Here is a 108,274-nt window from a genome sequence, read left to right on the forward strand (position 1 = left end):
GCCACGTCCACCCGAAGCAAGTCTCAGGGCCATTCCTGCTAGTTTACAATGATTAACTGTAAACTAGCAGGAACTGTAAACTGTATTACAATGCTTATACTAGCTAACTAGCACTGACAGGTCCAGTCAACTTCAATTTCTACACTTTTGTGAACAAGTTAAACCAACAGTTACCTGTCTGAATCTTTGGGAAACCGGTAAAAGGCAAGTTCTGGACATGTACTCTGATACTTTTTGTTTTTCCAGATATTTTTTCGGCAGCTGATTTGTAGTCTTCATGTTGACCTGACTGGATGAATTCGGCAGCAGATGACTGTCCATAATGGCGGAAATGCTACATGAGCACCCCCTTCAGGTGGGTGCCAAAAAATCACTTAAGTGACCCCTCTTGGCATTCCATACTCTTTGATGATAGGTTTTTTATTATTTTTGGTGTGCAATGTCTCCCACATGCTATTCAGTTCCTGTATGCATCTTAGTACTATTTTGTCCTTGGTGTAAATGGAACGTGAATCATCATGTGGACCCTACACCAGCAAGATGACTGATTTTCAGTTTGCATCAAATACATCTAGAGGGCATTGTAGACCTTTGGTTTGACACAACGATGTAGCTACGGCAGCTACCCAATATGGACAAAAATATTGGGCCACCTACACCTACAGTGTCTGACCTCACAAATGCTCTTATAGATGAGTAGGCAAAAATTCCCACAGACACACTCAAATACTCCAGAAAGACTTGGAGATGGAATGGAAGATTTAGAATGGGATGTCATACAAGCTCCTGAAGTTGTAATGTGCAGGTAGGTGGCCCAATTGATATTAATACTTTTATATATGTTTATATATTATATTATATGTTTGTTTTCTTATCTTGAATACAGCTGTGGGTAAGATATACCTTTCAATAATCTGACCACAAAGAGTAGGCTACAGAAAAAAAATACCTTCTTTTCTCAAGCAAATCAGTAAGGAAAGCCTTTCGTTGAATCCTTCTGCTTCAAAATAATTTTAAAACCATAGTCTTCAACAAATAATTATTTATTTTCAAACTGATGAATATGCATTCAATAAACCAAAAGCTCAATTAATGGGATATTCTGGGATTTTTGAACTAGGGCCTCATTTTCAACTTACCTATGATGTTTTTGACTGATGGAGTTCATTTTCAGTTAATTCTATGCTGTAGATAGATTTAGGTCGTTCCAATTTCCACTGGTGGCTAATGCTAGTGCATTTTATTTGTTTTTGGGTGCGCTTTGGGTGTTTGGGGGTGTTTTTTGGACAAGCTAATGTGACTTGATTGTGTTGCACTAGCATTAGCCACCAGGGGAAACTGGAACGAACCAACACTATCATGGAATTAACTGAAAATGATCTTCATCAGTCAAAAGTCGAAAGTGAGGCCCTAGTTCAAAAATTCCAGAATATCCCTTTAAGGCATTTAATAAACAGCACATTTTCCATCAAAGACTTCAATAAGCTACAGTATAACTGGAGTCAAAGTTGCTATCATCAAACGTATCTAGAGGTATACAGTATTTCAGTTAAGTAACCACAAGACAACTATGTCATGGTCAACCACATTTCCCATACCTACATGTATGAAAACAACTGTAAAAAATAGGTCACATTTCATAATGAGCCCCCAACAGTTGTTCAGGAGATTTCTGTTAACGGATCTTCAGTCACATTAATATGCTACTGCAAGGCACTGTGATAATAAAGGCACTAATACAATACAGCTTGCCAAGACTAAATGTGCTTAGATCGTGTCCGGTTTGATTTTGCTTCCCCTTCTCAAATGACAGAAATTAATTTGATTTCAAGGCATGTACAATGGGAATGCATTAATTTTGGTTATAGATTTTCATAAAATTGATGAAAGACCATTTTTGGAACAACACTGGTCATTATGTATTTTCAATCTGTGTATTGGTCATAAATTAATCTAGAAATGTCTTACAGTGAAAACTACTGATTGTACTATACTTCTGAATAAATTCTCATATCCTCTGAGCTACTTTGACAGCCAGTTTAACATTGTTTTTCTATATATATAGCATCACATTGTGTTAGTGACGCGTAGTCTTAGTGACGCATATTTGTCTATGTTAAAGAGCAACCCACATAAAATTTACAAAGTCCTAAACAAACATAACGAGATCCTTAAGTGGCAAAATATCCTGGAGGTATGGGTTTTAGTTGGACATTCCAAGCCAATATCACATGAACCAGTCTCTGATGTTGCTATGGGACCAGCGGCGAGGTCACTGCCCAGCAGCTCTTCAACCACAAAGGGCATGATGCAGATAAGGATCACTTTAGGGCACGCATCACTGCCCGCCACGCCCCCATCCTCCTGGGTGCCTTTGGCCGTATCACAAGTTGCTGAGAAGGACAGGTGTATTGTTTGGACATACACAGTGATACAACACAACAGGGAGAGATGTCTGGATGAGGAATGATGTCAATTACTGGAACTGAACACAGAAAAATGCACACACAAAAAAAAGGGGGAAAAAAACAACAGCAGTGAAACATTGTCTCTCCGTGTGTCCTTCACATAGACCAACTGGAATACACTAGGTCATTCAGTGAGAAACTTTTTGGAGTTGTTGTTGTGGTTGCCATTTTGTACCAGGTAAGCTCTACTGCGGGGGAAAAAGTCTGCTCTCAGGAGACGGTAGAAGTAAACCAGGATCATGCCGTTCATCAGGATCATAGTGATCAGGAAGTAGCCACCGTGGTCCAGCCAGGAGTAATTTTGCACGATGTACCACGTGATGTAAAACTGGGCAATGAGACGGAAGAAGATGTAGGTGAAGAGGTTGAGCAACTTGTTGAACTTGAACAGAGGAGAGGACTGGGCTTCGGCTAACTTCAGCATTAACCTCATGTGCAGGGTGACGCTGTTCACCTCCACGAAGAGAGCCACCACAGCACCAGCCACATAGCGCTGTGTGTACAGAGCATACATGAAGCACCAGAGCACCTGGGGAGGACATGGACAGAGAGAGGAAATATCAATGCCATTATAACATCTCATACAAAGCAGGCAGGTGATTCTCTACATAGACAAAGCTATGCAGAGAATCAAGAGAAGACAGGGTACAGTAACATCATAGAGTAGCATTATACTAGACTATTCAATTCAATAATTTATTGACATGTCAAGTTGACATGGTTCTTGGTTCGCTCATCAAAAACAAACATCAGAACAAACAGCACACAATACACATGCAGGTAGAACAACAGTATCGGATGACACAAAGTGCAACAGTTCAACGTGCTAAGTGTGCCTGAGGTGGTTTCAGTGCAAGTTCAGATGCTGGATAGTTTGGAGATAGGTGCCATCCCTGAAGCGAGATGTTCTGCATCTAATGCTCCTGTATCTCCTTTTTGATGGGAGTAAGTTAAAGTTATTGTGGTCATCAATTATCATTTTTAGAAACACACTATCCAGCTACAACTACACAAGCCATGAGGGGCACCAATGGAAGCTGAGGGTCTATATTTTTGATCACTGGATCATTAGAGATTATACCACCCTTTATCCTAATGATACAGATGTTCACTTCAGTGGCTGGATGCACTGTGTTCAGTTCAACATCCAGTATTACGCACAGAGTTTGTGTTGTTCTTCCTGCAATCAGGCCCAGGCACTTATACAGACAGACAGACAGACAGGGTCATTCATTCAGAACACAAAATGGGCCTCCAGTGTGGCACATTTAGGATTCCACTAACTGACACATTGCGAATTCACCCTGTAAGGATCCCAAGAATTGGCTGCACCTGAAGGTTCTATGTACATAAGACCACACATTTTAGTTAAGTGCATTGGTGATGTGGATGTACTTGTTTCAAATGCTCACAGACATTTATTTGTGATATGTACAAGGTACAGAGTTAAGATTATATACAATAACATGTGTGAACCATACCTCACTAAATACTGAATATGTGCATATAACCTTCAGATGCAAGTGTTGCAGAGTTTTCTTACCAGCGCATGGTGAATTAAAAATTCCCATGATCCTCTTGCATGTCCAGTTAGGATAATATCACCTGCGTCTTGCACAAAGTATCCTGTCAGGAAAGCAGAAAGAAAGATCATCAATTCTCACAGGGTTCAATGGAACAGTTTTGCTATAAAGGCTACCAGTTTTCTTATCTATATTGCACAACACAATGTTGTTCCACCGAGATAAGAAAACATGTTGACCGTGATATCTGTGGATTATGTCCTCATTTCTCTGTGCTTGTCCATGTCCAAGTGAAGCATACTGTAACCCTCTGTACATCATAAAATCTCTCTCTTCTTGCATATTTAAAACATGGAACAAGATTTGCTTCCAGCAGTCCACATCATTATCAGCCAAGGCCACCAGCTGGTTCTGATCTGAATTTCAACTAAAATAGGATTCAAAGTATTTGCTTGGTGTATGTGTTTGAGTAATGTGGGCACCATGTGTAGATACTATTCTGTCCTAGACAGTCCCATAGGTACCCACAAGGGACAATTATGGTGAAATAATGAGCACGTTTGTGTCCATGGAACTGCCACACTGAAGTGTGAAAGAGGTAAGAGATGGTCACGGACGGAATGACATGAGCACCTCATGTACCTTGTTTAGCCAATTTGTCTCAGTAGAATTGGAGGTTGTTTGCGGTTGTTAGGGCGTCTCTCCAGACATACATTCTCATGGTTACACATGGATGCAAGTAGACAATAACACCCAACACCCCACTAGTTGTATCCCACAGCAGCACCAGCCTGTGAAGTCTTTAGAGGATTAGTTCCGTACGTGAATCAGGTGAGATGGGCGGACCTGTATTGTTCATTCTCTGAAATTAACTGCCAGTGGAACATGCAGGGATTTCTTCCCAGGTTTAGTCTGGTTACGCCAACCCTTTATTGTAGCAGACAGAGGGATGGTGGGGGACTGTGTTGGCCTCCAATCCCCTTCCTCTTTCCAAGATTAAAGTGGTAGCTCAGAATTTTGGACATAGAACCTCATTTACGACTTACCCATAATGTTGTTGATTGATGGAGAACATTTTCAGCTGATTCCATGCTGTCTCTCATTTGGGTAATAGCGGCATGCTAATGCTAGCGCAATCGAATTGAAATGGCAAGCTCACAAAAGAAAACTCACTTATGAACACTCCAAACAAGTAAGGATCGCCAGATTAACTAAACTAAACTCCTCATCAAAGTGAGACATATCCCTTTCAAACGTGGCCATTGCAACTTGTGATGATAGTAAGAGAATAGCTTACTTCTGTTCTTTGTTGTTGTGAAGACAATAGTGCAGGCTAGTTACATATCGCTCTGCCTCCCTAGGGCCATATAGGTCTGAACAAACGACCGGGTTCAACGATAGATGGACTTCAAACATTATGGTATAAAAACTCGAATGAACCCCTGACAGACTGTCCTCATATCTGATTTGGGTGCACTGTGGAGTAGAGGTCGACCGATAGTGGATTTTTAAAGGGCTAAATAATAATTATCGTTAGGAGCAGGAAAAAGAAGATAGCCAATAAATCGACTGATAAAAGAAAGGTCAAATAAATACCTAAATAAATTAATGATATAAATAAATAGCCTCAAAGTAGGCTAAAAAGCAATGAGTAATAAAAACTCAAGAGGGATCAGGCCCATGTTCCTCTCATGTTTCTTGCCTCAGGCATTTAAGCCTCTACTAAATACACACCTGCCCTCTGTCACCTGTTAGGCCTACATGTCCAACAGTGCATAAAACATTTCCTTCACTATTAATTTCCTATATGAATGATTGTGTTTCACTGAGTAGAATCTCTAAGAATGTCTTCCTGGCACCCAAAAGTAGGCTATATCCAGGACATTTTGTTAAAATCCCCCCTTGTCTTTATTTTTGTCCTCAATCAAGTTCAAATGAAGTAGCCTATTACATTTCGTCAGTTGATGGGTGGCTGTGGTCCAGATCCTTGTCAATGAATTCAATATAGCTAATAGCTAAACAAATAAATAATGGAACATCCTTGAGTGTGATTTGGTGGATTAGGCTTACATCGTCTGAATATGGTCCATTTGCAATGGGCATCGGTCATCATCGGAGCCCAGTTGAGCTGATAATGATAGTTTTAAAAATGTCCTGTCGGCGCCGATTAATTGGAAAAAACAATTAATCGGTTGACCTCTACTGTGGAGTATTGAAGTGAGTTTTCTTTGAATGCTAGCTGTTTCTACTGCAATTTTCTAGCATTAGCATGCCGCTATCGCCGGAATGAGAGAGCATGGGATCAGCTAAAAATGTTCTCTATCAATCAACATTATGAGTAAGTCGTAAATTAGGCTTTATGTCCAAAATTCGACATAGAGCCTAATCAACATGGTGGCGTAATGCTCAGAATTCACTCACAAGGCTATTCAATTGATCAACATGTCTAAGGCCTTTGATAACAAAGGTCAACATTGGGAAGGGTCTTTCTAGGCCTATGTGTATCTGAGTAAATCAAAACAATGTCAAACATTTACAAATTCACACACACTTCTCCATGCTGGTGGTACAAAGTTCATACACTAGTTTTTCACAGTTCACCGCTCATTTTCCCACTTCAAACACTTTTCCATCAAAGCATCCGTCTAGTTATTTACTGACCTGATGAAACACAGATGAGGAGGTAGCACGCAGGGGTGTAGAAGGAGTGGATGTTGGCCAGCATCTCTGGCCAAATGAGCACGCTGAAGAGAGACACATGGTTATGGAGAGGTGGACCTGCATTCTTCTCATTCAGGCATACATGGACTCACTCCAGCAGATATAGGCCTGACTAAGCAGAGACATTAAAATCAACAGTGATTTTCCAGCCCACCCTTGCCAAGAGATGCCTCGTGACCCAGCAAGATAGGACTATGATGTACTGTACAGTAGTTGACCCGCGCTTGTTAATAAATGACTTCAGTTCAGAAGCAGTTAAGAGATAACCGTTTTCACTACACGTCAATGCGGTGTTGGCAGTCATTTGGTGGCTAAAAATGTAACAAAATCGAATGCAGTCATAACTTTCACTTTCATGTAGCTTTGTATGCATGTTTGTCCTTCCCTGCCACAGAATCAATTTGCAGCTTCGTCTCCACCCCATGTCTCTCATAACACTCAATCCTTTGCTAGCAGGTTTTTCCAGTTCTCCCGCTTGGTCCCTTTGAAATAGTTTGCCATCCTTGTTATTGGTTTGTGTTTTTCACTTATGCTAGAAGACTATGGCATGATCCTTTGTGGATGGATTCTGAGGAATGTGCTATCACAAAAAGTCCCCTCTGAAGTTAAACAATGTAATTCTAACTGGAGCTGTCTGAGTGCTGACTCATTTCCCTGCTCATTACTAACTCATTTTGTATCTAGCTTATATTTAACTCCTATTTTAGGCTACCATTCCAGGAACTATGAATCAGGTAAATATCTTGCCTAACTGACCATACTAAACTCCAGCCATAACAACACATTCATTGGTTTTGCCATTAGGCCTGTCAGAACAGGCCCTTCTTCCCCATTTCCTGCCCTGCCTTGCCTCGCAGACTGTTACTGCTCAGCTCTACACCCTTCTAATAACACAACATCATGTGGATCCACTGTGAATGAACAATGGTGTCCCAGTGCAGACTCACCAGGCCACGGCCCACGTCCCAGTCAGCAGAGAGTGAACCATAGAGATCGAGAGGTTCCTCCACTTCCATAAGCGAAAGTCATCTTTTGCCACCACTTTGGGCACAGACAGGTATTGCAACAGCCTGTGGACTACCCTGAACATGAGAGCACACACGAGCACAGACAGGCCGGGGTGTCGCTGCAGCACAGGAAGCAGGGCCTCCATCTTCTCCTCCCCCACTCGCCCTCACTCTTTCTCTCTCCGTGTTGCTCACTCTTGTATTGAAAGCTGTTTCGCGTCTGCTCCTCTCCACGGCTCTTCTCACTCCTCCAGTCTGTTGACAGGAATGTGTGAGGGGAGTGTTCTCCTCAGGGCAGCTCCAGGGGGGTGTGAAGGGAATTTGTTCCAGAGTCTCTTCCCGTCTTGTGCTCCTCTCAGTACTGTTCCAGAACCAAAAGGTACAACTTTTCTCCCGTTTCCCACTTCCGGAGCTGAGAGAAGAAGGCTTGCTGAGGCTCCCTGAAACAGCTCACTCCAATTCCACTGTGTTTCCCCCTCCTTCCTGCTCTTGGAGTGAGTTAGCGCTCAACCAGCCTCTGAGCCACTAGAGCAAAGGGGGAGTGGTAGAGAGGGAGTGGTGTGGGTGGTGGCCTGCTATAGAGAAAACCAGAGAATCAAGGAGGGGCAGCATGCAGTGTCATCTTTCTCAACAAAACAATTCACAAATACTGAACTTTCGTGATGTTCTGGCGAAAACTATCAAACATTATCCTCAAACAATGTGTTTAAGAAACAATGTTTATGAGAGAGCAGCAGACGATAAGAACTGGTGTGATGCGTATTTGTGGCTTTTAATAGTGAGATGTCATGAGTCATCCTTGCCAAACAGTAGTGGCCATGCAGAATAGAATAGGCATAGTGAGAGCCTTGAACAGGCTGTGAATTGTTCTCTCGAAATGTAAACTCCCACCACAGATACTACAACACCAACCCCCTTCTTTTAGTTAGAAAATGTGCCGCTCCACAACCCACCTCCCTGTCCCCCACTCTTTCCATAAACACATCGCGCGCGCACACACACACACTCCCCACAGCTGGCCTCTCTAGCCCAGTAGGGGGAAGGGGAAGTAAGAAGGTAGCGGTGGCAACAGAGCAACAGGTCTTGCACACGCACGTATTGCTGTTGGTGGAACCATTTTACAGAACCATTTCGTGTACTCCTAAATCGCACAGATATACCTAGCCTACTGGCTCTGATAAGGTGCCAAAGTCAAGCGCTGCCTCGCACTGATCCAGGTCAATAGCTGCTCTCTCTGTTACCTAAATCACAGTAATTTAACCCATGTGCTCAGAATTATCATTCACAGAGGAAGGAAATTCCCCAGCTACATAAAAAACGTGTAAATCTAGTATTCTAACACTTCTATTATCGGCTTAAGTTACCTATTGTTACGTTACATTGCTGCTTACCTCGTCGATACCATTCAGTTTCGTTATTCATTTCGGTTCTACAATTCGTGAAGCTGCTACCACAGGCTGCAACGTTAGCCTATCATCCCTTCGGTAAAGTTAACGTTACTCAGCTGTCATCCACTCCCCACGTTTCTTGGAGTAGCCTAGTCGGCATGGGTGTTGCATGTGGATGTAGAAAACCTGTCAACTGCTAAACGGCTTCACTCTTATCTGCTGCTTGCAGCCCCAAATAACTGTTAGCTTTAGCCAAATAATCGCCACTAGATTACGACAAAATAAGAAATCAACTGAAGTCGGAACCAACTGAACAGGGATGCAGCTACAGGTCTTTATGAGCTCCCTCTCGTCAAAGACAAATATCCTATCAACAGTTTGCGAGGTGGTGCTGCTGTTCAGCGAACACAAACAAGTGGATCGCGCAAGAGGGCAAAACTAGCAAAAGCTAGCCTCGCGTCACCAGTCTCTCCTCGGGGGGACTGCGTTCCGAATCACATACTACCCTACTATATAGTATGCCAAAACAGGATGTAGTATGTCCCAATACATAGTGTCACATGCAGTATGGCAAAAATACCCTCCAAGTGTGTATCTCTGCAGGCCGGAGACTTCGAGGGGGCGGGTCAACTGTCAATCAATTTTAGTTTGGCCAATCACAGGCTGACAATCGTCTTGTCAATCAAAAACTCATTTCGCCTGAAACGGTTGTCAATCACTTTCTATTTGGCGAATCGCCTTTCTCTAAGGGCGTGGTAGAAATGACGCTATAGCTAGTTCGCTAGCTATTTACATTTGCTAGTTACGTAGCTAGCTAAGCTAATTAATAACGTAGCTAGCTATCTACATTGACTTCGTTTGCTATAGTTAGCTTGCTAGCTACGTAGGCCTAATGCAATTTGTTATGGAGTTAGATTTACTGGATTACATGACTGTGTGTCAGAGAGATTATATTTTTAATGCAAATCATGTATCTTGAAAGACTTAATAAATCATGATGATAAAAGCCTTACCAAGACTCCCCTTGGTATTCTCTTAGTAGGCTTATGATCAATGCAATGGAGGCTTGTGGGTAGAGGCTAGCAATGGCCTACACTAGCCCAGTAGTCCAGGCATTTTATGAGACAAAATGGGTCAATATGGAAAAAATTGCAACAGAATTTATTTCAACTGTTTTAGTGTCATAAATATGTTCTTTATAACATATCAAAAGTCCCCCAAAATCCCAGTGGTGGAAAGTAATGAAAAATGCAGATAAAGTATACCAATTTCCAATTTTTGCCTATGTAAAAGAAAAAGGTTTATGCATGTTTTCTTGTCTGATGTCCACACAACACTGTCCCCAATCAACCAGAAACTATATAGGATGCATCACAGTGCATATACAGAAATATATTTTTAATTCTATTGGCATTTGGTGAAGAGAAAAGGGGTGAATGTCACACATATTGCAACAGAAAATCTGACATGTGTATTAATCAAATAGCTCAAGAGTCTAGAACCCCGGAGAGGACAGTCTACAACCCTGGAGAACAGTCTACAGCCCTGTAGAGAACAGTAGAACCCTGGAGAGGACAGTCTGAGACGTAGAACCGTCCATAGCAGAGCAGCCAGGTGCTAGAGGGTCCACTTCAGATACCTGTGGGAGAAAATCACACGCGCGTGCGCGCGCACACACACACACACACACGATTAGAGGGTCCACTTCAGGAGAGAAGAGAACATGAGCAGGATGATAATAATAATAATAACTTGCATTCATCATCATCTTCATCATCACATGCCGCCTGATGTGAATTTGCACACCCTGATCCTTTACAGCTGCTACATGCAACAGAACACTCAAGGCCATGTTTCTTGCATGTGCACCTCAGGCTGCTGCAGTCTGTCTTGCAGGTGCATCTGATGATCTTAAGAAGTTCTTGTGGAGCTGGTGGTAAGTCCGTCTCGACAGGGACAAGCCTCCCATCATTCTCATCCTGGTGACATGATACAGATCTGCTCGTCCTCCTCATCTACCACACCAACCTCAACTCCCATGACCTCTTCTTCAAACTTGAGCCCAAGAAAAGCATGAAGCCACGCATCTGGAACATCCAGTCCGTCAAGCAGCAGCTAGGTCCCAGTGTGTGCACTCACATTCTCTTCATTCATGCTATAGCTGGGTGTGACACTACGTCCTGCCTTTATGGCATTGGGAAAGGAGCTCCCCTCAAGAAGTTCAGAGCCAGCAGCGAGTTCTATCAGCAAGCTACAGTGTTTGACTCATAGTCAGCTTCTAGAGCAGAGATTGTGTCAGCAGGAGAGAATGCTTGGCTGTGCCTGTACAATGGGAAGCCTGGGGAGGGACTTGACAGTCTAAGATACAAGCGCTTTTGTGAGAAGGTGGCTACCAGCACTTCTCATGTACAGCCACAGAGTCTACCACCAACGTCAGCAGCAGCAAAGTACCAGAGTCTCCGTGTGTACTACCAGGTGCAACAGTGGAAGGGACCTGAAGTGGACCCTCTAATCGTGTGTGTGTGTGTGTGTGCGCGCGCACGCGCGTGTGATTTTCTCCCACAGGTATCTGAAGTGGACCCTCTAGCACCTGGCTGCTCTGCTATGGACGGTTCTACGTCTCAGACTGTCCTCTCCAGGGTTCTACTGTTCTCTACAGGGCTGTAGACTGTTCTCCAGGGTTCTACTGTTCTCTACAGGGCTGTAGACTGTTCTCCAGGGTTGTAGACTGTCCTCTCCAGGGTTCTAGACTCTTGAGCTATTTGATTAATACACATGTCAGATTTTCTGTTGCAATATGTGTGAAATTCACCCCTTTTCTCTTCACCAAATGCCAATAGAATTAAAAATATATTTCTGTATATGCACTGTGATGCATCCTATATAGTTTCTGGTTGATTGGGGACAGTGGTGTGTGGACATCAGACAAGAAAACATGCATAAACCTTTTTCTTTTACATAGGCAAAAATTGGAAATTGGTATACTTTATCTGCATTTTTCATTACTTTCCACCACTGGGATTTTGGGGGACTTTTGATATGTTATAAAGAACATATTTATGACACTAAAACAGTTGAAATAATTTCTGTTGCAATTTTTTCCATATTGACCCATTTTGTCTCATAAAATGCCTGGACTACTGGGCTAGTGTAGGCCATTGCTAGCCTCTACCCACAAGCCTCCATTGCATTGATCATAAGCCTACTAAGAGAATACCAAGGGGAGTCTTGGTAAGGCTTTTATCATCATGATTTATTAAGTCTTTCAAGATACATGATTTGCATTAAAAAATATAATCTCTCTCACACACAGTCATGTAATCCAGTAAATCTAACTCCATAACAAATTGCATTAGGCCTACGTAACTAGCAAGCTAACTATAGCAAACGAAGTCAATGTAGATAGCTAGCTACGTTATTAATTAGCTTAGCTAGCTACGTAACTAGCAAATGTAAATAGCTAGCGAACTAGTTATAGCGTCATTCCTACCACGCCCTTAGAGAAAGGCGATTCGCCAAATAGAAAGTGATTGACAACCGTTTCAGGCGAAATGAGTTTTTGATTGACAAGACGATTGTCAGCCTGTGATTGGCCAAAGTAAAAAATGATTGACAGTTGACCCGCCCCCTCGAAGTCTCCAGGCCTGCAGAGATACCCTTCTCAAAATACCAGGATGTCCTACTACATCCGGTCGTATTTTGCAGTATGCAAACCAGCAGGCTTTTCTGGCTATTCTGACCCACAATCCTGTGCGCAGCGGAAATGTGCGTCACATGTGCGAGTCATGACAGCTGTAGACGAATGTCGCGTTATGGACAGCGACGGATGTGGGCAAATTTCAAGGCGCAATGTTATGACAAGGTAGTATGTCCCAATTGGATGCCTACTGCTTGCAAAGTACGTACTTTCTAAGGGCAGCTGTAGTAGGTACTGGTAGTAAGAAGTAGAAGTATGCAATTCGGAACACAGTATTTACTTCACTGCCTTAAGCCCGCCCCTTCTTCCGGCTCGAGCCTGTAGAGCCCGCCTCCTACTTCCGCTTGCTTTATTTTTCCTTAACCTGTAGTTCTCCTCGTCTCTTCTTTTACAATTTTCGTCGGTGTTATGCCTGGTGATGCCATCGTGAATGTTATCTACTCAAAACTTCACCATGTGCAGCCTACAGTAAAAACATTACAACAACTGTTCTTCTTCCGGTCCAGACCGGAAGATTATGCAATGCGTCATCGTGCTTCCGCTCTAGGCGAAACAACTGCAAACGAGACAGGCCCCAGACTAAGCAAAACCAATCAGAATGACATACAAACAGTGCAAATTCATCTCTCTCACCATCTTTTCCTCTAGGCCTACGTGAACCACTACACAATTAGGTCAAGCTGAATTTTGTCTAGACTACTTCAGTTCAATTGACCCTTCCAAAGCCCCACCCCAAAACAGCCACTGTCCAATTTTAAGTTCTACATCATGGAGCCACGCCCCATAGGGGGGCGCTAGCGCTCCTATTGGTAACCCATGTTGGCATGCCAACAACCAATCTGAAGATAAAAATGTACTCCTTATTGCCTTGACCAATCGCGAACCCCCCACCTTACTATAAAGGTGGCTACACTCCAGCAATCTCCTCTCCCGTTTTCAGACGAGCTATCAAGCACCTGAAGACCTTTTTGAAGATGAAGAGAATGAGAGATAGAGCGAGAAGAACGGCGGCGGTGACCTACCTCCGAGGGACTCCGGCACTGCTGGATCCCCGATGGATGTCCCCGCCCCTCCTCTCCTGGAAGATACTCCGCGGGTCGAAGACTGCGGCTGTGGTTCCCTGGACCCGGACGACCGCCACGATTGGTGTGTGGCGTGCCTGGGGAAGAGCCACGCTGAAGAAGGAGTTTCTCGCAACCCGCTGTGCTCCCAATGCCAATCCCAATGACTTCTGGCGCGCATGGAGCACCGTCCCCTGTCCTCTCCCCTCCGACGAGTCCGAGTCTTCCGATGACGACTCTAGGGATGGTAGCGACTTGGAGACAGTGGGGAGCTGCCCGCCACTCAGGGCGTCTCCCCACGTACGGGCTTGTCTGAGTCTGGTTCCGAGCCCCCCGCCGGCCCAGACGATGAGCCCCGGGATGCCGGTGGGGCCAAGCCGCTCATATTCCGGAGGGTGTTCCCCGATATATTTGAGTGCACGGCGGTCTCCATCGGTATCCCCCTCCCATCAGAGCCATTCAATTATGACACTGTTATGACATTCTTACAATACCGTACAGAGTGTTGTCGAAGGGGAGATGAGTAGCACAGAGTTGATGATGAATGCAATAGGTTGAGTGACTAAGCTAACAGGCTACAATGCTAGGCTGGGAGCTAAGCAGAGGCTAAAGCAACCCCTACTAAGCAGCGCCGCGAGGCTACAGTCTGGTGGCTCTTAAATACGCTCTACCAGGGGGGCGTCATGTGACATCTTAGGTTATGGTGATCTAGTCATTTGTCGATCAGCCAGGTCAAGATTAGATCGTTGCTGGGGAAATCTGAATATTCTACCGTATCTAATGTTGAGTTGGGCAATCCCAGCAGCTGCTGTTTACTCTTTCAGAAGAACTGGTCAGCAGAGAAATGCGTCCAAGAGCATTCCCTATTAGGCTTCAAGGCTGTGTAGCTATTTAAATATACACTGTGTCTAAGGCCTAGGCAAAAGGTTATCAGAGTTCACTGTAGCTGAAACCACTTCAGCAGCTCTGCCAGGCTGCCGCGATCTGCACTGGCCGCGTCATGGCTAACGCTGTGGTGCACCATCGCCTGCTGTGGCTGGGCGTCTCCTCTGTTAACGACTCAGCTCGCACGGCTCTGCTGAACGCTCCCATTTACCGGTCTGGGCTGTTCGGTTCTGCCGCCGGGGAAACCATGGAACGCCGCCTCTGCAAAGTAGAGGAGCAGTCCAAGCTGGTGGCCAGGCATCTCGGGGTCAGGAGGACCCCGTCTACCGTCGCCCGTGTCCCTGTGAAAAGGAGGAAGAGGAAGACGAGGTCCGCCGCTCCGACGGCCGCCCCCGGTCCCCCTCCCGCAAACCAGCGATCTGCTCAGGCTTCCCACGCTCCGTCCACCGCTCGCCAGAGTTCTGCTGTGCAGTGGAAGAGAAAGAAGCCCGGCACTACTGCGTGACAATTAACGTCTGATCAGGCTGCCATTATTCCCTATGGCCCTCCCCTCACGTTAGAGGATGGTTGTGGTCCCTGTATTAGGGGTTTCCGCAATAAAGAGCATATTCCTTTGTACACCGGTGGTCACTTGTGTCCTTTCCATGCTCGACAGTCTGATGCTATGGTTAATGTGTCTTTGGGTTCTGGTTCTGAGTTGATTGCGCCTGCCCCTCCGCTCTCTGCCGAGAGAAATAAGTTTGTGGAGGGTAGCGCGATTCTGCCCCGTTGTCATGTCTTTAAAACACTTTAGGTCAGTTCATCCACTCAGCTAGCACTAGCCTGGTTACTCTTCCTACCCCGGCGGGGATATCAAGGAAAGTTGTCGGGCAGCCTTCCCCCTCTATGGGTCAGCTATCGGCAGCTAAACTTTCTGTTTCCAAGAGAAATGCTCGCCAGAGAGTTAATCCAATGTCTCGCTTGGTGTGTAGTACTGGGAAGGCGTTCTCGGCTACTTCAACGGTGAGCACCGGTATTCGTGTATCGTGTACGATTCTACCTCTGAGGCGCAAGGGCATCAGAGTGCTTGCCTACCTGGACAACCTTCTGATCCTCGCCTCGTCACCCGCGCAGGCCATGGCGCACACCTCCCAGCTTGTGACTCATCTCACAGGTTTGGGATTCGCCATCAACTGGGAAAAGAGCGTGCTGCGCCCATCTCAGTCTGTCACTTATCTGGGCCTCAACCTGGACTCGGTCTCAATGTGCGCAGCGCCGAGGCGCGATGCTCTGGCCCAGGCACTCACTCTCTGCCGGCCATGGAGGTTGGCCATGGCTCTGACAGTGATGCGTTTTCTGGGCTTAATGTCATCAGCCCATGCAGTGGTTCCGCTGGGCCTCCTGCACATGCATGGCTTACAACGTTGGTTCGCGCATCTTTGTCTGAATGGCGTCAGGGACAAATTCATGATGGTGACATTGCCCGGGTCGCTGGCTGCGGATCTGGCTTTCTGGAGGAACCCATGCATCATCGCGTGTGGTGTCCCTCTAGGCAGGGTGTCGTTCCGCATACCGGTTTTCTCCGGCTGGGGAGGGACGTGCCTGTCCCAGGCCGTGGGGGGCCGTTGGAGACTGTGTTGCTGGTTCTTCAGCACTTTGCACCCGCGCTGAGGGGCTTCCCTGTGCTGGTGCGCTCAGACAACCGTGCCACGGTCGCTTACATCAACCATCAGGGTGGTGTCCGCTCAGTGGTTCTTCGTCGCACGGCGGTGAGGTTGTGGCTGTGGGCGAGCGCCAATCTGAGCTCCCTCCAGGCTCAGCACATTCCGGGCCACTTGAATGTTGGCACCGACCTCATGTGGAGGGGCGGGCCGCGCCACGACGAGTGGAGGCTGCATCCTCAGATTGTGTCACATCCTGTTCACCACAAGAAGAGTGTTTTGCCCGGAGAATGCTCACTGTCCTCTTTGGTTCTATCTGAGTCGGACGGACAGCCCTCCGCTGGGAGTGGACGTATTTGCGCACACTCCTTGGCCGGAGGGCCTGCTTCATGCCTTCCCCCCGGTGGCGATCATTCCTATGCTGTTGGCCAGGATACGGTCCGAATGTCGGACAGTGATCCTAGTTGCGCCAGACCGTCCCAGCGCGCGATGGTTCGTGGAACTGATGGCTCTGGTCCAGGTTTGCCCTTGGCTCATTCCGTACAGGCGGGATGCCCTGTCCCAGGCGGGCGGGGTGGGACAGGCCCCCCCGGTTCTGGGTCAGCGCCTGGTGGCCAGGTTACTGAACGGCGCAGGTTAGCTCGGAGGGGTCTCTCTGCAGCTGTAATCAGCACTATTCAGAGCATGCGTGCTGGCTCTACTTCTAAGCTGTACGCTGGAAAGTGGGAGTCTTTCGTGCGCTGGTGTGATGAGGAAGATGTAGACCCGGAGACCTGCTCAGTTGAGTCAGTGCTCTCCTACCTGCAAGATCTGGTGGACCTGGGGCTTGCTGCCTCCACCATTAGGGTGTATGCTGCTGACATTTCAGCAGGCCATGAGGGGTTTGCTAGGACTACGGTCTTTGCTCACCCTCTGGTCCGGCCTAGACCACCTGTCAGAGCCTTGGGACCCCAGTGGGATCTGTCACTTGTTTTGGATGCGCTGTGCAGGGCGCCGTTCGAGCCTTTGGAGCATGTTGATCTCAGATGGCTGTCAATGAAAACGGCCTTGCTCTTCGCATTATCCTCGGGTAAGCGAGTGAGTGATCTGTGTGCGCTGTCAACGGTCCGGCCCGGTCCATGCGCTCTCTGCTTACATTGGACGCACGGCCTCGTTCAGGACCACACCTCAGCTGCTCGTCTGCTACCGTGCGGGCAAGCTGGGCTCCCCCCTTTCCAAGCAGCGCCTCTCTCGCTGGCTTTGTGAGGGCATCTCTGCTGCGTATACTGCGGCTGGCCGCCCTTTGCCTGGCCGGGTGCGCACGCACTCCACTAGAGTTGCCGCTTCGGTGGCGCTCTTTCAGGGTGTGTGTGTGGAGGATATCTGTGCTGCGGCATCCTGGGCATCGCCGTCACCTTTTATCCACTACTATCTACTGGATGTGCCATCTGGCTCCCTGGCAGACTGTCGCTGCTGTGTTGGTCGGGACTGTGCTAATGGAAACTTCCCGGCCAATTTTATATCCATGTTTTATGCAGCTTGACCATTGTTCCGCCCCCCTGTGCGGGGTGCACGGCCTTTGGTTTTTAGCACCTGGTGGACACCAGGGGACCCTTGCGTTCCGTTTGCGCCCGTCTTATTGCCTGACCGTCCCTCCGTTGGGGTTCGGGTGGAGGGAGTTGCACTTTACTACTGTGTGGTGCTTGTGTATTCCCTAGCCTCCAGTGGGTTGATGTTTTTATGTTGGCTGGGCCCGCGTACATTGTGGGCATCGCTGGAGCTCCACCTGTCGCCAATAGGAGCGCTAGCGCCCCCCTATGGGGCGTTGCTCCACGATGTTGAACGAAGGTTACGAATCGTAACCTCAGTTCTACGAGTGGAGCAGAGCCCCATAGGGTTTTTTCCGGGCCCTGCCTCTGGCTTTCTAGCTCGTCTGACATTTGTTTGGGAGAGCATATTGCTGGGGTGTAGCCACCTTTATAGTAAGGTGGGGGGTTCGTGATTGGTTAAGGCGATAAGCAGTACATTTTTATCTTCAGATTGGTTGTTGGCATGTCAACATGGGTTACCAATAGAAGCGCTAGCGCCCCCCTATGGGGCTCCTCTCCACTCGTAGCACTGGGGTTACGATTCGTAACCTTTGTTTGCAACCGTACCAGAGGCCCCAACAGTATCCATCTGCAGTCTCGCAGAACGGCCTAGATTGTCAGCCTAATCTCGCAAGCTCACATTCAATTTTACTTGGCGGATCCATGGATCAGTATGGATCCAGCCGTTCTAACTGAATCTGCTGGAACAGGAATAAGCCAATTATTCATTCATTAATTCAAACCTTTATTTAAACTCGAAAAGACACTGACGTGCATGCACCTAATTTACAACATCACACATCAAATAAAACAATTACAACTCGAATCACCAAAGACAGATATCATGTTTTTAAACTCTGTGAGAACCTCCATCTTCAACCGAGTCTGAATGTCATTCCAAGACTTTGGAGCAGCATACGAGAACGCTGTCCTGCCAAGCTCTGTATTAGCTCGAGGGACCTTAAAAACAAGCCAGTTACTGGAACTAGTCCGATAGGAAGGAACGTTCCAGTCCAGTAGGGCGGCAATATAAGGGGGTAGTCTACCGATAACTGCCTTAAAGATATACAGATACCAGTGATGGTCACGCCGAGCTGCTATGGATGACCAACTTGATACAGAATACAATGATGTGTATCATACTTGTCTTCTGTAAGAATCTAAGTGCAGAGTGGTACACAGAGTCCAGAGGTTTCAATGTAGAGGCTGCAGCGTGCAGATACATTATGTCATCATAATGAAGAACAGATAAAAAATATTGAATTAATAACGCTTTTTCTACAGAACAGATTTCTATACAGAAAGCCAACCTTCTGGCGCAGCTTAGAGGCAATATTCTCAACATGGTATTTAAAAGATAATTTTTCATCAATCCACATGCCTAGATATTTATACTCTCTCTATTTGAATGGCATTTTTTGATGATATCTGTAATTTATCATAATCAATATTTTTAGCCCTTGAAAATAACTTTGTTTTGCTAGCGTTCAGAACGAGTTTAAGATTAAAAAAGACCTCTTGCAGTGCAATAAAGGAAAGCTGCAGCTTTTCAGTGGCTGACTGCACAGAATCTGCAGATCAATAGATAATTGTATCGTCAGCATAAAGATGTGCTTGACATGCACATTCAATGCAGATACAATATTGTTTATGTAGATTGTAAAAAGGACAGGACCCAGCACTGAACCCTGAGGGACTCCTTTGGTTAAGGACAGGTTCAGTCTGGGCATGACCAACTCTCACACATTGGCGCCTAGTTGATAGATAATCCTGGAACCAGCTGAGGGCACCTTCATCTAGACCGATGCTAGCTAGTCTATTCAGTAGTAGTGAATGATCAACTGTGTCAAACGCTTTTGAAAGGTCTATAAATAGGGCTGCACAGTGTTTTTTCTTATCTAAGGCCGAAGTAATATCATTCACAACCAAGGTAATCGCCGAGGTTGTACTATGCTGGGCTCTAAAGCCAGACTGATGAGGACTGAGCACTGAATTGATAGAGAGAAAGGGTTTAAGTTGATTATTTACTAAGGTCTCAAATACTTTTGCCAGGCAGGGTAATATGGAGATAGGTCTATAATTGTCCAATTTATCACCTCCCTTATGTAGCGGAGTCACCCTAGCAGATTACACTCAAAAGGGAGCTTACCAGAGGCGACGGAGAGTGTTAAGAATTATGCAGAATTATAGCCTAATGCCAGTTACTGCCCGGCAGCAACCTCTACAGGTGGTCCAGTTAGAAAGCAGGGAGACGGATGTCCGAACAGGAATATTTAAAGTCGCACTGAAATGAAAAAAGCATTCTGTCCCATTTTGGTTCACATAATTGGTCATAGTGTTCACCTATTCAACGATGCATGCCCCAAAAAAAAACGAAATTCTACTTTTGTTGTAATCTTATATCAAAGTATATAATTTCTTACTTCCTGGAAAACGGTAGGTCACGTGCAATGACGACAACAGGTACCTTAGATTTTAGGCCAATAATCTCACGACATTCACCCGTCAATCAACACTATCATTCTATCGAATCTGCCTAAAGTTCTTAAAACCCGTCCACTTGTCAATGTTCCAATCAAATTCCTCTAAACATATGTCCCACCCTCATAGCTTGTTTGCCGGAAATACTTCAAACTACAGATGATCTCAAACGTCCGTGAATCCACACTGCTAATTAGCTACATCTATAGCTACATCAGCTATCAACTAATAATACTGTTAGGAGATTGCAAGTTCGAATTACCAACACTAAACAAACTATTTAGGGCATTACATTTACTTACTTTTTGCTGCACGCACAACTAACTTTAATGGACAAACGTAGTGCAACAAGGAATGACGTCTCAAATGAATTCTGTGAGAATCGGTGTCCTAGCAATATTAGGGGCCTACCACTAGGTGGCCAATCAGCTGCCTTACTAAAAGTCCAAGTCCTATGGGAAAATATGGATGATTTACTGGCCTTTTGTACAGAGATGTTGAAGATGTTAGTCAGTTGTTCAAAGATAACCGGAGCAGCTAACTTGAGGCCTCCAGATTATCTTCACCTGTGGAGCACTTAGGATCTATTGATTCTAGAGCATCATAAACCTCTTCAGGGGTAAATGGGAGAAAGGAGAAGTATGAGCGGGGTGATGCTGTGCCCTGACTATCAAATGCAGCTTCAGGGTGCGACCTTGCTGATCCTATCAAAGAGATGTCCTGCCTCAGAGATCTCACGGTTATCGACTAAAATTATTTACATTTACTGCCAATGGCGAACTGGCCATCGGGACGCTGTGGGCCAGCCTGGTTGCTGTGAGTGAGATATTCAGAGGGGATATTCCCGGCGCTAACTGGCCCGGCCTGCTGTAAATGGCCGTAAATGCCATTGTCTATAATTCCACTGAACTTGCCGGCTGGTCGCAAGATCAGTGGGCTGACTGGGGCTACGTTGCCCGACCTGAATTATTTCCCCAGCCTGCCCCTGTTTACTGCCCTCCAAAATGCTGACGGATTTGAATATGCATTTGTAACTAAATCAAGGTAGCTTTTCTCACAGCACTGATGTACTTTCATAATCTGTCTGAATGTTAGCCAGTGCTGAGGGTCTCCTGAGTGCCTGGGACAAGAGGGCTGAGTTCCTGTCCTTGAGCAGTTTAGGGCTAATCCACACGAGCCCGTGTACTTTTGCAACCGTGTATTTGTCTTCGCGGTTGCACTGTTCGTCCACATGCAACCGCGATTTTGGGCCCCTGAAACCGTGTTTGTTTGAAACCAGAGTCCAGGGTGAAGTTTTTGGACAATTCCGGTTTCAGCGGTTGCGTGTGGATACGATAACCGCAGTCTTTTATTGCTCGTCTCCATTGTTTGACGTCAGAGCGACGGTAAACACAGGTAAACACGGAAGTAAACAGTAGCTGTGTTCGAAACGGTTCGAAATCGTTCATTCACTCCCTATTCCCTATGTAGTGTTCCCCATATAGTGAACTACATAGGGAATGATTAAACGGTTTTCGGACACTACATGGAACGTCATTCCGTTGGATATTAATGTAGGCAAGCAGCGCGCGTAATGTAAACAAACCGAGCACTGATGGCACTGGCAGCAGGTTGAAATGTATTCAGTTTTGAATGTTGAATCCCAAATAAATTGCTTAAATTCTAATGATGTGCAAGTGTGGTTTTGTATGGTGCTGTCTGCTAATAGCAAGCTGTAAAGTTGCACAATAAGACCGTGATAGCTAGTTGGCTCACAACAGCAGCTTCCATAACATTAACGGTAGTTGTCGGTGGTTTAAGCAGTTAGCTAACATTACAATGATGATTCCTGTAGCTATTTTGATGCTGCGTTGGTTCGACTTTCTGTTTCTCAGGCATAAACGGAGGCAAACTCAAACTCACATTAGCAGCAAAATAACTACAGGAATCATCGTAACGTTAACTAACTGCCTTTGCCACCGATAGCTACCGTCTTCTTTACGTCGTATCTTCTGTCCAAACAAAAGATTCTGCCCTGCGAATCAGAATAAAGATAGACGGGGACCGCACTCAAAGGAATGTCTTGTGTATTTTTATTGGCACAAAACGTTTTCGGCCGTCCGGCCTTCTTCAGTGTGCATATAACAATGGTTTGGTTTGTGGATCTTAAGTCGCCATTGTTGTTTGTGTTTTCGTATTTTCCACCTTTCTGCGCTCCGGTTCCAGTATTGACTCTGGCTTCTGATTGGTTAAAATGGCCTTTCCGTTTGAAGTTACATCGCCATCTACTGCTTTGGCATGTATATTACATCACTTGGTAGCGGATTTTGCGGTTTCGTGTGGAAGATCACGCCACTCGTGGGGACGAAGATTTTTGTGAAACCGGAGACAGAAAAACTTCGGTTGCAAAAGTACACGTCTAAACCAAGGTGTGACTCTGTCCTTAATGCGAACCCTCCTGAGTCCTGAACGGTGCATGGTTATTCACTTTAGCATTAAAAAAGTCTGTAAATGAGTTCAAAGCTACCTGGACATCAGTTTCAGACAGGGCAATGAGATGCACATTGCTTCCTAAATCGTCCAGAAAAGATTGAGCATCAAACGATCTGAAGATCCTCCTCAAAACTGTGAGACTAGGATTTAGACAGATTCATACTTCTCACGCATGCTATCGGGATTAGGGATTATGTTAACCATCGATGCTTTCGTGAAGCTCCGCCAAATTCAGAAAATATAGTTTAATCTAATCATTAGATTACTTCTTATTTCATTTGTCCCCCTTTTATTTGTATTACCCATAGTTATTTAGTAATAAAACCAGGCCAGATCCAGCCTGGCTTATGTGCGGGCTGTCTTTCTGTTCAGGACTGGTAGAACGGAAGCTAGTCATGCCACTGAAATAGCTGTGAATTGAAATTACATGAAATAATGTCTGATAAATTAAGATAAGTTAAATTAAGAAGGTCTTGTCGTCTTGACACATCAGTTCCAATGCTTCTAGTGCTAATCCAGCACAATAAGAGCGGGATAGCCAGTTAGCTCATGAGCTCACAACAAGTAGCAGCAGCTTCCATAACATTCATGGTAGCGGGCAGTGGCTAAAGCAGTTACACCGATGATTCCTGTAACGTTGGCTATTTTGCTGCAATTGGTTCAACTTCTGTTTCTGGACAAATATAAGGGATAAACCCAGATAACACAAAGCTAGCAGACCTACAGCGGGTCATGGGTATTGTTTCCCAAAATCTTCCCCACCAGGGTCTTGAACCCCTGACTTTCCACATGGGAGGCAGACACTTTATCCACTACACTACCAAGGAAGTTGGAAGAATGGGATGTCATAGTATTTTTGTTCCTTTAGAATCTCTCCCATACTTCCAAAAAGGGGAAAGGAGAGTGAAAGGAGGGAGAGGGATGGAAAGGCCGAAAGTAAACATAGGAATACACCCACTCGCTAGCAGACGGTGTGGGTATTGTTTCCCAAAACCTTCCCCACTGGGGTCTTGAACCCCTGACCTTTTAATAATAATCAAAGAATAACAAACGAAATATGAACTAATCGTTCAGCTGTCATAAGCTCCATAGCTGCTGGCTAACCTAGCTAACTAGCATAGCTAGTGGTGGTAGTAACCTAGCTAAATGATGCATAACCTGAATAAACCACACAACTCTTCCTCTCCACCGAAGTAGAGGGGAGAAGGGTATACTGACATGAGTTCCTTCCAAGACTGTCAAACCTGCCGCGCTGCTCCCTGGCAGCGACAGAAGCACGCCTCCCGTCATCGGTGCCTAAGTGAAGCAGGAAGAGACGTTCCATGGGACCTTAAAGCACAGGTTCGGAATTTAGCATTATAAGCCATGTTATGTATAAGGTTATTTACGATCATATACAACGGCTGATATCAAAGCTTCGTCAAACGGTGCGCTCTCGAGATATAGCCTATCGCCGCTAACACACTCAACCCAGATAGCAAGCATACGTTGGCCCACCATTGGCAAAGGTTGGCACGGTTGCCAGCTAAATTCCCACGTTGGGCCAACGTTGGCGTCACCTCTAAAAATTAGGTTGGCGTTGGGTTGTATTAATGAGGTCATTACCATGTTGGACATTTCAATGACATGGGAGAGTAATTATCTGCACTGTAGAGAAATATTGACGTTTTGTTATTATTATTACAATTATGTCACTGCTTTTCAGTGCTGGGGATGCTTTAAAGAGCATATTGCAGGTTGGAGACCCCAGTGAGTCAATGTGTAGGACAATTATGTAGGAATTAGATTTTCATAAAAATTATATAAAATATAGACTACAGTGACTTCTAGGGCTTTTTTTGTTGCTTCCGCATCTAAAAAAATGGCCAAACCAGAAGTGACGTAGCATAGGGGAGTCCGGAGTTCAACACCAGTAGAACAACATCAAAACAATGGCTAGTTTTGCGTTATCAAGCGATATCTAACGCTGTGTTCACATTATAACTATCAAACAGTTGATTTGCGAGTTCTAGCTATATCAATCAAGGGTGTCTTTGTGGATACTAGCCTATAGTTAATGTTAGTTTTGAAATAAGAATAATAGGAGTCATTAAAAAAAAACAGTCAAGCAGATAGGCCTAACCTTAGGCTAGGATAAACTTGAACTGTAGGCTATACAATGTTTACAAGTTCCAAAACAAAAACACTTAAAAACATAACCCAAACAAGAGTAGACACTTCAAATAATAATGTTCTCTTTTCAATAATCTAATTCAGTCCAAATGTTCCATTTTGTAGTCCTATCAGTTGGTTTTAAGTCCTTCATAATTGTTTGTTTCAGGCTGCCACCCGACCCTGAAGATTTAGGCCTATGTGCAACGCAAATTTATTTTATGAGCTTCAATCTTTTTTATTAATACTAGTGATGCTTTGGAGTGTGGACACTATTTCATTAAATGTTTGAGAAGTAGCCGTGAGACCAGGCTCATATAGGCCTAGTTGATGTGTAAATGCAGGTAAGCTGGTTCTCTCCCCCTACTTCCTGCACCACTATCATGGTACCAGACCAAGAAATGTTACAGTGTGCATGACCTGGTTAGGTCTGCATGCTTGCTAATGAACTTCATAAGTCAAGTATCCGGCATTGGTCCTCAATAGACCACCTCACATCAGTTAATTCATCATAGCAGCTTTAAGTTTGATAATGCATTTAAATCAATTTCTTCCTCAGAAAATAGCCCCAAATTCCCTTGATTTTGTCTGACCAATGGATGAGACTGTGTAGTCAGGAAGCCCCTGCAGCAGATTACAACCACTTGCGTCAGGCTTTGAGAGGGGTAAGGGTCACTTAAGGCAATTTAACCCCTCAATTGAATTAGCTTGGTTTGCCTTTAACATAAGTGTTTTGTTGATAAAAATACAATAGCAGGATTTTCAGTTTTCAGGTTGTCGTCATGGAGACCACAGAAGAGAATACAATTTATCGAGGGCTTTTGGTATTTGAATTCTATACTTTTCAATCAAGAGTAATCAGTCATTACTCAAACACCTCAGTTTCCTATTGTTTATCTACAGTAGTGCACTAAACCAAACCCATCCTAAGAGCCTAATGGGATTACCATTATAATTAGCGATTTTTCTTTGTTGGTAAGTAACTGTCTACGGAGGCAGTGGACAGTAATGGGCATAGGGTAGGTGGTCTCATTACTGCCCGGAGGGTGGGAAATATTAGTATGAGTCCCATTCCAATACCAACATAGCGTCTTGAAGATAGATGTGCACATGAGGGCATCCTCTGGAAACCTAAAGCTGAATTAATGCAATGGGATAAAGTTTACCATGACATCAATAAACATCTGAGAAGTCAGGCTAAGGAAAAATAGTTTTAGTTATTAATGTAGGCTACAGACAATTGAATTAGGTTGCCTCTTGTCAGTGATAAATGTGATGTTGTGAGAATAGCAACTGACCTTTGCAGTGATTGTACGGTGAGACAAACAAACCCATGTTAGTTGTGCTTTGGAGGGGGTTCAGGGAGTCCAGGAGATGGTCCACCCCAACTTTAAGTATATGTTGCAGAGAGAGAGAGAGAGAGAGAGAGAGAGAGAGAGAGAGAGAGAGAGAGAGAGAGAGAGAGAGAGAGAGAGAGAGAGGGATTAAAGGTAGCAATGTCTTTGGTTCCAAGTTACCTCACTTCACCGACCCCACAGACAGACGAGGAGGAGATAGAGGAAGCATGTTGTCCTGGAGCTCAGAGAGTAATGCCGGAAAGTCTGGACATTCCTCATGGGGAGAGTAACAAGAGGTTCTTCAGAGCAGTAAGTCACTTTTTCTATAACTTGGTAGAATGTGTATATATTTATATATATAATTATATTGCAATATACTGACAAATCAGACATGTTTTTGCAACTTGTAAATGGTCATATTTGTTTGTGACTGAGTATGTTTCCAATGCATTCATTAATACATTGGAAAAAACTGTATCGACCTCAGTCTGAATGTTATTTGTAGATTTATCGAATGAAACGTTGTGTTACATCATAAGATAATGTAAATCGTGTGGGAATGTGTCACCATCTCACTCAACTATTTTGATTTTGATTTGATTTATTTAATTGTCATAAAATGTCATACATACAAATGGTGGACACAACAACAATTGAGGATTAAAAACACAAAAAAGTCTAGGACTTGTTTCCATTGTGGTCCTCTGACATGTAACGTTAAGAACTAGACACCCACTCAGAGTATGACAAACAATACTTGAACATACTATACATATGAAACATTACAGTACAAATATAGTATAACTATTATATATTATATAATTATACAGCTATAATACATCCATTCAATTGGGGCTGCCAACTAGTCTCATTTATCAACCATAATCTGAGATAAAGACAATAAAGCATTAAGTGAAAACTAGACATCTCAGCTTTGAGTTTAGGACTCTGAGCCCTGTATGGGTATGAATGTGACAACCTGAATGCACTCAAACAGTTTTCTCACATATTTTTTATGTCCATTTTTTGTGTGTAGAGAAAGAGTGTGTCCTAACAAACAACTCCTTTATGAGATTAAAAGCTTTCTTTGCGCTGACAAGGATAAAATTGAGAGAGCCAGCTAATCTTGTCTTTATGAGAATGGATGGATCAAGCTACTGGATCCCACGGGTTAGATGGGGTAGGAGGGTCAGAGCAGCACTGACACCTGTGATTGACAAACCGCAACAGACACCACTGACTGAACGGGAGAACAATTCTGACTCCACTGGCATCACCAAACCCAGGTTTGACCCGAGCAAAGCACCCACATAAAGTATCTTATCCTTGAGCTATAAACTAAACAGCTCACTCCTACACTAGTGTTACACACTCTGAGGGGTTTCCCATCCCAGCTCCATCTTTACCTTACTCTGTTTACCAAATCTCCAAATGTCAAGAGCATATGAACCTGCCTCAAGAAAAGCGGAGCACTGAGTGCATTTTTGTCTTGGAGGTCTTGTGTTAAAAATATTTTTTACGTAGAAGCACGTTTTAGAAGCACTCCAACTCTAGCCTTTTCTGCTCCCCAAAAAGATGCTCTGTAGATCCAAGGCTTTAGGCCTTAGAGAAACCATCAGGCAAATGTAATGCAGCAAATGCCATCTCTCACCAAGGAGTTAAGGCATTGCACAGAGGAATAAGTTATCCTTTCTCAGTACTCCTTTTATACAGGGAAGCATCTTCCTTCATTGAAAAACTGCACAAGGAAGGGCCATAATACAAGGGATTTTATCCTTCTGTTTGAGTGCATGTAATAGGGAGTTTATTGCAGGTAAGGTACTGGTAATTCTCTATGGGCTATGAACTTCATATGCCTTTACTGGGCTCTAAGGCAGACACTCCACTCACTGTACACTGGGCTACCTGTAATGTAGGCTACAGTAGCTAAACTTGTGTATCTAAGAAAACACGTGTTGAATCTAGCTCATAGTACAGGTAAGGTGAGCATACTGGCTCTGCTGAACCTGTTGAGCCTACTGTTCAGTGTATCAGCATTCACTAACAGCATTACACTAATAATGTGTCCTTGGGACGTCTGGTTCCAAAATGAATTACTGTACATGGATTTGCAAAGTCCTCTATTGGATTATTCTAGATGATGTAATCTATACCAGTGTATAGTTGTTTTTAAGTGAAATGTGCAAGGCAACTGGATAGCCAAATCACCGATTGCTCCCACGGTGGTGGGGAATGTTTCTGAATGAATCTTACACATGTACAGTATATACAATATCTTCTGAACACAGTCGACTTTCCTACTCTTCCGTGACCTGGTACCAATGTCAGGTCAGTTGGCATGCAGCTGATGGGATTAGCTAAGTGACTGGGGCTTTTCAAGTGTTGTGAGAGGCAGTGTGCACACTACTTTGTATCTCACCATTGGACAGAAGCTCTCAGATGGTTAAAATTACATTGCTTGTATCCAATCATGCCGCACTACTCTCAGAGATATAGACCAAGCTTGTGTCAAATTCCCTCACTGTACTCTCTGTTGGAATTGCACTGTCTGTAATTGTGTACTGACATTGTGAGGGACTGGTGAGCTATCTGTTCGAAAAGCATAGATCATGATGACTGATTCAGATTCAAATACAACATTATTACATTAGTCATTTAGCTGACACTTTTATTTACAATTTTTGCATTTTACAATAATTGCATTTAATGTAGGAAAAGCCAATGTACTACTACTTGACAGAATTCACAAGTGCATCTCCTTTCTAAAACAAGTGACTAAGAGCAAAATTTAGTGCTGAAGGCAAAGTGCAAGAATAGCAATCTAAAATACAATAGGTGCTTAAGAGGATTGTGGTAGTACTTCTTGAAGAGATGAGTTTTGAGCCTGCAACAGAAGATGGGCAGCGACTCTGCTGTCCTGACGTCAGTGGGCAGTTCATTCCACCACTGTGGGGCCAGGACAGAGAAGAGCAGTGACCGTGTCGATCGACCGCAGGAGCCTCGGAGTGATGGGGCAACCAGTCGCCCCGAGGTAGCAGAGCATAGCGGTCGGGAGGTAGTATAGGGTTTGACCATGGCCTGGATGTAGGAGGGGACTCTTCCTTTCATTACCCTGTAGGCTAGTACCAGAGTTTTAAACTAGATGCAAGCCACTACAGGGAGCCAGTGTAGGGAACGGAGAAGGGAAGTTGTGTGGGAGAACTTGGGGTGGTTGAACACCAGGCGAGCAGCAGCTTTCTGGACAAGTTCCAGGGGTTTAATGGCTGATGCCGAGGGCCCATCAAGGAGGGAGTGGCAGTACTCCAGGCGGGAGATGACAAGGGCCTGGATGAGCACCTGTGCCGTTTCGCCAGCAAAGGGAGAATCCTCCTGATGTTGTAGAGCAGGAATCTGCAGGAGCGCGTGACTGATGTGATGTGTGACAGTTGGTATGACAATATGTGACAATACTGACATAGGGTATGTTCCATTGTGATTTTAGGATAACAATCACCTAGAGGGTGAACAACTTGGCGTACCTGTGGCGGGTCATCTGGAATTCAACTCTCTTTTCCTAGTGAGTGGCCCCACTGTATGCCAGGAACTGCAACCCTGCTAGTGCTCCTCTCCAATATGTTCTCATCTTCAGCGGTCCCACCACCTGCCCCACTGGCACCAGGAAGCACCTTCATTCCTGTTATTCCAGCCCATTCAGGTACATCACCATCTTCTTAGAAGCTATTCAGAACTATTGATCACTGTTGACAACCAATATTGTACTTAGTGTTGATGTTTTGTATGTGCATGCTTATGTCTGTGTGTGTGTCTGTCTGTTCCTGGCCCAGTCTCCTTAGAGCACAGCATACTGCAGGAGAAGCTGAGCTCACACCAACTGGCCTCTCAGGGGTCTACCCCTCACCTGAGCACAGAGGTTCACCAACACCAGCATACACATCAGCACACACACCAGCATACCTTCACACCCTCTGTCAACGTACCTACTGCTGCTCCAACAATGCTGAGGATCATGGCCAGAAATGTGAGAATAGTTTTTGGGCAGATAACTGTTGTGTAAGGGGATCAATGTCAACTGCATTTAAACACCGATTCAGTAGAGAAGTCAAATCGTTTTCCATTTTTCCCTTTTACAGTTTGACAAATCTCCAGCTAAAGTCGATCCATTCTTTAGACACAGTGTACGTACATTAACTCACTCATCATTCTCTCTCTTACCTTTTATCTTTCTCCCTCTCTGTCTCCATACACACATATCCTTATCCTTCCTTTCTCCATGACCATCTCCTGTAGAACCTTACATGAGTTTTATAAACAGATGTATTATATTCTGCTTTGCTCACATTACAGGTCTTCAAACCCTATACTCCCCCTATGGCCCCCGCATTTGTTCCCCACACAAGCCCCTTCAGCTCCCCACAGGGGGCCTTCCAGCCAAAGGTACGTCTGAGCGCCTTCGGGTAGGAATGGTCTGAGCACCTTAGACCTGCTGTGCCACTGCAGAACGATCAAATAGTGAGGAATTTTTCAAACTTATTTTTTTGTAATCCTCAAGGAGTCTAGTAAACAAATATTGATGTTCCCAACTCAAAATATTGTCCCATGGGTCAATTTTTGCATGTCCTGACAGGAGGTTTCTAGGCACCAGAAGCAGCTACCCCAGCCAATACTACAAACCTCGAACCCAGAGGACTTGGGATACGACCGGAGCTACGTTTTGACGCTCGAAATCCGGAGCTGCGTTCTAGTGCAGGCATTCCCAAACTGTGAGGCGTGCCTCCCCTATGGATATGGAGTTTGAATTACCGGGAAAAAAAATTAGAAGAGTAACTTTATACCAGGCAGATCCGTGGTGAACCGAGTTATAGCCTACGGCAGGCCTTATCTAGGCCTATGGAACGCTGCGCTCGCGGGCTGCGCTGTAGGACGACGAACTGCGGAGAATGGATGGACTTAATTTTGTCCTCTTGGTAAAAGTTGATTGCGCTATAAAACCATGAAAGAATAAAATAAAAAAATGCAACAACATGAAGTAAACTAGAAAAGATGGTTGGGAAGCAAGGGGAACTGTTTCTTACATCTCTTACAACATAGCCTACATAAAATAATAATAAGGTGGACAGCCCAAATAAAATAATAATAAGGTGGACAGCATCACAACGGCAGGAATTGAACATTATATGAAGCACATATTGAAATAAAAGTGATGAATCTTTTTGGATTCGTCACGAAAAATAGATTACTTTAAAAGCAGGGAATGCGCACCAGACATGGAACACAAACGGGAATGGACATTTATTGGTGATTGTTGGCGTTGTTGGATGGCTGGAAAGCTGCAGTGTATACTCACAACATTCAAAATATACCCTTGATTGTTAGGCTATAGCTCAAACTCGCAAATCACCTGTTTGATATGCTCTTTAATGGTGGTGTGATGCATTTTAGGCCGTGTTAGTGAGATAAGAGATTTGAGCAGATTGCATGCAGTTTCGTGTAATCGCGGATCGTTTTCCCTGTTCGAAAACGTAGCATGAATAATCGCAGTAGTATAATCCATAGAAATTACACCTCCACAGGAACAGTACTGCCCCCCCCCATACACACACACACACACACGCATGGACCGCTGATGCACGGAGAGGAGACTGTCATAGGCACAAACCAATTAAGAATACAATATTTAATGGAGTGGTGTGCTATTTTTGACATTTAGCCTTATTTGTAGTCTCACTACCATGAATCTTAAAGATAGAGACCATATTTTACTGATCATTCCATTATTGAGCTAGCTAGTTTTTTGCAGACTCTCACTGGGCTACAATGTAAGTCAATGGGGTATATGTAAATGTGTTGGAAAAACAATGATAAATGTGCTTATCCGAGATGGGAAGCACAGGGTGTAATCTCAGTATCCTCAGTATACAGTATGCTCTCCTGTGAAATGTATTGCAATTCGAATATTCTTACATTCGGCATTGCTTGAACATAAGGTGCTTGTTTTCACTACAACCAAGGAGGGCTATGTGCAAGTCATGTCAAACACCTAAAAATATACTCTACCCCTTTAAGCTGACACAACCAGAACAAATGACAGGGCAGTTCGGCACCACTACAGTATAAACCACAACACACTGGACTGGATTGCCGCTTGGCACACTGCATTACCAAGATGGCGCCAGTGTGGACGGCTGCTGTCGCTTGGGGTCCCACTCAACTTTGCGTTTTTCTTGTTTTCTGTTTGAAATTTTCTAGTTTTTTTCTATACTTGTAATGCACTAATTAAAGGAGTAGTAAAGGGAAAATGCATGTTTAGCCCTGTTTAAGGTTACTTATGATCATATACAAAGGTTCAGATCAAAACGTTGACAAAACTACCACTTTTGAGAAAGTCTGATAATTGCTCTACCACCGTTTAGGTCAGGGGGTCAGGGAAGAATTTTTACAGCTCACTTATCTGGCCCCCGGGTGATTACTGTTTTCTTGCTTCCCTCTGGAATATGTAGGGGTGGGTCATATACCCACCTCACTTGTTCTCTGTAAAGCGCATTGTGTTGCCTGTGGCTATGAAATGCGCTATACAAATAAAGCTTTGATTGATTGATTGATTGATTGATACAATGGATGTGAATGGGCACCTTGAAAAATCATTCAAAAACATGTTAAACTCTCGATTTCAAAGACAAGAAGCTCACCGAGGGGGTAATTTGTGTCCGTTGGTGTTTTGACATCAAATTCGCCGCAAAGTATGAATCCTGTAAGGTTTTATTGATCATTTTATGAAATCCATTGACTTGTATTGAAGTGACTGTGTAGATCAATCTGCAGAGGGGATTCAGGAAGCGGAACTACTTACAGTAGCTATTATTATTGTTTATGTTGCTTTGGCCGCTGCTGCCGCATCTCGGATAACCCGCTGAGTTCGTGGCTGCTATTTCACATTCACCCTTGATCAATCCCAATACCGATCCATGGTAATAATGAATCAATCGTTCAGATATAGGTTGGGTTCCGGTGCATAGTTGAAATGGTAGTGGGATACGGTGATAATGATAAATGAGTGATCATTTGACAGGAATTATTAGCCTTTTCCAGAAATGGACAGAAACGGGATCTTTTTTAGAATAACAGGAATTTATTCACATACAATGGAAAGGAGTTGATATGTAGACATAAAGATGAAACGATACACTGCCATTCAACAATCCACAATAATTAGCCTACATGGTTAAGTTTGGGTGTTTTCAGTCAACGTTGGCGTTGACTGCTTCTAGCTTCTATATCGAATGGCCGACTGGTGTAAGATGGATAGCCTAAGGTTAGAGAGATAAATGTAGGTTATGTTAATAAAGCTAACAATGTTGTAAAATGCATGCAGCACTGCCGATCTGAAAGATTGATTCATTATTACCATGGATCGGTATTGGGATTGATTAAGGGCGAGTGTGAAATAGTAGCCACAAACTCAGCGGGTTATCCGAGATGCGGCAGTAGCGGCCAAAGCTCCTGCTGGCGGGGGGTGAAGCTTTTCAACTCGCCTGTCACTGGCTCCCTGGAGGAATTTAGCCTGGCTGCAATAACGTTATCGCGAACGGAATGAATACCATCTACTAGCAAACAAAACATCTTCAGTTATAATTAACCTGTTGAAACTAAGATGCCTGGATAAAAAAATAATGTCTCCAATGGATATATTTGCCAAAAACAGGTTAATATGCAAGCCGGTTTTCATTGCTAAATCAAAGCGGGGAGAGCCGGGAACATGCGTCTACATTTCGTGAACTTGTTCGTGGACGCGCGTAGGCCAGAAAAGCACAACTGCGCAAGTACAAAAGTCACCGGAAATAGTCAAATGACTACAAATTTGCCAAGATGGCGCGGTTCAATAGGGCTTCATTTGTGATAGCGCTCATTGAATGGAGTGGCTGTATCCAGTTCTATTAATACATCCATGTTTCTGCTCCTAAGTCCGCGAAATTGCGGACTTTCGGTAAGTGCGGTTAAAGTGCGCAAAATGGCGGCAGTGGCGCACTTGTGGACCTAGCTATTCCGTTTTGGGACTACCCTGAGCCCTTGTGGATTTAGCGGGAATACGCATGTAAAGCCACAAGGCCGCGAGTGCTCTGCACTTTCGCCTAAGTGCGCGATTTGGGATTCAGCTATTCTTTATGCAAGCGCAAAATAAGGATTTGTGACCAATAAAATATTTTTTTACTGGGGAGGTTATTCTTCTGACAGGAGGACATTTTTCTGACCCACCACCTTATCTCTCTTGCGTTCCTTTGACTTTGGCATGATTAACAACTACCAGTTCCACCTATTATTGTACAGAAAATCCTGAAAACAACCCTCTTAGTAGAGTTGGGAACATCACATTTTGTTTACTACACACCTTGGGGATTACAAAAAACAAAGTTAGAAAAAAATACATCCACGGGGTGCATGGGGACCCCACCTTCCTAGTAGACTAATTAGCCAGTGTGCTGTAACAAAGGACATGGCACTGCTCAAACATTGACAACGTCACATTTATTTCATGTTTTGTGTTACCCTACCCAATTATTACATTTTTTTTTTTTTTACAGTCTACATGTATTTTTTTTTATATGAACATGACAGTGGAAGTGGACAATGTTGAAATTGCTCTTTCCCCAGAACCCAAGGAGATGGTGTGCAATGCATGTTCACATCGCATGGCTGGTCCATCACCATAAACAGAAATTGAAGGTTCGGGAATTATATCAATGACCAATGCACCATACCAACCAAAGCAATGATACATTTATGAAGGCGCACTGTCTATAAACACAAAAAGTAAAATTACTTAATGTGTACATTTCCTGTATTGTTAACTTTGATTAGAATATGAACTGCACATAATCACTCAGTTCTAAACATTTCTTAAAAGGAGATGCAAGTGGACCCTACAAGTGTTGAGTTGGATCTGAAACATGCCACAGGTCTTTCTGGGGTTCTCCAAAACCATCAGGAGCTTGATCAACCCACGATCACATTCCTCAGGCCAGGTGAGGTCAAGATCCAAACCTTTAAACTCTGGCTTGGCTAGTGTTTAACACTGAAAGCACTGACTTGACATAATCTTGTTCTGCTTGCTCTGCTTCAGAGGCTCTGAATGAACAGCTATCATTTAGAGATTTGGGGATACTGAGCGTCACAGGCTTTGTTGGACTGGTGAATGCAGCACCAACTGACAGGCACCTCAACAATGGCCAGTCCCCTGTGAACTGTACTGGCACAGCACCTCACAGAGAATCATCAGAGCCTCACCTCACAGACATCCCAAACAAGGACCCTCAGGACAGGGAGGAATGGGGGCAGCATCTGCACATACGCAGGGGGAGCACCGAGGAGCACCAAGGCCGCTATCATGCGAATCCTGAATGTTTGCCTGCTACATACACATCTTGGAGCCCTGAACTTGATAAACAATCCAGTGTTGGTCATGGCTGGGAGTCATGTAACAGGAAGAGAGAGCTTGAGAGTAAGAACCATGGCAAAGTTAAGAGGGTGAAGTATGAGAGAGAGAGTGAAAAACATGATTCCAACAAGGGTCAACAACCACTAGGAACAATAGCTGAATCATCCCCCACTCCAGCAACACACATGCGGCCCTTCCACCCCATGACCATGCAGCATATAGCCATGAGGAGCGCTATGCCAGGCCTCCACCCTGACAACATTGGGTGTAATCTAGTTAGGACTCATATCACTGCTCCTAATGAACTCATCCCCCACCCAGGAGCAAAGGGGTACCCCTACAGAGCTCTTCCCTGGGTTCCTTTGGGAGAGCCACTATGGGACATGTACAGGGGAATGGACCTCTCCTCCCGTCACGACACTCTGGTGAGAGGCAAACCTTTATATTTTGTGATGGGGTCTCGGCAGTTGGAGGTGGAGTGGTCACACAGAACCGGAGAGCCTTACCAGAGCTTCCCACAGCCACCTCTCCACCTCTCGCTGGCTCTGATGCAGCAAGAGAAGGCCTCACTCAGAGAACAGGAGCATCTGCACATGCTCAGAGAGAACGACTACCACCACTATAGTCATCTTCAGCCCCTCCACTCTGCCACTGCAGCCACTTACCTGACTCCCCCCACCTTCCCCAGGCCTCATATTTCTCAGATGGGCCTGACACACACCCTTCAGAGTGGCCATATCCAACAGCTGAATCCCCCTGCGTCATTGGGTACACCTCCCTCTCGTCCCGCTCTCTGCCCCGATGCCTGGCACCTCCCATAGAACTACCCCTGTGACTGTGGATGTCAGAAGGTCCCACTCTGGCTTGCTAATAGACCCCAATAATCACTGGATCCAGTGAGCAATGCTCTCAAAACCACTGTAATCATTTTGAAGGACAAACCAGTGTGCAGAGTAACAGTTTATTTCCATTTCTAACAAAAAACATGAATGTGTCATGTTATAGTGTTTGTACTCCACTGAATAGTAGTTGATCATGTGGCTATCAACTCATAGATTTGTCACACAATGTTACAGAATAGCAATGTACAAAAACATAACTTGGTAAACATATGAACATACAACCTGAACTTCTTAAAATAAACTGCTGCATTAGTTGTCAGAACTTATTCTGTGATCCTCTAATACAACCAGCAACCTATTTACAATGATGAATGCAAATTAATTTCATAAAGCTGAAAACCTGAGAATCTTTCAAAACAGCTCAATATATCTGGTTACAAAGTTGCAATCAACTAAAGCTGCTTGACACCTGCTGTGGGGTATCATCATGTAACCAACTACTAGCAACTAACTTAATTACAAGAAAAACATTCCATGAAGACTGTAAAAAGTTAACAATCTTTACATTCAGGGCTCAAGCTCCCGTCTCTCCTAGAGATACTGTAGGAACCTTCCCGCGCCATGGGAGATAAGATGGGAGAGATCCAGACCTCACATGCTCTCCAACCGCAACCTCGAAGAGCCAATGGAGCAGTTTCTCTGCTCATTAAGGTGAAGTGCTTATTTCAGAAATTGCCGTCTGTGCTAGCACTTGAGCGTGGAGGAGTAAGGTAATTATTTAATTAGATTGGTGTAGAATAGAAACCAGTAGAGGTCATCACTCAACAGTAGCAGGATTGGAGACCAAAATGATAGCAGTGCCATTCTGTTGGGGCACCAAGAGGAACCCTATGGAACCCCTCTAAAACCAGCAGGGTCAGACCACATCCATACCCAGGCCCCTGGCTACTTCAGTCAGGGCCCTCACGGCTCCAGAGGGCCCACAGGAGTCCGACTCGTCCTGGGTGGTGTCATGGTCCTCCCTCATGTCAGGCACACTATTCAGGACACAGTAGACGGGGGAGTCATTGCCCCCGGGGCTGGGCTGACCTGACATGGCTAAGTCCTCCCCTGCAGACAGCTCGGAGGAGTAGGAGGGGGAGCATGAGGAAGAGGAAGGGGAGTCAGAGATGTTTTTGTCCCAGGTGGAAGCTCTCTTGGCCCGGCTGCCTGAGCTGAGGCCCCTCTGAGATTTGCGCTTTTTGGCCATGTTCTTCATGAGCTCCTGTGTTACCTCCACTGTCTCATAGCGCACCATGTTCAACTTTAAGTAACCATCCTCGTCCTCTTTGTATCTGTGGTACAAATAAAATGAGAAGCTTATTTTATTTCTAGTGATAAGCTTCTGTCTCGTGATCACATTGGGGCATCATGAGAAAGATGGTCAAACAGTGCTCATATCGAGCGCAGGCACTTCTCACCTGAATCGGGAGTGTCCTGACGGCCATTTCAGTTGGTGTTTCTTGCGTAGGTGAAGAGTGAGAGTGTAGCACCAGGAAAACGTCTTATCACATATATGGCACTTGTATTTGGAGATCATGCCACCCTGCAGGGGATATAACAAAAAAACAAAACACTTCCAAGTCAACTGTGTCCATCTCTAGAATCTGGAGTCCTATAGTTGTATTGAATGCTGGGTATTTTTTTATCATCCCCTGCTGCCCAACCTCATGTACTCTCTTGTAGTGCTGGTTCATGGTGTGGGCCATGCGGGAAGAGTAGCCACAGCCCTCCACTGAGCAGTGATATGCTGCTCCCTCATTATGAGTCTCCATGTGCTTCCGCAGGTCATGCGTGTTCTTAAAGCTGGGACATAAACAAATACAAATAAGCACACAACCTAGATAGATTAGATAGAAAGACAGACAGATACTTTAATGATCCCCCTCAGCGTTGCCAGATGGGAAATGTTGAAGTATCGTACCAGAGGCTTAAAAATATCGTATTTTGAGAAAAAAATTATTGTACGCGAGTTATAACCAAGAGAAATCGGCATAATTGTGTAATTTAAACAAACACAGGGGAGGAAGTTCAGTATATCCTGATCTTGTCGGGACTCTGGAAATGAATTAAACTGATTATTGATCATACAGAGGGCAAGATTATCGTACAAATACAATAATGATCATACATCTGGCAACGCTGATCTCCCGAGTGGGAAATTTGCAGTAATGTAATCAGTGAATGAACAGTTTGCCAGGGTCAGTTCTGATGAGGTAGACAATTTTAGGAAGGGCTGATTATGATAAGATGACAAGGCGTCGGCTAATGGGGATCCATTCAACAAACAAACAATTTCGGGGGCTGCACCACCTGCTCTCACAGAAGTCACAGGGAAATGGACGCTCGTCACAATGTCGAAACTTGATGTGGATCTTCAGAGTAGCAAGAGTGGTGCATGTCATGTCACAAAGCGGACACTTTACATGGTTCACTGGAAGAGGCAGAAAAGTTCACATTAACACACAAACAACGCTCCCTCCCACATAGGCTATGCAATATACTGTATATATATCATAGGCGCAGAATTTAGGGGGGACGGTGGGGACATGTCCCCATCAATATTCAGAGACTACTGAATTGTCCCCAGCAATAATTTGGTACACAAACGCTTAACAGATCTCCTTCTCAACTAGTCCTGCCTATAGCCAACGCGTGAGAGGCTGGCTGTATGGTTGAATTTGGTTGCGCAGCTACAAAGCAGAGAGCCTCCATCAACCCTACAGTTCTGTGCACATAAGTACGGGAAATTCCTCACATTATTGATTCAGTATTGAAAGAGCATTTTATTTTTCAATACGGGACAATCCCGTACGGCAATGACTTGCCTACCATTGCAACCGTGGCAAGATTTGAGCCATGCCAAGACTCACTTGCCTACTGAATTGCATAACGTTAGTAAACAAACCAGACATGTAATGTTTAAGTACGTTTTTTGAACCCTATTGGTTGTAGCCATCAGGATAATCAGATCTGACTGTAGGTCAAATGTATGCTTTTTTAATTTTATATAGTGCAAAAAAAAAATCTGCTATGCGCGCTCGCATTTAATGTCCCCACCAAAGCTCAGATCAAAAAATACGCCCTTGATATATATACACACACACACACACACAACATATTGATAATATATACAGTTCAAGCGCAAGACTAGTATTTTTCTTAATTAGAAATTTCACGTGAGCCAATGGAGTAACAACTTACCATGCTGCCGAATGTGGTCTCTCAACAACCTCTCATTAGCAAAGCCTTTGTCACAATGCTCACATACCAGGGACTCTGCAGGTATCAGAGAAAATTCTATAAGCCTAACCACAATCAAATACAGACATGCACATCTTAATAACTCAGCATACAATAGAGTGAATGAACGCACAAAGAGACGCATTGAAATACAAAGAGCTTATTTTATGGGCTTGGAAGAATAACTGCTACTAAGATACTGTCTGGTGATGCTGATGCTGAAGTCATTGCATGCAAAGGATATTTGAGCACATATTAAAGGGTATTTTAATCATAGAGGGCCACATTGGCCGAAATGTGCCATTACATTCATCATTGGGAGCGACAGTGTGCACATTTCTATTCTTTACTTATGTCATGTTTTAGTCGAGCACCTGTAACTATCCGTTTGAATGTGCGTGCATCATCCTATCATATTTTAATCAGAGCCTAATTTCCGCCATTATGTTGTTGATTGATTGAGATCACTTTCACCCGGGGTCTGTTTCATAAAGCTGGCTAACTGGGTAAGCCTGACTTCTGCACAAAGTAAAACCTGGAAAGCTATGTTTTACTTCAGTCCATGTTCCAGATTTGAAAAGTTTCCAGGTTTTACTCATTGCAAAAGTCAGGCTTGCTCAGTTAGCCAGCTTTATGAAACAGACCCCTGCTTCCATGCTGTCCTTTATGTGGGCATACAAATGTTGATAATCCTGGGTGCAATGCAATTCCACTACCAAACTCACTTTAACAGGGCAGTCTGTCGGGGTTAAATTGAGTGTGCATACCATCATCAAGTCAAAAGATTGTTAAATCCTTTATTTTGTGGGGACCTATTTTCTCTGTGGAAGTACAGTGTGACCTTTATTTTGAAATGTAAAAAAGGTTGCACCAAAACAATGATGTGCACTCTCACAAATGCTCCCAATTATATTGTGAGGTCACACAGACACAATTTTTACAGATTAAACAAAAAATGAGTACGTACTACATAAAGTGTATACATATTGGCAGGTCTGAGTAGTGTTGTTTTGTTGTTGAGAGCTGGATGCGGCATGAAATTTTACGGAGGCGGCCGCCTCAAGTTTGGTAGTTAGAATGTGCTGTGTAGCATGGAGGTATAATACATTATATCTACAATTTATAATAATTTATAAACCATAGGGTGTCATGCATGACTATAAACATGTAGAGTTTTATAAATCCTTATAAGTGTATTATATTATGTGTTATGAATGTGCTTATGATGCTTTATAAACATGACCTTCATAGAAAGAAACCATCAATACTTTTAACACCTTAATTAGGGGGGACCATGTACAAAAAGTTCATTATATTTTCAAATTATAGCTGTCTGTCTATTGTATTATTTCAAATCCAAAGTAAGTGAGTACAGAACCAATACTTTTTTTCCCCACTGTCCCAATCCTTACGCAGGGCACTAATCACATAAGTTGTTTGAAGACATATCATAAAGCGATATCACAAAACCCTTGTTAATCCCCATGTGAGTCATATGGTAGTCAGAGAGCAAGTTAGGCAGTGCTGGCTTCACTCACCCTCTGGCTCAGCCTGCCTTTGGATGTGGTCGAAGAACTTGGTGTTGCTGGAGAACATGCAGCCGCAGGTGGGGCAGGCCACCAGGCGCTCCTGGGTGTGGCTTCGCAGGTGCTCCTTCAGACGGTACTTGATCTTGAAGAAAGCGTCACAGCCTGGGAATATATATGAAGAGGAAACCAGAAGAGTCAGACCACCATATGGCCCATGGAAGGACACAGAAGAACAAGGTTTGCTGATCTCAAGTGAGCCAAGACTTACCTCTCCAGTTGCACAAGATGGCCTGCTGCTGGTCGGGGAGAGGCTGATGCTCAGTGCAGTGGATGTGCATTTCCACATGTCGGTAGAACCATTCTGGATTGTTAAACGTACTCTGTGACAAAACAGTGAAAGTGTATCATGATCACAGAGCAGCAAATTTGCTTGTAGTGGTTGTGACAAGTAGCATTACAATAAGATTTCTAAATATGTACCATATTTTGGCTGAGGCTCAAACCTATGACTCTGGGATTAAGATTCTCACAATCTACCTGAGCTAGACCGGAAGCTTCTGATGCTATGAATGAAGACGGGAGGGCTGACTTTGATTCCTCGACTGGTCGATTGCTTGATCAAAATGCTCTTGTCCGACCAATATTCTATTGGTCGAGCAATCAAAGTTTATATTTTGTTAGTCACTCTGGCTGCGTCCCACACACATGCACAGCCTCTCTCCTGCTTGCAAAGTTGACTTCTTGTTTCCTAACTATATGGTTTATATTAAGACATCAGGTCAAACATCCCCGTTTTCATAATTTTGTGTTGACTGTAATTTTATTGCAGAAGGCAGCACCATTTTCATTACATTTTCATAGCTGATACAACAGAAAGAAGCCCAGAAGAAACCCACAATGTTGAAGAAAAAGTTTAAAAAGTTGAAGAAAAAGTAAGTTGAAAATCTATATTGATGTTCTTTTTAAATCTTATGTTGTTTTTATTGCTTTTTATTTTAATATCAAGACCTTAAGGCTACATTTTACAATTTGGGCTGCTTAGCGAATTTGCATCAGAGTATATATATATATATATGTATATTTTTATTTGTATCATTACCTAGGCCTACTATAGGCCCACAATAAAGATGATTTGGATAAAATTAAATTATGTAATGGCAGTGCATGCAAATTAATGTATTTAAATCTTTTGGAAGGATAGGCTATTAGGCATGGAAAATGGGATCATGTAGAACAAGTCTGGCGCAAACCTTAGGTCGGTGTGCAAGCGGCCTACTGCATGGGCCTATAAGCAGGCCTACATAAAAAAGACGAAATTATATCCTAATAAAATATTAAAATACCATAAAGAATAATGTATGCTGAACAACAAATTACTTGTTGAATACTAAGAATAATCAGCCCAACTTGAAAATGTAGGCCTAAAAAATAAAAATAAAAAGACCAAAATTGATTGGTCAGGAAAAAAAAGATTCCTGTCAGTCGACCAAGATTTTTTTTGGTTGAAGACAGCCCTAGAAGACAGACATCTCTAATGGACTCTCTACACCTCATTCATTATAGACTTACATCACAGTGCTCCCACTGGCATACCAGTTCCTCTGTGATCTCAGGGACCAGGTTGCTGCTATTCAGATCCTGGGTGCAACTGGGAAACTCTGGGTGGGATTTAAGAAGCTGCTCCCCGATGAACTTAAGCTTGCCATGAAAAGTGTGGAAATGGGCATGGATCTCTAGCTCCCTGGGGCTTCCCATGGCCAGGAACTCACAACCCCGCCACAGACATGCATAATCATCTGGAGAGGAGAAGAGGGGAGGGGAGGAGAGAAACATTACTTTACTTTATTGAGTTTATTTGATCTGGGACAGTGCATACCAATCCACCGTGATATACATGAAGCATGAATAAAACTGTGAATATGCCAGCATTAGCAGGGTTGCTAATTTTCAGCTGCAGTCCCTGGGCTAGATGTTAAAGCCTGGTAAAACACATAGAATAAAAAGACATTTTAGAACTTATAAGAAAAATAGCAATACAATACGATACAACAATACATGAACAACAAACAAAGGTACTTCAGTTGTTTAATATATGAATGTGAAATTCCTCTATGCAGGAAAAACACCGACTGACGGACATGATTGGGCCAAGACAAGCTTCACTACTTTGTTTTGACTATTGACTATTTATGCTACACACATAGTTAGTGTCTGTCTACTGGGAGGCTTAATACTTACTTACCCAGTTCTTCCAAGGCATCCCTTTCTCCAAGGTGATCCCTCAGATGCATGGACATGTGCTCACTCAGCTCCTCCATGGAGTGGCCTAGGAAGGTGCAGGATGCCCACTCACACGACACCACCAGGCTAGACAGGTCCTTCTTCCTCTTTGCCATGGCGAGCTGGCTGTAGTGCTGCGCTGCGCTGCCACACTGCTCCCGGCTTTGTAGTAATATCTTAGTAGAGGTAATGTGTGGCTTTAGATCAGTCAATATAACTTTCAATTGTTAACGAACGTGGAGCTCCACAATGGGATCGGTACGTCGTATACGTGATACAAGGGGCTATAAGACTTCCCAATGTGGGGGTAGTTTTTTAGCAAGCTGAATATCATCTCTGGAGCGTATCCTAGATAACGGGTAGCAGACAGCTTCTCTAATTTACCATGGGCGTTACACGTAGTCTTAAATTAGGCCTAATTCTAGCTAATGTTAGCAAGATATTAAATAATCTCACAATTACATTATTCTAGTTATCAACTATCGTTGGACTGGTTCGTTCGTCGCAACCGGGGAGGTTCTAACATAGTTAACGCTAAATTGCCTAACGTTAGCTGGCAAGCCAGTTAGTTAGCTAGCTAAGGTAAACGTAGCTAAATGTTAGCTGGGTAATCTTGCTTTCGCCATTCCTAGCCTTTTATAACTCTCCCTACCTATTTGTTAAATTAGCCAGCTATTTTAAATGGCAAGGACAGCTAACAAGTTAAGCTCACCGAGGTATATCTTAATGCATTCAAAAACAAATTTAAACTTACTCATGGACTATGTATGTTGACCCTGGGCATCCTTAGTCATGACCAAAACACTTCTCTCCCTCCAATGTTTGGATTCACTTCCTCTCAGCCACAGCGGAAGTTAGCTGCTACTTCTTCTTCTGTGGGGTTTTCCGGCGGTTGGTATCCTAAAAGTTGTCCGCCATCTACTGGAGCTAAAAACGAAGGTTACGTATTGTAACCCCAGTTCTATGAGTGGAGCGGAGCCCCATAGGGGGGCGCTAGCGCTCCTATTGGTAACCCATGTTGGCATGCCAACAACCAATCTGAAGATAAACATGTACTCTTATCGTCCTAACCAATCACAGACCCCCCACCTACTATAAAGGTGGCTAAACCCCAGCAATCTGCTCTCCCACACTAAGTCAGACGAGCTAGAAAGCTAGAGGCAAGGCCCGGAAAAAACCCTATGGGGCTCCGCTCCACTCGTAGAACTGGGGTTACAATACGTAACCTTCGTTCTACATCGTGGAGCTACGCCCCATAGGGGGGCGCTAGCGCTCCTATTGGTAATAGGCGGAGCTCCAGCGATGCCCACAATGTACGCGGGCCAGGCCGACATAAAAACATCAACCCACTGGAGGCAAGGGAGTACACAAGCACCACACAGTAGTAAAGTGCAACTCCCTCCACCCGAACCCCAATGGAGGGCCGGTCAGGCAATAAGACGGGCGGACGAGGCAAAGGACCGCAAACGGAACGCAAGGGTCCCCTGGTGTCCACCAGGAGCTAAAAACCAAATGCCGCGCACCCCGCACAGGGGGCGGAACAATGGTCAAGCTGCATAAACATGCAAGTAAAATTGGCCGGGAAGTTACCGACCAACACAGCCACGCCATCTCAGGGCGTGGCCCCAGCAGCGACACTCAGGACAGAGTCTGCCAGGGAGCTAGATGGCACATCCAGTAGATAGAAGCGGATAAAAGGCGACGGTGACGCCCAGGACGCCGCAGCACAGATATCCTCAACACACCCCTTGAAAGAGCGCAACCGAAGCGGCAACTCCTCTAGTGGAGTGCGCGCGCACCCGGCCAGGCAAAGGGCGACAAAGGGCGACCGATCAGGTCCGCAGCCAGGGACCCGGGCAACGTCACCATCTTGAATTTGTCCCTGATGACATTCAGACGAAGACGTGCGAACCAACGTTGTAAGCCACGCATGTGCAGGAGGCCCAGTGGAACCACCACGTGGGCCGATGACATTAAGCCCAGCAAACGCATCACCGTCAGAGCCGTGGCCACCCTCCCTGGCAGGCAGATAGAGAGTGCCTGGGCCAGAGCATCGCGCCTCGGAGCCGCCAGGGACGCGCGCATCGAGACAGAGTCCAAGTTGAGACCCAGATAAATGACAGACTGAGACGGGCGCGGCGTGCTCTTTTCCCAGTTGATGGCGAATCCCAAGCCTGTGAGATGAGTCACAAGCTGGGAGGTGTGCGACCTGGCCTGAGCGGCTGACGAGGCGAGGATCAGAAGGTCGTCCAGGTAGGCGAGCACTCTGATGCCCTCGCGCCTCAGCAGTAGAATCGCCGTTTCTAGGCACTTGGAAAACACCAGAGGAGCCAGCGCATAACCGAACGGGAGCCTGGTGTACTCGTAAGCCACACCCTGGACGGCAAAACGCAGAAACTTTCTGTGACCCTCTCTGATGGGAACATGAAAGTATGCGTCCTTTAGATCTATGCTTGTGAAGAAGTCTCCCTGGAGAACGGAGTCCAACAGGTGCCTCACTGTGAGCATACGAAAATGCCGTTTGGCTACGCATTTGTTCAGAAGGCGCAGGTCGAGGATGGGACGCATCCCCCCTGTTCGCTTCGGGACGAGGAAGTAACGAGAGTAAAATCCCGCCCCCGAGCGGCTCGGTGGAACCACCGCTATCGCCTCCTTGGATAGGAGCTCCGCTATCTCCGACTGGAGAGCGTTCTCCTGCCGCGGACCCGAGACCACAGTCTCCACCACCCCGGTGAAGGACGGAGGGTGGGCGATAAACTGAATCGCATACCCAGATGTCAGGATGCGAAACAGCCAGCGAGGGAGGCATGGCAACCGCATCCACGCCACTCTGCATCGCTTAACCTGTGTAGCGGTAGCCCTTGTATCGCTCACAACGCAAGGAAAAGGAGCATCGCTCTCATATGCAAATGAGGCAGACGGCTGAAGTAGCGGAGCCCAGTCATTGTATGCAAATGAGGCCGCTGCCGACATAGACTCAGTCTGTGTGGAGGCAGACGCCTTTGAACTTGCCGCGAAAAGTCGGGGAATCTTGCTCCCATATGCAAATGAGGCAGACGACCCATACCGATGCAGCGCAACGGAGGGAACCAATGACGTACGATCATTCAAATTTGAAGTATAGCAGAGCGAGCGCTAGTTCGCTTAACGGTCCTAACGACATCAACCGTCTCTCGGGCTGTGTGCGAGAGTAGCTTAGTCGAACGAGACACAGGGGCTTCATTTCCCAGCCGTTCACGATGGTGCGGTACACGAATACCTGCGCTCACCGTAGAAGTAGCAGAGAACGCCTTCCCAGTATTACACACCAAGCGAGACACAGGATTAACTCTATGGCGAGCCTTTCTCTTGGAAACGGAAAGTTTAGCTGCCGAAAGCTGACCCGTGGAGGGGGAAGGCTGCCCGACAAACTTCCTTGATATCCCCGCCGGGGTAGGAAGAGTAGCCAGGCTAGCGCTAGCTAACTGAGTGGATGAACTGGCCCGTAGTTTACTTGAGACATGATAACGGGGCAGAACAGCGCTACCCTCCACAGACTTAATTCTCTCGGCAGAGAGCGGAGGGGCAGGCGCAACCATCTCAGAACCAGAACCCAGAGACACATTAATCATAGCATCAGACTGTCGAGCATGGAAATGACACAAGTGACCACCGGTGTACACATGAACATGCTCTTTATTGTGAGAACCCCTAATACAGGGACCACAACCATCCTCTAACGTGAGGGGAGGGCCATAGGGAACAATAGCAGCCTGAGCAGACGTTAATTGTCACGCATTAGTGCCGGGCTTCTTTCTCTTCCACTGCGGAGCAGGACCTTGGCGAGCGGTGTAAGGAGCATGGGGAGCCTGAGCGGATCGCTGGTTCGCGGGAGGGGGACCGGGGGCAGCCCTCGGAGGGGCGGACCTCGCCTTCCTCTTCCTCCTCTTTACGGGGGCACGGGAGGCAGCAGACTGGGTCCTCTTGACCCCGAGATGCCTGGCCACCAGCTTGGACTGCTCCTCAACTTTGCCGAGGCGTTCCAGGGTTTCGCCGGCGGCAGAGCCGAACAGCCCGGACCGGTAGATGGGAGCGTTCAGCAGAGCCGTGCGAGCTGTGTCGTTCACAGAGGAGACGCCCAGCCACAGCAGGCGATGGTGCAACATAGCGTTAGCCATGACGCGGCCAGTGCAGATCGCGGCAGCCTGGCAGAGCTGCATGGCCGCTCCAGCCGCAGCTTGGAGGTCGGGAACCCGTTCGGGCGATGGCGAGGCGCCGCTGCTCAACTCCGATGCCAGGGTAGTGACCAGGATGGAGATGGAGGAAACGGCGGCCGTGGCCTGGGCAGCGAGGACATACATGCGGTCGGAGAGGGTAGCCGCCTGTCGGTCTCGTGACCCGGGAAGCTGAGGCTTCTTGGTATTGCTCCACGCAGCCGCGCCAGGAGCGAAGTGGGCGGCAAAGGAGGGCTCGAGCGCCGGGATGCCACCGGAGATGTCGCGCTCATAGCCGGACACACGCGTGGCGTCAGTCCAGGCGCGAACCGGGGCCTTAGCCTGCTCGAGAGGTGCCACCCAGGTACTCTCGACAAACTTGTCGATATGTTCCATGACAGGGAGGGGCCGCTTGATTCTCCGCGTCGAGAGCTCGAAGCAAGAAATGCCCCAGAGGTTGGTGCAACTCGCCTCAGGCTCTGACGGGAGGGGGATTCCGATGGAGACCGCCGCGCGCTCAAGTATACCGGGGAACACCCTCCGGAATACGAGCGGCTTGGCCCCACCGGAATCCCGGGGCTCATCGTCTGGGGGGCCGCCCTCGCCGCCGGCGCGGGGCTCGGAACCAGACACAGATGAGCCCGTGCGTGGGGAGGGGCCCTGGGAGGCGGGCAACTCCCCACTGTCCTCCGAGTCACTTCTATCCCCAGAGTCGTCGTCGGAAGGCTCGGACTCGCAGGAGGGGAGAGGACAGGGGACGGTACTCCGTGCGCGCCAGAAGTCCAGGCGGGCACGCCTGAATTAAGAGGGCAGCAGCGCGCACTGGGAGCACGGCGGGTTGGGAGAGACTCCCTCTTCAGCGTGGCTCTTCCCCAGGCACGCCACACACCGGTCGTGGCGGTCGTCCGGGTCCAAGGCACCACAGCCGCAGTCCTCGACCCGCGGGGCATCTTCCAGAAGAGGAGGGGCGGGGCCGTCCATAGGGGATCCAGCAGCGCCGGAGTCCCTCAGAAGTAGGTCGCCGCCGTTCTTCTCGCTCTTCTTCGTTCTCTTCATATTCTTCAGAAGGCTTCCTTCAGGTGCTTGATAGCTCGTCTGAAATGGGAGAGGAGATTGCTGGGGTTTAGCCACCTTTATAGTAGATGGGGGGTCTGTGATTGGTTAGGACGATAAGAGTACATGTTTATCTTCAGATTGGTTGTTGGCATGCCAACATGGGTTACCAATAGGAGCGCTAGCGCCCCCCTATGGGGCGTAGCTCCACGATGTAGAACCTCTACGGGATCCGGCCATTCAGACCATGGATGTATTGATATCAGACTCTCCCCATCAGGCCGGTTTCTTTCAGAAACCCAACCAGATACTTCCTGCCTCGCCCACCACTACCCCTGAGCCTACCAGCCCAGTCCTACCCATTACCTCCATCATAACCTTCCTCTCAGATACATATTAATGGTGCGTTCGTTTATAACTGGGAGGTGGCAAATTGCGACTTGCTACTAGGAATTATTAAATAAAACACCGCATAAACTCGCACTTCCTCGTCGCAAATTCGGATATGTTTCTCAGCCCCCAGTTGCTCGAATGCACTAGATATAACTAGGTAACTGTGATATAATGGTATATAGCTCGAATGCACACAGGTCGGAGGTAGGTATTTTGCCACTTGCGACTTGCCACTTCCGACCACAAACGAACGCACCATTAATACAGTGCATGAGTACATGATCCACAGTTTCTGGAACCAGACACACATCAGTTTCCAGTAGGATGTTCTTCCTCCAGCCCACACAACACTCTTCTCCTCAGACTTAAGCTGAATCCCAAATCGCGCACTTAGGCGAAAGTGCAGAGCACTCGCGGCCTTGTGGCCTTACATGCGCGTTCCCGCTAAGTCCACAAGGGCTCAGGGTAGTTCCAAAACGGAATTGCTAGGTCCACAAGTGCGCCACGCCGCCATTTTGCGCACTGTAACCGCACTTACCGAAAGTCCGCAATTTCACGGACTTAGGAGCAGAAAATACCCACAGCCCACCGCGTCTCATGTGACACAGTGCTTGAGTGCATCCGAGTCATGATCCGAGTGCATCACACATAAATGATGACATTTGCAGATAACACAACATTTATCTTGAAATCCACATGCTGCAAACATATCCCACCCAACCTAATTTTTAAATTATTATTAAATTAAAACAGACGTCAATCGGTCAATTTGCAGAGCTGAAGGGAGCGTCACAGCAGCCTCTGCGTCAGAGGAACGCGGCAGCCAATGAAAACGAAGTGGGAGGGGCATTGAGCGAAACTGGGAGTGCTGTCCCATTTAATTCACGGCCCTGCACCCTCTGGCCCTTCCAGCCGACGTCAATTAAGTGCTCAGGCCACAAGTGCGAGGGGCCGCAAGTGCGGTTTGCGCACTCAGATTGGGATTCAGCTTTCGAGCTCAATAGCTGTATCAATTTGTTCTCTCTGAACTGCAAGTTTGGCCAGCTTGTCCACTCTGTCATTCCCTAGAACGCCCACATGCGCAGGAATCCACAGGAAGGAAACCACCGTACCCAATTTCCGCACTCGGGAATGCCCTTCCATAATTTCGGACAGCAGGTCTGGCGAGTACTGTAAGGACCTAACTGAATGCTGCATAACCCAGCAGCAGTCACTGCAGATCAGAGCCCTAGGAGGTCGGGCACGCTCAACCCACTCCAACGCCAGCCAAATGGCATAGCCTACAACTCAACTGTAAAAACACTCAAGAACTGACGTCCGTTGACCTATAGAAACTCCATGACTAGGGACTACAACTGCAGAACCAGTGCGTTCAGACAGCGGGTCTTTGGAACCATCCGTAAACACCTGCACAGGAGGTTAGCTACTGCATGTCAAACGTCTTTTTGGACTGAGCATGGTCAATGAGTATGGAATGCCAAGAAGAGACACTCCATTCCTTCTGCTAAGGAACCAAATCACCCTGGGGCCGAGCCGGGCCGCCACCATTTTGGACTGTCAAGTTGATTGCACAAGCTGTGCTGCACTGTTAGTTGTCAGTGTCATGCACTCACTTTTTCATGTTGATACTTCTGTTTACCAAAGAAAGTAAGTAAGAGTCCGCACACTAGCTCCCATTTAGATTATTTATGGACAAAAAATATAGATGTGACGTTTCGAGCAACAATGCTCTTGCTGACGGGACACATTGGTCGTAGTTTGGTAGACTTGCGACGGTACCAACGGCGGACCTAGCTGACACCTAGCTGACACTTGCCTATACATCTATACATGTTCAAAAATTCCACCGTATCTTAGAAAACACTAAAGTCATCCTAAATCAGTTACCAGTGGCTAAGTGCATTTGAAGTATCAAAAAAGCATCCATAAGCAAAATTACAATATCCATGTCCAACATATACAGAAAGGACCCTTCAGTTTCAGCTCAGAATCTTCATACTACTGGTAAATAACTCCCCCCACCCCCGGCAAGCCATATGTGTGTATAACTGAGGTGATGCTTTTTCGAAAGTTATTTTCCAGGGCCGTGATTACATCAACCTGTACCAGGCAGGTTAGAGATCAGTGTACCTTGTAACTCAGAAATGTGTCCTGTGGATCATCAGGGACATCTGTGGTCAAGATGCTACACTCTTCACAAAGAGTTTTTCTACAACCTTACTATACCCAGCTATGTCAACTAGTACATTGCCATCATGGTCAATTCCATTTACAGGCGCTAATATCGGTAGCGTCATCACACTCAGCAGGTCCAGCACACGCTGGTGGAAGGAAACCCTCAGTGGGGTTAACATGAGACGGCAGCACAGCATCACTGCTCTGAATGAACAAAATACTTACAAATCAAATAAAAATTCAAAACTAGTCAAAATTCAACGTAGCACTATTACAAATGAATATATTACAAGTGAATTGAACAGCAGGGCCTGAGTTGAATAGGCCTGCTGTAGAGGATCTTCATTCACACTCTCAGGTTTACTTGGGGCAGGGATAGAATAGTCCATTGGCTCTTCTTGATGAGTAGTAAAACACATAGGGTAATTTATTGTTATGCATACAGTGTATGGTGTGAAAATAAATCTGAATAACTTTGCAGGTTGTCAGTATCTGACCGGTCCATTGGCTTCTCCACTTGGTCACCGGCAGCTCCACCAGAAGTCTCCCTAGCATAGTTGTGCTTGTCCCTGACCATCTGTTTACAGATGCTGATACTGGTGGCGTCATCACACTCTGCAGGTCCAGCACACGCTGTGGAAGGACAATATATTACCACCACAGTGTACAACGTTATTCTTTCTCATATGACTTATTCAGTTCAGCACATGGCTAATTAGGGGCCAGGCAGCGTAGCTGCCGGAACCCTATTGTATTTGCCTATATTCTTATTATTAATATTATTATTATTATTATTCTCCATCTTCCACTGAAGTCTGACTTCCCGTGGACAAAAAATCACCAAACTTTGCACATAGCTCCAGTACTATACCCAAAGTCCTCAACTGCATTGTAGGTCAATAAAGCTGAAGGTGGCGCTACAGCAACAGTCTAAAGTTTAAAACTTAAAAAAAAATCATAACAAATCAGCCATAGGTGCTATCACTGTAAAACCACCATGTCAATGTAGTCCCAAGTGAGACAAAACTTGACCTTGCAGGAATTTTGAAGTCATCACTCTGATTTTTTCATAAACTGTAAAACCTATCAAACCTATATCCTCCCACATTTTTTGTTCAATTGACACAAAAATTGATATACTGTATCTTCAGACTGTCCTTACCAAACGAACCTCACAGATTTTTGAAATATGAAAAATTGAGCCCACAGCACATCAAAAAGTTTTACTGTTAACATTTCTGTATACAGTTCCTATTAATTCTCACCAAATCGATGTCTGATCATTCTCATAAAAAGTGACAACATTGGCCACACATCCAAGATGTAGTGTGATTATTTTTCAGAATTTTATCTCAAAAATTTCATTTTTACAAATATGTTTAATTCTGTCCTCTGAAACCAACACTTCATACAGAGAAAACTACATTACCCAAAATCCAACGCAAGCTCCACGAATCGGAGACATCGCTGTTGGCAACCCTACCCAACCCCCGCTGAGGATTACAATGACTAAATCGATTGATTGGCAACTGACTGAGTACACAGCTGCTGAAGTTAATGTTCAATTATGAAGAAAAGCAAACAAAACCTGTAAAAATTAATAAACATATCGCATCCTACATTTTTCAATCAATTAACACCAAACTTGCTACACTGGATCTTCAGACTGTAATTCACAAACTCATTGACCAGATTGTTGAATTATCAAAATCGAGCTTACAATGCATCAAAATGTTTTCCAAATGTTTTACGATACGATTGTACAAAATGAACATTGGAATGTCAACTTTCTTGTTGTCTTCCTATTCTCTCGGTTATTCCTAAACTTGTCGGAAATTGCCTGGCCCCGCCTCATCGCTGCGTAGCAGCTTTAATTCAGAATATTGTTAATGTGTAAATAACGGTGTTTCTGACACCGCCATGTCGATAACTGGTCTGTTATTGTCATGGCTACCTAGCTAGTTATTGTCATTGTTAGTGTAACCACTGTAAACTAGCTGGAATTGCACTTAGACTTGCTTTAGGTTGACATGGTTTTTATCTGTCCTGTACACAGAAAAGACACCACAGTTAGTCTATAGAGATGGACAAGACGGTCACAGACGAGCAGTGGGACAGTCTTGTCCATCTGTATATGGCTGAGATGTGATGCCTGTCTGTGTACAGGTCAGAAAAAAACAATGTCAACCAGGGACGTGTACAGATATACACTAGATGATGCTAGAGCACCTGCCCTTTGCCCTCTGGATGAGGCAAGTGCCCTTTTGAAAGTTAGTTTTCTGTACTGTATGTGGCCCATGGTGACATCAATCAATTCACGATTAAAAGTGTGTAATAATAATGCCCCAAAATGCATTGGAATTTTGCTAGACCCCCCACCACACACACACACACCAGAGATGCTCACAAGTAATTTTTTGTCCAAGTCAAGTCTCAAGTCTTTGAGCTCGAGTCCAAGTCAAGTCTCAAGTCTTTTGAGGGCGAGACTCTGTCAAGTCTCAAGTCTTTGGTGTCAAGTCTCAAGTCTCTTGTGGTTGTAATGAGTGTTATACCATCTGCTGCATGCCGTTTGGTCTGGTTAGAACCACGCATAGCTACTGTATATATCCTATCTGAGGAGTTCAAAGCATGTACTGTATTATCACTCCATCTATTAGCATACATTATTACTTAGTTGTTTGGTATCATTTTAAATAGTCTATTGCAATGTAAAATGAAAAAAAACAATGACATTATTTCGTTTAAAGTTAAAAACTATATTTTAACATTTCAAAATTTCAATTCATAAACTATAGCCTAGTTTCAGTTAGTTAGTCAGTTGCTGCCCTGTCCCTCTGCACTGCCACTGACCTCTTGTTTTGCTTTCTTGAATTCAGTAAACCTGTAGACGAACAACATGGAAAACTAATTAAGTTGCCAATTACAGTACTGAGATCGGGATGATATAAATTTAGCGAAAAAATATATATGTGCAGCAAAGCCCATCTGGAACCATGCAGAGTTCTCAGAGGAGATTGATCTAAGCTAATGTAGGCTACACTATACCATTTTTAGGGTGGCTAAAAATGGATAGACTAACTAATCTACAAGTTGGTGCAAAAAGAATAGACACTCGGAAGAACCACAGGGTGGTGCCGTTGACTAACTCTGTAACGTTAGCGTGCCAGGGAAAAGTGGATTGCATTTCCCAGCATGCCCCAGATTAGAGAGGAACGTTGGTACATTCTGCTACCTAGTGTTCTTTCTGTAAGTAGTTTGGCTTTTGAATTGAAGTACCCATGAAAGCATCTTTATTTCACCCACGTAACAATACACTACAACAGACCCTATAACAAACCTCCCTTAGCTAACTTTATACTACGGTACAGCATAAATGAAATGTGGATATGCAAGCTTGCTACTACTAACGTTAGTCTACTACTAAGTTAGCTACACAAAGCTCGCTAGCAGCAGCTTGCCTTGCTGCTAGCTGTAGTGGCTTTGTAGCTAACGTTAGCTAGTGCCAATGAGGTTAACTTGATTAGATTGGCGTGTATCCCTTTCTATGATTTCTAGCTCTATGATGCTGAGCCAAACGCGTTTGCTAACCATCGTCCATAGGTGTAAGGTGGTCTTAAAACCCGATTCTGGCCAGTCTTTGTCACGTGTTGGCCTTACTACAATATCAAACATGTTTTATATTCTCGCAAGTCTTTAGTCTTGTCTTATGCAAATTGTCTCGTTCAATGACGTGACCATTATCAACAACCAATAGGCGATTTGCAGAATCCTAGTCTGTGACTTAAAACTCTTTTAAAAGTCTTTAGATGTGAGAGGGTGTCAGATGACAGTCTTTTCAAAATATTTTAAAAGTTTTATCAAAGTCTTCTAGTGTATGGACAGTAAGTGCGTCCAAGTTGCAGACTCGAGTCCCCATCTCTGACACACACACGTGCCCCTCCCTTCCCTCTCTTCCTTTGTCAACATGAATGCACAAAGCGGACGCAAATGGACGCGCGCTGCAGCAGCTGAGCAGCACTGCACACAGCACACACACGTGCCTGTAATGTTTTTTTTTTTTTTTTTTATCTCAAACTACTTTAATAAGGCTGCCGGCGGTTCCACGCGCCGCACATAGTGACCTTATTTTTCACTGAGCACTTGCCCCTCAAAATGTCTGTGCACGCCACTGATGTCAACCCGAAGCAAGGAGCCATTCCTGCTAGTTTACAATGGTTACACTAGCTAACTTGCTAGCTAGCACCAACAATTACCTGTCAGGATCTTTTGTGAGCAGCTAATGTTAGCTAGCTAGCCTAGCTAGCACTGACAGGTCCAGTAAACTTCCATTTCTACACTTTTATGAACATGGTAAACAATTACCTGTCAGAATCTTTGGGCAACCGGAAGGCAAGCTTTGGACATGTACTCCGATAGTCCTGACAATTTATTCAGAACACTGTTTTCGGTTTTCCATAGCCCTTCTCAGGAACTGTGAGTGCGCTGATGACATAGCATCTGCTACCACAGTCCTTTCTGCCAACATAGGAAATTTTGACTTTTAAATACTGTAGTCGCCAAGTTGGCGGCGCTTGGCACTCATATTTAAAAGTGTAAACATTTCAAAGCCACTCACCAAAGCAGAAACCCCTATTCTAACAAACGATGGGTTTTGAACGCTTGGCGCTACCGTTAAGTGATCTTTTCAGCCGGTTTTTGTGGCATCGTCATTATTTTTCGAGGTAGTTTCGAGGATTTCTGACCAGATGGGGCGCTGTCCGCTATGTGGAGTTGTATGGCAGTTGAAGAACACTACCTTGAAAAATAATGACGATGCCATTATGAAATGTTATTGAAATGTTTATTTGACACTTTCAAATATGAGCGCCAAGCGCCGCCAACTTGGCGACTATTTAAAAGTCAAAATTGCCTATGTTGGTAGAAAGGACTGTGGTAGCAGATGCTACGTCATCAGCGCACTCACAGTTCCTGAGAAGGGCCAGGTTTTCCAGATGTTTTTTCGGCATATGCTTCATATTGACCTTACTGGATGAATTTGGCTGCAGATGACAGTCCATAATGGTGTAAACGCTACATGGGCACCCTCTTCAGGTGGGTGACAATAATTCACCTAAGTGTCCCTCTTGGCATTCCATACTCTTTGGCATGGTTTCAACCAATTAACCACAACTAGAGGTCACTGTTATCTGTTACGAGCGTTCTTTTAAAAAGCATAGCAGAAGATAGATACATTTAAAAAGCATCTGGTCAATACAAATCTTGTAGATGAAGTTGAAGAGTTAAAGCTGCATAGGGGAGTCTGGAGATGTCCTCTGCCTTAGTAAGTAACACTTTGCCAAGTAACACTTTGCCTTTCAAAGAAAGATATCTTTGCAACCATTGATTCAGATTATTCCTAGTCTTCTCAATAACATGATTACAGTTCAAGGAAGAAGTTCAAGAAGAGTTGTTTTTTGTTATAATGATTTGAATGATTTTTTATTTGAATGAGTTCTTTAACAGGAACACTACTGATAACACTACTGATAGAGGGCATTCTACACTCCCCTAAAGCTAACAACTTGCATTTCTTGGTGGCATAGATCAGAGGCCTTTGAGAAACAGTCAAACATACTGATCGCAACCGGAATCTGAGATCTTTTAAAAGCAGTGTAGTGTCATCCGCCTGCTGACTAATAACAATTTCTCACTCTGGAATATGAATCTCCTGTATATCACTCAGTTTTATATAATCTGCAAGGAGTTGGATTACACGTAGGAAGAGATAAGGAGAGATAGGACATCCTTGCAGTATCACATCCTAGAAAAACTCTTAAAAATTTATTTTTTTCAGACAGTGAAAATGAAATTATGCTCTACAGTGTGAGCCATTGAAGTGGTCTGATGAGCACACCATTTTTTCATGAGCATACTGGCTTCCAATACATCTTACTTAAGTGTTTTTTTGTTGTTGTTGTAACCTTTATTTAAGTTGCGCATAATCAATGTGCATTAAGAGCCCACAGTGAAATACCACAAATATTCTTTTCTAAAATGTACATTGATTTGTCTTGGAGGAGAGCATTATTTAGTGCCTAAATTCGAACTAAAACGTGGAGAACGAAGCTACATTGTCTAATGACTGCCAGTTTGGCAGCCTTGGTGCAGATTTGGAGACAGAGGTTCTCTGGGTTCTAGACCTACTATCTGAACAGCAGAAGCTGTCTTTCCAGATCTGTTGATTGGCCCATTACTAATGAATAGGAGGTGTCCATTGTGTCTCTCTAGGGAGGAGGCCATTGTGAAACTATTTGGATAAAAGCGCTATATAAGTGCAGTCCATTCATTTAGGGGGGATTCTTGTGGTTAATCTTCATTTTTTCCAACCAATAGCTAAACTTAATGACTGAGGAGCAGCTCCTCTATCAACGTTCTCAACAGTTTCTGTCAGATAGACCTACAGTCAGACATTTTATTGTAGATTAGCATTAAAATACCACCTTTACTCAATGAAGATCGGCAGAATGGAGTCTGTGGGTTCTTTTGGATGCAACAAGACAGTCAGGCATCATTGCATTAGGCTGTCCTAATTTCATCTCTGATTCACCATTCAATATTTCATACAGCCATCCTAACATCAACTGAATAATTCAGTCAGTTTTATTTCAGGCAGACTGAAACACCGAGTGTTTAGCAATATCCTTCTCGTACAGAGTAACTGATTAAAAGTGAGAACAGTAGATAGATCATTTCTATTAAGGCAAGGCAAGTTTATTTGTATAGCACATTTCAGCATCAAGGCAATTCAAAGTGCTGTTCATGAGACATTAAGAGCATCAAGAAAAAGTGCAAGAAACACATAAAAGGTAATATAAAATGAAATTTAAAAAAAGGACATTTAAAACAAAATGCAGGAAAAATAATATAATATTCAGCAAAATACAAAAAAACATTAGTAACAGTCTTCACCATAGGCATATAATTCCTCTGAATCTTTAATGCTTACTGAAATAAAAAATGTATGACACCAAGAGGCAGTTTTGGTGCCATTCTTGCCAATGGGTTTGGCAGAACGTAAGTCACATGACAAGAGAATCACAAATCATTTATTCCTTTACATGGTGTATCTCTACATGCTGAGCTCATTTAGCATCTGTATCCAGGTTGGGGTGTGGTGGTGCTCAGGGGAAATATGAGTCTACTGTGTACTGGGCTGTGAGAGTGATGGTATATCAAGAAACGTCAAAAACTGATTCAAACACCACTGTCTTTGATACCATTCTTGAATAAAGAATATAAATCACACCAGAGAATTTGCTTCGTCATCTTTAATAAGTTCATTCAGAGCAAGCTGTGAAAACAAGCACACAAGCACAACACATCTGCAGCAGTATGACATCTTATTGTAGTCATTTCATTCGGTTTGAGCACAGATGTCTCAAACTGACAGCATATAGATGAGAGGTATAGCACCGGGTGTGGTGTGGAACAGTAAGACTGAGGGCATACAGAATAGAGGCTTGAAGCAGGCAGGCTGCCGAGGTCCAACACCAGAGGGCTCTCACCCCTCACACACGCACACACATACACAGTAGTTGGATACAACAGACAGGGACAGATTGATGAAAGAGTGAAAGAACAGTCAAAGTGTTTCAATCAAAGAACAGTCAGTCACGGTGTTTCAAAGTGTTTCAGACAGCAGCAGGGTAAAAAGCCGATTACAGATCTTCAAGTATCTTATCATAACACTTGAGCCCATTGAAGGTGGTGGTGATTGAGTAAATACAATATGTTCTCCTAATTTTTATATCACAGGCCTACATATGCATATTTTTTTTACATTTTACTTATTTTGCACACAAATACCTTCACAGATTAGTGATGAAACATGGCTTAATATTGTCAAAGCGGGGTGTGTCATAATGAAGACAACTGTTTATACTGCACTAAAGAACTGGAAATTGAACATAGCTTACAGTGATGCTTGTAAAGGCAGAAAACAATGCTGGTGGGTTGATATAATAGCTACAAAAGCTAAAAGACTAGGTTGCTAGCAGTATAGGTGCTTCAGTATGTCATGTATGTTTGTGTTGACAATTATGATGTGACATCAGACTATCACTACACATGCAGCATTCTTGAAATTATTTGCCACTCTTGGATCTTCTTGTGAATGACACTGTATTTTACAAGATAGAAAGTGTGACTGTGAGAGTTGTACACTTGAATGCTACTATTCGACCAGAGATCGGGTCTTGCATGCAGCTGTAGCAATTATATCAATGTCCAATTGGTTTCTTAGCAACCAAACCGGGGAAACCAGATATCCTGCTATGCTATGTGATTAAGATTCATATCTACAAGAAACCACAAATTCAATGCAGTCTAAGAGATTGCAAAGAGGAACCACTGACATGTCTTCTATCATTATTCTAATGATACAGTAGGCATCTATATTCCACTGAATCAGCTATAACAGCTGTATAGTTCTGATTAAACAGAAATGCAACAAAATTATATACAAATAATGTACTCAACAAAAGAAAACAAGCAGTAATGCGCGCGCGCGCACACACACACACATACACACACACACCTGCGAGCTGAACATATAGTCCACAAAGAAAAGGATGAAAAAACAGATGACAGGATAGACAGAACAGGGTGAGGGTCCTCTAACTCATTAAGCAGCCTTTAATTCCCCCAAATAAATAAGTACAGAGGTGTTCCTTTTCTTCACTGTTTCGACTCTGCCAGTCTGTTGCTTATCTCTTTGCTCTTCTTTGTGACACTTCCCTCTGGCTTGGCCTCTGGAGTAGTTGTGGATGTTTTTTTCTTGGCTGACTGTGAACGAGCAGTCTGCTTCTCTTTGGCCTTTTTCACCATTTTGTTGGTTGTTGTTGGCGTCTTTTTAAGTTTGGAACGAGACACGGGCTTATCCTACAGAGACACAGAGGGGAGATGCAAAAACGGTGGGTCAACCGTGCTTCCAGAACATCCTCAGTCTACTTTGGTTTAATTGGACATATCAAGCGTTAATTCATTTCAAAACGTTTACCCTTGTCTCATACTTCCAACAGATGCAAAGCCCTATTCTGAGCATGCAATACATACTGACCTGCTACTTGCAATGATCAAACATAAACAGGCAAATGTCACCATGTTGTTGGTAACATTTGCATTAAGTGGTTAGTGTAATGATATAAAATACTTGTGCACTGGTGTAGATATTCTTAAACACAAGGTTACCAAAATAAGAACATAATGCATGTTGTCTGTTAGTGCATGAACAACTAAAGTAGCACTTTAGTCCTCTTTTGCTAGAAGGATAGTATATATATGTATTTTTTTAACACTATAGGAACAGACAAATGAGTACCCTTTGTCTTTTGTTTCTCCGTTGAGACTTATCAGAAGAGTTAAAATGCCGTGCAAACAAATTGAAAAATGACTATTTTGATCTCAGTTCCTGCTATCAATCCTTCCACTTTGCTTAACTTGACTGAAATACATTTTGTCAATCATCTTATGGGTATATCTATACTATATCATCCATCTATCCATCCATCCATCCATCCATCCATCCATCCATCCATCCATCCATCCATCCATCCATCCATCCATCCCCATCCGTCCGTCCGTCCGTCCGTCCGTCCGTCCGTCCGTCCGTCCGTCCGTCCATCCATCCATCCATCCATCCATCCATAATACCTGTTTTTACCCATCCATCATTCATTCCTCCAGCTAGCCATTCATCAGTAATTTAGCGAGTCCTAAAACATATAGATGGCACCACTGAACTCAGCATAATCCCGTAACAAAAGAGAAAGGTAAGGTAAACTCTGAAGGTGTGGCTAATAGCTTTGCAGAAGGATTGAATCTGGCAGCTGGGTGGCAATGTGACCCTGGTCCTCTTGGTCATGGTGCATACAGTGTGAGTTCATCTAAGATCAACCTCCATGCCTTCCAGAAGAAATAGACAACACACCTGACTACAGCAGATCTAGAATAGAGCTGCTCTCAGTCTCAGAACAGTCCTACAAGAGTGAGAGAGGGAGGGGCCATATAAACATACAGCATGCAGACACATGAGTTTCCTGTCACTGAGACACATGCATGTTGAGCACGGAGATCATGGCTCATGCCACTAAGCAAATACTGGCACACTACTGTAGATCTAACAGAACTCATAGAGTTTAATATATGAATGCTTGTTGTTGATGGAATCTACTGTACTTGTGAAAGAGAACTACGCAGACGAAAAAATAAATCCTGTGGGTAACTAGTCTGGGATCATACACAATGCATAAAATGTAGACTACCTGGCCTCTCATCGCAACTCACAATTTACAGTGACATACTGGTGATATGAATATGAGGATATTCTGAGTGTATCATGGCCTCTGAGTTGAAGGTCAATCTGAGTCATGTGTATAGATGGGCTCACCTTGGTGGGCTCCTTGCCTGGCTCGCTATACAGGCTGCGTATCCTCCTGCGCTCCAGCAGCTTGTTATCAGTGGGCTGCACCTTGGCCTGCTCCCCCTTGTAAGTAGCACTGTAGCTGGTCTCCAGATTGGTCTTCTCTTCCACTGAGGGTGCTTTGTACTGAGACTGGGCCTTGATAGGCTTCACTGGCTTCACATCCTTGTACGCCTTGAACTCAGTTCTGAAAATAAAATAAGCCAGAATCCAGATACCACAGATGTCCTTAAATGGTTTAATCAAGTGTGTGCCATTTTCTGCTTTCAATAAAATTTGAGTGGACAGAAACCCCCATTGACCAAAACAGACTTACACACAAAACCCATTGACCTTACAGCACAAACTCAGCAAAAGTACCATATGAGGCGGGGCCAGTGTGGGCTAGACTGAACAATACACATGAGATTTCAGACCCATTTACTGTCTTCTATGCTCTGGACACTGTATTGACTAAGTAATTCTATCAGGGAGGACGAATGGGGACGGGGGATCAATACTGCAGCAGCTATCTATGACAATAGTCTGATAGTCAAGATCACAGGAGACTGAAACGAGAGAATATGCAGTATCAAATATCTCGCCAAAAAACACACAAGCGATAAAGCTGTCAAGCAACACACCATAACGAGAGTGCTACCAGCGAAAAGCCTGTGCTACACTAATTGAAAGGGACTCTAGATTTGATAATGCTATAACTTTATATATTTTGGCCTGACGTAGGCCTACATTAAGTGGTAGGATAGACTACTGCAAGGAACAAAGAGAGGATGAAAATGTGGTCACACTTTATTTTGATAATTCCGTAAATGATCCACAGATGGGTCATCTAATTTCTGGTTGTGTAGCCTAAAATTAGCCAGGATTAGGTTAAGAGATGCGGTTTGGTTTAGGGTTGTTAATGGGGCTAAGTGTAACCTTAGTGTAGCTACAGTCTGACTCACCTGTAGGAGCTGCCAGTGGAGACAACCTCCTTTATCTGTCGGTTCAGCGCGTCTGCTGCCGCTCTTCCTTTCCTCTCCGCGGTGACATCAGCCGGTGTTTCTCCGATTTTAGCACTCACTTTCCTCTCCGCTGTCTTCTCTTTCTTCACTGGTTTCTTTGCGGTCTCTTTGGATTCTTTCTCTTGTACCTTTTCTTCAATTTCACTTTTCTCTACCCCGCTCTCGACCTCTGAGACTGCATTCGTCTGGGCGCCCCCCTGCCCCCCTTCCTGCGCGCTGATGGAGGTGGGGCTGGGTTTGGGTATCCAGGGATGGTCTCCCTTTTTCGGGATAGGCCATGCTTTATAATCCTTCTGATACTGGGTTTCGTTGTTGAAAGGGGTCGCCGAGGGGTGATATTCATTTCTAGGCTTACAGCTGGGCTCCGGGCGCACTTTCCAAGCCTTAAAGTCCTGGCGCATCACGGACGCACTAGAGCCATCTTTACTTAATGCGGCACCTGCGGGCGGTGCCTTGCTCGCTGCCGCCTCCTCGCCCTGCGGAGGCTGGGTTTCTACGGCGATGGGGCCGGTCCTCTTCTGTTTAGTTTGGGGTTGAGGATGAAGGTGATGCACTTCGGCCACTTCCGAGTATTTCGTGAAAACCAAAGGCACAGCGATGTCTCCTTTGTCGAATTCACTCCAGAAGCGATTAATGCAGCAAGCCCGCGTGATGCACGGCCATGCCATGATCCGTGATGGAGATTTAAAAAATAACTAGACCACTGAGCTAAATTAAAGCAGGTTTTCTACACCAGTCTCTAGTGCTGAATGAACGTCCTACTCACGAATATCGAAGCGGGGATAAAATGCCCCCTGCGCCCACTCAATGTATGTCCAGTCAAGGAAATATTCGTCTCTGCCTGTCTATTTCCTTTTCTATTTGTCGAGAAATCTCACGATGCCTGGACGTGAGAAATAGTGACATTAAAATATACTCAATCCTTTGCACTAGTTTTTCCACATCTGATATTCAGGTTTAAGATGTTGGATTTGCTGTGTAGCACATTGCACGCGGTCAGCTTGCTAGTTGCGCATCAGAGCGACCCCACCCCTCGTTTCAGAACCCACAAGATGCCCGGGGTCTGGACGGTGAACTGTCACCTGCGTTCGTCACAGACCACAAGGGAGGAGACGCCGTCCGTACATTAAAGGGAAGAGACACCCTGGCCTACATTAACCATTTGATGTCCTGCATGTGGCAGATATAACCCTGTAGCCCTCAATAAAATGTGTTATTTTAACGCATCCGTGTGTTTGTTTAAGGACAATATACATGGATATACTGTTAGGCGTAGTAAAACATCTTCCAGGTCATTAGGCTACTAGCCTGGCTGGTAAAGTATACTGCACGTAGAGTTAATTCATAAAGAATATATTGCCGAGTCACTGCATAATAGGCATATGCCTATAATATAAATAATATGATCTAATCCAAAATGTGTTAACACATCTAGGGAGTTAATAACAGCATGCCACAATCTCGACCCCCCATACAGAATGATAATCGTATACAATTTATATCAGACAGACTCCGTCTCATCATTGTTGTTGTTTTAATTTTCATTGTTTGATGTCTTGGTGGACAAACAATCTGAAAATGGTTGACAACAAGTTGTCACCTTAAAGTGTAGGCCTACCAATAAAAATTAGACTATTTTAATTGGCGTGTTTACTGAATATGCTTTCATCACACAAACAGCATGTATTACCTCCGCCCCAGCGACCGCTCATGGCGGTGTCTGTTCGTTTGTTTCTTGGTTTGTTCGTTTGTTACCAGGATTACACAAAAACGACCTGATCGATTTTCATGAAACTCGGTGGAGGCGTGTAGCAGCATGGTCAACTTAGAACCCATTAGGCAAAAATTAGAACCTGATCTGAACCATGGGGTGGATCCACAAATTAAAAAAAAGCTTAGAACAAAGCCAGCTCCCTGTGTGGGGGCGCTAGAGACATTGGGTTTGGACTGGGGTGTGCGCATGTGTAACCGGGTGAATCGTGAGTTCTTGTCCCTTTCCGAATCCAGCTCCCCTCGCCCTATGCACTCCCCCTCGGGTTGCACGTTCACGCGGAGGCCGTGCCATATTAAAGGTGGGATAGGTAGTTTGCTTTTGGCTTTATTTGGTAAAATTGGCATAATATCCTTTCAGCTATCAGTAACAGAAGTGCTCTGAGAATACACTTGGATCTCCGTGTTAACCGCTGCCTCTGTATTTTGGATTCAAAGAATGCACCATGCCCGAATGTATTGACCAATCAGGGTCTCTATCTCGCCACACCTACCAGTCATGTTTGGAGGGAGGGACTACATCATGATTGACAGGAGGGAGGGGCGGGTTCTTTTGAAAAAGATGACCAATCGGAGGCCTTGTTGACGTCAAACTACCTACTCCACCTTTAAGTGCCATCCGAAACCAATTAGGGCCATGCCTTGGTAGCAAGTGTGCACCGGTGCAGGCTCAATTCACATGTGCAGCTGTGTTTATTGTCCGAAATGGAAGACGCGCCATACAAATGTAAGTTCCTCACAAATTATACGACATTTGCATTGTATTTCAATGAATTCCATTCTCCAGTTCAGAAAACGGTAGATTACGCTCATTTGATTGTAATGTAAAGTGGTGGATATTTACCGGGACTGTCGCTCAGACTAAACGGCTGATAAAACTGAGAATGGAAAATTAAAAGTTGTCCACAAAAAAAAAAAAGCACTAAAGAAGCTTGGGAGTCAGTATTATTTATTTTCATAGGTTTAGTCCATGAATGGCCTGCCACTCATCACAAAACACATCTTTTTACACGTAATGTAGACACTCAACCAACAAGCAACATTTCAGTGAGATATAGGCCAAGTGACTTGTCTTTATATAAATGCATCTTCTTCCAAACATTAAGCAAAGTTTCACTTGTTCCATTGGCAGATTTCACTGATTAGGCCTACAACCAAAAACACCTTAATGTTTAAGATTCCTTGAAAGAAGATTAATTGTTTTGAATGGGTGATTGTATCCCATTACTAGGACTTGACAAATGATGTGTAGGCCTACTTGGTAAGATGTGGAGTGATTGGAGGGGCCACACAGTACTCATGTGTATTGTGAGATTATTCTGACCAAAACATTTTAACCATCTTCCCGGACATATTTCTCAACAGCTTCAACAAAGAAATGAACCTGGAGGGTCAGGCAAGTCCAAAACAGGCCTCAAAGAAATGGGAAAATGTAAAGAAGTACACAGTAAATTTGTTTCACATAACATGAATATATAGCCTTCTAGATGCTGCAGAGATCTCATGCCACTGTTTGTTTTAGGAGCGGAGATCTCCACCAACTGGCTCTGGGACTGACCAGGGAGAGGAAACCCCTGCTACTTGGAGCTTCTATGATGGCATGCATGAGGCAGTGGGGTCAAAACCATCTTTGACTCCACCTGTTCTCATTGCCTCATGCATGTCAAACCCCACCATCAAGGCCAGTCCAGATCCATCTTCCCTCCCGGGCACATCCAGGTCCAATCCACTGTCCCTCCCAGGCACATCAATGTCTGATCAACCATCCCTCGCAGGCACGTCCACATCCAATCCACCATCCCTCCCAGACACATCCAGGGCGTCCTCACTTGACCCCCACCCCTTGTCTTTGAGTTGAACATGTCTTTTGAATGATTTTTCATGGTGCCCAACCACATCCATTGTATGACCAAAACGGTGGTAGAGGAATTATCAGACTTTCTCAAAAGTGCTAGTTTTGTCAACTTTTTGATCTTAACCATTGTACATGATCATAAGTAACCGTAAAAACAGGGTTAAACATGATTTTTCCCTTTACTGCTCCTTTAACTAAGTGAAACTTTAGTAATACTGTTTTATTAGCATTTCTGTCTTATTTGTGTCTCATTAAATCAGTCTTACACACAGTATTCCCCAACTGTTATGTGAGGACATGTTCTTCACCTCTTTTATATGCGCAAAATACTGCATAGTGCGTTATCTAATGGTTTGGCAAACAAAGCTAGCTAATGCTGCGTTCCATTTGTCTTCTGCATGTTTTTTGCATTGGGTTCTTGGGAGGAAATCCTTGTGAACACAGGGACAACAGTGTTTAAACTGTCAAATTGATATTGTTGATGTGTTTACTAAGAGACCGCTCTCTAAACTGCCAAAACATGCATTTGTTTTCGCATGTGACTGAAAATTAGAGTTGACATAACCCTTAAACATGTTTAACAACCACAATACGTGAGTGATGTTTTATGTAGTCCATAAAAAATCCCAATAAATAGTTTTGTTCTTTTTAAAGTCTATAGAGCATAACATCCACGTTTTTGTGATGGTGTCTCCATGTGTAAAACATTTTCTCTAGAACTAATACATGGCCTGTCTTGAGATGCATCTATATCAAGGAGAGTCTCTGGTGTCAAATTAAGAAACACCAGTGTTTGGAAGAAACATACATACATACATACATACATACTGTACATACATACATACATACATACATACATACATGCAAAACAAGTGTTTGGAAGATACATACATACATACATACATACATACATACGGATGGACAAAACACACACCAAAACCTTACCTCTCACCATGTGCTGTCGCTGAGGCGGAGGTAACAATGCATTGACAAAGACAAGGGCTTAAATACACAGGGAGAACAGTGGTACAGGTGTGAGGCAGGACATGACAAGACAATCATCCAAGACCGTGGAGGGTAACTGAACAAGACCGGGAGCGGAGCAGGCCAGCATCAGTCCATGGCAAGGGGAGTGACAGGGGGTGCAGAGGTCACCGGGAGCGGGGCAGGACAGACAAACACATTTATGTTTACACAGAGCTGCACCCTACAAGAGAGGGTGACCTGACATTACTTCTCAGTAACCAGGCATTAGTAAGTGCCGTGGTGTGCCATCATTAATGAACTTGATTATGAAAATATCTGGAACAATTATTCTAAGATCATGGAAATGAACAAAAACAGTGATACAGCATGTTGTGATTATTATTTTCCCACAAACTCCTATTTTCTTTGGTTAGTGATTGTTCAATCAATCAATCAATCAAAGCTTTATTTGTATAGCGCATTTCATACCCAGAGGCAACACAATGCGCTTTACAGAGAACAAGGGAGGTGGGCATACGACCCACTCTCTACATATTCCAGAGGGAAGCAAAAAAACAGTAATCACCCGGGGGCCAGATAAGTGAGCTGTAAAAATTCTTCCCTGACCCCTCTCAACAAGGCGATCGAGCAAGCTCCAGGAGTATGTTTGTCTACCGGCTAAGAACATTTATAAAGCAATACATTGCATTAAATTACATTTCAGAGTGAGAGAAGCTAAAAGCATCATAGGAGAGAGAATATTCTACGGACATGCTACATCATCCACAGCAGACACAGGGGTATCTATCGGACTTCGGGAGGTCTGCTGGTGACAGTGGGGCATCCACTGGACCTGGTTAGAAGATAGGAGGGAGAGAGAGAGGCACTAGGGAGAGGGAAGGCAGAGGGAAGGCAGAGAAGGGTTAGTAGCACATAGAGCCATACAGACCACACAGATATTGAAACAGGCAACCTGGGGCAAGCTCCTGGAATATATTTGTCTAATGGCTAAGAACATTTAAAGAACAATAAATAACATTAAATTAAATTTTCGGAGCAAGAAAGGCTAAGAGCATCAGGTCCAGGCCTAAGCCGGATGTGGACTGATGTGTTTCTGTGTGTACGTGTGTGTGTGTGTGTGTACTAAATACTACGATATCCACAGCTCCGCAGCTGACACTGGACCTGGTTAGAGGATAGGAGGGAGAGAGAGAGGCACTAGGGGAGACAGAAAACTCCCCATTGAGACATTGTTGCCATGGATGTTTTCCATTTATTCTTGAATGGAGGTTTCAAAACAACATTCTGACAACTGAAAGACCAGTGTTCCAAGGAGTAATGAGAGACGGGGGTGTTGACAAAGGTGCTGGAGAGATGGCCTTTATGAAATCCAACAGTGGAAGCATGAAATCAGGAGCATGAAAGAGGTCTGTGGGAGCAATCCTACAAAAGTCTGATTGCAATAAGTTAAGGACCTCACATTAACTTGAGAATCAGCTGTGTTCGAATGGTTTTTAGAACAGATCAGACTTCTGATTCAGATCTTTATTCGTCACATGTAAACGTACAGTGTACAATCACGGTGAAATGTTGCTGTCGGCTCCACGATGTGCTCAATTACAGATAATGTAAGTTACAATACATAATTTACAATTTAAACAACGTACAGGTGTGCAACAAGACATAATAAGACACAGGTGCAGCCAATCACCCAGGCAAGGACATGGAGGGATTCCAAACCAGACACTAGCACAAGGACAGAGGGAACAAGAACACAAGGGAAGGGAACAGGGAAGGAAGGACCAGGGCTGGGTACAAGGACCAGGGCTGGGACTGGGCAGGAAACTAGGGGATGTTAGAAAGGGGAGCTAGAGGGGACCAGACCACTAAAGGAGGGGAACTGAGGGTACTAGATCTAGGGACTGGAAGAGAGGGAAGTTTAGAACAAAGAAAAGGACAAATGGTGTAGGTAACATTGATGAGACTCAAATTTCATTCGCAGGGTTCTAAGGTGGCCCATGGTAGCCTACACCCCTTCACTGAGTCTCCTAAAAAATTGGTTTGGTAGTTTTTGCATAATTATAGTCCAAAAAATTAATGGAAGTGAATTGGCAGTTCAGTTGTGTTTGGCTGGCCCATGGACCCGACCCGTAATTCGAATCCACCATGCTACACCTCTCGACCGAGTTTTAATGAAAATCGGTCAGGTAGTTTTTGCCTAATCCTGTTTCAAAAAAATGAATGAATATGAAGGGCTGGCCGTGTTTGGGCAACCTGTGGACCTGACCCGTGCTTCTAAGTTGGACCATGCTACACCCTTCCACCGAGTTTCATGAAAATCTATCCAGTAGTTTTTGCGTAATCCTGCTAACAGACAAACATGCACACATGCACGCACACACACGCCATAGTCAGAGAGGACACCAAGAGGCCACCGAAAACAATACCTCTCACCCTGCGCTGTCGCGATTCTAACAGTGACTCCAGACGCAAGGGAGATGATGAGTTCTCAATTACTGGGGTATGGGGGAAAACAACTTTCAAATACAACAGTAGAGGGCATTTCTACCATTTCAGAGGCCAGCTCTCACATAACTAGCAATGTTCACAGGTCTCACAGAGTCAGACAACAATATGAAGCGAGCAAAACAGAGTTTGTACATGTTTGGAAATGAAAGAAGTGCACTGCAAAATGTGCAATGCAGTACTATGAAAATACAGGGAGTACCACATACGTACTAAACATTTTCTCAGACTGAGTGCAGCCTATTTTTTTAATTTATGTCTAGTTGACAATAATGTTACTCATATCTAATGTTATGGCTCTAGCCATGTTTTCTGTTTTATAAAGTCTGCCGGTGGAATGTGCTTTCAAATCTATACCTACCAAAACGGAATGACCAGCTAATACTAGCTGAATTAAGAAACTTGCTGCTTGACCTTTAAACTTCATCTGATAATGAGTGAGTTAAAATGTGTCTTTCTTACCACCTCTGTAGCCATTGCCAGTGGTCTCTTATTGGATTAGCGTGGCGTCTACTGTGATTCACTCACCAACATAACAATATTCTAATGCGGATGAAGCACATGTTTTTTCCCCCTGAAAAATAACGATTAACTTCGGATAGAAAACATTATGTTTCCAAGGCATTATCCTTTCCGAATAACATATTTGTATTCGGGCACATTCCTACTGTATACACTAGCTAGAGTCATTCAGGTGCTGGATGGCTTGGGGGAAGAAGCTCTTCCTGAGTCTCTGTGTTCACCATGTGTGTGCGGTATCTTTTCCCTGACTGAAGCAGAGAGAACAATCCGTTGCCTGGGTGGCAGGGGTCCTTCGGGATTCTCTTGGCCTTGTTTCTCTTGCTTCTCCTGGTGTAGATATCCTCAAGGTAAGTGACTGGCCCCACTAGGGTATGTTCAGCTGACTGTTTACTCTCTACAGGGCCTTGTGATCCTGTATGCTGCTGTTCCCATACCAGGTGGTGATATTCCTAGTCCAGATGCTCTTGATCATGCATGTGTAGAAGCTCCGTCGAATCTCGTGAGACGCTCTTGAATGATAGGACTTGGTCATTCAATTCATGGCATAAACATCCTTTTCTTGATAAAGCTCCCATACTTTGTACCAGTTACCCCTCTCTGGAAATTTAACTCGGTGAAGAAGAATAGGTATGAACTGAAACTTTGATTAAATGATGTGGTGAGGTCAGCAACAGGCCACTCCTGAGTGCCTCTGCTGAGGGGACTGAAGAGAAGATGCTAACTCATCTTGCTAATGTGTTGTTATGATGCTTTCATCTTGACTCCAACTCCAACGGTCAGGCTGGAGAGTGGCTGGCCAGCATTGCAGAGCAGTCAAGTCAAAATCTACCAGAGAAAATAAAAGTGGCTAAATGTGCAATATCAACATTTTTATAGAGGATAAAAGGATCAGAAACATAGTATTTTTTGTCACTGATAAACATGAAGGACTCCATTATGGCAAAGTGAAATACATGGTATAGAAGAAGCACCTTTGGCATCAGCATTTACAGCTGTGAGTCTGTTTGGGTACGATAAGTATTGATCAGCTTTGCACATCTGGATGCAGCAATTGTCTTCTGGGCTTTGACTGGGCTGTTACAGTATATATATGTTTTGAAGCCACTCCAGTGAGGCTTTAACTACTGTATGTTTTGGGTCATTGTCCTGATGGAAGATGAATCTTCTCCCAAGTTCCAGGTCTCTTGCAGACTGCAGATTTTCCTTCAGAATGTTTCTGTACTTTGCTCCATTAATTTCATTCATCTTCATGGTGTTCTTACTATAGGTTGATGTGCAGTGGTAGGCTTGTGCCAAACATAGCGCATAGCTTTGAGGCCAAAAGGTTTGATTTTAGTCTCATCAGACCCAAATCTTCTTCCACTTGAACTCTCCCACATGCCTTCAGGCAAACTCTAGCTGAGATTTTATGCACATTGTTTTCAACAAGTTTTTCTTTTCTTGTGACTCTCCCATAAAGCCAAGATTTGAAGATTTTGAAGTGTCCTATTGTTATTGTGCTATTGTTGTCCCATGCACAGTTCATCCCACCTCAGCCATGGAAGACTGTATACAGTGATACAATAACTCCTTCAGTGTTACTATAGGCCTCTTGGTGGCCTCTCTGACTATGGCCCACTTGCCCAGTTGTATAAGGCCAGTACCAGAGGGTCGCAGGGTCTTCAGGGGTCATACCTCAAAAGCATGTTTGACACACTCCTACAACCCTCCACAGAGAATTGTAAAACTGGTATGTACAAAGAGCTTCTTTAGTCTCCTGCAGGACACTCACTAAGAAGTATAGTACAACAATATGACATACCTCAGTTGCACGCAGGTGGACTCCATTCAACTAATGATGTGACTTCAGAAGAAAATTGATTGTGAAAGAGCTTATTTAGGTTTGTCATAGCAAAGGGGGTGAATACTTATGCAATCAATTATTGAATGTTTTTTTCCCATTATTTCCAATTAATATAGAAACATGTTGATCCCCCTTGACATTTTGGAGTACACTGTGTTTATCAGTGACACAAAATCGAATAAATCCATTTCATTGCATGTTGTGATGAATTGTGAAAAGTCCAAGGTTAATTGGCTCTGTACATTTGTACAAACCTCCTCCCTCCAAAGAGACAGTCCCTGATATATTATGAGATGATTCAAATCACACTGAACAAGACGATAAGTAGGCCATTATTGCAGTTCACATAACGATACAGTACTAAGGGAACTGAGAAGACAACTTTCAGGCCTTGTGTAAATAACATTGCGCAATATTAGTCTGCAAAGCATGGAAAGGGAAAAGACAATTGGCAGTCCTGTGACATGGTTTACTCAGCAGTTGTTTTAGTGTGAGCATGTGTGTCTGATTTGGTGTGAAATATGTCGGACAGATGTTCTGGATATAACAGGCTTTTAGTCATAGAGTGGATCACTTGTGTTGTGGTGCCCAAAAAATAATTTACAGCCCATGTCAGAAAGATATTTTTTTATGGAGGCACATTAGAAACCAAACTCACGATCAGAAAATACAATGTTCTACAATCCAATACATTGTATAAAAATGTACGAAAATATTCTACAGTTGATAGGAGCGATACAGAGAATGAGAATACACAGAATAAAATCAAATACTGCTCAGCTTACATTTAAAGACCTCAAATGATCTTTATAGCCGCAGTCATTTATTTCCCAGATGATAGAGGTTCAAACACTACAAAACCCTCATAGTCCCTAAAAGTGTTTAGGTACAGGTTTAAAAGTACATTCTATTCAGCTGTTTTAAAAGAAGAAACATCAGGCATATTCAAATATGATTAGTGAGGGATCTCCATTCAAACGCATGAACTATAGTAAATATGCAAGTGCTGCTAATACCTTGTCATTATTCAATACCTGTCATTATTCATAGTGTTAGTCAAATATCTATCAAATTGAGACAGGACAGTAAAGACAACATCATCGAGTGAATTATTTCATTCATCAGACAGGAAGAGAACTGGGTTCAAATGATTATCAGTGTCATTAGTTGCATGCCTGTTTCACTACTGTCCTGTGGCATCTTCTGCAGCTCACATAGCAGCACCAGTGGTACCTGCAGTGGCACTTCTCCACCACCTGCTCTGTGAAGAACCTGTGGCCTCGACCGCAGCACATCATATCACAGCCATCACTACTGCTGGAGGTCACGTTGCAATGCCTATGGACAAGAGAAAGGACGACTACACATTCAATTTAGCTAATGTAGTTAAATAACATTAGAAAAAAGATTGAAGTGCAAGCAAGAAAGTGACCTCTTTAATGTCCCTAAGCAGCCAATGAATGCCGCCAAAGATCAGTTTACGACTTTCATTAAAAATGAGAGTGCCGTGCATGGACACTGGACACTCTTAAAGAGACACTGGTGCCTGTGGACACACTGACCTGTGCAGAGTGCCCAGAGAGCCTGCCTTAGCATCCTCTGAACAGAAATCAGATGAGCTCTGCAAGTACACCAGCTCGCTGTCCCCGATTGGCCGAATGTCAATGTCTCGTGGCACCAGCTGCATTCTACTACCCTTTAGCCTGCGTACGACCTTGGTGGCAGACAGGTACTTGGTCTTAAGCACCATCGCAACCAGCTTCAGATCATGCAGAGCCCTCCAGCAGGTCCTGACAGAGCAGGAGCCAGAAATACCGTGACACTTACACACCATCTGCAGAGCGTCATTCAGAGCCTAAAACACACACAGACACACAAAGACACAGAGTAAGATTTCTTTGTATACCACTTGAAAGTGTAATGAAAATCTGTAATGCCATTACTGTACCTTTCTGCCCACCTCACTGTTGTGGAGGTGCATCAGTATGCTGGCCCGGAGTCGTGAGCTTTTGGTGTTCATGGGTGTGTCTATGAAAGTAGCTCCCATGTGGAGACCGTAGCGCAGGTTGTCAGCACAGCCCCCCCAACGGAGGCCAGGCTTCGTGCTGCTGCCAGGATTCAGGCCACAGGAACATAAGCTGAGCTCACCAGATGAGCAGCTCCGCGCAAGGGCATGGGAGAGACCAGCAGCAGTTAGGGCATAGAGAAACCCTGCCTCCCTGGTCCCTGAAATAAACCCCACATGGGCACCGCACAGGGTGTCAGAGTTATGGTTTGGGATAGATGTTGTGCCTAAATAACTTAACAACACCGGCTGAGAAAGGTGCAAATAAGTTATTAGACAATAAGTTGTCAGGCAATAATCAAAAGCATAACAAAGTATATCCCTTCCATCATGAGCATCAGGTTGGGTCTCCAGAGATGTCAGCTTCATCTGACTGCCAACCTGCTTATTATGGAATGGAAATATATATTTTTTAAGGATGTGCTATGCCTCCCTTCCTCCCTCTCCTACCACCTAATTTCAGAGCTGTAATAGCTTCATCTTTATAACATACCAGCTGTTAAGTTGCAATAAATAAATAAATAAAACGTTTATTAATTACATTGTTTCACTCAGTCTACTGTTAAACTAAATATAATAACATACACACTGAGGGCTAGTTATGCAAGAAGTAAACAACCAAGACATAAACGTAGCCTACAGTATGAGTGAAAAGTGAAAGGGAGACAATAACACCAGACAGAAAAGAACTTTTAAAGCATGTGAGAAGAAAGAAATCATAGATTCTGGAATTCTACCTCTACTCAGATCTGCAGCATATTTTGGCCCGCGCGCTACAGAGGAACAGTTCCAGCGCATATCACTGAATGTCTCCTGGCAGATCCTCTTCACCTGCTGCGCTGCGCTGACCAAGGTGGGCAGAAGCTCTGGGTGTCTGCTGCAGAGCTGCCTCTGAGAGGACAGAAGCCCCTGGAGCCGACTGCAGCTCTGGGGCTGGTTTACATCGAAGGTGGTCTGCGACACAGCCCTAAAACACAAACAAGCTTCTGGTCAACAAGTTACTCTATCAAGTTACTCAATCTAACCCAGCGTTTTAAAGGTAATCTTTTTAGAGATAGATAAGAAAAAAATAACTCCATATAATAATATTACGCTTACAGCCATTTGATTCCTGAGCATAGTTTGAGGAATGGCAGGCAGAGCAGCAGAAAGAGCAAGCTATAGACTCTCATGTTGTTTTTTTTCCAGTCCAGACAGCTCGTCTCAGAATGTGTGATACGTCCGGATCATCTTCTTTTGCTCTGAATTGACAGAAAAACATTTAAAGCTTGACCATATTGGCTATTGCACGCCCTGTGGAATATGTTTAATTCTTATTCATTGCTTGATTCATATTCAATATAACTCACCTTAAGTCACTCCACGTCGTTCACTTTCTTCAGTTGTAAACTTGAGACAAATCAACTACCAGTAAAACATCTACAGTCAAGTGGTTTAACCTCCGCAACCTAGACAACTTCACAACTCCGATGAGCACACTACTACTCTTATATTTCCCGTCTGGCCCAGCATGTCAGAAGAGACACAGCTGCCAGATGGTTCGACGTGCAGGCTTCACCCAAATAACCATTCAATGTGCGCAAGCTCCGTTAACCTTGTCTATACTATAAATATCACTATAAATATCATTATAATCTTATAATCTTTGAACATTTAAATTAAGTTTATACTAATTGTATGTATAATACTTAATAAGAGGCAAGTTACAGTGGCAATGAGAGGACCCTATCAAGGCACTGTCATGAACACTTTTCAGATACGACAGCGTCCTCTTGTGGATAACTAATGGATGACTAATTTCTAGTCATGACCGCAAAGGGAAACCCTTTTACCAACTCCCATCACATTTGTCAATAAAACATATGTGAAGACACAAAGGGGCAATTGCTTTGAACAAAATATTTCATATTTTAATATCCAAGAACATATTATTGAAATGATAATCAAGACATTACAAAATTATGCCCGAAATACTTGTCCTTGTCTACTCAGACTTCAATGTTAGTATCTACACAGTGGAATAGAACAGAGAAAACAGCCATTTCAATGTCTTTCATTGGATTTTGTGTCACATTCACCAAGTTGAACAATAAGGTCCCAAGTCATTTCAGTGACCTTCTCAATCTATGTTTCTGGCTCTGCTTCTGCATCTCCCTCTGGTTCAGGGTCTGCCTCAGTTTCAGGTTCAGCTTCAGTCTCGTCCTCTGGGTATAGTCTGCAGTATTTGTCCACCATGACATCCAGGTCATGTTTAACATGAGAGTTAATGTTGAGCACAGCCAGCCTCCTGCACCTTCGTCTGAGAGGAATGCTGCTAAGGTATGTCTGCAGGCGTTTCCTGGCCGTCTCTGAGCCACTTTCCTCCAGCTTCAGGACAGGCAGGGTGGACAGGACCTTCAGGAAGGAATTGACGTTGGGAAAGAACTTGACATCAGAGAGTTGGAGGGTCTCATGGATGGTGGATGGCAAACGGACCTCCTTGCTTCTGTGCTTCCACTTGATCCTCCAGCAATGAAGCTCAGCAGGGAGCGTGTCAGGGTTGGGGAGGACGTTGCGGTACACGTCTGCGTGGTTCTCCTCTGAGGTGTTGAATTTCATCTGACCCATGATGGCAGGCACCAGTGACAGGCACTTGAGGGCTTTGATGTTGTTCTCAGAGAATAGCTCCTGGACCTCTTGGATGACACCGCGCATCACTGGGATAGTCACATACTCCTTGAAATAAGTCTCTGCCTGGATCTCACCCAGGTCTGCAGCACGCTGTTTGCGAAGGAAGAGTCTGGGCACCGCCACTGGGACCTCGATTGCAGTAGCCAGATTCACAGCCTCCTCGAACCAGAACTCATGGTATACCTCAATGTTGTCAATGACCTCATTAAGGGAATGCAGGACTGCTGTTAGACTGTTAGCGGCAAAGAACACCTCAAGGGTTCCCCCTTGGAGGTTTCTGCCAAAGGCTCGTGTGAAAGAGAGGGCGTTTTTCAGGATGACCACTGTCACAATAAACTCAAAGTCAACCAGAGTCTCTGCGAGTGAGTAGGCCTCACCGGTCACTGCATCAGTAAATTTGCCACTTTCATTGTTGCGGATGCAGTCCAAGCACAACACCAGGGACTCAAGCATGTCTACAGTCAGGTCAAAGACGTTGTGCTGCTCGGTCCAGTTTGAGCCACAGGCCTGCTTCAGCTCTGCTCCTTTCTCATCGCCTCCTTGGTAGTAAACAGAGATGGCCTTCTCCAGCTCCGCCTGCAGGGCCGGCGACGTCCTGAAAAACACTTCAATTTTCCTCAGAGTTGCCATGATGACCTGGACGCTGGGGAAAGGCAGGTTGTTGGCCAGGTGGACGTTAAGTGCGCAGGAGGAACACGGTGTGTACAGAGCCATGGGATACTTCTCCATCAATGTGAGTGCCACAGCCTTCATCTTGGTGGCCGAGGTCCCAGTGGCCACATGGGCCTGTCCACGGCAGTCCTCCATGCTCAGCCCCCACCTGTCTGTCAACTGGGCCTCCAGCCTCTCCACCAAAGTGACCTCCTCACAGTCAAATAGTAGGAAGTCCAGAAACTCCTCCCTCAGGGCACTGGACTGATCCACGAAGCGCAGGAAGAGGGGTAGGTAACTCTCACCAGAGAAATCAACCAGGTCCCCTGTGACCACAGAGAAGAAGTGGCTCTCCCTCACCTCCATGAGGATCTCCTCTCTGACTGTGTTCTCACAGACATCCAGGAGCTGGCTCTGCTGGACCGTGGTCAGGTACTCCGCATTCACTGCTGTGGCGTCGAACCGCTTCCTCAGGGCTTTATCCCCAGCACAGATGCGGTACTCCAGTAGCGCTTGGAAGTTACTAGGGTCCTTCTCTGCTTCACCTGGGACACTGGTCTCTAGTGGGATGTTCTGCTTTCCTAGTGTGACAATAATCTCAAACAGGGATCGAAGATAGCCCCGGAAGTCCCTCTCCTCTGGAGAGAACTGAGGTTCATCTTCATTGGTTCCACTACCATCCTCTGCTGCTGCACCGTCTTTTTTAGAGTGTAGTTGCTCAATAGAACAGGCCACTACAGTAACAAAGAAAACAGTAATATTTTGAGAATTAAGCTGGTGGATAGATACAATAACATCAGCTGAAAGTCAATAATACAATCATACAGAATACACACTTTATAGCTCTGTACTTACATCTTCTCTCTTTAATCTTCCTTATATCTTCTTCAGTCTGTGAAAAAGAAATTAAAGTCATAAGGAAGTGTGTCTTAAAGAAAGAAATACATCCAGAAGTAGTCTCGAGAATAGTTCCTCTTAGAATAATTTAATTTCTCTTAATAAACACAATAAAAATGAACAAACACAATGTAAGAATTATATAATATACAGTATCATACCAGTTCTTTGATCCTTTTGCGATGCCTACAATGAGGGTTTTTGAGGTGGCTTGTCAAATCAAATATGGTTGGAATGGCAGTGTCTTTCAGTACAGACCTATAGGGGCTCTGAAAGCAAAAAACAACAAAAAAAACTCAATGCTTTACTAAGCTACACATGTTGCCTATCATGATCGACACTACCTCTAAAGCTACTTACGGTTTTGCAGACCATTGCTGGGTCAAAGTGTTTGGCACACAATCTGTAATGTTTGTTGAGTTGGTCTGATGTTTTTGCCTCCAGATCCGCCCGCCGGCAGTTCTCCACCCAGATTCTGCATCTAACATGGACAAAAAGTTTTAATGAAGAAACCAGCTATATGACGCTTGAATTTGAAAGCCTAACGTTATTTTACCAATAGCTATCTGTGTTAGCTGAGAGCTAAGAGTTGTTTCGTACTCTTGTGGCAATGGCCTGACAGTACACTTTAGTGTAGGCTACTAACGGCTAGCTGGCTAGCTATCTTAGGAGAATAACAACAAGAATTGAACAGGTAACGTTAGACATACTTCTCCAGTAAACACACAGCCAACGTTAGTTAGGTATCGTCTGCAACCTCACAAACCATGGCTAGCTAATGTTACTTATTTTATTAGCTAACACATAGCTACGTTAACTAGTTAGCTTGGCTTGGCTAGCTAGCTAACACGTTAGCTAAATAGTAGCTAGATATCATTGAGGACAGCTAGCTAACACAGTTAGCTAACACAGTTATTTACCTTTCAGGATCCCTTGGAAACCTGAAAAATGCCAAATCCGATTGTGTGCTCTTCCTTGTGCAATTTGGGGCTGCGCAAAAATTCGGCATTATTCATACACCTAAGTGAACATTGGATCATTTATGTTACCTGAAAATAAGCGCGTAACAGTGCTAAGCATGGCTTGGAGGATGCAGTGCCGCGGATAATTCTACTTCCGTTGGAGTGCGTGGGCCTTGATGCACGTCACAATATATTTTCTGGTAACTAGTCCCTGATTTTGTAGAAGTTGCACGCTAAAAATGTGAAAGTAATAATATATTGTAATTTGTGTCCAATAAAAAATACGGATAACATACGAATATGTACTCTAATGTAATTGCAATGTGCACCCATATCAATATCTGGCTCGTTGGTCTAGGGGTATGATTCTCGCTTAGGGTGCGAGAGGTCCCGGGTTCAAATCCCGGACGAGCCCTCCTTTTTGGTCATGATCGATGTTCAAAGCATGTTTAATGGACAGGTTTTGCACACAAATGTCATACATATGCCAACATTCTTTACACTCTTGTGTGAATAATGATCAGGCTCAGGATGGATGGCTACCGCTTTGTAGATAATTTTGGATTTCTCATTCATTGCAGACACCACACCGTTGCCAACATTTAAAGGTATACTGTATTAACAAAATCAAATTCAAAGTGATGTAATAAAATCTACCAAAGTGCAGACATTATCAAAATTTGGGCTCGTCCGGGATTTGAACCCGGGACCTCTCGCACCCGAAGCGAGAATCATACCCCTAGACCAACGAGCCATTACGCATTATACCGGGACGATCTTGACTATATAAATATATATATATTTAAATATTGCGAAATACAAATTGCTTTTTTGCTATGATATATTATACCATGGATAAGATAGGATAAGAAATCTAGCTAAAGCTACGAATGTTGCAACAGCCTGTGGTAGCTATTTAAAAGCACCGTACAGATATATGTTACAGGACTCGCCTTTTTGGGACAACTTGCCACCGTGCCACACAAAAAAGGTCAGCACGGCGGGAGTGCAATCGCTGAGCCTCACCATGGGTGAACCACTTCCATTATCATAATCAGTCTACTCTAGGCAAGTTCAACGCGAATCCCAATATCGCCCTGTACCAGCCCACAGGTAGATGGCGGAGTTGCGTCACTTTTAATATTATTTTTTATACATCCATGCTTGTAACCAACGTGTACAGGTAATGGATGTGCATGGATGTATAAGAGAACGCTCTGCCCTCATTGAGCACGTCACCACGCCTGACTCCTTCCACATTAAGCCTGCACACCGCAGTCAGGGGCTAACCGGTCCGACCATGTAGCCCATGCACTACCCAAAGTTTCAGTATCAGAAATAAGAAAAGTGCATTTAGATAACACGGCATAGTCGCGCTGGAATGAAATCACCAAACTGAGCAGACTGTAGGAGTTATCTGTAAAAATTGGCCAAAGCTCTAGCTGTGTGGTGGACAGATATGTAGAAAAGGTGAGAAATAAACAGACACTGAACAATTCAATTAACTTCTTTTTATATATCATACATAAGACTGTCTTAATATAATACAAAGGGCATTGTCATATACACAGCAAAGTCTTGACTAGATCTTACAATCTGTGGATACATGGACTTATCCTTTTCCCCATGCTGTTCAGTTTTATAGTGCATGTTGCATGTACAAAAAATGTGATAAAATGTGAAATCAATAATGAAGTAAAACATATTTCAATGAAATCAGAGGACTTGGACTTCTGTAAGGTGGAGGATATAATGTCAACAAGTACAAACGTTCGTGTGAGACCCACAAACATAACCTTATGGAAAATAGAACCACTGTTCAACCATGTGCTTCTCATACAACCAAAAAGTACGGTTTGTGATGTACATGCACTTACAATATACCCTGTGAAAATTATTAAGGTTTGAAGATCTAGCTTTCCCTGTTTGATTCAAACCCTACCTCATAATGTTGTCCTGATGTAGTCAAGTACCTCTGCCTCAAGGCAAGGTTACGCCACTGACATAAGAAAACAGAGGAGTTCCTGCCCACTGAATGATCACCAATTTGACAAACATAATCAACATACCAGCAGGAGCAAGGTAGTGAGTTCTATACTTCCTTTATTAAAAAAATATAAATATATACATAAATTCTATTTCAACTATTAAAAAGGGGCTGCATTTCATGACAACTGCTCTAGATAAGAGGTCAATCAGCATGATCTGAAACAGGCGCACACTTAAGAGTCACTCTGAAGTCAATTCTTTTTTCTTTTTTTTTTGTCTTTATTTTGGAATGTTTAGTACCAGTATGAGTGCCAGTAAACTCGGCAGGTTCTGAATGTCTCAAATCATGAGGGGTATGAAAAATGATTGTGATTAACCTAAACATCCAGCTAAATCCTATCATCTCATTACAGGTAGCTTTACATTGAGTTTGTATGTATACCAAACATGATTTGTCCATGTGGTGGTCTCTCCTCTGAACTATGACAATATAATGTCCTATATGTCCTGTTGTCTGTGATTTTCTTACAAGGCTGTTATACAAGCAGGATTTTGGTCAAATTACTTTTCCAAAGTTGACAAAAGAGCATAAGAAAAATAGTAAGCACTTCAAAATCCCTGATATAAAACAAAAAAAACAAATTCTGGTTATTGACTGGAGTTCTAATGACATGCATGTCTGCCTAGGCCAAGCACATGTGATTGAGGGTGGTACCCTTTCCCTTTGAATAGGACAAACCTTATGGGCAACTGCCCTACCAAGTCACAGCATAACATTTCAAACAAACTCATAGATCTTCCACAATTGTCTGAATGCTGCCAGGACAAAGAGACTAAAATAGTCTTGTTGTATGGCAGCAGATAGCATGTTGACCAAATTATGTATGAAAGGCAGCAAAACCCTTTGAAATAGTAATGGGGTGGGGATGGATGTGTGTGTGTGGGGGGGGGGGGGGGTGGCAGACATTGAATGCAGTAGTCTCCTTTGGACCATCAGCTTATATCCTGCTACTCCGGAGCCTGCAGAGTAACTACCAATGTCTCTAGCATACCCAGGTTTAAAAAGACTCCCAATAAAACTAACCAATTAATATGGAAACAGTTTTGGTAAAATGTTGCAACCAAATCGGAATACAAGATGGCTAACAGTTAAGTTCAACATCGATCTCCAGTTTTGCTAAAGAAATATATTGCAGCTGTTATGTATTGACGATAAGATCTTAATAAACTTTGCGTCAGAGTGGTGAACTGCTACATTATTGGTTACAGACACCTATATGCTATAAAACAACTGCTTTGGTATAAAAAAAATACCCAAAGGGAAAATAAATTCATTGTAAAATTCACAGCATAATTTGAGGAGAAAGAAGGCAGTCATTTAACTTTTTTTTCTTCTTCAGTTTCCATGTTTAGGATGGAGAGACATTTGTGCAGGTGTTCTGATGAGGAACTACATGCATAAGGGAAAAAGTAACAAAAAAGAAAAGGGTAGATTCTGGAATAGAGTTCTTTCCACTTTCCACTGCAAAATCCTTAATCTGTGAATAAGATTTGAAGGAAGTAATGTTTAGGAGGTGTGTGTGTGTGTGTGTGTACAATAAGACCCTGTTATGTGGGGCCCTGTTGAAGAAATCTTTGTAGAGAAAGGCCTCAAAATTACCATTCTTAAACACCTTTTTCTATGTTGTTTTTAACATCCTTTAAGAATCAAGGGCTGTCTAGAGATAAAAATAGAGAAAAGCCATCTTAATTCAAATGGTAATGTCCAGCTCCATCCCATTCCAAGTCCATAAGTCGTAAGGCCAAAAGGTCATCTCAGAACCAGCCACTGACCGTCTTCCCCACACTGGGCCGGATCCTTCCGTCTTCCGAGCCCATCGCTGCTCTCGTCTGTGCCAGGTTGGGGGTCCCAGCCCACTGGGCCACAGAGCTCCGTGCCTGAGGGGTGCCGCTCCGCTTCCCCCTCATTCGACTGCCCCACCCGACCAGCGTCGGCATCTACTTGCGGGGCATGCCCTCCACTTGGCCAGCACACGCTGTAGGAACTCCACTGCTATGTGCTCCCCTCTCACAGAGTTACACAATACCAACCGACGACACGAAATATCACTGCAAACACTTCCCTCCTAGTCAAGCTACAGGTTTTACAAGCAGCTCTTACGTGAAATTTCACTTAAAAGGGTAAAACAATTAACAACCAGTGGAACATTAATGTCAAGACATTCCACAGTTTGAACTTAATAGGATGTGTTAGCATTTCATAACTGACAGCTACTTGTAAAACAGCATCAAACTTTGTCCCGAAATGCTCATCAGAAGATTTTGCCACATAATACCAGATGGGGATTACTTGTTACATGAATTTGTGATATGGCAAATGGATGTCTCAATCTTACTATAGTTATTCTGTAATATTACTATGTGCCTAATGATTGCAAAAGGAAAAGGATGGAAATTACATATACTTTTAACAAAGGTTCTTCTCTGTAGTAGCGATTCAGTGATATCTCCCTTCTGACGTGAGCAGCTTTTGTTCTCAACACACCTGTAGTAAAAAAACACCACCTTAAAAATGACGCACAGGGGATACACACAGCGAAATATCAGTGCAGTCACGAGCTGGCCATGGAACTCTGCTGCACACACACCCCAGTCATGGGAGACTCCTCCCGGTCCATGCCCTGCCTCATGCCCAGGTGCCCTTCCGCTAGGTAGTGCGCCGGCCCCGTGTTTGTGCCCATGGGGTACGCGGGGTGCGCCGCCATGCCAGTCTCCTGCCGCGGGTTCGAGAAGGCACCCAGCCCCATGCTCAGCCCGCCATTCTGGCCGAAGTCCAGGGCACCAGTGGGCAGGTGGCGGAGCTGGTAGGCCTGGTTGCCATGGTTCCCAGTGGAAGAGGAAGATGTGGAGGAAGAGGAGGCAGAGGAAGACAGGGAGGTCATGGACAGATGGCCATGCACCACCTCCATGGAGTCCTGGGTGGAGGAGCTGTGTGTCGGGGATGTGTAGTGGCGTGGACGGGGCCGGGTGGCTGTCATCTGCCCGTGGTGATGATGGGGGTGGGAGTGCGGATGCAGGGCCTTGGGGTGCTGTGGGGGGACGTGGAAGGTGGTCTCTTGGACTGGGTGTGTCTCTCCGGCGACCGGCTCTGGTCCAACGCCGCCTCCCCAAACCAAGGGAGGAGGGTAAGGCTGCCGTGCCTGGAGTGAAAGATGCGTCAGTCAGTTCATTTCATGAGTCAGTTCATTTCACTTTCCATTTTATGTCAGATTGGTAGGTCTATAATAGAAAGAGCCAAACATGTAAATGACCCAAAATAAAACAGTATCACAGAGAAGTACAAAATGCTGATATCACCTCACCGCTCTATTACACCATTTGCACAAAAATACATTGACAGGTGACTAGTACATCTGTTGCATTGTCCAATGAGTAGCAAGGAAGACAAAGTTAGGTCTGGCAAGGTCTGACTGACTCACCTGTGGGCATAGGGTGTCACCATCAATGGCTGGCATGGCCGTACCAAAGTGCCCTCCACTGTGCAGGTGGTGATGGGTGGGGTCTGACCTTGCTCTGCCACTGGTACTTGTCCCAGAGGATCCCCCTACAGGACAAAGTGGCACATACACAACACATCCTTAGGCAGATTAAACACACAGCAGGTCAGTTCAAAAAAAAAATCATGTTTCATTTCAGAACAATGGGCATAGACAAAACAGACACTCAGTGAACTTGAAGGGAAAATAAAGAGGATCAGTTGGAGCCATGGCCAGTAAGATTTTACCTGAACTGGAGGAGGTGCTGGAGGTGGTTCCTGAAGACTGGGACTGCTCCAGCGCAGGGCTGGTGGACACACTGCTGCTTGTGTTGGTCCCCTCGTCTGCAGTCTTCTTGAAGAAACTGTGTTGCAGGGCGTAATAGGGCTGGATGCGGCTCTTGGGATCGTAGTCCAGCATCCGTAGGATCAGGTCCTTAAACTTCAAGTAGTCAGCGACAGCATGGCCAGACTCTCCTGCCCGCCGGCCTCCTGGACCCCCTGCCTCCACGCCAAGGATGGAGTGGAGCTTCCGTGAGGCTGGAGGTTTATACTGTTCAAGGGAGAGAGAAAGAGAGCATGAGTATGAGAGTCCCAGATCACCACAGCTACCTACAAATACAACCCCACAAGATCAACCCATACACAAAGACCAAAAGCAGAGATGTCATCTTCCCCCGTGTCATCCCACCTGTACCTTTGTTACATCATGATGTGAATTATGTGATTGTGGCTACTCTCAGTGACACTTGCGCCACCACATGGACATTAGGCAGTAGTGCACTCACCCTTTTGCCATCTTTGGTCTTCTTCACGCTCCATGTGCCATCTGATAGCTTCTCGAAGAACTTCCTGGCTTTTGGGGCTAGGTCCATTATGTGATTGGGAGGGATACCAAGCACTTCAACGATCTTGTTCATCTGGTCAACCTAAGATTTTTTTTAAATAAGCAGAGTGATTATTGTGGCATCTAATAATTCAACACCCTACAATACACTTCTACAGATTCAGACACTATGCACTATGGATGTTGTTTGAACTTTTGTTTTATCACAGCTATACCATGACAAGTGTATCAATTAAGAGAGATAGCTGCATCTTACATACACAGCACAGACAGAGCACAAATTACAACAGATATATAGATCACATTAGACTGGGCTGTTATAGTCTACCTCATTGGCTCCACTGAAGAGGGGCTCTCCAGTGTGCATCTCCACCAGGATGCAGCCCAGGGACCACATGTCAATGGCGAGGTCATAGGGCATTCCAAGCAGCACCTCTGGGGAGCGGTAGAAGCGACTCTGGATGTACTGGTATATCTGAGGAGAGAAAAGTAAATTAGACACCCCTTCCATCACTGTTCAGAGGACCCCCCAATTAAGATTACAAATAGCAATGTGGCACAATCAAAGACAGAACACAGAGGGCTGAGGAAAACAAAAGGAAATATTCAATATACCCTCTGTCCCAGTTGGCATGAGCTGCCAAAGTCCACTATTTTGATGGCACTCCTCTTGGGGTTGCAGAGGAGGATGTTCTCAGGCTTCAGGTCACAGTGGATGATGCTGAGCTCGGGCGTGGCCAGGAACAGCAGTGCCGTGCATAGCTGCTGGGCAAACTTCCGGGTCAGGTTCAATGAGACGCCGCGGAAGTTGGTGTTCCGCAGTAAGTCGTATAGGTTGTAAGAGAGCATCTCGAACACGAGGCAGAGGTGATTCCGGAACATGAAATGACGCTTGAGGTGAACTGTGTTAAGGGGGACAAGAAAAAGAAAAGGGGTCAGGAGATTTATTATTATAAGGCCTTTTCACAGGCCTTTATCTCAGCTTCAGTAACTTATATCAACAGACAGTAAAAACCCCAAATCTAGGTAGGCCTGGGCTAAAGTCTGGGTTATTACCCTTTACAACGTTGTAGTGTTAAGCACTTGGGTTAAATCAAAGAATGTGCAGTGTGAAAAGCCCTATGGAGAGCACCTAGAAAGTCTACATAATAAAAGCAGGAGTGACTTACCAATGTAATATTTCATCTCAGTGTCATGTTTGTTCATGAGCTCTAGGAGGCGCACTTCAATCTGAGCTTGATTGAGAAAAGCTTTCTTGTTCTTGATGATCTTGATGGCAACCCACTCCTGCTCTGCACGGTCATAGGCTTTGACCACCTGTGAAACATCAAAAGGAGGACGAGACTACATCAGCACACAGTATTGTGATGATTGACAGATGATTTCGTTTGAGAGTCTCTTAACTAGAGACACTGTTTCAGAGAAAAATCATGCAACAGATATCATTAATCTAGGCCTAGGTTTCCAAATGGATAAGCAAACCCACTTTTCAGTATGGACCTCAGTTTTAGGGTCACTGCTCAGTAATGGTACAATACTGTAGGGTCAAGGAGGCAGGACATCTGCCATTGCTTTCTGTGATGCTTAATTGATAATAGGTGCAACTGACCCCATTTTTGGCCCTTTGTACAATAAAGAAGTACGTTTTTCAAATACCAATGTCAGGTGTGAATTAGGCTTCAGTTGTTTGTTTTAATGAAATAGCCTACTATACAGTATATGTTTTAGGCATACAAAGAGTCTATGTCACATGGTTTTTACAATTACACATTTTCATTGTGGCCTGTGGAAATTCACCATAACACCCCAATTTTCACCTATTCACTTCAGTCATATTCATATATAACTGTAAACATGATTTAATAAAAAACTGTAGTATACCTGTCCAAATGACCCTTTGCCTATCAAGGAGTCTATTTCATAGCGGTCCATCCATTTCTCCCCATTCTTGACGATGTAGTCGTAATTATCATCGTCATAGCCATCGTTGAAGACCTTCCTCTCTTTCTTGTGACTGGAGTCTTCGCCCTGACCCTGTTGGTGCCGTCGCTTCTTTTTTGCATAATACACCTAGTGCACCAGGACAGACAAACAAGGACAAACTCATTTGAACTCATGGAGAACATGTATCAAACCAGTCCACATGCATGTTCCTCAAATGTTAAATAAGTGACAAAAAAACAAAAACACAAATTGGCCAGTCTCACCTCATTGATGTGTTTATAAGTTTTGATAAGGTCAATGGAGAGCTTCCTCAAGGGAGCCGAAGTTGGGTCACGAAAGCACTGGGGCATGTGCCTCTGAAAGACCAATTGAGAGGGAAACACAACAGTAAATAAGTAATTTGCTTACAACTGTCACATTTATGAATATGTGTTCTGTCTCCGCACTAAAAGCTACATTGTGCTATATTTCCATGACACCCATTGTTTGTACTGGTGGCCAACTCTGAAGGAATGCCGACTTTGTGGTTTGTGGTTTCAAAAAGTGTGCAAAATTGAGTTTTCCTAACTGAAAGGTCTGGGTACGTAGTGTATACCGGGTTGGCAGTGAGCTGTTGGGTCTGGTCGTTGTACGGTAGGACCGTAACAGATTGGTCAGTGCTCGGCTGGTGGCGGTCACTGTATTGCTGGTGCGTATGGGGCATTGGAGCAGCCATCTGAAGACCAGCAGCGTGGAAAGAAAAAGAGGGCGCAAGCCGGACGGACGAAGGTTTGCATGCTGAAGTCTCTCCTCCTGAAAAAACATGAAAGCGACGAGTACTTACTGAACTTAACAAAAAAGGTTAATGACAGAACTTATTGTATGTTGAATTTAGCTTCATAAAATTACTCTAAGAAAACCCTATCTTCCCATGATAAACTGGGAGATATACTTCAAATAGTGTAGTGCAGGCACAATAATACCTTGGCTTCACCCCTTGCTGTACTGTACCTATGTCAATGCAAAGTAGGTTTGTAGGTGAGAATGCATTGATATATTTTGTCAAAAACAATTAAGTGTCATTCACCATACATCAACAGTGTATTTTTGACTGAGCAGTTGCTCTGTGCAGTAAGGTGCTAATTTAAGCTATGTGGGCTACTATATCTGAAGCATGTGCAACCATGTGAGGGTGTAGAGAAAGCCACTGTATTGTATAAATCTCATAGGTTATGCTAAAAACAGCAATGAAATAAATATTGTGCCTTGTGTCATTGTTCTTAAAATTGAGATACATTTTAATAATCTATAATCAAGTATATTAATATAATGCATTAAATTAGGTCATTAGCTTTTAATTGTCATTTGTGGAAGAAAAAAGGTACAAGGTTGTGTGTATATTTTACTAAGGAATTAAAATAAAATACCTATATACACAGTACAGTGAATCATCCTTCATTTTAAGTCAGAAAGAATCAGAAAATGATTAAATAGCATGTTCATCTATCAGCATCTCTCACCAGACAACACAATTCACCAGTGCTACACAGTAACCACTATTCAGAATCCCAGCAACAGCACCTAATTAGCATAGCCTATCACCACAGAGATACAGCGTGATTTGGCAAGCCCATCAATGCACAGACCAATCACAACGCAGTATGCAAATAGCCTACTTTTGTTGCCAGGGCAGAGCTGCTCCCATTTTCCAATGAGAAAACAAGAAATAAACAAGAAATAAAATTGAACTTTGGCACACTTAGAGGCTGCTTTCAACACACTAGAGCCTAACAGCAAAATAGCAGCACAACCCAAAATCTGCACTCCATCTGAGAGCGTTAGAAACAGAGCTGACCCAGCTGTGGAGAGGACTGCACATCTAGTGACAGAAACACAGAGAACCCGGAGACAGTATGACATACTGTACATCACAAGACAACCAATGATAGAGATGAACACTATCTTGAATTTGGCTCACAACGTGTCTTGAATGTGTTTGACAAAAACATAAATCAAAAAGAAAATGTATATTGCAGCATTTGTGGGATAATCCTATTGTAGGTGACAAAAAAGACCCACACTGTTTATCATAACCTATGATATCATTATTGCACCTGGTCACAAAGGTTAAAGGATGATAAACTTACACCTTTCTGTAGTGCCCCTGATTAATGTTTATAATTGTTTCATATTTGTTTGCATCCGCATGTATTATTTAAAAAACATAAATGTCTGACATTCTGATTTAGCAGAATGACTGGCATGTCTCCATTTATTCCCAATTTTCTATTCTGGCATCTGGTAGAGGATGGAGCAATTTTGAAGCTTGCACTATTTGATGCAATTTCAAATAATTCACAAGATTCCTGGGAGTATGTAATGTATGGAACCTTAATCAATAAAATAACACAGAAAGCTAGTTAATAAAGGCAAGTAGCCTAGAGGACCAAACGTGGCCAGTCTGATAAATCCCTAGAAACACAACTTATGCTGATCTACAATTCACAATGTTTGCCTGCTTCTTCATATGATTTGTAATTGATAAGATGTAGCCGGGGGCCCATTTTAGAGTCATTGTGAGACAGAAAAGAAAAAGAGACTGCCCCTCCTCACCCAAGAGTAAAGACTTAATATTTTGCAGCTAACCTGGATGCATCGTCTCCTGTAAAATTTCATATCATCCTGGGAGGAGAGTCCAGCAGCAAACCACAACCCACTACAAAGAATAAAAACATGATTATATTTCTGCATTTTAGGTGGGATCTACTTAAACTTGCGGGGAAAAACCCCTAAACATGAAACGAGATTATATGCATAGCAATATTTACAGAATTAAAACTTTTGGGGAATACAGTGTATAACTCAGGGGCAATAAATAGCCTACTAAGAAAACAAAATGCAAGAAACATGAGGAAGTTATCTTTTTAGAGAACTGCTCAATACCATAATTCACTTAGGCATAAATGTCACCCTGTCAATCAGGTCAAATCAGTCTTCCTATTGTTGTGGATCTAATAAGACTGGAAATCTCCTCTCAGAATGTCCATGCTCAATGACAAAGGCCGGGTGTCTCAATAAACACAATCTGTATGATCCCTAAATACACACAAAAATACTCAATTAATGGGTATTTAGGTAAGTCATAAATGTCTGTATTCAACGCAAAGATCAGGCACTACTATGCCACAGTGTAAAGTTAGCTTTTGTGTCAATCTTCATCCAAACTAACCTAATTGACTACAAACTACACAACAAATGCATATTACTTCAAAATATAGATAAACATCAATAACCCTCAGTCCGGGTCCTAATTAATTCACCATATATGAACAAGGCAATTGCTAAAAATAGTTAACGTTCAGTAAATCATCCGTTTTCAGGACCGACTTGTGAACAGTTCCTTTCCTGGCATCTATTCATCAAGACATGAACGGGCCTACATGGGGGCAAATGCCAGTCTCGTAATCGAATACTATGACTCTAAATCCATAGTCATAGAACATTCTACCCGATCATGGCCAACACTTTGAGTACCAATCTTATTCTCAGTCATCCAGTAAAGGTAGAACATTAGCATGTCATCGACTCAATATAAATAACGTCCGCTAGCTAGCTGAATGTACTTACAGTTGATGGAGTATACCTCGTCATGGTGGAAATGTAGAAAGCAATTCATCACCAGTCTCTACTCTAGTGTCTACACTAACAGAAATAGTCAGTGACAAATCATCATTTTACAACGACTAGTTAGCTGGCAAAGAAGCTAGCTGTTAGCTAGCTAACGTTTGATAACTGCCCTGTGAGCTTAGCTGAAACGAGCAGCCTTGACTCTCCTCTTGCCAGCGAGTGTTGCTGCTAGTGACGATGTGATCAACGGGTTGTGGGCCCGTGATTTGATAGCTGAGCAAGCTAGCGTTAGCCAACCATCTAGCTAGCAAAATAAGCTAACTAGCTAGTGATAATGGACTAACGTCAACATGCAGGCAATTGACACGAATAAACATGGCCTGTGTATGTAACCGCTAACGTTAGATCAGGTAGCCTAGCACACACTAGTCCAACTGGACTAGCTAAGAATACCTTAACAAGTCCAGACGTTCGGATGGTGGTTGCTTACATATCTTGGCTAACGTTAGCTAACTCTAATGATCACCCAAACTAGCTCACGTTAGCCACTCTCCGTCAACTCGTGCAAGCATGCCACAACAAACATCTTCCATACCACCACACTAACGTTAGTTGGTTAACGTTATGGTTAGCAACTCGTTGACGTTACGAAAGCTCACCTCTGACGGCACGATCTTCATTTAAAGTCCAATAACCTGTATGATGAGGCAACTTATCCAGTTTGAGCTTCTCCTCTCCCTGCGTGTTTTTAGCCAGTGTAAGATCCTTCTCTGTCTAGCCAGCGAAGTCTTAAAAATAGCCAGACAACTGTAGCAAGCTAACTTATCTGTCAAACGTCGTCCCAGCTTCGGTAACTAAGGCAACATCAACTAACGTTAGCGCCAGCTGGCGATTAGCTGGCTACGATAGCTTGCTAGTAAGATCTAGCTAGCTAACAGTAACGAAATGTGTCTAAACGACCGTGGATAGCTAATGTTACGCTAACGTTAACTAGCTAGCTGGGTTCTCTTGCTAGCTAGACTAGCTTCCGAGCTAACGTTAGCTAGTTAGCTAGCTAGCAATTCTACCGCTAAATGAACGTTGCTGAAATCGGACTTTTCGATCCTGTCCCAAATAAGCACGGAACACACACGCCTAGGCGACCATATCGACAAATTAACGAAATTAGAATCACGTAAGAAAAATCGTATCAATGGATACAGCTAACGTTACTGTAATTTTAGACAATCATTTTTATGTCAATTTTCACAAAATGGCGCGCGTTCCAAACCTGCGCAGTGAACCGGCCCGCTAGACCAGAGATATGGACAACTGAGTTAGTGCGGCGCCGCCTAAATCATCCAACTGCACGAAATCATCTGCGTCTTGATGTTGTTAAACCGATCCATTGGACGCATTACTTTCAATAAAAATGTCAAGGGTATATCCAGTGTCATCATTATTCCGAGAGGAAAGAACATTTGAGGAGAGCAAGGAAAAAAAAAACCTTCTGACAAAATGGCGATGCCAGAGTTGTTACCATGGCAACTGTCAATCAAACTATCAAATCCCCGGATGAGCCAATGACGAATAAAATATAGCGTTGACTGGTCGCATGCGGTATGTCAGTCAACTAGTCTGAGAAGTCAAAGCAAAGTTCAACCGAATGGTAGAAAATGCGCTCTCAACTGCAGTAGCCAGCTATTACCCCAGACATTACAGTAGGGCCCTTTTTAGGGCATTTGCGTAGCACTAATTACTATAGTGAAAATAGGACTTATATTGGAAATTATAGTTGTTAATAATAATAATAATAATAATAATAGTAATAATGATGCGATAATAACATACATTATATTATGAATTACAATAATAACAAGAATAATAATAATAAATAAATAAATAAGACTAGAACACCAAAGGTCATAAATGAGTCTTGGTGTTTATATAAAGCCCAAGACAAAAACAACAAGAGCAACAAAACAAAAACAGTTTGTTTTTTTCTGAGTGTTAAATCAGAATCAGAAACGTTTATTGCCATAAAGTTTTATAACATACTAGGAATTTGTTTCAGTCAATGGTGCATAACATGGACACAACATTGGACAGGGTACTGGGACAGTGCAACAACAGGACGGTGCAAATGAGCAGTACAAAATACGAATGCAAAAAGAAAAACAATATACAAAATGGAGTGCGGTCAGTGTAGTGAGTGTGCAATGTGTATGTGATGTTTATGTATACAGTGTGTGACGTGATTTGTGAGTGCGGTGTGTGCAATCAGCAGTCTTGTGCAAGTATTGCAGCAGTGACGGAGTCAGGGGTGTGTGGCGTGGGGGGGGGGGTCAGAGGGGGACATGAGCCTTGTTGACGGAGGCAACGGACGGAGACGAGTCCGATGAGGGTGGTGTTGTCCACAAACCTGTCTGCAAACTTGACAGACTGGTGGCTGGAGGTGTAGCTGTTGGTGTACATGGGGAAGAGTAGGGGGGAAAGAACGCAGCCCTGGGGGGAGCCGGTGCTGATGGGCCTGGAGACTGAGATGTTTTCACAGATCTGAATCTGAATCATGGGCGGAGGGAGCTCTCCGAGCACCATTTCTAGTTACAATTGCTGTAGCAGAGCCAAACTGCAGAATACAAATACACAGTTTTCACAGAGGAGACAATCACTCATGTATTCCTCTCAATTTATAGCAATATAGCAATATTTAAATGTTTAAAATATTATGAAAATATTACATACTGCAGCTTTAATACTATATACAAGGAAAGATACAGGTCTAATATCCTACCTAGGGTAAGCCCATATATAGTCTACTCTGGAAGAATACAATCAATAGCCACAATTTGAGAATGTAGTCAATAATCAAATTCAAGTATCAAGTGAAAGCAAATAAATCATAAAACATAACCAATCAAATGTACATTCATAAAACCCCTATATCAGTAACCCACAGTGTGACCCTGTCACTTGAGAGTGAGTCGAAGAGTCCCATTACACTGTGTTGTGCAATATTGTGAATTTAGAATTCTGTCCTATACACTAGAGTGCCGCAACAAAACAATCATAAGGTTTCAATGCCCTCAAAAGAACTGATGGCTCTAGAACTGAAGGCTGATGGGCCTATTACATCCACCTGTTCTTTTGATAACTCTGGCCAAATTTAATTGCCTGCCCTATGCACTTCCCTTTAGGCGGTGAAGTAAGTAGACCAAGACACAGTGGCATATCTGGACATCTACATATATTTGATGTTAAGTAAAAGTGGGAGAGTTCGTTAAACATATTTGCATTTACTAGTTGACTATACTATCGTGTCTAGCATATTTTAATAATGTAATCATCTAAAGTGAAGTGTATAGGTCAGGCAATGAAATTTGACCAGAACTATCAAAAGAACAGCTGTATGTAGTGAGAGTTGAAAATTTTTGAAAGTAATAGAGAATGTCTATTTTCTATTGCATGCATATTTTGTTTGCATGCTTTTGGCTGAAGGCACATCAGCCCTATACTAAGGATTGTCCAATACTCAGTAGGGATGGGAATCGAAAACCGGTTCTTGTTGAGAACCGGTTCCCAGTGAATCGATTCCTTGGAATTGTAAGCCAAAATCGATAAGGAATCGGATCGATAAGCAGAATCGAAAATGGAATCGGAATCGCTAAAATCTTATCAATTCCCATCCCTAGCCTATTACTCAGTCGGTCGGTCGGTCACTCTGTCTTGTTAACCCTTGCACTATAGCTTCCAACCAGCAGTGGCCGATAGCAAGCGCTATGATTGCTGGGCGCAACACTCGTGGCAGAAACGCAGAAGAAGAGAGGTGTTCTAAAAATATATAGGAATCCTTCCTTGGAGATTAGCTATGTGTTTTATGCATTTATGTAAGATGTGTCCTGAAATTGTTTAATCATTTTGTGGCTAGCTAAATGTCCGACTGGATAGCTAGATTGGTGTTAGTGGGTCTTAGAAGTCTTCTAGTTTGCTAGCCCCGATGTGACCCCAGAGATACGATGTCGCTCCTCTAATCTGGGGTCACGTATATAAGGATATAGAAAAGGGTGACTGGACTATTCCGGACGGCGAATTTCAAATCTGACGCTCACCATGCATTCCTGTAGATGTCTTTTGTCATGTCGGGGCCTTGTCGGTTAGTTTACAGGTTAAATAACCACTGTTATAGCCACTTTTACCACCTACTAGCAAACAAAACATGTTCAGTCACAATTATACTGTTAAAACTAAGATACCTGGATAAAAAAATATGTTTTCCAACGGATATATTTGACGAAAGTAGATTAATAAGCAAGCCGCTTTTCATCGCTAACTCAGAGCAGGGAGAGCCATGAACGCAATCTGTTCGTGGACTACAATAACGCGTCATTGATACCTTTGACTGCGCATGTCAAAGGTATCAGTGACAAGTTTTTTTCAAAAATGGCGTGTTTCAATAGGGCTTCACTTTAGATTTCGAATCCTGGGGGCCTGGTGGATATGTGCTACTTTGAGATCATCTAACTTCCTAGTTTGACGTTTTTCCGACGCAAACAAGCTATGAGGATGGGACATGCGTTTAGAGGAATTTGATTGGAACATTGACAAGTAGACGGGTTTTAAGAACTTTAGACAGATTCGATAGAAGGATAGCGTTGATTGACGGGTGGATGTCGTGAGATTATTGGCCTAAAATCTAAGGTCAGCCTACCTGTTGTCGTCATTGCACATGACCTACCGTTTTCCAGGAAGTAAGAAATTATATACTTTGATATAAGATTACAACTAAAGTAGAATTTAGAATTTTTTTGGGGCATACATCGTTGAACAGGTGAACACTATGACCAATTATGTGAACCAAAATGGGACAGAATGCTTTTTTCATTTCAGTGCGACTTTAAGTGGAAAAAGCTGCTTTTATATAAAAGGCGGAAGAATCAGATTTATTTACAGCAGTTAATTACCAGCAACTAAACTATGATAATATGATAAACAGCAAATAGAGAGCAAATAACTAATCGCTATACTTCAGCATAAAGGTTACATCTCTTACAGCACAAAACAAATAACAAAATTCAGTGCTGTTCACATTTTTACCTCCGCCCCAGCGACAGCGCAGGGAAAGTGTGTTTGTTGGTTGGCGTGTGTTTGTTGGTTTATTTGTTAGCCGGACTAGGCATTATCTACCAGACTGATTTTGGAGCGGATCCAAATCACAGGGCAGTTCCACTAATTAAAACAGAACTTTAACTGAAGCCAGTACCCCATGTAGGGGTGCTAGAGACACATGGTTTATTATATAATAATAATAATAATAATAATAATAATATAAAACAGTATAAAAACAATAGAAATAATATAAAATTACAAAAAAAATCACATTAACAGCGTAGTTATAAACCATGCAGCCCCCATAGGAGTTGGTGCCAAACTTACACACTCATGGGCAGAAAAGTACATTTGCCTGGGTATGAGATACAGTGCGTCACTGAAACGATGGTTAGGCATAGTAACCACAGTTCTATGAGCGGAGCCCCACAGGACTCTGCTCCTAATGGTTTACCCTATCATAGCTAGCTACGCCCACTGAAAAAGAAAAACAATGTGCACACCTGTGGCAGTGAGTTCAGCAGGGAACACACCCTGTGGAGCTCCACTCCATTCATAGAACTAGGCTTACAACACGTAACCATCGTTCTATTTTGTGGAGCTCCACCCTACAGGGCTCTGCTCCTAATGGTTTAGGCAGAGCGAACGACCACCAAAGGTACTCCTGCTGAACCCATTTCAAACTAAACAGGCCAGCCTGGCCGGTGAGCTGAGAGAGGTCTGACCAGGCGACGGTTATGCACCATAACTCTAGCCTACCAGACCCTCACCTCACAAGTCACTTAGGGCAAGAGAATGGACCGCTATGTAAAGCAGCGTACATCTCCAGTCCAGTTATGTGCCCCACGGCTCAACCCCCAACACTGTGCCCAGCATAGATGTAGTCATGGGAGTGGACGGCACATCCAAGAGGTAGTAGCGGACAAATGGAGATGGCAACGACCATACTGTGGCCGCACAGATGTCTGTTACCAACACTCATTAAAGAGGGCAATCGAGTTTGCCATCCCTCTCGTGGAGTGCACTCTGACATCCCCAGGCAGGGAGCATCCCATCGCCTGATTCCCTTGCAGAGCCAATTGGAGAGGCGCTGTGATGACAGCGGCGATCCCTCCTTACCAGGTCAATAACAGACCAGCAACTGGAGAGAGTGGACCTGACCGCTGCTATGCGCTTCATGTACCGTTCCAATGCACAGACAGGGCACAAGCAATGCCAGCGAGCATCCTCATCACTTCTGTGGGGCGGGAAGAAGAAAGCTTGCAGCTCGAAAGCCTGCGAGCTAAAAGCATTATTAACCACTTACAGATCAAAAGAGGTGTTAGGGTGCAGCACAGCCTTGCTCTCATCACCAGTAATGATGAGGCACCCGGCTATGACGACAGTGCGCACAGATCACTGACATGCTTGCCTGACGTCAAGGTGTGGAACAAAGCAGTCTTGATTGAGTGCTATTTGAGTGGAATCTGATCCAGAGACTCGAATGGCGGCTCACACGGTTCGTTCAGCACCAAGGACAGATCCCATTTGGGGGCTGTAGCCTTACGCACCAGGCGAAGGCACTGCCCTCCTGTCAGAAAATGCTGAACCAGGAGGTGTGTGAAGACAGAAGTCCTTGCAAACCCATTGTGGCATGCGGAAATAGCAGCCGCATACACTTTAATAGCTAACCTGCATTCTAGCTCCAGTAGATCCTGTAGAAAAGAGAGAATAGATTCAGGATAGATGTCTCTCTCCTCATACCAATGCGCAAAAGTGGCCCACTTGTCAGCAAGTACAGCTTGGAAGTGGAGCCTGCTTGCTCGCTCTGGATAGTGTTGGGAGGGAGAGTGTTCACGCCGGGATAGAGGCCTCTGTCAACCAATGTGGGATGGGCCATGCATCCGTCGACGTCAGGGCTCTCATCTCTGCAAACCACCACACACCTGGCCAGAGCTATCAGAATCACTGATAGGCCCCCTGACCTTACCCTGGGTAATAGCGGTAGAATTAAATCTACTGGCAGAAAAGCATACAGGAGAGCCCTCGGCCATGGGAAGTGTGCGAAAGCAGTTGAGACACAATCTGTGGTCAATGGCGGACTGGCCGGTCCTCAAGTGGGCCGGTGTGCCCCCCCGCTCAACAAAACGCTCAGCACCCCCCCCTCCCCCCAGCTTGACGCGGGCCTCCCTGTGACATAAGGTCAACACCAACGTTCAGGCGGCCAGCAAAGTGCTGGGCTGATAGAGATTGGAGGTTGATGTGTCCCCCCCGCCACAGCTTTACTGCCAAGTGGTTTAGGGCAGGTGAGCGAACCCCTCCCTATTGGTTGACGTGGCGGGCCGCCCTCAAAAGGGACAAAAAGAAGTGCCATCCTTGAGAAGCGGAGGGGGGATGTGGGCGTTGGTTACTTGTTAAGACATAAGCCATAATAAAATAAATCACCACGTGATTACATCATGAGCAAATATACTATAAAATGGTATTCGGAACAGCCCTACCAACAGCCCTGCCAAGTGCCGCACTCTCGGAAGGAGAAGTTGGCCAATACTACACCTCCACCGAGTTTTGTGAAAATCGGTCTGATAGTTTTTGCATAATACTGCTAACAAACAAACAAGACACACACACACACATGCCACCGAAAACATTCTATCGCCTGCTCTGTCACGGAGATAAATACTTTACTAGCCTAAACAAAACAAAAAGCTTCCAAATATTAGGCTATAAGATGGGTTAGGATGATAGCTATGTTCAGTTTTGAATTAAATATAAGAAAATAGTTTGCCCAGCTGCCCACTGGGGACCTCTGTATGCGCCCCGGTCTCGCCAGAGCCGAGTATGGCCGAGTGGCATAGGCTACTGGGCTGCTGCTCCCACGGTGGCATCAAAGAAGTAGAGCTTGGTTTCACGGGGGGAGGTAGGACTTCCACACGTAATAAAGCTTTGATTGATTGACTCTGTTTAGAGCAGGGGTTCTCAACCTTTTGTAACTTAAAGGAGTAGTAAAGGGAAAATGCATGTTTAGCCCTGTTTTAATGTTACTTATGATCATATATAATGGTTCAGATCAAAACGTTGACAAAACTAGCACTTTTGAGAAAGTCTGATAATTGCTCTACCACCGTTTTGGTCATACAATGGATGTGGGTGGGCACCTTGAAAAATCATTCAAAAACATGTTAAACTCTCAATGTACTGTACTGGGAATCTAGTTAAAGTTGAGGGTCGCATGCATTCCACTCAATATCAGCGGATTCTTGAGAATAATATTCAAGTATCTGTCACAAAGTTGAAGTTACGCCAGGGCTGGATATTTCAACAAGACAACGACCCAAAACACTGCTCAAAATCTATTCAGGCCTTCATGCAGAGGAACAAGTAGGCTACAATGTTCTGGAATGGCCATCCCAGTCCCCAGACATTGAAAATCTGTCGGATGATTTGAAGCGGGCTGTCCATGCTCGGCAACAATCAAACCTAACTGAACTGGAGATGTTTTGTAAGGAGGAATGGTCCAATATTCCTTCATCCAGGATCCAGACACTCATTAGAGGCTATAGGAAGCGTCTAGAGGCTGTTATTTTTGCAAAAGGAGGCTCAACTAAATATTGATGTGATTTTTCTGTTGGGGTGCCCACATTTATACACCTGTCTAATTTTGTTTTGATGCATACTGCACATTTTCTGTTAATACAATAAACCTAATTTCACAACTGAAATATTACTGTGTCCAAACACCCAATGATTTATAAATGAAAATAATGGAAATTGTCAGGGGTGCCCAAACTTTTTCATACAATATGTATAATATATATATAGTGTGTGTATATATATATATATATATATATATATATATATATAAATTCTTGAGTACATTTAGATATAAAAATAACTAGCTTTGTGAATTACCAAACAAAATTTTTTTCTAACCATTTGGCAGTAGGCCATCACTGCCTCCTCGGCCCACAGGATGGCGCTTTGGGGACCACCTGGTTTAGAGCTGGTTTGAGAATGGCTGGTTTAGAGCTTGGAGCTAGGTCTTCCTCACTTTGAAGTCCTGCTCCATTGAGTTGACCCAAGAGCCCAGGTATTTGAAGTCCTCAACCTCCTTCAGAGCAGTACCTTCATCTGTCATTAGGGGCAGATGTTCCAAGGTGTTATAGGTGATGACCTCAGTTTTCTTCAATTCAGTCCAAGACCCACCTTGGCACATTCCTTTTCCGCTCTGGTCAGGAGCTCTTGTGCTTGCTTCACGTAGTTAGATATCAGGCTGATGTCGTCAATGTAGTCCAGGTCTGTTAGGACTACAGCGGGAAAACCTTCTCGACCTTCTAGGTGTTATAGTAAAGCCGAGATCCTCCTCCCTTCCCTGGATCACCTGCCTCAGTGCGTAGTCCAGGACTATTATAAAGAGGAAGGGTGCAAGGGTGTCCCCTTGTAACACTCCCGCCATGATGTCAAAATCCTTGCTGTCCGGCATCATAACCCTTGCCCTTGTGTTTGAATACATGCTCCCCATGGCCCAAAGTAAATTGAGGGAAACACTGTAGGCCTAAAGGATTTCCACAATGACGCCTCTGTTTATTCTGTGTATTGAGTCAAATAATAAGTTAATAATAATAATAATAATAATAATAATAATAATAATTGAATGCATGGTTGTAGGATTGACCAAGACTATTCAGAATCAGAATTTGTTTATTGCCATGCAGTTTTTCAATGTACAGTAGGACCCCACTCATCCGAACTTCAGAGATCCGAACCTCCCGGTCTACCGGACAGGCTTAAAAATTATTTTTTATTTTTTTTGCCTGCTATCTGGTTACTGGTGGGATTTTCATTGCAGTACTGTATCCTACTGTGAATAAAAAACAGAACTATATGTAGACCTACATGTTGCCTGTAGGCTGTAGCCTAGTGTCACGTTTCATTTCTTTGTTACTTTAATGTCGAGCATAAAACGCAAACGAGTCTGCTGCGCGAGAGCTGCATTCCTTGGTAGCCAGAAAGCGCGTCAGCAACCTGAAGCAGCATCGAGTCATTTTTCGTTCCCAGTTAATGGACTTCAGGAACACAGACGTGTTGTGAGCATGTAGATTAGCCTACTAAACCTACTGTATTTGTTAAATAATAGCCTACAGCCTAGGCCACGTTAGCCTACATCGGTTGTTTTAGAGACTTTCTTTTAGGCTACAATACCCACTGAGCAAAGACACGTCTAAAAGACGTCTTTTAGATGTCTTTTTCGGACGTCGAAAGACATCCAATTAGGAGCCAGAATGAATGTTTTTTTTTTAACGTTCAGATATTGAACCCGTTTTGCACGTCCACAGACGTCTTAGAGGGGTCCAAGCCAGACGTTTGAATATCGAGGGGTCCAGCAGACGTACAAACGGGGTTCAGGACCGACGGATGTTATTAAGACATGATCTGAACGTCTCCCTGACGTTGCGTGTTTGCTGGGTAGCCTAAGACACGACAACTTGTCTGTCATTTCATTTATTTATTTATTGATTATAATTCGCTCTTATTGTTCTAATGTTGGGTTGTTTTTAGGCTATACCATTTTGTTCTACGAATACAGTAGCCTATCGATGCAGCGTACGCCTCATTTGAGAATAAAGTACTGTATTTGATCAAAGCACGCACTCAATTGGAAATTCGGTTATTTTATTATAGGCTACTAGGTCTATTATAGGCTAGGCTATATGAGTTTAGTTGGCTATTTGATTGCAATTCTGATGCATTTTCACAAGTAATTAAGGTTATGTATCGGTCTATTATGAGTCTATATGGAACAAGTATACCACTTATTGAATTTGGTGCATTTTAACATAAGTTTCAGTCATCCGGACATTTCAGAGATACGAACGACCTTCGGTCCCGTTGGTTTCGGATAAGTGGAGTCCTACTGTACTAGGAATTTGCTTTCCGATCGTGGTGCATAACATGGAGACAATATTGGACAGCGTGCAGGGACGAGACAGGACAGTGCAAAGACAGGACAGTACAAAGAGAACAAAATGTTCTAGTATTGCAATCAGTGTATACAGTGAGTATGCAGACTGTAATGTGTATAATGTGTACAGTATTTGAATGTGTGTGTATATGTGTGCGTGATATGTGATATGTAAGTGCGGTGTGACCTATACAGTAGGGGAGACCGTAAACACTGACATTTTACGTATCTGCACATTTCCTCTAAACTCCGTCAAAGAGTATGGAATGCCAAGAGGGGACACTTCATTCATTCTGCTATGGGAGCCAAATCGCCCTGGGGGCTGAGCCGGGCCGCTGTCATCTTGGACTGTCAAGTTGATTGTGCCACCTGTGCTGCTACACTGTTAGCTGTCAGTGTCATGCTTTTCTTGCAATTTTATTTTATTTTATTAAACCTTTATTTTACCAGGGAGGTCCTATTGAGACAGAGGTCTCTTTTACAAAGGAGCCCTGGCTTTTGAAGAGATTTTAAATTTAGCAAGACAAGAAAGATCAAACTCCATTCAAAAATGTCTCTTAATTATTACCCTTCTGCTGATAGTACAAGTATAAAACTATAAATAAATAAAAAATATATTGTCTGTGCAGTGTGTATAAACTATAAATAAATCTTTGTCCATTGTTTTGAACAAGGACCGGCATAAGGTTCTGTAAACCAAGGCACATTAAATAACATTAAATAAAGGTAAACATGAGACCACATGTGAAGGCAGTCGCCTGCTGGGGGGTGCATGTCTGCTTCTTCTGCACAAAAGTATCCAGCGTGCTTCTGCTGCTTTTCACACTGCATAAATGGGATACAAATAATTTTGTCAGACAGACAGGCACATTAAACATGTTGGATGTGTCAGCCCTATTTCAGAAGAAAAGCGATTTTTTTGTACATGATTCTAGAAGCAGTCTTCTCCCTAGTAGAACCGCTATCCTGGCTTGCTAGTGCTAGCTGGAATAACGTTACCAAAAGCAATGCAACAAACTAATGCGGGCCAACTCCTACTAGTTAGCTAACCTTAAACTTGAAAGTTGAACCTACACGGACATCAGAATGTTCACACGTTTGTGCTGATTCATAAACTGCAACATTAAATATCTAGGCTGTGCGATGTATACTTGTAAACCGCCCTAGTGGCCAGGTTTGCTTCCGCTCTGAACATTTTTCCGAGTCGAGCACATCATATCAGGAATTATGCCGCATCGCTGTTCTGTTTTCGGCTGCAAAAATCCACACGTATCGCTACATCTTGTCCCAACTCTTCGTGAAGAAATTGGCACCCCTCCCCCGCCCCTCCCGCCCTTCCATCTCCATCTCATTGGTCAACGGGGCTTTCACAGGAATCCATTCAGACAGATGAAATAAGATAGCTCAGGGGCGAAATGTGAGTTTTCCCCCCGAACTGCTTGTAGCTGATGCTGGCTGTACACCTCTGGTTGTGATAGTGCTAGTACTGGTTGAGGCTGCCTGTACTTCACCTAGGTCTGTGTTAGTAGTTCCTGAAGCTGGCTGTACTGAGCCTGTAGTATCTGTTGAAGCTGGCTGTACTGGGCCTGTGGTATCTGTTGAAGCTGGCTGTACTGGGCCTGTGGTATCTGTTGAAGCTGGCTGTACTGAGCCTGAAGTATCTGTTGAAGCTGGCTGTACTGGGCCTGTGGTATCTGTTGAAGCTGGCTGTACTGGGCCTGTGGTAGTACTGGCTGAGGCTGGATGTGGATCAACTGAGCTTGTACTAGCTGATGATCTAGCATCTCCTTTAGTTTTACTAACAAACTTCAGCATAGCACCTGTAAATAATAGGTAACAATGCTATTATTAATTTTATTATCTTATTAATTTCATTAGCTGCAATATGGATAGGCCTATCCCTAGTGAAAAACGTTTACACTTAAAGGGCAATGCTCGTTTTTGACAACCTGGACCTTATTTACGACATATTATAAGAAGTTTGACTCACCGAGATCACTTTTGTGTAGTTCGGAGGCCGGTAGAAGAAATTTAAAATCCAGCGCGAGCCAGTATATCCATGTAATGACGGTGATCGGGGCACCGAGAATGCAGTTTCTCACAATCTATTTTCGGCCGCTAAACGGTTGTTTTCATCAATCAGATTGAATGAATCGACAGTTGAGATTCCTCAACGCGAGACATTGTTGATGTTTTCAAATACGGGGTCTTTAGCCTCTGTAATATGATCTTTACACGCCTCTCCCCACTTGCTCCAGCACGCATGCGCACAGGCCAGCGCGCAGACTGGCTATTCTCCGGCTCACATTCTCTGCGCTACGATCGTTGTTGGTGCCGAGAATATTGTCGTCGTCATTCGTCAGCAACAATCCGATCGTAGCGCAGAGAATGTGAGCCGGAGAATAGCCAGTCTGCGTGCTGGCCTGTGCGCATGCGTGCTGGAGCAAGTGGGGAAAGGCGTGTAAAGATCATATTACAGAGGCTAAAGACCCCGTATTTGAAAACATCAACAATGCCTCGCGTTGAGGAATCTCAACTGTCGATTCATTCAATCTGATTGATGAAAACAACCGTTTAGCGGCCGAAAATAGATTTTGAGAAACTGCATTCTCGGTGCCCCGATCACCGTCATTACATGGATATACTGGCTCGCGCTGGATTTTAAATTTCTTCTACAGGCCTCCGAACTACACCAAAGTGATCTCGGTGAGTCAAACTTCTTATAATATGTCGTAAATAAGGTCCAGGTTGTCAAAAACGAGCATTGCCCTTTAATACATGTACTTTAACGTAGCCAGCTAGCTAGCTAACATTATCTAGCTAACTCATTTGGCCACACAGCGAAAATATTCGTGGAACAGATTGGGTAACGTTAGCTATTTCCACAACACATTTCCGAACTGCAGTTTATAAACAGCTTTGCACGTTGTGGCATTTCTCAAACTGTACATAATACATTTCACTCTCACATTTGTCAAGTCACAGAACACAGCTCTGGAGTCACTGGCTGACAAGCAAAAGACACACGCAGACCAAGAGATGCGCTGCTGAGCCCAAGTGCTGGTTAGCAAGACAGACAGACGAGGATGCGCTGAACAAGCAACTTAACGTTAACTTTAGCCACTGTTATTTGCCGACATCAAACTTGGAAAGGAGATTACACAAGTCTACCTGATTGCTGTTCCCGCAATTCAGTCTCATGCTTTTTTCCCCCTCTTTTCATTGCCCAAAATGTAGCTCTGCTTCATCTTCTTCTCTATGCTGTAACTGATTGACACCTGCTTTGGCACGAGAGGAGGGGAAGGCGGGCCTTACGTAATTTGCGGTTGTATTTGCGGCGTATAGGGAGGGCCGGTTATGTAAACACATTACAAAATTGATTTAGCATGTGCGGTGCCCTTTAAACCAACAATTAGGTCTACTTGTTAGGATCTTTTGTGAACAGCTAACATTAGCTAGCTAACTTAGCTAGCACTACCAGGTCCAGTAAACTTCCATTTGTACACTTTTGTGAACATGTTAAACAATTACCTGTCAGAATCTTTTGGGAACCGGTGAAAGGCAAGCTCTGGACATGTACTCTGATAGTTCTGACAATTAATTGCAGAACACGGTAGTCTCATGTTGACCTTACTGGATGAATTTGGCTGCAGGTGACAGTCCATAATGGCAAAAACACTGCATGAGCACCCTCTTCAGGCGGGTGCCAAATATTCACCTTAGTGTCCCCTCTTGGCATTCCATACTACGTCTCACACCCACCTTTTTACTACCACGGAAGTAGTTATTTTTTCACCCCAGCGTTTTTCGATTTGAACATCAGATATTCCATGTCTTGGAACACATGTCTTGTAGGTTATAATAGAGTAGCCTATAGTTTTTGACCAACGAAGTCATGCATATTGAACGAGCATATCGTGGGGAAGTTGTAACGCTCTGTTACAACAACGCTCCTATACCTCTAGGAACACGAAAGCTAATTCAGAGCTACCCCACCTATAGTAAAGAGCTACCCCACCTATAGTAAACACAACCATTAAACGTTTTCCTTTACCTTTATTCAATAGTAAGACATCATACGAGGAAGGCAGATAGGGGTGTGCCTAGGGAGATCCAACAGAGGTGGAGGACAGGGGCAGAAGTGTTAGAGGACTGGGCAGGTAACCCACAAGAGTAGAGTGCCCATCGCCACCCCTGCAGTGCTCACTTCTGCATACATCCATGTTTGTGATGAGTAGACATTGGATAAAAGTGTCTGCTAAATGACTTATGTAATATTGTGTTATTTACCTAGCTCTTAACCTTTTTATCTGAAAAAGATTTTCTATAATTAGCTGAATCAGTTATATTCATATTGTTACATGAACATGAATTTGGTTTTGTCATAACTTATTTAATCATTTCTGCCATTTTCAGATGATGTTACAACACTCCCCGTAGCTGTTACAACCTTTCCTGCCAATGGGGAAAGTTGTAACATTTCCCTTCTGCTACTTCCGTTTGAACTGTAATTAACAGGAATGTTATAGAAAAGTGTGTGTATGTGTATACTGTATGTGTGTGCGGCGTGATATGTGAATGTGCGTCCTGTACATTCAGGTCATGTGCAAGTGTCTATCGATGGTGTCTCTCAACGGTGGCGGGGGCCATGGTGGGGCGAGGAGAGGGTGAGTCAGAGGGAGACACAAGCCTTGTTGAAGAGGCTGATGGCCATGGGGAAGAAATTGCCTCTGTGGCATGCAGGTGTGGTCCTGATGGACCGCAGCTTCCTGCCTGAGGGGAGTGGCATGAAGAGATTATGGCCGGGGTGGGAGCAGTCAGACATCTTCCTGGCCTGCTTCAGCATCCAGGAGTTGTGAAGGACCAGAAGGGAGGGCAGGTCGCAGCTGATAAATAAAACACTGAAAAGTATATTGACCATGAGCCTAAACCAGGATATGCACCAGCGTCTAAAATGCAATTTTATTTAGGGGGTGGCTCACTTCATGAGGTAATAACCACTTAAAAGCTAAACTTAAAAGCAGTCTGAGAGGTCTATCATATCAAAACATGAACTAGGGATGTATAGGTATTTAAAAAAATCACAAATAGATTTTGCCCACCCAGATGGCACCGGTATGTCATTTTTGGGGTCTTTGCCCACGGACTAGTACGCTATTTGTTAAGTATTGTGTATATAACTACTAAAAGCTGTAGTAGCCTAGTTCAACTTGACTTTAACCCATCTTTTAGTCCACCATTTCCAACGTAAATCTCTGGCATGATGCATTTCCAGTACAATACATGACTAGTGGTACTTTATTGGTTCAGAGTTAGGCTACTTGAAAATGTGGAATATAAAATTAGCAGCTTGCTGGATACCTTTTTACTATGTTCAGTAGTCCATCTTAATTCAGTGTGTTTACTAACTAGGTCTAGGTCAAATTAGTTTGAGAAAGTGTGAGAAAAATCTGTAAGTTGGCAAATACATGTTTTAAGAAATAGTAGAGTAGAATGGAATTGCCAATTGAGGATAGCCTAGATAACCAGTAGTAGTTGAACAGTCCTGTGTGTATGTGTGT

At 44.0% G+C, this 108,274-nt stretch overlaps 6 protein-coding genes across 10 annotated transcripts; all 6 read right to left on the reverse strand.

Annotated features, from left to right (window-relative positions):
* Positions 1-1,024: 1,024 nt before the first annotated feature.
* LOC311315458 (TLC domain-containing protein 1-like) lies at positions 1,025-9,524 on the reverse strand. 2 transcript variants are annotated; one of them, XM_084446128.1, is made up of 5 exons: positions 9,111-9,524; positions 7,660-8,291; positions 6,653-6,735; positions 4,012-4,094; positions 1,025-2,997 (listed from the first exon to the last, which is right to left on the reverse strand). In XM_084446128.1, exons 2-5 carry the CDS (start codon positions 7,863-7,865, stop codon positions 2,593-2,595), a joined length of 777 nt encoding a protein of 258 aa, XP_084302254.1. In that variant the 5' UTR covers positions 7,866-8,291; positions 9,111-9,524; the 3' UTR covers positions 1,025-2,592. The 2 variants fall into 2 exon arrangements, with proteins under 2 accessions (XP_084302254.1, XP_084302253.1); XM_084446127.1 differs by having other exon boundaries at positions 7,660-8,294.
* Positions 9,525-36,848: 27,324 nt separating this feature from the next.
* Positions 36,849-44,587, reverse strand: LOC311310700 (histone H4 transcription factor). 2 transcript variants are annotated; one of them, XM_084440229.1, is made up of 10 exons: positions 44,517-44,587; positions 43,725-43,938; positions 43,052-43,278; positions 41,751-41,862; positions 41,492-41,644; positions 39,915-39,989; positions 39,024-39,144; positions 38,378-38,516; positions 38,132-38,256; positions 36,849-38,005 (listed from the first exon to the last, which is right to left on the reverse strand). In XM_084440229.1, exons 2-10 carry the CDS (start codon positions 43,876-43,878, stop codon positions 37,588-37,590), a joined length of 1,524 nt encoding a protein of 507 aa, XP_084296355.1. In that variant the 5' UTR covers positions 43,879-43,938; positions 44,517-44,587; the 3' UTR covers positions 36,849-37,587. The 2 variants fall into 2 exon arrangements, with proteins under 2 accessions (XP_084296355.1, XP_084296356.1); XM_084440230.1 differs by lacking the exon at positions 44,517-44,587 and having other exon boundaries at positions 43,721-43,871.
* Positions 44,588-60,291: 15,704 nt separating this feature from the next.
* Positions 60,292-63,707, reverse strand: map6b (microtubule-associated protein 6b; the record flags this gene model as incomplete). Its single annotated transcript, XM_084439964.1, has 3 exons — positions 60,292-60,495; positions 62,003-62,222; positions 62,980-63,707. The coding sequence occupies 3 exons, from the start codon at positions 63,705-63,707 to the stop codon at positions 60,292-60,294; spliced, it is 1,152 nt and encodes a 383-aa protein (XP_084296090.1).
* Positions 63,708-73,684: 9,977 nt separating this feature from the next.
* LOC311307734 (protein Wnt-11-like) lies at positions 73,685-75,816 on the reverse strand (the record flags this gene model as incomplete). Its single annotated transcript, XM_084436597.1, has 5 exons — positions 73,685-73,859; positions 74,084-74,376; positions 74,470-74,747; positions 75,324-75,553; positions 75,806-75,816. 5 exons carry the CDS (start codon positions 75,814-75,816, stop codon positions 73,685-73,687), a joined length of 987 nt encoding a protein of 328 aa, XP_084292723.1.
* Positions 75,817-76,664: 848 nt separating this feature from the next.
* On the reverse strand, positions 76,665-79,865 carry thap12b (THAP domain containing 12b). Its single transcript, XM_084438079.1, has 5 exons — positions 79,725-79,865; positions 79,165-79,285; positions 78,966-79,073; positions 78,763-78,799; positions 76,665-78,641 (listed from the first exon to the last, which is right to left on the reverse strand). Exons 1-5 carry the CDS (start codon positions 79,811-79,813, stop codon positions 76,711-76,713), a joined length of 2,286 nt encoding a protein of 761 aa, XP_084294205.1. The 5' UTR covers positions 79,814-79,865; the 3' UTR covers positions 76,665-76,710.
* Positions 79,866-81,322: 1,457 nt separating this feature from the next.
* Positions 81,323-93,101, reverse strand: dyrk1ab (dual-specificity tyrosine-(Y)-phosphorylation regulated kinase 1A, b). Of its 3 annotated transcripts, XM_084437471.1 has the most exons (12): positions 92,347-93,101; positions 90,707-90,776; positions 88,677-88,873; positions 88,345-88,437; positions 88,019-88,207; positions 87,307-87,454; positions 86,753-87,039; positions 86,466-86,612; positions 86,079-86,219; positions 85,540-85,843; positions 85,235-85,359; positions 81,323-84,955 (listed from the first exon to the last, which is right to left on the reverse strand). In XM_084437471.1, exons 2-12 carry the CDS (start codon positions 90,714-90,716, stop codon positions 84,368-84,370), a joined length of 2,229 nt encoding a protein of 742 aa, XP_084293597.1. In that variant the 5' UTR covers positions 90,717-90,776; positions 92,347-93,101; the 3' UTR covers positions 81,323-84,367. The 3 variants fall into 3 exon arrangements, with proteins under 3 accessions (XP_084293597.1, XP_084293598.1, XP_084293596.1); XM_084437472.1 differs by lacking the exon at positions 90,707-90,776 and having other exon boundaries at positions 92,347-92,456; XM_084437470.1 differs by lacking the exon at positions 92,347-93,101 and having other exon boundaries at positions 90,707-91,420.
* Between the last annotated feature and the right edge of the window lie 15,173 nt (positions 93,102-108,274).

Source organism: Borostomias antarcticus, assembly GCF_949987555.1.
Source record: "Borostomias antarcticus genome assembly, chromosome: 1".
NCBI lineage: Eukaryota > Metazoa > Chordata > Actinopteri > Stomiiformes > Stomiidae > Borostomias > Borostomias antarcticus.

What these genes read in the sequence shown, in the direction of transcription:
- LOC311310700 (XM_084440229.1), bottom strand. Translation starts at nt 43,878, where the DNA reads ATGGCAAAGAGGAAGAAGGACCTGTCTAGCCTGGTGGTGTCGTGTGAG. An exon ending in AAGGCAGGCTGAGCCAGAGG is followed by an intron (nt 39,990 to 41,491) that starts GTGAGTGAAGCC and finishes TGATACCTGCAG; the next exon opens with AGTCCCTGGTATGTGAGCAT. An exon ending in TCAGGACACTCCCGATTCAG is followed by an intron (nt 38,006 to 38,131) that starts GTGAGAAGTGCC and finishes TTTGTACCACAG; the next exon opens with ATACAAAGAGGACGAGGATG.
- dyrk1ab (XM_084437471.1), bottom strand. An exon ending in CTTATAAACACATCAATGAG is followed by an intron (nt 88,208 to 88,344) that starts GTGAGACTGGCC and finishes CTGGTGCACTAG; the next exon opens with GTGTATTATGCAAAAAAGAA. An exon ending in CATGCCAACTGGGACAGAGG is followed by an intron (nt 86,613 to 86,752) that starts GTATATTGAATA and finishes TTCTCTCCTCAG; the next exon opens with ATATACCAGTACATCCAGAG.
- thap12b (XM_084438079.1), bottom strand. Translation starts at nt 79,813, where the DNA reads ATGCCGAATTTTTGCGCAGCCCCAAATTGCACAAGGAAGAGCACACAA. An exon ending in CAGCAATGGTCTGCAAAACC is followed by an intron (nt 79,074 to 79,164) that starts GTAAGTAGCTTT and finishes TTTTGCTTTCAG; the next exon opens with AGCCCCTATAGGTCTGTACT. An exon ending in GAAGATTAAAGAGAGAAGAT is followed by an intron (nt 78,642 to 78,762) that starts GTAAGTACAGAG and finishes TTGTTACTGTAG; the next exon opens with TGGCCTGTTCTATTGAGCAA.
- LOC311315458 (XM_084446128.1), bottom strand. Translation starts at nt 7,865, where the DNA reads ATGGAGGCCCTGCTTCCTGTGCTGCAGCGACACCCCGGCCTGTCTGTG. An exon ending in GGGACGTGGGCCGTGGCCTG is followed by an intron (nt 6,736 to 7,659) that starts GTGAGTCTGCAC and finishes GTCTCTCTTCAG; the next exon opens with CGTGCTCATTTGGCCAGAGA. An exon ending in CCTCATCTGTGTTTCATCAG is followed by an intron (nt 4,095 to 6,652) that starts GTCAGTAAATAA and finishes CTTTCCTGACAG; the next exon opens with GATACTTTGTGCAAGACGCA.